Below are 125,681 nucleotides of genomic sequence, written 5' to 3' on the forward strand. Positions count from 1 at the left end.
ACCGTGATTGGACACCACTGATTTAGGGTGTCAGTATTAAGACCTGCCACTGTTAAGATCATTAAAATACACTCCACTCTGTAAAACTCGATTCTCAAAGCTATTAACTAAAGATAGTCTTTGGAAGAATTTTTTCAGATAGTGAAACGAACCAAAACCAGAAAAAAACAAACAAAAAAATACATTTATATCTTATTCTGGAGTTGTTTCTTACTTATTTTAGAATTGTAAAGAGTTTTTTTTGTGTGTTTGTTTGTTTGTTTTTTTACTGTTCAGGTAAAAATTGCGCTAATGTGTTTGGAGACAATGGACAAAATTGTCATGGAAACTATGTTATGTTTCTGAATAGTGGATCAGCCCCTAATCACATACACAACCAGAATGTTCCTATAAAGAGCCCTTTGCTCACGCCTCCTTGTCGTTTCTTTTTTTGGTCCTCCTCCACACCTGCTTCCACCTTGCAGCGTGCCTTGTCCAGGATGCCTCTTGCTGCCCACTGACTATAGCTGTCATAAATCATCATGTCACAGTTCAGTCATTTCAAATGTATTATTATCTAATATTATCCAACACAGAGATGTCAGTTCTGTTTGAAAATATTTATTGGTAAATTGTAATAAAAAAAAGTGTTTTGCTAAAATTCCTGATTATTGCCTTTTATCTATCTGTCTATCTATCTATCTATCTATCTATCTATCTATCTATCTATCTATCTATCTATCTATCTATCTATCTATGGACTTGTTTGGCTGGAGTGAGTGTGGAGTGGAGTGGTGGGGTGTGTGTGAGTCTGAACGCTGCTGGTAGGTTTGTCGGTGTTTTTGTCTTCACACTGTTTTGCATGTATTGAGGGCACTGTTGAACAGTTTTACTGTGCTGAGCTGACACCCTGTCAGTGGCAGCAGGGAGGATGGCCAGGGCAGGAGGGAGGCCGCCTCCAGACTTTTCTTTTGAAAATCATACTTTTAGGTGGTGATTTTAATTGTCCAGCTAATAGTAGATTAGATAGGAATCACATTGAGCCACATCCCCAGTCTGCCAGGGAACTGGTTATAATTGTAAAATATATGAAACTAGGTCATGTGTGGAGAAACTTTAATGAAAAGGATAGGCAATACACCTGGGTTAAAACACATGGCACTAATGTTTCCATGGGCAGACTGAATGTTAAACATTATTTAAATATTTTTAAATCCTGTTTTATCACCCCACAAGCCTGTCAGATCACAGTTTAGTTTCTCTTTGTGTTCTGCTCCCCTCTCTGAGACTACAAAGTGCATACTGGCATTTTAATACTGTTTTAACTAATGACGAGCATTTTAGGAAAGTTTCATTTTTTTGGGAGAGATGGAGGTCTAAAAAAAGAAATGTCTCCTCACTGCAGCAATGGTGGGATGTAGGGAAGGCGCAGACACAACCTTTTTTGTTTTAAAAAAAACCATGAGACAGCTGGAGTTGGACATCCTACAGCTCCAGTGAGCTCTGGAGTCCAGCCGAAACAAAAGGCTGACTGAGGGCCTAAAATTTAAAAAAGGGTGTTAGCGGATCTGCTAGACATAAAGGTGCTGGTGAGATTGGAGTTCCAGAGTTTGGTGGAGATGGATGCACCCACTCACTGTTTCTTTGGGCTAGAGAGGAAGAGTACACAGAGTAAATTGATTCATTGCCTGAGGACAGCGGCTGGGCAGGAGCTGACGGAGAAGACGGGGGAATCACAGTGTATCCTGCAGGGTCTCCCCCAGCTGCTGAAGAGGAAGTCAAGGTGCTGGAAAACCCTTTAACACTGATTGAACTCTCTGATGCCCTCCAGGGGCTGAACAATGGAAAGACATCTGGACTTGAGAGGACTTGTTGGGGGTTTTCAGGGAGAGTGTGCAAAATACAGTGCTGCCTCAGAGCTGTAGAAGAGCTATTATCACTCGCCTCTCTAAAAAGGAAGATTTGTGTAATATTAAAAACTGGCGACCTGTGTCATTGCTTTGTGCCGTCTATAAAATCCTTTCAAGAGCCCTCGCAAACTGCCTCAGAACTGTGATAGGGCGGGTGGTGCAAGGAGACCAAACATACTGCGTTCCAGACAGATCCATTTTTAATAATATCTTTTTAGTTCGAGACATACTGGCATCCTCCAAGCTTTTTGGTCTAAATGCTGGTGTAGTGTCATTAGATCAGGAAAAGGCCTTCGACCGGGTAGATCATCTCTACCTGTGGAGGGCACTAAAAGCTTCTGGATTTGGGACCACATTCTTACAGAAGGTTCAACTGCTCTATGGTGACGTTTCCGGTCTATTGAAAATCAATGGTGGCATAAGTGCACCTTTCCCCATTCAGAGAGGTATTAGGCAGGAGTGTTCCATGTCTGGTATGCTCTATGCTATAGCCATAGAGCCTCTTATAAATAAGCTGAAGAGGGTGATGACTGGACTGTCCATTCCTCAGTGTCCTGGTAACCAGTGACGATCACAGCCTATGCAGACGACATTGCTGTATTTATTGCTAACCAAACATATATTGACAGTGTAGGCACCTGTCAAAGACTATTTGAGAAGCTAACATTTGTAAACTGGGCTAAGAGTAGTGTGGTGGTCCTGGGTAACTGGAGGGGTTGTCGTCCTCCAGCTTTACCTGCTGGACTGCAGTGGAGCAGGGTTGGGCTCCTTGATCTGGGTGTCCATCTTGGGGATGACAGCATAGTGCAGAGGAATTGGGAGGGGGGGTGGAGAAAGTGAAAGGCAGGCTGCAGCGGTGGAAATGGCTGCTCCTGCAGATCTCCTATAGAGGTAGAGTACTTATTATTGATAACTTGGTGGCCTCAAGCTTGTGACACAGATTCATCTGCCCCCACAGTCATTAGTGAAACAGGGTCAGGCTGTGCTGCTGGATTTTTTTCTGGGATGGAGTGCACTGGATCAGACAGAGTGTGCTGCACCTGCCGCTGGCCGAGGGGGGTCAGGGACCTTTCTAACAGGACGGAGGCTTTTAGGTTGCAGGCCCTGCAGAGGCTGCTGTACTGCGCGGAGCACCCCCTGTGTAGACAGTTTGCCTGTGCCTTCCTACAGCAAGTAGGAAAGTTGGTTCTGGGCAGGGGTCTTTTTTTACTGGAAATTGGCCAACTGGACCCGACTGCCAGACTACTATAAGATCCTGCTGAGGGCGTGGCAGTGGGTGTGTGTTGAGCAGAGAGATACTGAAAACATCAGCTTGGATTGGCTTCCAGAAGAGCCATTAGTATACAATACATTCTTGACATGTGATATTGTTCAGTCTTCTACTTTTACAGATCTGTTAGTTAAGGCAGGTGTTGTAAAGCTTAGAGCCCTTTTAGATTTCAACACCTACAGCTGGGTGACTCCTCAGTGGTTAGCGTCTGCTCTGGGGATGCGGTCTGTCCGCACTGCTGAGCATTTCCTTACCCAAGTGCGTGCTGCTCTGCCCAGCGAGGGGCTGGAGCTATTGAGACAGCCACTCAGAGAACAGAGAGTCCCCCCACACCGATTCCTCTTTTCCATCACTGTTAGTGTCCCTAGCAGTCAGTCAGGTTTCTGATGAGCAGGGTCATTTACTGACTGTAGAGGGTCTGAGAGACCTCCCTCTGAGCACAGTAAAGGGGAAACAGCTGTATAGGGTTTGTGTGAAGGGCCGTTATCAGCAGCAGCTCAGAGCACCACCAGACACCCACTGGAGAGAGAGGCTGGGGGTGGAGGGGCAGATAGTGCCAGCCTGTCGAACCCTGTATAAGCCACCACTGCCAAAAACATGGGGGGATCTGCAGTGGAAGATCTTACACACCATCATTACCATTAACACCTCTGTGAGCATCATAAACCCTGAGGTGAAAGACTCCTGTCCCTTTTGCTCACAGAGGGAGACTGTTTACCATTGTTTTGTGTTCTGCACCAGATTAAAACCTTTATTTGCTGCTCTGAAGGAATTGTTTGTTGGATTGGGGTTTCTTTTCTCAGAGGAGTTTTTTAGTTTTGGTTTTAAGTATTGCAAAACGAGAAAGTATGTAATCCAGTTGGTGAATGTTATTATTGGAAAAGACAGGTAGCTGCCACTTAAAAAAAGAAGTCCATTTTGTCACGGCATTTTGTTGTCTGTGTGTTCTTGGAATCACTGCATCCGCACCACACCTGCTATACACCTGCTACCAATTACCACTTTGCCACACTTCTTTAGAGACAGTATAAGATTTTCCAGTACCTCTGTAATCCAGCACACTTTATCATCTACTTTTCCACTAATGTTTGGTGCCACTGGTGTATAATATATAAAACTATGGAGATTGAAACTGAGGGGAACTGTCTGAACCATGTTTGGTGTTGCTGTATAACATATAAAACTATGGAGAATGAAACTCAGGGGTTCTGTCTGAATCATGTTTGGTGTTGCTGTATAACATATAAAACTATGGAGATTGAAACTCAGGGGTTCTGTCTGAATCATGTTTGGTGTTGCTTTATAATATATAAAATGATGGAGATTGACAATCCAGGGAGATTGTTTGAATCTGTTTGGTGTTGCTGTATAATATATAAAACTATGCAGCTTGAAACTCGGGGGGGCTGTCTGAACCTTGTTTAGTGTTGCTGTATAATATATAAAACTATGGAGATTGAAACTCAGGGGTACTGTCTGAATCGTGTTTGGTGTTGCTGTATAATATATAAATCTATGGAGATTGAAACTCAGGGGGACTGTCTGAATCGTGTTTGGTGTTGTGTATAATATATAAAACTATGGAGATTGAAACTCAGGGGTACTGTCTGAATCGTGTTTGGTGTTGCTGTATAATATATAAAACTATGTAGATTGAAACTCAGGGGGACTGTTTGAATCGTGTTTGGTGTTGCTGTATAATATATAGAACGATGGAGATTGACAATCAGGGAGACTGTTTGTTTGAATAGGATGTTGCAATGACAGGTGGTTCTAATTTATTGTCCACCCCAACAGAACAGACCGGTGTTTATTTTGAGGAATGGAAAGTGCTCTGAGTGCTGGACTGTGACAGAATACCATCTCCCTATCACATGAACCAGAATGGAAACTACAAGTCAGCTGTAAATAAGGGAAGTAGTGGTGCAGTTTCGATATGTGTGAGCACATCTTCTGAGAAACACATACAGAACTCACACACACACACACACAGAACTCTCACACACACACACACTCACACACTCACACACACAGGGGACAAATTACTTCTAAATGAACAGAGTCTTCAGAATAGAAAAGAACACACCCAATAAATATGCCAAAACCACAAATAATCAACTTGATTGCACTTAAATTAGGGACTTTTAAAAAGTCTGATTTCTTTTTAATATGATTTAAAATTTAAATAATTCTTTTGGTGTTAATTTCAAGTTTCAATACAGCAGTGGCACCAAACATGATTCAGAAAGTCTGTCTGAGTTTTATATATTATACAACTATGGAGATTGAAAAAGAAGAACTGTCTGAATCATGTTTGGTGTTGCTGTATAATATATAAAACTATGGAGATTGAAACTCAGGGGGACTGTCTGAATCATGTTTGGTGTTGCTGTATAATATATAAAATTATGGAGATTGAAACTCAGGGGGACTGTCTGAATCATGTTTGGTGTTGCTGTATAATATATAGAACGATGGAGATTGAAACTGAGGGGGACTGTCTGAATCGTGTTTGGTGTTGTGTATAATATATAAAATTATGGAGATTGAAACTCAGGGGGACTGTCTGAATCGTGTTTGGTGTTGCTGTATAATATATAAAACTATGGAGATTGAAACTCAGGGGGACTGTCTGAATCATGTTTGGTGTTGCTGTATAATATATAAAACTATGGAGATTGAAACTCAGGGGGACTGTCTGAATCATGTTTGGTGCCTGTGACAGAGAGTGAATGAATCCTAGTCAGCAATATCCCTCCCGATGTGTGAGGGCACTGTATAATCAGAGCAGAGCGCCCCGTAATGGATGGTTTGGCATTTCATTCCAGGGTCACTTGGAAACTGGCCATCCAGGAAGGGGGCTGGACCACGATACCAGAAGTCATTGCCTTAATGCAGTTGGTGATGTGTCAGTCACGGATTGGAAGAGACGTGATTGACCGCGCCACCAAAAGAGGGTGTGGCGGAGGCTATTTAGGGGAAGTGTCCCCAGCAATCTGTTCCTTTTGATGTGGTTATGAGAATGACTGAGAAAGGAAAGCATATCGTGAGTGAAGTGTTTTGTTTGCTTCTAACTGTCTGTGCTTGTCATTATAGAAGGCTAACCTCCGGGAGCTGTAGCTAAACCAGCAGCAATTAAACCCGGACTCCACTTCACCATTGTACACGAATAAACCTGTAAATCACCACTTTCACTGAGAGCACTCACTCTGGACTTGTGACCGTGCTGTGTTTGTGTGTGTCTTGTTTAGTGTTTTATTATTTCAGGACTGAATCCCGGGGTTTGCTTGAGCGATACACATCATTGTGTAGAGCCAGGTATTATTATTTGTCCGAAATAAAGAGCTGCTTTTTCACCATGAACTGTCTTGTGTCTATAATTCCTGAGCACAGCACCAGTACTGCACCTGTGTAACAATTCCCATGCTACATAATGTGGGTGTAAGTCTCACCCACCTGTCCCTTTAATTAGGGTCAGTAGCCTGGCCAGGTTAAAACTTCATTTCCCACAGTTACATGCAACCACCCTCTGTTCATCCTCTTTCCCCATTGGCTCATTCAAATATCCACTCCTCTAATCTCAGAGCTCCTTAGAAGTCAGCACCTGTACTAAAGCTGGCTGATTAGGCCTTGAGGGTGACTGCCTTTCACCTGAGGGATCCATCCTAACCTTCAGCATTACAATCTTAAATCTCAGTGAATTCTTGAGCATCTTTAGATCATTCCAGTGCAGTCATTCTTTTTTATTGTATCCTGCACTTTGTCTAAACTCTTCTTTTTGTTTTCACTGTTACTTGTTTAAGTTTAGCTGCTTTTCAAGTTCTGTTTAGTGTTTGTTGTTTTGTGTGTTCAGTTTCCATTTTTTTCCTGATCCTCCTGATTTTTTCCAAACAAACTCTTCACCATTCAACTCAGCACTGCTGGACAGACTCACCATTTCCAATATACTCCATTTTTTCAACCTTCTACAATCACAATCATTACTGGACTCTTTGCTGGACTTCCTTATCTGTTGGGGAGATCATTCCTTTTCTGTTTGGATTTTTTCTACTCTAATTTGATACTTTGTTTCCTGTATTTTTTGGGTTTGTTCTTTTTGTTACTTTGTTTCGTTTTCAATGACATTGCTACTCTGCTGAACTTGTTAGGTCTAACTTTCATGCACCATCCATTGCCATCCACACTGTTATTATTATTGCTACCGTCTGTGATCATTTCATTCATCTTTATCTTTCTCTGTCTGTCTGTGCATTGATTTTGTGTTTGTGTTGTGTGGGGGGGTTTATTTGAGGCTCACCTGACACTACACCCATTTCTCCTTTGTGTTACTCTTTGACCTTCTGTTTTCCATTTACCAACTTACCTGTACCAGCTTTATACTAACCTGTACCAGCTTTATACTAACCTGTACCAGCTTTATACTAACCTGTACCAGCTTTATACTAACCTGTTTTGTCCTGCTTTTGCTTTTGTTTTTCATTTGTTGACATTATTGTTCACAACAATAAACCTGTTCCTTGTGAAATTGACTCCTCTGACGTCCCTGCTTTTGCTGTCTGTCACTCTTGCTGGCTTATTTAGCTATATGAATAGGGCCAGTAGTATCTCCTTAGGGAGGACAGTGCAGCTGCCTCTCAGTTGTGCAGAGTGACCGTTACACCTGTGCACTACAAACCTCTTGACCACAGTGCCACTGCTGTATAATATATAAAACTATGGGGATGGAACCCATGTAAGGCCTGGAAAGGCACCCTGGTGCTGGGGTTCTGCCCCCGTTGTGGATCCCTAGCGATGCTGTGGTGTGGTAATGTGTGTAATTTACTGGCACTCAGATCACGGTGAAGAAAAGGGGAAATCATGTCTTCACGCCTTCTAATTACACTTCCCTTGACGAGTGCAGCTGCTCAGAATCAAATTAAAACAACAACAAATTAAGAGAAGACAGACATGAATTAAATATAGAAAGGAAAGAAAGAGAACGAAAGAAAGAAATATGAGCTCCACAAAACATCTCATTCTGATACGTAAGTAAACAAGTAATTTGTTCCATGCAATGTGACTACAGATATATCTATACTGCTGTGCAAAAAGTCTTAGACACATTCAGGAGTTACAATATATATCGATGTAATGAGTATCAACAATTTACTCAGTCTCCACTAATGAATGCAGCTTAGTTTGGGTGAGAAGAAACCAAGCTTGTCATTCAGCAATCTAATTGACATTGATCAGAATCTTCAAAAACTTGTGATCCCAACAACTCAAAGTAAATTAGACATGAGCAGCTAATATGAAGTGTTGTAGCAACTAATCCTTCACATTTACACAGTGGTTCTAATGGTGGTTTGAATTTAAAATGTATATGTAAAATGATGTTCTGTAGATGGCATGGGTTGATTCTATGGTAGTACACCCAGTTTTAGCACTTTGGAAGAACACAGTACTGAATGTTATTAACTTGGAATAAGTGAGCTATGCTTTTTTAGATAAGGACTCTGAATTTACTGAAATAGAGCGTCTTCTTATTTTATGGATATGGATTTTAACTAAATGATATCAGTATACTATATGTATTTATATATGAGTTACCCAAAGTTATTGTATCCTTTTACTGTGACCACTTTTGTTCCAATTTATTTAATACCAGCATATCAGAGTTAAAAATGTATCTATTGACTGTGGCATTTGTGAAACATTGTGATATACTTTAATATGCATTGATTGTATGCAGACAGATTAACTGAAAAATCTATTGTTATTAGAGGGTATATTAAAAAGCAATACAATATGAATTAGAAAACATACAATCCACATTGTTGGGCTCCTTTGTTTGGATGCTGCGCTGCCTAAATGTTTGATATCTTCCTGCGGCTCCAGTGTGGTTTTCTGGTTATGTACTCCCCGCGTTTGTTCTGTCAATATCGTTGACAAAGTGCAGGACACTATCGTTATAAACATGCTCAATTACTGCCTGTTTTTTCTCACTCATGATGCTATTTTTGACACAGAAAGTTCAATGCTGACACAGATCCTTTTTTTCTTGAAATGACGCTCCTGCTTAAGACCAATTTAGAATTGTTTAGTCAGAGCAAAGAAGCGCAACGAAACTGGAGTGCAGACACGTGGAATGGTAGATTTGTTCTCCATTAGTTTAGACATCGCATATTAGAGAATTATTTTTTACATGAGTTCGAGCGTGTGTCTTGACTGTCAGTATGCAACTTTTTAGTAAAATAACTTTTATTTGACGTATTAAAAAATATATATCTTAACCAGAATAACACTGTATGCTAAAGCTTTTTATTCAAAACCTCTTGGTTTAACTGGAGACACAACCAATACATGGCTTAGAAACAGCAGGAACCAGGAACGATTAACCAGACTTGGAGTAATGACTAGTGAACAGGAAGAGACTAAAACTTTGAAGGAGGCTCAGAATTGGATAAGTTGGTTGAGTGTCGCTTGCTTTTGAAATGAAAATGAAAATGCTCCAAGATTTATGAATGGATATGTTCTCTTCATATTTCATGTTTCCTGTTTCATATCCCAGAATGTGTGTCAAGTGTTATTTAATGCTGTTTCAGCAGGAGTGATTTCTGCTGTTTTTAAAAGTCACTTGTATATATTTTTCCTCTGGGACTTTTTGAACAAGTCTCACTAAAGGTGCATTTTCTGTATGATGTCAGTATTAAACGTCTACTACGCATAGGCGACACGTATAAGAGGATGGAGGATGGGGGATGGGGGATGGGGGATGGGGGATGGGGGGGGGGGCTAAGCCTCCCCAGAATAAATTGCGCAAACGCTCACAAGAAATTGTTCTGACCAACACAGAGAAGATCGATTTTTTTCCCTGCAAGCCCGCAAAGCAGGTCTAACAAACATATTTCTTGTTTTCCTTCTGCGCAACCGCCAGACCGCTAGGGCAGCTGGGATATCAAAGTCAACACTGCAGTACAGATACAGGATTTAGTTGCATTTCAATGTCATTGGAGGAGACCATGCTTGGCTGGTTTAACGTCCATTCTTCCTGCCGATCCGAGCCCCCCATACCGCTGCAGGACATTACTGGGGAGTTGGTTCCAGACCCTCACAATTCTCTGTGTAAAAATGTACCTCCTATTTTCTGTTTTGAATGCCCCTTTATTTAATCTCCATTTGTGACCCCTGGTCCTTGTTTCTTTTTGCAGGTCAAAAAAGTCCCCAGGCTCGACATTGTCTATACCTTTTAGGATTTTGAATGCTCGAATCAGATCACCGTGTAGTCTTCTTTGTTCAAGACTGAATAGATTCAATTCTTTTAGCCTGTCTGCATACAACATGCCTTTTAAACCCGGGATAATTCTGGTCGCTCTTCTTTGCACTCTTTCTAGAGCAGCAATATCCTTTTTGTAATGAGGTGACCAGAACTGAACACAATATTCTAGATGAGGTCTTACTAATGCATTGTAAAGTTTTAACATTACTTCCTTGATTTAAATTCAACACTTCTCACAATATAACCGAGCATCTTATTGGCCTTTTTTATAGCTTCCCCACATTGTCTAGAGGGAGACATTTCTGAGTCAACATAAACTCCTAGGTCTTTTTCATAGATTCCTTCTTCAATTTCAGTTTCTCCCATATGATATTTATAATGCACATTTTTATTGCCTGCATGCAATACTTTACACTTTTCTCTATTAAATGTAATTTGCCATGTGTCTGCCCAGTTCTGAATACTGTCTAGATCATTTCGAATGACCTTTGCTGCTGCAACAGTGTTTGCCACTCCTTCTATTTTTGTGTCGTCTGCAAATTTAACAAGTTTGCTTACTATACCAGAATCTAAATCATTAATGTAGATTAGGAATAGCAGAGGACCTAAAACTGATCCCTGTGGTACACCACTGGTTACCTCACTCCATTTTGAGGTTTCTCCTCTAATCAGTACTTTCTGTTTTCTACATGTTAACCACTCCCTAATCCATGTGCATGCATTTCCTTGAATCCCTACTGCATTCAGTTTGAGAATTAATCTTTTATGCAGGACTTTGTCAAAAAAATAAACCATGTCGTATGCTTTGCAATTATCCATTGTTGATGCATCCTCAAAAAAGTCAAGTAGGTTAGTTAGACATGATCTCCCTTTCCTAAAACCATGCTGACTGTCTCCCAGGATATTGTTACCATATAGGTAATTTTCCATTTTAGATCTTATTATAGTTTCCATAAGTTTACATATAATAGAAGTCAGGCTTATTGGTCTGTAGTTACCTGGTTCGGTTTTGTCTCCCTTTTTGTGGATTGGTATTACGTTTGCAATTTTCCAGTCTGTCGGTACAACCCCTGTGTCAAGAGACTGTTGCATGATCTTGGTTAGCGGTTTGTAAATAACTTCTTTCATTTCTTTGAGTACTATTGGGAGGATCTCATCTGGCCCAGGGGATTTGTTTATTTTAAGAGCTCCTAGTTCCTTTAACACGTCTACCTCTGTTATGCTAAAGTTATTTAAACCTGGATAGGAACAGGTCGACATGTGGGGCATGTTGTCCGTGTCCTCCTTTGTAAAAACCTGTGAAAAGTAATCATTTAATATATTTGCTATTTTTTTTCTTCATCAATGATTTTGCCATTTGTGTCTCTTAGACATTTGACCTCCTCTTTGAATGTTCTCTTGCTGTTATAATATTGGAAAAACATTTTGGAATTGGTTAGCAATATTGATTTCTATCTCTCTCTTGGCCTTTCTAACTTCGTTTTTGACTTGTGTTTGCAGTTCCAAGTACCCCTTCTGTGTACTTTGTTTTTGGTCCCTTGTAAATAATTTATTTTTGTGATTTATTTTGTGTTAACCTGTGTTGTACCGGTGCTTGTTTTCCTTCACTCACATTCTGCAGTATACAGTACATGTGTATAATTCCACCCACACCAGCAACAACAGGACTGTTTTTATCTTCATATTTGTTTATTTTTGGTATGCATGTTTAAGAGATGTCTTTGTTAATTGTGTGTATATTAAATGACAAAGAAAAGGATTCATTTTGAATCTTGTTTAAAATACTTGCATTCCATGTGAGAATGTGGATGGAATGGAGAAACTGGGGACCTTGATTGGTGATCCAATCAACTAATCAGTTGTTCAATTTTGCATAATGATGCAGGTGTGTATAAAAGGCTGCACTGGGCTGTGTGTTCAGCCCTGTAGAGGCTGGGGTTTAAGATGGAGCGCCAGTGGATGGGGTTTAAGATGGAGCGCCAGTGGATGGGGTTTAAGATGGAGCGCCAGTGGATGGGGTTTAAGATGGAGCGCCAGTGGATGGGGTTTAAGATGGAGCACCAGTGGATGGGGTTTAAGATGGAGCGCCAGTGGATGGGGTTTAAGATGGAGCGCCAGTGGATGGGGTTTAGTCTGATTGTTTGCGCCTAACCCTCACAATGAAGTTTTGATGAAAGGTAAAAAAAAAAAGACATTTGAAGATGCAACACATGAATCTAACAGAATAATCCTCTTTCTTTCTCTCTCTTTCCAGTATTTTTTGCACTGATCCCATTTGCAGATCTCACAGGTAATGGAACATATTTTTTTTTACAGCAGTGTGGGAAAATAAACACTTGCCCCCCCCCCCCCCCCCATGGTTTTGTTGCATGCTGAATATGATAAAGGGGTTTCACTAAATGAGATGTTTCTCAATGACATAAAAAGTCTGTTTTTTTTAAAGCATAAAGGTCGATTTCACCCATTCTCTGCTTGAATTGAAAAATAAGGATCGAAAAAAATGTTAATTCTTTCTAAAATAAACGTCGATATTCATGATCGATTTGGCAAAAAAAATAAATCGAATAGTAGCAAGCATAAATCCAGCAGTGAACACCAAACATGATTCAGACAGTTGCATGACTCGGACTGTATTTCTCAATTAAAGCTAATTATTTATCAATATTAATTATCTTGCACATATTAAGTCATAAACTCATCTCAGTGTTTTCACCAATAACCAAGTATCAACTGGTGTGACAGACAGACAGCCTCCACACACCTCCAGATTCTGATACTCTCAATAACTTGTGCTAAGGAATGTCCTGAGCGAGTTTCATCACAATTGGACCAGTGTAACAGACAAACACCATCAGTGCATAAGGCTCCCCATTTTTTTTTAATGAGGGCCCTAATAATAATAATAATAATAATAATAATAATAATAATAATAATAATAATTCAGACTAGAAGCATTGCTTAGTGCAGCAGGCTGTAGGAAGTAAGAGAGAAGGTTTTATTTTAAGGATTTTTAAAAACTAAAAAAATTAAAACTCCTTCTTTCAGATAAGCCAGCTAAGGCTGTATTGACCCTGGATCCCCCCTGGGCTGTCATATTTACTGGTGATAAAATCACACTGAAATGTGCAGCTGATGATTTTTGGTACTTTAAATGGTACCAAGCTAGGAAAAAAGATTCGCTGAACAAAATCAGAGCTGAGGAATACACAATCAACACAGCTGCTGTGTCCCACAGCGGGGAATATACCTGTAAAGGTTATCATTTATCAGAATCCATCTTGAGTGATCCTATTCACATAACAGTATCTGGTAAGTATATTGATGGTTGGAGCAAATTGGGAGTCATGATACTGGTGTTGCGCTGTGCACTGAAGTGACTGTTGGGGAGTAACACATGTAACGCGTTAATGTAAGCTGATTACATTTGCAATAACTTTGCACTGTAATGTTCCCTTGTTTAGACAGGTAACTAAATGTGGTGATGGATTACATTATATGTAAAAATATATCTCTGTAAAATGTAAACTGTGCCAGAGAAGTAAATACTTCATAACTGAAACTATAGTAGGTAAAATTTTGTAAAAAAGTAACATGTAACGGGTAACTTGTTGAAAGTAATTTCCCCAACACTGAATATTTTATTTTTGAGCAAGGTACTTTACCTAGATTGCTCCAGTAAAAACCCAACTGTATAAATGGGTAATTGTATGTAAAAATAATGTGATATCTTGTAACAATTGTACATCGCCCTGGATCTGCTAAGAAATAATAATAATATAGATATAGAGATATAGATATAGAGAGGGAGAGAGAGAGAGAGAGAGAGAGATATTGTCCATACATTTTAATTGAATTGACAATGTTATTACCTCCTATGGCTACTAGGGGCTGTACAGTGACAGGATCCATACACCCATTTACCAGAAACAGTGCTGTTCAGTGTCAGAAAATCACAACACAATTGAGAAAAAGTTGCTGTAACAAATGTACAAATATTGAGGCTACTGCGTTTTTGTCTGTTTAGATGAGCGAGTGATCCTGCAGACTCCCCCCCAGCCTGTGTTTGAGGGAGATGCTCTGACTCTGAGGTGTCGTGACCGCTATAATTCTGATATTACCAGGGTTGTCTTTTATAAAGATAATAAAGAGTTACAGTCCCAGGCTGACACAGAGCTGAGTGTGGCTCGTGTTTCAAAGAGTGACGAGGGGTCCTACAAGTGCAGAGCGTGGAGGTGGAGCGCCTACCTGGGTGACTCTGCAGAGGTGCGGGTGTCAGTGAGAGGTACAGTAAATTAATCTACTCTCTTTCTCTCAGCACCACGTTATAACCTTGCATTCCAAACTTCATTAACCCCTTGTGATAAAGAATGTAGCCGCTGCCATCACTGATACAAACATTTCACATAATTGTTAATACGCATTTACCTCTTTTTTTTTTTTTTAAATGACAGTAACGTTTTTAGAAACACACTTATCTGATCTCCGTTGGAAAGAAAAAGAATAGTTAGTTTCAAGGTCACAAATTGAGCTAAAGTGGGAAATATTTCCAAGGTTAGGGTGCACACTGTATAGATCGCTAAAGAAATATAGTTATTTGTTTTTCTTAACTCTGAAATATCGACATCAATTGCTTTTAACATCTGAACAAGATTTGTTTTAAACACATCTTTTGGGAAACAGCACCAGGAAAAAAAAGAGCCAGAATTGAGCATGGAGCGCGACCACACCCAATAAACTGTATGGTAGGGAGAATGAATGTACTCGTGTTGCATAGCCATTGTAAACAGAATATTGATTTTTGAAATATATATTAAATAACCTAGTTGACATTTTGTTTTTGTTAAGTATGCACTTCCTTCTCTGTCTCTACAGAACGCCCAAAGGCTGTCCTGACACTGGAGCCTGCATGGACACAGATATTCAAATCAGAGAGAGTTACACTGAGATGTGAGGTTCCAGGGGATTACACTGACTGGAGATTCACATGGTACAAAGATGGGTGGAAAGTTTCAGCAACCCAGGATTACTACAGCAGTATAGATGGTGACAAATATACAATTAGCTTTGCTACTAAAGGCCACAGTGGAGAATATACCTGTAAAGGTGAAAGGACAGGTAACCCATCGTACTCTAAAACAAGCGATGCTCTTACACTGAGAGTATCAGGTAAGTCATCTCAAATATGAGAACAACAACAATTCACATTTCATAGCGCCTTTCATTACAAAGATCCCAAACCGCTTCACACACACAATGTGACAATCATCTTCAGTGTAAAAGTATTATTATTATTATTATTATTATTATTATTATTATTATTATTATTATTATTATTATTTATTTATTAGCAGACACCCTTATCCAGGGCGACTTACAATCATAAGCAAATACATTTCAAGTGTTACAGTACAAGTAATAATACAATAAGAGCAAGATAAATACAATGACTTTGGTTCAAGCAAGTACAAGTGTGACAAAATACAATTCAATAATACAGCAGATAACAGTGATAGTTACATCAAGATATGATTAAATACAAAATACTACAGATTAAACACTTGGCAGATTACAGTACTCTGAAGTACAGGATTAAATGCAGTAAAATAGGGGGCAGATAAGAGCAAATAAAGCGCATTTAAGGAAGGGTGATAGTGTCCCAGTAGTCTAAGGGACTGTGACAAGGGGAGATCTGTGCTGGCTATCGGGCGCATGCGTGATCTGTGGATGGGGAGGGGGTTGGAAACCCTGTTTTGACCCGCCTATCAATCATGGGGACACAAAGAGATTGAGCGAGGGTGTGTTGCTAGGACCTCTTTGATTGAGGGGCGGGGTCTTGTGAGGACACGTTCCTGTTCCTTAAGTTGTCTTAGCACAGGGGTAGCCAACCCTGGTCCTGGAGAGCCAATATCCAGCAGGTTTTATAGGTGTCTACATCAGTGGTTTTCAAACTTTTTTTCTTGCGACCCAGTGGAGGAAAAACACTTAACCCCACGACCCAAAACAATAATATCTTCTGACTAGTTTTCATAAAATCACAATAAAGCCTGGGCAATTGATACATGCTAGCTTTAACCGCTTCACTTTAAGTAATAATTCAAATTAGACATTGACGTTACTTGTATAACATTTTTAAATTCAGGAATTATTTTTTTTTAAAAAAAAGACGATCAGGTAAGTTTTACTTACCTAATGTGACGGGTGGGCCTGCCTGCTGTTCATGATCTCACTCCAATCTGGATCACAGGATGAAAGCGCTACTCGCATGTCAGGTGCGCTGTTGAGTCGGTTTCTTTCTTTGGTTTTTAACCTTGTCAAAGTCAAAAATCCCAGTTCGCACATGTAGGTTGTTGTGAATGGCAGCAACAATAGAACACTAATCTTACTTAACAGTAAGGATATTCTTTGAAAACACTGATCCAAAACAATGACAAATGTAATGACTTGTGGCGTGTTTTCAGTGTGCTATCACAGGTGAGTTGCAGCAACTCGTTTTCTTGCTCAGGCATCAAGTTCAGCTCCATTATTGATTCAGGATTTTCGAAAGCAAAAGGATCTTTCACCCAAAGCTTTTCCTTCAGATTTTCAAACCCCTCTGCAGGAAAGTAGCGACTAAAACTGTCAGACAGAGCAGCGAGATGTAACTCTGACACTTTTAACTGTATCTTGCTCTCATTGGAACTGTAATTGATGTATCTTGTATTATAACTGAAGTGATTGTATCTTGCTCTTAATTGAACTGTAATTCCTGATGTATCTTTTTTGTACACAACTGTAAGTCGCCTTGGATAAGGGAGTCTGCTAAGAAATAAATAATAATAATAATGATTCACTTTTTTTTCACTGATGCTGTTCTCCTCAGTGTGTTGTAAGTGTTGGGAACATGTAGAAGCTGGGACGATTACTTTTTAGTCGTGCTTGCCACAGTACTAACAACTTTTGGAATGCTTGTATATGCTCGCAGTGTCGGAATAAATCATTGCCTCTTCCTTGTAACTTCAAATTGACTTCGTTTAAAATTGAGAAAATGTTACGAGATATGACAACTTTATTAACCAATTGGCATCGTCAAACAAATTTGCCAAGTTAGACTGTTTCTCTACCAGAAAAATGTGAATCTCATTCCTGAGTTCGTACACCCTTGTTAGTACTCTGCCCCTCGACAGCCACCGTACTTCAGTGTGAAACAGTAAATGAGTGTGCTCCGCTCCCATTTCTGAGCAGAACGCTTCAAAAAGCCTGCTGTTCAGCGAGCTTCCTTTAATGATACAATTTTCACTACTTCCTTCAGTACTGCCATAAGATTAGGGGAAACACCCTTGGATGCCAAAGCTTCACGGTGAATGAAACAGTGATTCCAAACAACATCATTACCAACTGCCTCAGATATTCTTTTCACAACTCCGCTATTTCTACCTGTCATATTTGCTGCACCATCACTTGTTATTCCTTTACAATTAGCCCAATTCAATTTGTATTTTCCAACAATGCAGTCATACAGCGCTCCGAATATATGTGCTCCTGTTGTATTTGTTGGTAAAGTAAGACAACACAGCAAATCTTCCATAAAGTCATCTTGCCACACATACCTCACATAAACTAACAGTGTTGCACAATTTGAAACATCAGTACTCTCGTCAAGTTGGATAGCAAAATCCCCGGCTGACTGTAACCGAGTAATAAGCTGGGCTTCCAAATGCTCTGCAATGTCACATATTCGCCGAGACATTGTGTTGTCACTGAGAGGAATGCTTCTCATTTTTTCTGCAGACTTGTCCTCGAAAATTGTACGCACCATATCCAGAAATGCTGGAAGAATAAGTTTTTCAGCCACTGTATGAGACATTTTCTCTTTTGCCACACGGTATGCAACCAAATATGAAGCCAGTTGTGCCTTGTCATTCAAGGTAGTTGAGCGATTAAGAACTTGAGCCGATAACTTTAACTCACGTTGCTTCCGTTGAAAATACTCGATAGGCTTATCAACGAGTTCCCCGTGTTTCGTTTCTAAATGTCTTTTCAGTTTTGATGGTTTCAATCTTTCGTTAGCAAGCACCTCGCTGCACACAACACACTGGGGCTTAGGATCCTGATTTGCGTCAGTGCAATTTATGAAACCAAATTCCAAAAAGGAATCATTATACTGTCTCGTCCATGATTTATTTTTCTTTTTACTTGGTGGTTCAGACGTCGATTTGGCAGTAATACTAGTACTACTAGTAGAATTAGAACTTCCTTTTCGGGCGGCGTACTTACACTTGTATTTGACGTAGATGAATTTGATTCCGAACTTCTTTTTCTGATAACAAAGCAATCCATTCTCAGTCAGTTGCCCAGCAACAACAAACTGACAGTGTTTGGATTCAGAATGCAGTCTCGTTGACGTTACGTCATTAGGTGTGATTAGCTACATTCGAAACTGCTACGTTGTGATCACGTGTAGTGCGTCGTGCGTAAGATGAAACTCTCTGCAAACTAATAAGTCTTACCGGAAATAAGCAATTCGTCCAACTTTAATATTATTGTGTAATATTATTTTAAAACTAACGAAAAACATTTTATATTTTAAATTTGCAAGCGACCCAGTGCCTTATCTTCTGCGACCCAGTATTGGGTCGCGACCCGTACTTTGAAAACCACTGGTCTACATCATCAGTGGCTAAAGATCTGGAGCGCATGTTAATCTTGACTAATTAACCCTTTGGTTAGAGCTCTCTGCTCGGATATGGGGATTACAAGATTGTGTTTTTTGTATTTTTTTTTGTCAATCTGCAGCTCCCAAACAGTTTGGAATTTTTGTTTGACAATTTAATGGCACAAGGGGACTGGCCCAAAATAGTGCCTTTTTCTGTTTTGGTGAAAAAATATGAATCTGTTCCTGAGTTATAGGGATTTTTAAATGTTGGTTCTGAGCATGCTCAGTACATCTCTTGTAGTTAGATGTTTGAGCTTAAAAAAGGAATTGGCCTCGTGACAAAATATCCTTTTTCGCGAGGGTCTAATCTTTCATCAGAAAAAAAAAAAATCTGTGTTTTGGCGGCAGACATTTTGTTTTCAGTTTTTAAAAAATAAATTGAAAAAAAAGCTGCCTGAAAATCATATTCAGTAAATCATGACATATCTGTATATAACTGGGACTCCATAAGATTGACTGTAACATTCTCTTTTCATTTTGTAAGTGAGAAATGTGTTTATTTTATCCTTTTAAAATGTTTAGTCGCTGCATGTCTCACAAAAAAATGAATTATTCTCACGAAAAAAGAAAAATGAATCCTCGGGAGTCCTCGGGAGAGGTTTGCCCGAGACAGACAGCATTTCCCAGGGCAGCAGTGTGAGGAACCTCCCTTACATTGCAATTGCTGTTCAAGTTAAAAATGCTAACGGTGTATTACATTTTATATATTCAATATTTTAATGGTTGTAGTCAGTGGTGTAGTGATAAGTGAGGGATCGCTATTATCTCTCAACCCTACCACGCCTCCTGCAGTCCCTGTTTCCCCATAAACTCAACAGAACCGCAGTTTATCACTAGTAGGTACGGTATTTGAAAGGACTAACCAAGTGTACCAATTGATTACAAATTCAGACAATCCGGTATTGAGGTATTACTGTAAAGCAACTAGACTTACAGCTATTTATATTAAAGATAAAAAAATAAACAAACACTGTACATATTTTCACAACCAGTTTCATACACTAATACACACATGATTAAAACGCCGCCATTATTATTATTATTAATCCTATGTGCAACACTCCCTCACTCCCCCTTCTCATATATTGAATGGTTTGGTCCAGAATCAACTCGTCTCACTGTCCTATTGCCAGCGCATCAGAAGTGCATCCGTTTGCTAAATAAGATGTGTAAGGCCACAGGTACCCTTTACTTGTTTGTTGAGTTTTATCGTTTAAATAAATGTTTAGCTTATTTTATCTACATTATTTCTTATATATGGGTCTAAAATATTAAATTATTACATCTAATTGTAAAACGTTAATACAGGTTCCCTTCTTATTCACACCTGTTGTTCCAGACCAGGCGCGCTATAGTAAAACTTTTTTCATGATTTATCTCTCAAGGGTTTCTTGTGGTTATTGTATTCTTTGCTTATTTGTATGGGTTTTACACATGGATCTCTCTTATCTTTTTGCTGAAAGAGATGGTACAGCTATGGCCACAACTTTTGCATGACCTACATTTTTTTGAATTGAGACAATAAAAAAAGCCTAGATTAACATAATTTAGATGTTTTATTTAACATCATGTAATCGAAAAAACTACAGAACGATATTGCAAAAGTCTACCGGAAGCCATAATAGTTGAACAGTAGTATTTGGCATGTTGGGTTTCAAACAGCAGCGGACCCTCGGGAACAGTAGGCGGAGACGGCGGACCCTCAGGAACAGCAGGCAGAGATGGTGGACCCTCAGGAACAGCAGGCGGAGATGGTGGACCCTCAGGAACAGCAGGCGGAGATGGTGGACCCTCAGGAACAGTAGGCGGAGATGGTGGACCCTCAGGAACAGCAGGCGGACCCTCAGGGACAGCAGGCGGAGATGGCGGACCCTCAGGAACAGCAGGCGGAGATGGTGGACCCTCAGGAACAGCAGGCGGAGATGGTGGACCCTCAGGAACAGTAGGCGGAGATGGTGGACCCTCAGGAACAGCAGGCGGACCCTCAGGGACAGCAGGCGGAGATGGTGGACCCTCAGGAACAGCAGTCTGAGATGGTGGACCCTCAGGAACAGTAGGCGGAGATGGCGGACCCTCGGGGACAGCAGGCGGAGATGGTGGACCCTCAGGAACAGTAGGCGGAGATGGTGGACCCTCAGGAACAGCAGGCGGACCCTCAGGGACAGCAGGCGGAGATGGTGGACCCTCAGGAACAGCAGTCTGAGATGGTGGACCCTCAGGAACAGTAGGCGGAGATGGCGGACCCTCGGGGACAGCAGGCGGAGATGGCGGACCCTCGGGGACAGCAGGCGGAGATGGCGGACCCTCGGGGACAGCAAGCGGAGATGGTGGACCCTCAGGAACAGTAGGCGGAGATGGTGGACCCTCAGGAACAGCAGGCGGACCCTCAGGGACAGCAGGCGGAGATGGTGGACCCTCAGGAACAGCAGTCTGAGATGGTGGACCCTCAGGAACAGCAGTCTGAGATGGTGGACCCTCAGGAACAGTAGGCGGAGATGGCGGACCCTCGGGGACAGCAGGCGGAGATGGCGGACCCTCGGGGACAGCAGGCGGACCCTCAGGGACAGCAGGCGGAGATGGTGGACCCTCAGGAACAGCAGGCGGACCCTCGGGGACAGCAGGCGGAGATGGCGGACCCTCGGGGACAGCAGGCGGACCCTCGGGGACAGCAGGCGGAGATGGCGGACCCTCGGGGACAGCAGGCGGAGATGGTGGACCCTCAGGAACAGCAGGCGGACCCTCGGGGACAGCAGGCGGAGATGGCGGACCCTCGGGGACAGCAGGCGGAGATGGTGGACCCTCAGGAACAGTAGGCGGAGATGGTGGACCCTCAGGAACAGCAGGCGGACCCTCGGGGACAGCAGGCGGAGATGGTGGACCCTCAGGAACAGTAGGCGGAGATGGTGGACCCTCAGGAACAGCAGGCGGACCCTCGGGGACAGCAGGCGGAGATGGTGGACCCTCAGGAACAGCAGGCGGACCCTCGGGGACAGCAGGCGGAGATGGCGGACCCTCGGGGACAGCAGGCGGAGATGGCGGACCCTCGGGGACAGCAGGCGGAGATGGTGGACCCTCAGGAACAGTAGGCGGAGATGGTGGACCCTCAGGAACAGCAGGCGGACCCTCGGGGACAGCAGGCGGAGATGGTGGACCCTCAGGAACAGTAGGCGGAGATGGTGGACCCTCGGGGACAGCAGGCGGAGATGGTGGACCCTCAGGAACAGTAGGCGGAGATGGTGGACCCTCAGGAACAGCAGGCGGACCCTCGGGGACAGCAGGCGGAGATGGCGGACCCTCGGGGACAGCAGGCGGAGATGGCGGACCCTCGGGGACAGCAGGCGGAGATGGTGGACCCTCAGGAACAGTAGGCGGAGATGGTGGACCCTCAGGAACAGCAGGCGGACCCTCGGGGACAGCAGGCGGAGATGGCGGACCCTCGGGGACAGCAAGCGGAGATGGTGGACCCTCAGGAACAGTAGGCGGAGATGGTGGACCCTCAGGAACAGCAGGCGGACCCTCGGGGACAGCAGGCGGAGATGGCGGACCCTCAGGAACAGCAGGTGGACCCTCGGGAACAGCAGGCGAACCCTTGAGAACAATAGGTGGAGACGACGGCCACTTCGGCAATGGCAGTTCCAGCTCCTCCAGTGGCAACGGCTCCAGCCACTCCGGCATCGGCGGTGGTGGCTGTGGCCATTCTAGCGGCCTCTGAGGTTGGGCTGGCACCTCCTGCCGTCGCAGTCGGGTGCGCCTCCACTGAGCTCCTCTCAGCAGCATGTGCAAGGGATGCTGAGGGGCGTCAGCCTTCTCCCCTTCTGGCTCTCTGGTCTGTGGCTCCTCGCCTTCTGGCTTTCGGGATGGCAGCTCCAACCCCTCTGGCTCTCGGGACGGCAGCAACGGGGGAACCAGCAGGCATGCTCCCTCTGCTGGTGGCGGCAATGGAGGCGGAACCAGCAGGTACTCTCCCTCTGCTGGTGGAGGTGGGAGCGACACACAGTCCTCCCACGGAGGGGGAGGTGGAACCAACAGGTACTCTCCCACTGCTGGCGGATACCTGGGCTGTGGATATTAGGCCTTCCTCCTCTTGGGCGCCGGACGTTCGGGCTCCTCCCACTCAGGCGGCGGACGTTCAGGCTCCTCCCACTCAGGCGCCCGACGTTCGGGCTCCTCCCACTCAGGCGCCCGACGTTCGGGCTCCTCCCACTCCAGGTCTGTGTCCTGTAGGACTCCAGGCAGTTGTGCTCCTCATGCCCGTACCACATGCAGTGGGTGTACCACTCCTCTTTCTCCCATGCCTTCCCTCCTCTCTGCCTCCTTCTCCTCCCCTCTGTTTGGGTGGGGCAGATGGCCACTGTGTGCCTAAACTCCCCACAACCAGGGCACCACTCATCTATTATGTAGATCGGGCCGATGTTCTCCGGTGGCAGCTGTTGCTGCTGCCTCTTGCAGCTCTTCCTCCTTTTTCCTCCCATCCTCTTTTTTTTTTTCAAAAACAAAACGCTCACAAAAAAAATTCTATATTCACAAAAAAAAAAATCCTGCTTGCTTCCTCAGCTACCTCTCCCTACTGAGGAGCTGAGGCCTCATTTTATGTCAGGTGGCTGGGTGCCAATTGATTGTTAATTATTCCCACCTGACACAATAAACCTGGGCAGGGAGGAGAATTTAACCCCATCCCTGCCGATATTTACAAGGGCAGAGCCCTGCTCTGCCACACTCCTCTAATCAGTACTTTCTGTTTTCTACATGTTAACCACTCCCTAATCCATATGCATGCATTTCCTTGAATCCCTACTGCGTTCAGTTTGAAAATTAATCTTTTATGCGGGACTTTGTCAAAAGCTTTCTGGAAATCTAAATAAACCATGTTGTATGCTTTGCAATTATCCATTGTCGATGTTGCATCCTCAAAAAAGTCAAGCAGGTTAGTTAGACACGATCTCCCTTTCCTAAAACCATGCTGACTGTCTCCCAGGATATTGTTACCATATAGGTAATTTTCCATTTTGGATCTTATTATAGTTTCCATAAGTTTACATATAATAGAAGTCAGGCTTACTGGTCTGTAGTTACCTGGTTCGGTTTTGTCTCCCTTTTTGTGGATCGGTATTACGTTTGCTATTTTCCAGTCTGTCGGTACAACCCCTATGTCAAGAGACTGTTGCATGATCTTGGTTAGCGGTTTGTAAATAACTTCTTTCATTTCTTTGAGTACTATTGGGAGGATCTCATCCGGCCCAGGGGATTTGTTTATTTTAAGAGCTCCTAGTCCCTTTAACACTTCTGCCTCTGTTATGCTAAAGTTATTTAAAACTGGATAGGAACAGGTCGACATGTCGGGCATGTTGTCCATGTCCTCCTTTGTAAAAACTTGTGAAAAGTAATCATTTAATATATTTGCTATTTTTTTTTTCTTCTTCTATGATTTTGCCAATTGTGCCTCTTAGACATTTAACCTCCTCTTTGAATGTTCTCTTGCTGTTATAATATTGGAAAAACATTTTGGAATTGGTTTTAGCCTCCTTAGCAATATTGATTGCTATCTCTTTCTTGGCCTTTCTAACTTCCTTTTTGACTTGTTGTGACAGAGATCGAATGAGTCTTAGCGTTAGATCTCCCTCTCGACCTGTGAGAGCACGGTGTACGAGGATCAGAGTACCCTTAATGAAATGGCACGACAATTTATTCCGTAGGGTAGATGGAAGTCGGTCAGTTCAGAAGGGGGCAGAGCTATGGCACCCGAGCTCAGTGACCCAGACGGTAAGCGGCGTGGCATCCGAGGACTGGAGGAGCGGATGCGCTCGTTAACCTCGGGGTCATGGGCTAGGGTATAAATAGGGGGCATGGCTTGAGTGATCTGTTCCTTTTGCATATGGTTAAATTATATAACCAAGAAGGAGCCCGTATTTGTGGAATCGACCGTGAGTGTTTCGTGTCTGTGTCTTAACACTGTGTGTCTTGTGTGTTGTTTTCTCACTAAAGATTACTGAGCACGATCCGGAGCTGCAGCCGCAGGCCAGCGAAAAACCCGGACTTCACCACTCACCTTTTCACTACCGGAACTGTCTTTTGTTTGCACCTTTTAGCACTTGAATCACGCACTGTCTTTGTGTTTGTGTTTAGTGTGGGTGTCTGAACGGGACTTTGGGGTTGCGGGTCAAACCCGTAGGATTACAAATAGAAGTGATACACGCCGCTGTATCACTTCCAGCACTATTATTATTTACAGGTTTTGCCTTGAGGCTCTGGACATTTATTAAATTAAATAAACACCCTTGCACCTGTACCAACGTTTGTCTGTGTGATTATTCTGCACTGCACTCACCTGCACGTCATTACCACTTTGCCACACTTGTGTTTGCAGTTCCAAGTACTCTTTCTGTGTACTTTGAAAAGTTTTAAAAATCACTTCGAATGAGACCATGTTGTGGTCTGAGTTTGCCAATGGCTCTCTGACCTCTGTTTTAGTTATTCTGTCTATGTTATTTGAGTTAGTTTAGTTTATTACATATGATGTAACTGCTGTTTTCGTACTAACTTTTGTACTTGATAACATTAATTTAAAAATCCAATTGATGCCTCTGATGAAATCCCTTTTAATCCGTTTTGTGGCTAATTTGAAGCTATTAACTAAATCGAGTTATTAATCAAATTGATTCATCTTGTTACACAATTGATTTATTACAATGTTTGGATATACTGTTACTTGATTGATTAACTAATGTTAGAATATGTTCCCTTTCAATTCGAAGATGACTGCCAAATCATACTTTTGGGATATGCCTGCTTGTCAGGTATTCGCTGAGCATTTTATATCAAAGCTGCCGATAGTCCCCTCCGCGGAGTGACGCCCTCAGTCCCGCCTCACCGAGGTAATAAATAGTCATTATGTGGAGACGCCAGTCACAGACAGGTAGGTTAGGTGGATCAGTATTACTCTAACCTCTTCCAGTTGTGTGACTGGCTCTTTCAGAGCTGCTCCTTCGAGTTTTCTGGAGTTCTGGAGTTCCCTTTGCAATTTATTGCTGGAAGTAGCCTGAGCTAACGTTACGCAACTCTGTTTCGTTAAAAAAAAAAAAAAAAAAAAGAAAAATCTTCAACAGCCTACATCGCATTGTGATTGTAGGCTGCTTTCTAACCTCTGCAGCTAGCTGCATGTGCCTTTCTATAATTCTAAGAGAAGGGGGAACACGCCCCTACAGGTCACAGATTACTATTGATTTTACCGTTACCGATAAAAAAAGCACGCTTCCTCCATTAGGCCTTGGCCTTAGTGTTGAGCAGACCGCGCGCATCACCACTCACCCATAAAGCGGTGTGTTTGTGTGTAAAAAAAAATTAAATAAATAAATAAATAAACGAAACAGGTGTGTTTTCTGTCTGTTCTCCCTTCTCCAGGTCTGTGACTGTACTACCACGCTGCAAGTGATGCGCTGCACCGGTTGAGGGCTCCACGTGGTCTGGACGCCATCTTGGGTGTTCCACTCCACTGCCAACTGGTTGTGTGACTGCACAGCAACTGTATCCAGGTTACGCTCCACACCGTTGGAAGCTACGCGCTGTTCCTAGTTGTGTGACTGCAAGCAGCCCAGACACAGACACGCAGCCCAGTACCTTGGTGCTTTGCCCTCGGTACTTGGTGCTCGGCGCTTCCACCTCCCCCCCCCATCTCCCGTGTCTAGGCCTCGTCGCTCGCAGTACCCTCGGGTCCTCGGTGGCTCAGTGCTTCGGCATCCTCGGTGCCTCGAGAGCTACACGCCTCGGTGCTTCGACACCTCGAGGCCTTTCGAGCCCTGTGCTTCGGCGCCCTTGGTGGCCTCTGTGCCCGGCGCTACACAGCCTTGATGTCCTGGTGCTTCGGTATCCTTGGTACCTCGAGAGCTACACGCCTCGGCGTTTCAACGCCTTGAGGTTTTTTGAGCCCTGTGCAGTGCGCATTCAGTGCCATGCTGCTCAGAGACTCAGTATCTCGGCACTTCGATGTCTTCGGTGCCTCGAGGACTCCACATCTCGGCACTTTGACGCCCTTGAGGCTTTTGAGCTTTGTGCATTGCATCCTTGGTGGCCTTGGTGCCCCTGCGCTCCATAGCCTCATTGCCTCGGTGCTTTGACACCCTCGGCACCTCGTGGACTGTATGCCTCAGTGCTTCGACGCTTCAAGGGCCTTTTAGCCTTGCGCTCCAGTACACAGAGGATTTCTGTGCCGCGGTGTCGAATCTCCACCCGTGCACCTCCTGCAGGTGGAATCTGCCCCCGCAGTACAGTCTCTGTGTGAAGTCCCTGGGCATGGAGCATACCTCTGCTGCCTTAGCAGACAGGACATTCTGTGTGCTCTGTGCAAGGTCGAAGAAAAGCACCCTGCGTAAGAGAATGGCACAATTTACAGGCAAGACCTCTGCGGCTAGCCTGGAAGAGCCGTCTCTGGCTTCGGGATCTCAGGTCCCCCACCCCCCTCACCAAACCTCGAGCCCAGCGCGCAGTATACCGTGTGTGCAGGCTACACATTCGTCCCGCAACAGCTCTAGATCCCCCTCGAGGGGTAGAAAGAGGGTGAGGAACGCTGGTCAAGTGAGGGACATCGCCGAGTTGAAGGGCCAGATGACCCACATACTCTAGCACTTAAGCAGACAGCAGGCTCCCCCTGCACCTCCCCCAGCTCCACCTGCCACAGAGCAGACTCCGGCCTCATCGGTAGTCGCTCCACAGGTCTTGGAGCAGGATGTAACAATGAGTGAGGAGGAACAGGACGCACTTTCCATAGCGGCATCCTGGGATGAGGAGTCCTTCCTACGGGAAGAGACTAGAGACGGACCTGACCCAGGTGACAGTGCCCAGCTCTGAGACGCCAGCACCCTTGAACTCGGTTTGGGCGATGATTGAATGGGCCGTCAACTTCCTCCGTGTCCCCTGGAAGGCAGTCCCCAAGCAGTGCAGATCCATATTCAGGCCTGTGCAGACTTCGGCCCGCCAGCCATTTCTGGTGTTCCCGGACTTCCTGGAGGAGGTCAAGGCTTCCTGGCAACACCCAGCCTCGGTGCCAGTTTCTCCAGGAGCATGGCCACACGCACCTCAATGGAAGGCACAGAGGCGGTAAGGCTGGCACAGTTCCTGCCAGTAGACTCCACCATAGCGGCCCTAGTGCTAGCCCCCCCCCCCCCAGTAGGAGGCCTGTCCAAAGACCCTGTATGCCCTAACGACCAATGCAGGATCACGGAAGCCCACCTTAGAAGGCTTACGCGGCTGAAGCGTAAGTAACGCTTCTGGTGAACACAGGGGGCCTCTTAACGGCCTACCTTGATGGTATGCTGTGCTCCGGAACCCTCCCCGAGCTGCTAGCTTCAGAGCTATATGCGGTTTCGGGCACTCTGCTACAAATATCGGGGTTCCAAGGGCAAGCCCTGGGTAGAAGCCTGACAGGCTTGGTGGTGGCGTGCAGACAGCTCTGGCTGTCCCAAGCGAGGATCCCGGATGCAGAGAAGTCTGCATTGCTAGATGCACCTATCTCCCCTGGCCATACTTTCAGACCAGCGGTAGAGGAGATCTTACAATGCTCTCACAGAGAGTGAGAGGCATCCAGGCAGGTGGCTGTGATGCCCCCCCCCCCCACCCCCCATACTTCGACACAGGCACTGGGCAGGAGCACTGAAGGCTTGCGGCCTCAGACCCACCCATTCGCGCAACACCATCTGTACTACAGGCACAGTTGCACCTCAGTGCACCTCAGATTCCTGCAATTCCACTCGGGACCTCCACCCTTTCAAGGGAGCACGGTCATCTGTGAACGACCCTCTCCAGGTCTTGACCCTCAAACAAGAGGTAGAAACACTACTTCAGAAACAAGCCATCCATCTCGTAGAACACAGGATCTACTCAAGGTATTTCTTGGTGCCAAAAAAGGATGACGGCCTTCGCCCCATCCTAGACCTGAGACCCCTCAACGGGTTCTTGAGGGAGAGGAGGTTCCAGACGGTCACACATCGCCACATCCTCCAGTCTGTCCGGACGGGCCACTGGTTTACAACAGTGGACCTGAAGGACGTGTATTTTCACGTTCCTATCTGTCTAGCGCACAGGAAATATCTCTGCTTCGCATTTCAGGGGATCGTCTGAGTTTTCCGTGCTGCCATTCGCCTCTCCTTAGCCCCCCCGCACATTCTCAAAGTGCATGGATGCCATCCTAGCTCCCTTCCGGCTGCAAGAGATCAGAGTAATGAACTACCTGGATGACTGGTTGATTTGTTCCCAGTCCCATGAAGGAGAAGTGTCCCACACAGCGATTGTGACGGATCATCTGACGAGGCTGGGTCTCCCCTTCAACGATGCGAAAAGCCAATTAACACCGGTGCAGAGTACAGTCTATTTGGGTTTCCAGCTGGATTCCCTTACAATGCGAGCCTACCTGTCAGGTGACAGGGTAGCTGCTATTCGCAACTGCCTGGCCCTGTTTCAACCAGCGTCCACAGTGCAATTAGTGTTGTGCCAGAAACTACTGGGTCTGATGGCCGCAGCGTCCTTAGCTTTTCAACTGGGGTTACTCCACATGCGCCTGCTTCAAGTGTGGCTCAATGCCTTTCGGCTGCACCCCAAGAGCGCTACACTGGTGGAGGCAAGCCCCTCACCTGAGCGAAGGCGTAAGAATGGGAGTCATTTACAACCGTCAAGTGGTGATGACAGATGCACCCAACTCTGGTTGGGGAGTGGCCTGGGCAGGAAGAGGAGTCTGCGGATCCTGGTCGGGCTGCTGGACGTCCCTGCACAAACGCGTTACAACATTTTCTCCCTGTGCTCTACAACAAACATGCCCTTCTCCGCACGGATAACATGTCAGTGGTTGCGTAGGTGAACCACCAGGGAGGCCTTCAGTTCCCAGGCCTACACAGCATAGTCTTTCGGCTACTGATCTGGGCGCAGAGGCACCTCCTGTCCCTCCAGGCTGTCCATCTCCCGAGAGTGGTGAATTGGGCTGCGGACCTCGAGGGAGGATCCTCACCTGTCAGAATGGCAACTGCACCCTCAGGTGGTGCAGCGCAGTTGGGAACGCTTCGGGGAAGCCCAGGTCAATCTCTTTGCCACGTCAAACTGGTGCATGGCTGGAGGCCATGATCCCATGTATTGCCCTATAGCAGTTATTTTACAGTTTCTACTAAGCAGGTGAATCCCCTTCTACATTGAAAGTGTACCTAGCAGCCATATCTGCTTGCCATGTTCCCATCAACTCCGTATCCCTAGGCGTTCATTTATTACTATTATTATTATTTATTTCTTAGCAGACAATTGTTACAAGATATCACAATATTTTTACATACAATTAAATTTTTTTTAACACATTATTTTTACATACAATTACCCATTTATACAGTTGGGTTTTTAGGTAAAGTTTTTCTAGGTAAAGTACCTTGCTCTAGGATACAGCAGCAGTGTCCCCCACCTGGGATTGAACCCACGATCCTCCGGTCAAGAGTCCAGAGCCCTAACCACTACTCCACACTGCTGTCCACAGTGGGTTCATAAAGATTATTCACAGCCCCATCCTGTGGGTTACTGTGATATACTGATTGAACCCACGACCCTCCGGTGCCCTAAACACTACTCCACACTGCTGCCCATATTCATATTCATATTCTGGCGACCCATTTTCTAAAAGGTGCTTGGCAGTTACAACCTCGGGTCATCCCCGAATGGAGTCTAGATGTAGTACTGGAGGCTCTCACGAGAGTGCTGCGTCAGTCTGACCAGCTCTGTGTCTGTGATGGTGAAAGGACCCGAGGTCAAGCCCTCTCTAAGCAGACGACTGTCTCACTGGATTGTGGACACGGTTTCGACTGCATATACTAATGCCGGCCTACCCCCAGCTGGGGGGGTGGCCGCACATTCAACCAGAGGAGTGGCTACGTCATGGGCCCTTGTGGCAATGTGCTCCGCCCCTGTGTGCATTTCTGTGTTGTATATTGCGTGCGTGTGTTAATGTTGGTGTATAGAGATGGGTACACGGGATATAAACGGGTTTGTGTTTCACGTGGTATTTAAATTGTATAATTATATTTAGGCACGGGATTGCACATCACTTCACGTGCATTTAAAGTATGTAATAATATGTGAGCACGGGGTTGCACGTAATGAATTCACGTGCTGGGATTCAAGTGAATAATTAATTAGTAATTGAATCCCAGCACAACAGTATATATAGAGACACGTAGCTCTCACTCGGGGTTGGGTGTTCAGGGCGAAAGAATGGGAGAGAGAGAAGGTAAAAAAAAATAAGAAGAAGAAGAAGAAGAAGAAGTGTTTCTCCCTGAAGTGTTTGTTCGTCCCTGTTTGTTAGTGTCTGTCCGTTTTGTTTGTCTCTTTATTTTGGCTACCAGTGCCGTGCCCTGTGTTTTTGTATGTTTACAACCTTTTTATTTTCTGTCTTAATTATTAAATGCTGAGCGCGATCACGCGCTCAGCTTCACCAAAACCCCAAGTCTCTGTGTATTACTTCCTGTTTCTGGTCTGACGTCACCCACTGCAGCCGTCTTTGTGACAGCCCTCTTTAGAGGTACCTCGTTGACCGATTTAGATGTACTGCGGCTAGCTGGACTACCCCGCATACGTTTACCAGGTTGAGAAGTGTTGAATTTAAATCAAGGGAAGTAATGTTAAAACTCTACAATGCATTAGTAATACAATGCATTAGTAAGACTTCACCTAGAATATTGTGTTCAGTTCTGGTCACCTCGTTACAAAAAGGATATTGCTGCTCTAGAAAGAGTGCAAAGAAGAGCAACCAGAATTATCCTGGGTTTAAAAGGCATGTCGTATGCAGACAGGCTAAAATAATTGAATCTATTCAGTCTTGAACAAAGAAGACTATGCGGCGATCTGATTCAAACATTCAAAATCCTAAAAGGTATAGACAATGTCAACCCAGGGGACTTCTTTGACTTGAAAAAAGAAACAAGGACCAGGGATCACAAATGGAAATTAGATAAAGGGCATTCAGAACAGAAAACAGGAGGCACTTTTTTACACAGAGAATTGTGAGGGTCTGGAAACAACTCCCCAGTAATGTTGTTGAAGCTGACACCCTGGGATCCTTCAAGAAGCTGCTTGATGAGATTCTGTGATCAATAAGCTACTAACAACCAAACGAGCAAGATGGGCAGAATGGCCTCCTCTCATTTGTAAACGTTCTTATGTTCTTATGTTCTTCTTATGTTCTACCGACTTAATGTCGTAGATCCCTCTATGCCATTAACCCTTTGTGGTCCTATGTTGGACCCTGTCCGACATCATCAAAAAGACATAAATCACAGGTCTCTAGTCATTTTTTCGCTGGAAAAAGCTGAGAAACCAATTCAGTGGCCGAGTGAGACTGATAGGAGCCGAGAGAACCCCAAAAAAAAGTGGGAGGATCAGAGCAATACAGATAGCCCCGACACCACAGCGATAACACGGACATAAACAAACAAGATACCTGCTTCTGCATCCAGCGCTCAGAGAATATCACAGACATTTGCAGAGCTTTTTGAGATGTTAGAGTAATAAAATAATGACTTGAATCGCATTATTGAGGAGTTTGGTGATAAAACGAGTGATCAGGAGATGATTTCTCGGTATGCACGACTATGAAGTGGTATGTGAAAAAAACAGCGAATAAGGGGTGGGGCGGGGCTGGAGATGCAGTACTGAGTGTCCTGTTGACATGCAGAGACTTTTAAACCTGTTTTACTGTGAAAAAAAATACTTTTAAACAGCGTGTCTAAAATAAACTGCGCGTGTGAAAATAAATTTGGGCCTGAGACGCGCTGAATAAATGGACCGCTAAGGGTTAATAGGAACTAGAGTCCTTGAGGTTGCACGCTCACACCACCAGCACTAGATGACGGTAGCGAGTTGTCCCTCAGATGCTGTCCACTCATTCTCCCTCACGACAGCTCTGGTATACTTTTCCAAAAGTATGATTTGGCAGTCATCTTCGAATTGAAAGGGAACGATAGGTTCCCTGAAAGAGAAGATGACCAGCAACCTTGTGAGATAGCATCACTCGCATTCGCAGGTTCAATGCAAAAGAGACTGACTTCTCCGCGTAATGACTATTTATTACCTCAGGAGGCGGGACCGAGGACGTCACTCCACGGAGGGGCCTATCAGCAGCTTTGATATAAAATGCTCAGCAAATACCTGACAAGCAGACATATCCCAAAAGTATGATTTGGCGGTCATCCTCTCTTTCAGTTTCCTTTAGGTTGTGCTGAAGGTGGTAGTTGTTGGGGGGGGGGGGGGGTCTTTAGGTTGTGCTGCACCAGGACACAGTAAATCATAGTGCCGTTGGGGGGTGGGGCTAAGATTGCTATCCCCTGGGGTGTAATTAGTGTGCACCATAATATGCCCACTATTTCACGTGATAATGAATACAATTGCAATAGTAAATACGGAAATCATTAACATGCACAGTAATTGCAATTATTGCGCACCATAAAGTTTAGCATCCTTTCATAAATGAGGCCCAAAGTGTTTAGGGATCTTAGCCCCACCCCCCGCCGGCACTATGATTTACTGGGCCCTGGTGCAGCACAAGACCCCCCCCCCCCCCCCCCCACCACCTGCAGCACAATCTAAAGGAAACCTTTTGAAAATAAATACATCCGCAGCAAAATCTGAATCGGTCAAAAACATATTATTTTTCAACAAACCGAAAGAGAACCCTGAAAGAGAAGATGACCTCCAAATCATACTTTTGGGATATGCCTGCTTGTCAGGTATTCACTGAGCATTCTAGCGTTATTTTAAGATTACTGTGAACAAGACAGTAATCGATTAAGTAACAGTATAACAAAACATTTTAATAATTCAATTGTGTAACAATTAATCGGCTCTATTTAGTCAATATTAATAGGTTCAAGTATAAAAGTTAGTACGAAAACGTTTCTATAAAAAGAACATGTGCATGTCAAAACAAAGCCCACAGTACAATAACATTCGTAACAACTCATAAGCAAAAACATAATTTTATGAACAAACTTAACAAATTATATCCCAAAAGTATGTCCTTTTTTTAAAAAAAAAAAAATTACAGAATTTTGACCATCCATTTTTGTCATTTTAGATGAGCGAGTGATCCTGCAGACTCCCACCCAGCCTGTGTTTGAGGGAGACTCTCTGACTCTGAGGTGTCGTGTCCGCTATGGTTATACAGCTACCAAGGTTGTCTTTTATAAAGATAATAAAGAGTTACAGTCCCAGGCTGACACAGAGCTGAGTGTGAATCCTGTTTCAAAGAGTGACGAGGGGTCCTACAAGTGCAGAGCGTGGAGCTCCCAGTACTACCATTACTCTGGTGACTCTGCAGAGGTGCGGGTGTCAGTGAGAGGTAGGTTCATTCTCAATTGCATTAAGAGAAGGTCTCAGTATGATTTTCGTTTGTCTAAACACTGCAGCTCCTGAACACTGCAGCTCCTAAACGTTGATCTTACGATGGTCTAGCCCAGCATACACAAGCAAACATGATGTTAGTTTGACTCAAATATTTTGGGAAACGGCTCCCAGAAATGATATCATCGTGCATCATGCTGGGATATAACCTCTGTTCAACGACGAATCAACAAAAATGTAGCTGTTGATAAACCCACCTTGAATAGACATTCTAATCTTGATGTTAGATGTCACAATCTAATTTCAACCAAACTTCTGCTATTATTAGTTTATTTAGCAGACGCCTTTATCCAAGGCGAATTAGAGACTAGGGTGTGTGAACTATGCATCAGCTGCAAAGTCACTTACAACTACGTCTCACCCGAAAGACGGAGCACAAGGAGGTTAAGTGACTTGCTCAGCGTCACACAATGAGTCAGTGGCTGAGGTGGGATTTGAACCGGGGACCTCCTGGTTACAAGCCCTTTTCTTTAACCACTGGACCACACTGCCTCTTTGTTCTACGTTCAAACAACATCAAGTGTCATTGATGTGTCCTGTGTTGTCCATATCGCAGTATATTTTTCAATAGAATCCCGATAGTTTTTATATTTTTAATCCCACATCATAAGTAAATCAACTAGGGGATAGCTTTTAAAAAAATATTTTACTTGGGAACGTTCTCCAGGGGAGAGAATTTTTCTTCTATACGTCTCAGTGTGTTCAGTTCACACTACCTCCTGCAACAATGCTGGTGATTGAAATGAGTGGTGTGTTACAGAAAAACAGCATTGTTGTTATATTTAGAAATATAACACTGTAATAAATAGGACACCTCTAAGGCAACGTAATGTGTTTCTTGTTAACATGCAGGGGGTTACACTTGAACTTGTGTTTCTGCAGAGCGGTTCAGCACACCCACTCTGACAGTGCTACCTGGTGCCTCAGTGTGGGAGGGAGAGGCTGTGACTCTGCAGTGTGGGGCTCAGATATATAAACAGGGCACACAGCTGCAGTACCGCTATAGCAAAGACAATGGGGATCTGATTGGAGCTCGATCACGGGAGCCATACTCAATCCCAGCGGCAGAGCTGAGAGACACAGGGAGCTACCAGTGTGAGGTGGAGGCAGAAGGGACGGGGTTGAAGAAAAGGAGTTATTCTGTATCACTGACTGTGAAAGGTGAGTCATTTTAGACAGCAGAGGGGTTATAGATTTTTACAGATTAAAAAAAATGATGGGTGTCCCTGTGGTTCAGATTTTACTTCCTCTTTTATTGCAACCTGGATATTCCTTTGTTTTAGTTTAATGCCATTGCTGGTGTAAAATTGTAACGCTGCCCACTGACATTAGTGTAAATGTTTTGGTAGCTGTGCGAGTCAAAAGTGTGATACAGAAAGAGAGAGAACTGTGTCATCCAGTGGTTACTGCAATAACAGAAAGGAATAAAATAAACCACACATGGCTACAGTTTGTGTGTTTCCACAGAGCTGTTTAGCAACCCGATAGAGGACCTTGTTCACCAAATCCATACTTAACTCTTTTTTTTACTTACTGTATAATTTTCTTGTGTTTCTCCAGAGCTGTTTAGGAAACCCATTCTGAGATTCACCCCTGTGAGTCCAGAGTGGGAGGGACAGGCTGTGACTCTGCAGTGTGGGGCTCAGATATATAATAAGGGCACACAACTGCAGTACCACTATATCAAAGACAATGGGGATGTGAATGTGTAAATAGAGGGGAACCTTGGCCACCCCAGTGTATAGTGCATAACAGCGTAGGACAGAGACCTGAGCTGACCGGCTTAGCGGCAGTGGGGGCACTGCGTAAGCAGCGCTTTTATTTTGTAGTTTTATGATTGTGTTTTATTTTTCCTTTTTCTTTCGCCTTTTGTTATTTATTATTATTTCAGAGCACCTGTGAGTGCGCCAGCATTTGACTGTTTACCTGTATTGGTATTACTATGGTCCTGTTTACCGTTGTCGTTATTCAGGCCACAGACAACAGCGCCCTCTGCTGGCTAAAATAAATCAAACAGAAAATAATAAAACTGGGCACAGGTGCATTGTTTTCAAATAAAGCTTCTGTCTCCTGTGTGCGTCAGTGAATTGACCACCACCCTATTTTAATTTAAAATAGTAAGAGAAAGGGAACACATAGCCAAAAATGGTGAAATGCGTGAGACTTTTTGGAAGTTGTTTAAGATGCCTAATTAAAGCATAAAGTGGTCTAACATTTTTACACAAGTGCCTGTTGTTTCTATATCACTAATTACTGACCGAAAATTTAAATTCTCACACCCAGAGATTTTCATGAAGGTAGACATATAAAGGATAGAAATGAGAAATCTTGAGGTGTTCTAATAAATGTGCACACTGCTGTGTATGTGTGGCTATAATATATAGTAAAACGAATCGCACCACACAGGTTCTTGCCCCTTTAAAAATTGACCCAACACACAGAAGTTAGAGGTTCAGCGCTTACGCACACTTTTAATAATACTGACAAAACAAAACAAAAACCTAACTCCGTTTTGGAGCGCTGACTATACACGAAAAGTCCCTGACTAACTTGCAGGACGGTTGAGCCGTTTATCCGCCACCACAACACAAACACACAGGTTCACACAGCTTACTTTTTTCAGACTGCTCGGAAGCAGAGCACCTCATCTGCCTCCTTCTACACAGCAGCCATGAGCAGACTAGCTGCCTCTCTCTAATTTAACAATAGCTACCAGGTGCAGGGGATAATTAATAATAAAACAATGAACAAATTAAATTCAACAATTAAGTAACACAATCAAACAATAAACCAAATACAATTAAATTAAACAAATGTACCTTTCGCACATGTTTTCTTCCAGGGAGCATTTAACCCCCTCCCTGCTGTCTTACAATATATATATATATATACAGACGTGCTCAAATTTGTTGGTACCCTTACAGCTCATTGAAATAATGCTTCATTCTTCCTGAAAAGTGATGACATTAAAAGCTATTTTATCATGTATACTTGCATGCCTTTGGTATGTCATAGAATAAAGCAAAGAAGCTGTGAAAAGAGATGAATTATTGCTTATTCTACAAAGATATTCTAAAATGGCCTGGACACATTTGTTGGTACCCCTTAGAAAAGATAATAAATAATTGGATTATAGTGATATTTCAAACTAATTAGTTTCTTTAATTAGTATCACACATGTCTCCAATCTTGTAATCAGTCATTCAGCCTATTTAAATGGAGAAAAGTAGTCACTGTGCTGTTTGGTATCATTGTGTGCACCACACTGAACATGGACCAGAGAAAGCAAAGGAGAGAGTTGTCTGAGGAGATCAGAAAGAAAATAATAGACAAGCATGGTAAAGGCAAAGGCTACAAGACCATCTCCAAGCAGCTTGATGTTCCTGTGACAACAGTTGCAAATATTATTAAGAAGTTTAAGGTCCATGGAACTGTAGCCAACCTCCCTGGGCGCGGCCGCAAGAGGAAAATCGACCCCAGATTGAACAGAAAGATAGTGCGAATGGTAGAAAAAGAACCAAGGATAACTGCCAAAGAGATACAAGCTGAACTCCAAGGTGAAGGTACGTCAGTTTCTGATCGCACCATCCGTCGCTTTTTGAGTGAAAGTGGGCTCCATGGAAGAAGACCCAGGAGGACTCCACTTTTGAAAGAAAAACATAGAAAAGCCAGACTGGAATTTGCTAAAATGCATATTGACAAGCCACAATCCTTCTGGGCGAATGTCCTTTGGACAGATGAGTCAAAACTGGAGCTTTTTGGCAAGTCACATCAGCTCTATGTTCACAGACGAAAAAATGAAGCTTTCAAAGAAAAGAACACCATACCTACAGTGAAACATGGAGGAGGCTCGGTTATGTTTTGGGGCTGCTTTGCTGCGCCTGGCACAGGGTGCCTTGAATCTGTGCAGGGCACAATGAAATCTCAAGACTATCAAGGCATTCTGGAGCGAAACGTACTGCCCAGTGTCAGAAAGCTCTGTCTCAGTCGCAGGTCATGGGTCCTCCAACAGGATAATGACCCAAAACACACAGCTAAAAACACCCAAGAATGGATAAGAACAAAACATTGGACTATTCTGAAGTGGCCTTCTATGAGTCCTGATCTGAATCCTATCGAACATCTATGGAAAGAGCTGAAACTTGCAGTCTGGAGAAGGCACCCATCAAACCTGAGACAGCTGGAGCAGTTTGCTCAGGAAGAGTGGGCCAAACTACCTGTTAACAGGTGCAGAAGTCTCACTGAGAGCTACAGAAAACGTTTGATTGCAGTGATTGCCTCTAAAGGTTGTGCAACAAAATATTAGGTTAGCGGTCCCATCATTTTTGTCCATGCCATTTTCATTTGTTTTCTTATTTACAATATTATGTTGAATAAAAAATCAAAAGCAAAGTCTGATTTCTATTAAATATGGAATAAACAATGGTGGATGCCAATTACTTTTGTCAGTTTCAAGTTATTTCAGAGAAAATTGTGCATTCTTCGTTTTTTGTGGAGGGGTACCAACAAATTTGAGCACGTCTGTATATATACACACACATACACACACACACAGTACCTTGCATAAGTATTCACCCCCCTTGGACTTTTCCACATTTTGTAGTGTTACAACCTGGAATTAAAATGGATTTAATTAGGATTTTTTGTCACTGATCTACACAAAATAGTCCATAATGTCGAAGTGGGGGAAAAAATCTACATATTTTTCAAAATTATTTACAAATAAAAAACTGAAAAGTCTTGATTTCATAAGTATTCACCCCCTTTGCTGTGACACCCCTAAATAAGCTCTGGTGCACCGTCCACCAAAACTCAGTGACCAGGTAAGGAGGGCATTAGTCAGAGAAGCAACCAGGAGGCCAATGGTAACTCTGAAGGAGCTGGAGAGATCCACAGCTGAGATGGGAGAAACCGTCCATGGGACAACTATAACCCGGACGCTCCACAAAGCTGGGCTTTATGGAAGAGTGGCGAGAAGAAAGCCATTGCTGAAAAAAAAAACATATCAAATCCTGTATGGATTTTGCCAAAAGGAATGTGGGAGACACAGCAAACATGTGGAAAAAGGTTCTCTGGTCTGATGAGACCAAAATGGAACTTTTTGGCCTTAGTGCAAAACGCTATGTGTGGCGCAAAGCCAACACTGCTCATCACCCTGAGAACACCATCCCCACGGTGAAGCATGGTGGTGGCAGCAACATGTTATGGGGATGCTTTTCATCGGCAGGGACTGGGAAACTGGTCAGGATTGAGGGCAAGATGGATGGAGCCAAATACAGGGAAATTCTAGAGGAAAACCTGTTTCAGTCTGCAAGAGACCTGGGACTGGGGCGGAGGTTCACCTTCCAGCAGGACAATGACCCTAAACACACAGCCAAAGCTACACTGGAGTGGTTTAAAAACAAGAACCTGAATGTCTTAGATTGGCCCAGTCAAAGCCCAGACCTCAATCCGATTGAGAATCTGTGGCAAGACTTGAAAATTGCTGTTCACCAACGGTCCCCATCCAACTTGACAGAGCTTGCGCAATTTTGCCGAGAAGAATGGGCAAAAATTGCGGGATCCAGATGTGCAAAGCTGGTAGAGACTTACCCAAAAAGACTCAAAGCTGGAATTGCTGCCAAAGGTGCTTCTACCAAGTATTGACTCAGGGGGGTGAATACTTATGCAACCAACAAATGCCTTTTTTTTGTTTAATTAACTTTTGTGTCACAATAAAAAAATATTTTGTTCCTTCAAAGTGTTAAGTATGTTGTGTAAATCAAATGGTAAAAATCCCAATTAAATCCATTTTAATTCCTGGTTGTAACTCTACAAAATGTGGAAAAGTCCAAGGGGGGTGAATACTTATGCAAGGTACTATATATATATATATATATATATATATATATATATATATATATATATAGTAAAACTGCTTGGACATTTTTAAAACTATGAATGTTATATATATATATATATATATATATATATATATATATATTACAAATAAAGAGTAGCATACAATGAAAATATATTACAAATATAGACTACAATATACTGAAATGTAGAATATATGTTCAGAGTGTAATAACACAGACTTGTAATGCATTTTGTAAATATGTAAATTAATTAGCTTGATATATTTCAATATAATGTAGTATGTATGATACAATATATTTAAAAGCATATCTACTATACTTAATACATGATACTAGGAAATGAAGGATTTGGGTCACTCTCACTCAGTACTTTTATTAGGGCTGTGCAGATTCTCACATTCTCAATGTCATTTCCTTTGAGTTTTTTTTTGTCTGCAGGTATTAAATAAAACCTAAACAAGTATGTAAAAAATGTGATCATTTCACAACAAGAAAAGCTGCCCTGAGTTCCACAATGGCAATCAACTTCCACATTGACTGATTTTAAGTGACTCTGAAGCAAATTCTCCTTTCAAAAGGAATCTTCAATTTACACTGAAGACACTTAGAAAGACTTCTAGTGGAAATGTTTGTCATTGAATTTACGCTGAAGACACTAAGAAAGACTTCTAGTGGAAACGTTTGCCATTGAATTTACACTGAAGACGCTGAGAGAGACTTCTAGTGGAAATGTTTGTCATTGAATTTACACTGAAGACGCTGAGAGAGACTTCTAGTGGAAACGTTTGCCATTGAATTTACACTGAAGACGCTGAGAGAGACTTCTAGTGGAAATGTCTGTCATTGAATTTACACTGAAGACGCTGAGGAAGACTTCTAGTGGAAATGTTTGTCATTGAATTTACATTGAAGACACAGAGAGACTTCTAGTGGAAATGTCTGTCATTGAATTTACACTGAAGACACAGAGAGACTTCTAGTGGAAATGTCTGTCATTGAATTTACACTGAAGACACTGAGGAAGACTTCTAGTGGAAATCTTTGTCATTGAATTTACATTGAAGACACAGAGGAAGACTTCTAGTGGAAACGTTTGCCATTGAATTTACACTGAAGACACTGAGAAAGACTTCTAGTCAAAATGTTTGCCATTTGAATTTAGTAAATAAATTCTCAAGTTAAATGTAATTACATTTTGTACATTATTTCATCATAACTATTAAACACTCAATAGTGTTACATTTATAAATACTAAAAGAAACTTAAAAAATCCAATGACAAAAGTTTTGACTTTCATAAAAACCTTCTATTTGAAAAGTTTGTCATTGAGAATCCGCACTGTGGATGACTTAGATTGCAATTCACTGATGAATTAATGATGTAACATGAAGTTCGCCAGAGACCTTGTCTGGATAAAATGATGATTATGAATGTTTAACGCAACAACTGCAGTGGCGCAATGCCACCTACCCCCGAAAGATAGGAAAATGATGAATGAAAAATAAGCAGCTGAGACATGGCCCTCCCCCCAGAGCATGACTGCACTGAGGGAGAGCCTTATTTAATAATAATAATAATAATAATAATAATAATAATAATAATATGTATTTCTTAGCAGACACCCTTATCCAGGTTGACTTAGATTTGTTACAACATATCACATTATGAATATCACATTACAGGTAAGAGCAGTTATAAAATACAATAGTCAGTAGTAAATGGGGGCAAATTCAACAATGAAGAAAAATACAGTAAATAGTTTTAAAATGAAACTACATATTTGCTATAACATGAGTTTCTTTCAAAGCTGCATAGCAAATGTAAGTGCAGGACAGGTCAGATATAGGGAATTATTTTAAGAACCTCAATCATTGTAAATACAGTGTTACCCTTATAAATGTGTCCCACAGTAAAAGCACAGCAAAGAGTAATCTTCCAAAACTGCACTGTGAGGGAGGAGACCCTCACATTTGTCTCAGTATGTATCTGGACATTTTCTGCAAATTGTTTTTTGTGTATAGTGTTGCTGAACCTTGTGTCTAGTAAGGAACATAATAAAAACAAAATTCACTTACCTGTTGTATGGGGACTGGAGGCCTGTGGTTGGGAGTGTCCTGAAAAACAAAAGAAAGGTTAATCAAGAGTACTGTTTAGAGAGCTGGTTTGGAAAGGAGCACACTTCCAGAACAATGTATTGCAGTACTATTGTTAAGCTAAAATGAACAACAGTTATTTTAATGTGCATGTTTTTTGATATGCAATGGTTTAGGTAACCTGAGTTGGGTGTGGTGGTATGGTCCTCCATCTTGACAGGAAGTGGGGAACCAGTCATGTTGGTGAGGGAAGCTTTTATTGACTTCCCTGGGTACTGACTTCCTGAAGCAGGGCAGTACCTGTAGAAGATATTGAAAGGGGGGATAGCTGATTTTAATTAAGTTTCCCTCTGCTGGTTTTAAAGCATAGTTTTAATGCATGTGTTAGATTAATGTTTAGTACATATATATATATATATATATATATATATATATATATATATATATATATATATATATATATATATATATATATATATATATATTCATTGATTTGTTTCTTTTTGAATACTTTATTTATTCTTGATAACTGTTTGCTGGTTTGTTTCTATATACCCACCTGCAGAATGGTTTATTCTGGGGGAGGGGTAGGCCTGGAAAGGTATAAAGGCTGTCAGTTGGTTCAGTCAGGATTTTCCTTTTGTGCAGATCAGAGGGCAGTTTTGCAGCTCTGTGGTTGGACTCAGTTATTGAAGTCAGTATCTGTGATTAGGTGACTATAAATAGTTATTTTTGGTTTCCACTTTTCTTCAAATTGTTTGATATTTTGTTCAATTAGCTTTTTGATTATCATTGTTCTTAAATAAAAATAATTGGTTTTACACCAGACTTCTCTGTGATCAACACCAGCCGCTAATGGAAGTGCAGGACAGGTGAGATTCAGGGAGTTCTTTTAAGACCCTCCACCACTGTAAAGGGCTGTGTTGTTTGGTAGGGGTTTGTAGTAATTCTGATTTTTCCTCTGTTTCTACAGAGATCCCGAAGGCTGTCCTGGTCCGGGAGCCAGCAGGGGTTCCGATCTCTGAATCCGACACCGTCACTCTGAGGTGTCAGGTTCCAGGGGAGCTCACTGCCTGGGGGTATACGTGGTACAAGGATGGGAGATCACTTCCACTGTACCAGAATTGGAATGACAGATACACAATCACCTCTGCTGCTGTGAACCACAGTGGGGAATATACTTGCCAGGGTGACAGGACCGGTTACCCATTGCACTCGAAAAGAAGTGATGCTCTTACACTGACTGTATTGAGTGAGTCATTTTAAATGCTTTGCATGAAACTGCACATTACAACAGGAGTCAATCACAATGAAATATTTCAAAGTCACTCTTGTATCATACAGTGCTGTGATTATGAAGAATTTCTAACCGGCTTTAAAATTCATTCTCTCACCTCTTATTAGATTTATTAACATGATCACCGGCCCCTCCCTTTAAAGGAGCGCTGACCATCTTTAAAATCCATTCTCTTACCTCTCATTAACTTTATTAACATGATCACTGGTCCCTCCCTTTAAAGGAGCGCTGACCATCTTTAAAATCCATTCTCTCACCTCTTATTAGCTTTATTAACATTATCACTGCCGTCTTTAAAGGACATCTTTAAAATCCATTCTCTCACCTCTTATTAGCTTTATTAACATTATCACTGCCGTCTTTAAAGGACATCTTTAAAATCCATTCTCTCACCTCTTATTAGCTTTATTAACATTAACGCTGACCCTCCCTTTAAAGGAGCACTGACCATTTTTAAAATCCATTCTCTCACCTCTCATTAGCTTTATTAACATGATCACTGGTCCCATCTTTAAAGGAGCGCTGACCATCTTTAAAATCCATTCTCTTACCTCTTATTAGCTTTATTAACATTAACGCTGACCCTCCCTTTAAGTGATGTGATAAAAAACAGACACAAGACAAGAATTTAAAATCTCTGGAGGTAATTCTGAATAGCCCTCCAATATTTGCCTGGTATCTTGTAGGACTGAAGTTGTCTGGTGTTGCATTGCGGGTGTCCCCGATTGGCGGGGTGGTGATAGAGGGCACTAGTCTCTCCCTGCTGTGCTCTGTCGCTGTCGGCTCGCTGCCCATCGTTTTCACGTGGCACAGAGAGGGCAGCCAGGGCCACATCGCCAGGCACACCGCCGCAGACCAGCGGAGCGATGAGCTCATCCTTCTGAGAGCCCAGGAGAGCGACACAGGCTCTTACTGCTGCCAGGCTGCATACGGAGAGGGAGAGGAAGGGATCAGCAGCCAGTCTGCACTCCTCACTGTGCTGGGTGACAGAGGCTTCTTTATTAAATCAGTGCATCCTGTTTGACCCCTGTGCAGTTTGGAAGGTTTAATTATGTCGAACAGTAGGACATACAACACACACACAAGCAGGGAGACACAAACACTGAGACACACAGACAGACACAAGCAGGGAGACAAACACTGAGACACCTAGACACACAGACAGACATGAACAGACAGACACACAGGCACAAAATTAGAAACACAAACACTGAGACACAGACAACCAGAATTATCCCGGGTTTAAAAGGCATTTCGTATGCAGACAGGCTAAAAGAATTGAATCTATTCAGTCTTGAACAAAGAAGACTACGCGGCGATCTGATTCAAACATTCAAAATCCTAAAAGGTATAGACAATGTCGACCCAGGGGACTTTATTGACGTGAAAAAAGAAACAAGGACCAGGCGTCACAAATGGAGATTAGATAAAGGGGCATTCAGATCAGTAAATAGGAGGCACTTTTTTACACAGAGAATTGTGAGGGTCTGGAACCAACTCCCCAGTAATGTTGTTGAAGCTGACACCCTGTGATCCTTCAAGAAGCTGCTTGATGAGATTCTGGGATCAATAAGCTACTAACAACCAAACGAGCAAGATGGGCTGAATGGCCTCCTCTCGTTTGTAAACTTTCTTATGTTCTAATGACACACAGACTCAGCAAAAAAAAAGAAAGACACACGGAAACACAGACAATCAAAAAAACACACACACACAGGAATAAATAAACACACAGACACATACATACACAAAGTGTAATAAAGCAAAGTGCTGGTGAAGCATAAGGTTGCATTGTAAAGCACGGAGAGGTATGATAAAGCATATTAAAAAAAAAACATGATAAACTAACTGTTATAAAAAGCAAAGCAAGGTGTAATAAAGCAGTGACAGCTTGATAAAGAATACCAAGGTATGGTAAAGTGTGTCCTGCACAGTGAACTTGGGGTGAACTTGTACAAGGGGTCTGATGTCATTCTATTTCCTCCTCCTCTGGCCTGCAGTTCCTGTCTCCGCCCCCTCCCTGTCTCTGGTGTCAGGAAACAGCGTCGCCCCCTCTGGTGACACGCTAACACTGCGGTGCGAGTCACACAGAGGGACCGGCCCAATCTGGTACAGCTTTCATCACCGTGGCAACGAGGGGAACCAGAGCAGCACGCTTCTGTACTGGACCAGCCTGCCCGGGCCTGGCCCAGTCTCCCACAACCGGACCATTCTGAACGAAAGTGACTCGGGACAGTACTGGTGTGATTCCTTCAATAACGTGTCCCAGGAGATCAAAACCAGCGAGCGGATCAACATCACAGCTATAGGTGAGCAGGGGTGCGACTGTACACTAATCTCACAATACAATACATATCTATCTGTCTGTCTGTCTGTCTGTCTATCTATCTGTATCTATATATTAGGGTTGTGACAATACACTAATGCCACGATATGATATGTATCCCGATATGTGACTTGTATGATGCACAATAAGATCAAATGGTCATTTAATAACAGACCGTTTTGTTAAAAGACAGAAATGAAACGAGGCAGGGAGAGTGTGTATCCATATCAACTATAAAACATGCTTCTTCTTCATTCAAGAACCACTCTGTGAACTACAGTGAGCACTGATGTGCTTCTGGTCTTGAATCACAATACAAAGGATACAGACCTCTATTATGATATGATATATGATGTAAAGAAAGTCTCACTATTCATTGATACACGGCTGTAGGCAAGTTGTGATTTTGCCATTGTCTGTCTTAAAGTAATTGTAGCTAACATTTTTTTTTTATTTCATCGAAATATATTGCAACATACTACGCGGAAATATATATATACAGTGAATTCTCATTAAAACAAACTTGGATTAGACTAATTTCTTGATACTACGAATTTTCTACATGGTCCTGGGCAAATTTAGCAGTCGCTTACTGTAAATTACTTCTTATAATACGAATTCGCTGAACACACACGTGCTGTCAGTGTGAATTATTTTGGAGCCCCCATGGAAGAAAACATTGAATAAAACAAATCACTGTAGTTCAAACAGCTGAGTGCAAAGGATGTTGGGAAACGTATTCACTTGCATCCAGATTAGCGCCTCTGTACTGTACTTTAGTGTTCAAGTTGCCATAGTGCTCACACATCATATCCTTACAAAGTGGAGGTGTTGAAAGCAGTGGATAATACACCACTGTACAAGAAAAAGAAAGATGTTGCTGCGATTTCAACATGCCCACGAACACTTTGTCAGCCAGTTATTATTATTATTATTATTTATTTCTTAGCAGACGCCCTTATCCAGGGCGACTTACAATTGTTACAAGATATTACATTATTTTTACATACAATTCCCCATTTATACAGCTGGGTTTTTACTGAAACAATCTAGGTAAAGTACCTTGCTCAAGGGTACAACAGCAGTGTCCCCCACTGGGGATTGAACCCACAAACCTCCGGTCAAGAGTCCAGAGCACTAACCACTACTCCACACTGCTGCCCTGAAAAACTGGTGTACAACCATACAGGCCTATGAACAGCAAACTCAGGGGTGCTAATTTGGCTCTATAGCGCTAGAATCTAGCACCAGGGTACCTCATATAGCATCAGCAACATTAAATTCTGTCGCCAGTAGACATGTTTAATTTTTACGGCAGAATTTTTACAAGATACAAAGCAGGTAAACTTGTTTTAAGATATGGGGGTGATTAGATATGGGGTAAACTTTGTTAAATATTTACTGCAACACAAGACACTGAACGGATTGAAGAGCGAGGCGAGGTGGCTTGGTAAGGGAGGGGTTTGATCATTTAGGGGTTTGACAGTTGAGCACCAGTTTTCAAAGTGATCGGCACCCCTGAAACTGTGGATGCAAGTCGTCAGCGTTTCCCATTTGCTCAATACTGACGTTGAGGACGCCTCGCTTTGTGGTTTTAAAATGCCTGTGATCACAACGGGACGTGCAGATTTTAAGTGCAGTTCATTCGCAATGTATAAAAGTTCACTACAACTGCATTTTAAAAATGCACAGTACTTTTAAATGTATATGCTTTTCATTGAAGTGTAATTGAAATTTGATTTCAGTGTTACTGTAACACCAATAAAAACTGATAGACTCTTGATAATAAGATTTACTGATAATACACACTTTTTTGCTGGTCCTTTTGAAATACAAATTTACTGTATTTTATATTCCAGTGTTATATATTATAGACACAATATACTGCACCATTACAATCAGAATATATTCCATAATATGTCTATAATTATATTTCAGAATATATTTAAATGTATTCTGGAATATTTTTCAACATAAATGTATATTTAGAGTATATTTTAAAATATATGTCAATATGAATGAAATATATTTAAAAACAATTACAAATATATTTGATATATATATATATAGAGAGAGAGAGAGAGAGAGAGAGAGAGAGAGAGAGAGAGAGTATATTTTCAGTATATTTTAGCAGCCATTTAATATTGGAAAATAATATTCTAAATAATAATCTCACAGCCACATTGTTAGAATCTCCATATCAATAGAATCATGTTTTGTCATATTTACTCAATGTTTAAATAGTGTTCGATCACCTTGTGCAGAGGGGTTGTGATGGAGTTTGCTGGAATTTACAGGAGTAAACACTCATTCAGACCCTGGTGAGCTGATAACCATTCTGTTGCCCACAGTACTGATGCACCATGGGAAGGACACTGGGCTGTGTCTGACCATTTTTGTTGAGGGCAGGCTGGCTCCATCGGTTAAACTGCACAATTTACATTCCTCCCAAAACTTGTGAGGAACACTGCAGTCCTGCCAATCAGAGCCAGCCTGTCATCAACAACTTAATGAGCCAAAGTGTCTAAAAGATCAGGTGGCTAGTTTGCAGGGGAGACTGCCGGGGGCTGTACCCAACAGACAGCATTCGAGGTGGTGCCCCCCTCCCAGTTAAAACTAAACATTTACTGTTGGGTATTGTCTGGTTAAACTGCATTACCAGCACATCTTGGAGAAATAGTTTATATATATATAAAATTTAGAGTGCCAAATTATTTTATCTTCTTCCCAATTTAGAAAGTCACATTATTTTGGTCCCGTTACCCCAGCAGTTCCCCACACAGCTCAGGAAACTGAAGGTTCAGTGGGCGTCCTCTGATCACATGACCGAGCCAGCTTCCTCTTCTACACCCAGGAACTTGAGAGCGGATGTCAGCGAGCTACCGGCCTCTGGAGGACCAGGGCCAGCCCTGCAGGTGTCCGCTCTGAGCTCGCTGGACGCCTGGCCAGCAGGGTCTGCTGTAGCACGATGAGGAGAAACAGTGCCTGCCAAATAATGTAGATCACATGTATAAGGCATGCATTACTCATCCACCAGGGGATTGTGAGAAGTGTTAATTCATGCACAAATCAAAGCATGAATTAACAGGGCTGAACTGCACAAGATATTCAGGTGTTATTCCTGTGGTATTCAGTCATTAGAATTTGCAGTCATTATTTTAAAGTGTTCCCGTTTTGAACCCCTGCAGTGCCAGTGGCAGGCGCTAACCTGAGCTCTGCTCTCCCGGAGGGGGGTGTGTGGAAGAACAGCAGGGTGTCTCTACACTGCTCTGTACTTCGGGGGACCAAGCCCAGCTACTCGTGGTACCGGAACGGGCAGCGGTTACACATCCCTGACCACACCAGGACTTACACACTGAGCGAGGGAGGGGCCACGCTGTCCATCCACTCCGTGCAGGAGCTGCATGAAGGAACTTACCAGTGCGTCGCAGAGAACCAGATCACAGAGAGGAGGACTTTTAACAGCACGAGCAACACTGTGGAGCTCAGAACAGCAAGTGAGCTAACCAAGACTTTCAAATCCATTCTCTCACCTCTTATTAGCGTCATTGACATTATCACTGACCCTCCCTTTAAAGGTGTGCTAAGCATTAGGGGTGTGCTGATACTCGTCCTCGAAATGTGTTGATTTGAAAACAAGAAAAACTGTCCTTCCATCACCTTTACAATTCAGTACCAATCAATGGCAATTGCCGTCTGCACTGGGTGTTTAATGGAGGCTCACTAAATGAACGCATGGTGATCAAGAAGCGATTAATGGCTGAATTGCTGTTTTTCGTTGCAGCTGCTCTGACCCTCATTGTCTCGCTGGTGTCTGTCTTCATCCTGCTCCCTGTGATCTCAGCCTGCCTGTTCCTAACAGTGAGAGCCCTGAAGAACAACCAGAGCCTCCGAGAAACCATCGGTGAGAGAGGCGGGGGGGGAGAGGAGCGGGGGAGAGGAGCGGGGGAGAGAGGAGCAGAGAGAGAGAGGAGCAGGGGAGAGAGGAGCGGGAGACGGGGGGGAGAGAGGAGTGGGAAGGAGAGAGGAGCGGGAGGGGGGAGAGAGGAGTGGGAAGGAGAGAGGAGGGGGAGAGGGGAGGGGAGGGGGAGGAGCAGGAGTGTGGGGACAGAGGAGCTTGAGAGGGGTGGGGTAGGACTGGGAAGGAGAGAGGAGCGGGAGGGGGGAGAGAGGAGTGGGAAGGAGAGAGGAGGGGGAGAGGGGAGGGGAGGGGGAGGAGCAGGAGTGTGGGGACAGAGGTGTGGGAGAGGGGTGGGGTAGGAGTGGGAAGGAGAGAGGAGCGGGAGAGGGGAGAGAGGAGTGGGAGAGGGGCGGGAGGGGGGAGAGAGGAGTGGGAAGGAGAGAGGAGCGGGAGGGGAGTGGGAAGGAGAGAGGAGCAGGAGAGAGGAGAGAGAGCAGAGAGAGGGGGGAGAGCGTGGGTCTGTGTGTGTTTGTATGTGTTCGCTTGTGTGTCTGTATATCTGTCCGTTTGCCCCTCTTAATTTTAGCACGGTGGTAGCGAGTTGCAGTTCTCATTGTTTTTTGTGTGTGTGTTTTTTTTGTTGCAGAGAAATATGGAGTTATCAGACAAAAACCTAAAACATTAAGGGAGCCAGCAGCATCCCCTGTGGCTGAGAACAGTCACGACATTCCTGAGACCAGCCATGGTAATAATAATTACAGTTTGATACTTTGAGTAGCTGCTGTAGTTCTTTACAGGGTTTGATAGGGTAGTGTAGTTCCGCCAGCATTGCCCTGTGTACAGTACAGTACAGATTGCATAGTGAGGTTCTCACTTTTAACATTAGGAGGCTGTGTGGTCCAGTGGTTAAAGAAAAGGGCTTGTAACCAGGAGGTCCCCGGTTCAAATCCCACCTCAGCCACTGACTCATTGTGTGACCCTGAGCAAGTCACTTAACCTCCTTGTGCTCCGTCTTTCGGGTGAGACGTAATTGTAAGTGACTCTGCAGCTGATGCATAGTTCACACACCCTAGTCTCTGTAAGTCGCCTTGGATAAAGGCGTCTGCTAAATAAACAAATAATAATAAACAAATAATAACATTATTTAGCTATTGAGAATATCAGATCCTGGAGATACAGGGGGGTGTCTGCCTGTCCGTATATTAGATTCTGGGTGTATCTGTCCGTATAGTTTTGCATGTATCTGGAGAATCGTGCATCCAATTCCCATTAAACTCTTCATTGGCATGTCTTATTCTGCACTGCTCTGTACATGCTGTTGATACTCGTCATGCTCGTGGTCTTTCCCTCACACTGAGAGCTCTGATTGTGAATGGAGAGCCGTGGCGATGGGCAGTGGAGGTCACTCACAGGCATGCTTTGTGTTCATGTCTTCTTGTTCGTTCAGCAGCTGCAGAGAGGGAGGGTGAGCTGGTCTACGCTGTGGTCGACATTAAGAAGAAAAGCAAAGGTACCTGAGCAAGATTCACCGTTTCCATTCACTGATACAGAACAGCAGCCCAGAGGGTTAAACTTATAGCAGCCACTAGAGGGTGCTGATGCTCATACTCGCCTTTATTAAGTATTTATCTGCAGGTATTAAATAAATCCATGCATTCATTCATGTGTTGATTTCAGAACAAGAAAAGCTAAATACAAATACCTGTATAGTGCAGATTCATTACGGTAGAACTATTTTGTCAGCTACAGTTACTTTAATAGAGTTTAGCTGCTGAAACATTAGCCAAGTGTTAAAAGTTTAGCATTGTGCCTAAATGCTTAAAAAATATACAAAATATGCAAGAATATATTATTAAACAATAGTTCATGTTGGTTTGGGCAGTAGACCGTCCAAAAATATATATTGTGATGATAATATTTTTTGATGTTATTTTATATTTTCTATGTTTATTACAAAAGAAAACACTGTCAGTGTTTTCACATAGCTGGTTTCTCCATTAAGTGTGAATACGACTGTAACAGGTGTGTTCTGTACTGTGGGTATCCGCTGAGAGATGAGAGAGACACAGAGGTGTGAAATTGAAAACATCACTCAGGCCTCCAGGTTTTATTACAATTACAGTGGTAGGTGGCCGCCACTAGGGTACCAGCAATGGTATCCCTAGTGTGGGAGAACATACACACAGGTGTACATGAAAATACCAAAATGCAAAAGCCAAATAAAAACAGCTGGAAAATAAGGCCTACAGTCAGCCATGCACTACTCTCGCTATACAGGGAAGTCCTGCACCAGGAACCTTCTCCCTAACCAAACTTCAACATACTTTTGTGGAATTAAAATCCCCTAAATGAAGTCCTTTAACACACAAGAACCCGGCACACACGCGGCCGTTCTTCTAGAGTTTCAGTTATCCCAGTCTTCACGCGGTGATAACCCATCGCTCACCCTGGCTATACACACAGCCGTGAGGGAGCGCCACAGATTACACATCTTCCATTCGGCTTTCCAGACCCTTTTTAAAGGCATGTGGCCAGGGTAAACTGATAATCAATTAGTCAATCAACACCTGGAGATTCTAACCTCCCAATCCCGCCATATCTAGCACACACTTAAATTTTTTAAACTATTTTATTTATACATCAAACTCAGCCCAGTGTTTAAAATTCTCTTGACGGTTTGACTCCCTAATTCCCACTATTGCTGTGTTAATGGACTGTGATGTAAATAGTGTGCAATGCAGGGGTTAATTTGTAATGAGAACGGTAGCAGGTTTTATAATTAAAGAAGAGAGATAGCATTTCTGTTTCTAGACTTAATGAACTGATCTTGATTTACAGCAGCTCCCATATATGCTTCAGGTTCTCCTCTGCTTGTGGATCGGGGGGGGGAGGGTCGTGTCTTATTGTTGGTGTTGGGAGCTGCATGCCCACCTTTGCCTCGCAGTGTTTTAACATAATCTTCAGGTTTGAAAAACACCAGCGGCGCAGTGACTAATCTGATGAACAGGAGCGACCACACTGCTGTTTTGAAGAGCGCTGGTTTTTGGATTGAAAAAATATATTATTACAGCACACTTTGGTCATTCAATTAATGGAACAGGAAATATTTTATTCTACATGTTAAGTATATAGAGTACTTTTTTTTCATATGGTTCTCATTTGAAAACTGTTGCCTCTCAGACAAAAAGGTACCGGATCTGGGGCGATCCGGCACAAATGAACCCCTTGTGTGATACCTTCTTATTCACACTGCTGCTGTAACACAGTCCTCATAGTATTTTATTACCCTGATCGTAGCCCCAACTCATACAAGTACCTTCAGCTGTCCCCTTTACATTTCTGTGGTGTTTGCAATGATCCGAGTGCTTCTTGTTATTGCAATTACTCAGATACTCTGCTTTAATGTTTTGATGAGTCGGTGGGATGACAAACTCTCTGCTCTCTCTCACACACAGTTAAGAGAGGACAGGAACCCAAGAACAGAAAGGTGAGGCAGTGTGCCTGTCTGTCAGTGTGGATGTCTGCCTGTCTGCCTGTCTGTCAGTGTGCCTGTCTGTCAGTGTGGATGTCTGCCTGTCTGTCAGTGTGGATGTCTGCCTGTCTGTCAGTGTGCCTGTCTGTCAGTGTGGATGTCTGCCTGTCTGTCAGCGTGGATGTCTGCCTGTCTGTCAGTGTGGATGTCTGCCTGTCTGTCAGTGTGGATGTCTGCCTGTCTGTCACTGTGGATGTCTGGCTGCATGTCTGTCTGTGCCACTAAACTTAAGTCAAGCCCAAAGTGTAGGATGTTGTCTAATTGTGCTTAGGATTCATATATAAAGCAAATTATTGGCCAACACAGTTCAACTTAATAACAACTATGTTTTTTTTTTTGTCAACCAGCAGCCTAGATTGGAGCCTGTGAGGACAGAGCTCACCGCACTGAAGGCATTGGCTTTTATCGCTAATCCATGGGGCAATTTTTTGTTCAATTTCGAGCATATATTCTACTAGTTTAACACAAACTAAACTCAGAAATATTGTTCCCGCGTGTAACATACAAAATGCAGAGTCGCTGTGTTGCATTTAAGGATGAACTGAAAAAACTCAAATGTATCTATCATAGATGGACAAATAATGGCAGCACACACTGTAATGTAAAATAGGGTTTCCTATCGTTTTGGTTTTGTTGTGGTCAAAATAAGGACATTAAAATAAGATGACAACAGTCTGAACACAACAAATTTATAAAAGAAATTGCAGATTGTGTGAGACTTTCAGCTCGTTTTTTTCTGGACTCTATTACACATAGTAGAAATGCTTGTGTTTGAAAGCACTGTGCTGTGCGTTCACTGTGCTTTATCACACTGTGCTGTGCTTTCACTGTGCTTTATCACACTGTGCTGTGCTTTCACTGTGCTTTATCACACTGTGCTGTGCTTTCACTCTGCTTTATTACACTGTGCTGTGCTTTCACTGTGCTTTATCACACTGTGCTGTGCTTTCACTGTGCTTTATCACACTGTGCTGTGCGTTCACTGTGCTTTATCACACTGTGCTGTGCTTTCACTGTGCTTTATCACACTGTGCTGTGCGTCCACTGTGCTTTATCACACTGTGCTGTGCTTTCACTGTGCTTTATTACACTGTGCTGTGCTTTCACTGTGCTTTATTACACTGTGCTGTGCTTTCACTGTGCTTTATCACACTGTGATGTGCTTTCACTGTGCTTTATCACACTGTGCTGTGCGTTCACTGTGCTTTATCACACTGTGCTGTGCTTTCACTGTGCTTTATTACACTGTGCTGTGCTTTCACTGTGCTTTATCACACTGTGCTGTGCTTTCACTGTGCTTTATTACACTGTGCTGTGCTTTCACTGTGCTTTATCACACTGTGCTGTGCTTTCACTGTGCTTTATCACACTGTGCTGTGCTTTCACTGTGCTTTATCACACTGTGCTGTGCTTTCACTGTGCTTTATCACACTGTGATGTGCTTTCCCTGTGCTTTATCACACTGTACTTTTACTGTATTTGGAAGCTGCAATAAACTGTGTGTCTGTGTTTTGTTTCAGAACCTACCTCTTGAATACTGTGTAACGTATGCCAAAGTGAATGACAGAGCCAGCGAGAAGACAAAGGGAGAGAAAGAGGAGTGTGTGTACTCCCTGCAGCACGAGGCAGGGATAGAGGGAACGAGAGAGGAGGGGAAAGGAAAGAGAGAGGAAGGGAGGGGGAATGAGGGAGCAAGAGAGGGGAGGACAGAGGGTTTAATCTATACCCTACCCATAATAACAAGGATAGATGGAGTGAGAGAGGGGGGGAAAGGAAAGAGCGGGAGGGAAGAATGTTTTTATTCCCTGCCGAGAGAGGTGGGCAGAGGGAGGGAAGGGTGCATGTATTTTGAACCCAGGCAGACAGAGAGAGGGGGAGGGGGTGAGAGAGAGGAGGAGGTGTATTCATTGCCCAGGGGGGTGGGGATGTATTCACTGCCCAGAGAGGTAGAGAGAGAGAATGGGAGGGTGAAAGGACCGGGGGAGGGAGTGTATTCCAATGAGGAGAGTCTGTATGAAAACTTTCAGCAGAGGACATGAGAGAGGAGATGGGGGGGGGGGGGGGAGAGTGGAGGAGAGTGAAACAGGAGTGGAGAGAGGACAGGGAGGGGAGAGGAGGGAGTCAGTGGAAGAGCAAAGGGTGAGAGAATAAGTTTAATAGTGTGATTGAAAAATACTGTAAATGCTAAAAAATATTGTTTGTAATTTTTTTTTTTTTTAATATAAAATCAGTCATTAAAAATGATTTGTGTGTTACTTGGTTCAAGACATAATGGAGACACACAGACTGACAGACACACTCACTGAGACACACATACACTGAGACATATACACTGAAACAAGCAGACTGACACACACACAGACACACTCACTGAGACACACATACACTGAGACACGCAGACTGACACACCCACACACACACTGAAACAGGCACACACACACTGAGACACGCAGACTGACACACCCACACACACACTGAAACAGGCACACACACACTGAGACACGCAGACTGACACACCCACACACACACTGAAACAGGCACACACACACTGAGACAAGCAGACTGACACACCCACACACACACTGAAACAGGCACACACACACTGAGACAAGCAGACTGACACACACACACACACACTGAGACAAGCAGACTGACACACACACACACACACACACACACACACTGAGACAAGCAGACTGACACACACACAGACACACACACTGAGACACAGACACACGCACACTGACACAATGACACACACAAACAAACACACCGAGACAGACACACACTATGACACACACACTGTGACACACAGACACACACATTGAGACACAGACACACGCTGAGACACACAATGTTTGCAATGATCCAAGTGCTCTTATTATTTCAATCACTGAAATCTGTGTTTTTTATTTCTTTTGATAAGTCTGTTGCTTTGACTGTGAGTTCAGGAGCTGCTTTTCAGTTCTACTGTAGCTGCACCTCCATAGACATGTGTAACACAGGCTCAATCATCATTGTATTAGTAAGCACCAGCGCCATCTAGTGCGCAGCTAGTGTATTGCCAGCAATATGCATTTTATCCAAACTGATCTGTTTACACTTTACAGTTACAACTCGGACCAGAACTGGCTGATTCTTATAATCTGAGCCCCCCATTTACACTTGAGCACAGATCTAAGCTAACTTTGGCCCCGTATGTGAGCACGTAGCCCCTGAACTGCAGTGCGTGCCCGATGACGTCATATCAACCACCCCTTGTGTGAAGACATTTCCCCTCCCAGAACACAGAGCGGAAGTGTTTAAATCAACACGCTTGTCATTTAAGAACATAAGAACATTTACAAACGAGAGGAGGCCATTCAGCCCATCTTGCTCGTTTGCTTGTTAGTAGCTTATTGATCCCAGAATCTCATCATGCAGCTTCTGGAAGGATCCCAGGGTGTCAGCTTCAACAACATTACTGGGGAGTTGGTTCCAGACCCTCTCTGTGTAAAAAAGTGCCTCCTATTTTCTGTTCTGAATGCCCCGTTATCTAATCTCCATTTGCGACCCATGGTCGTGTCACTTGTGTGTTTCTACTTCAAGGTGGTCATTCTGTGCCAATTAAGATTTCATTTTGCCATCAGAAATGGAGCAGAGCATTGAAAACTTGCGCATCTGACATGTATAGAAACAGGTGTTATTGTATAGGCTCCATTAACACATGTCATACAGACAACTCATGTAAATGTAGACAATAACTCTGTGAAACCCATTCGTTTATAGTTAAAAAAAATAAACATCCATGACTTTCAATTGTGCTTCAACAGCAAGACTTGGATTAGGAAAAGGCAATAAGAATATGTAGGGCAGCAGAAACTATCAAAACACAGACCAAAGAGCTGTGCAGTGAATAGCTCTGTTCATGCAGTGAGCAGACATGTAACATAGACGGAATTTAACCTGAAAACAGAGCTGCACTCAGCTCAAAACAAATCCAAGCCAGAGAGGTTATGTGTGGACATTGTGGAACACAACATGGCCCATAGAAATTGCCCAGCATATGGAAAAGATTGCAAAAAATGTGGAACAAATAATCATTTTGCACGGTGCTGTAAGACACAACCAAAGCAAGGACAAGTATATGCGGATGCTGAAAAGGCTCTATGTGGACGTTGTGACTGAAAATAAAGAAAATGAGAGAGACTGGATACTTGCATTGCAAGTGAATGGCATTATAGTTCCACTTAAATTAGAGACTGGAGCACAAGTTAATGTCATCTCTGAAAAAGATTACAGAGGACTTCAGCCAAGACCAAAATATGGACTCCAGGGATCTGAATCGTGCAATTAAAAGAGAACATTTTAAACTTTCAACACGAGAAGAAATTATGGCACAGTTTGCTAATGCTAAATACTTCAGCAAATTAGATGCTTCCTCTGGATTTTGGCAACTGAAACTGGACTATGCCAGCTCCAAATTGTTCACGTTCAACTCTGTATGGGAGATACAGATTCCTAAGGCTACCATTTGAGATTGCTTCAGCACCTGAAGTATATCACAAAACCATTCATATGATATACAAGCATATTGAAGGCATTGACACATCAATGGATGACATCATTGTGTGGGGATCATCTAAAGAACAACATGATTCCAGACTGAAGAAGGTGCTTGATGCTACAGTAAAGAACTTAATAAAGAATAATGCATCTCTGGAGTTACAGAGTTGACTTTTGTAGGAGACGTTATTAGCAGTAAAGGGATCCAGCCTGACAGGGTGAAAGCATCAGCTATCGAGAACATGCCACGTCCACAATGCAAAAAGGACGTCCAGAGATTCATGGGCATGTCAACTCCATGGGAAAGTTCATAACCAGTCTTTCAGAAATGATAACCCCACTAAGAAAACGGAGAGAGAAAAGCAATGAAAGGAACGGGGGCCATGAACATGAGACATCTTGGAAGAATCTGAAGACGCTCCTGACAGAAGATCCAGTATTGAGGTTGTATGATCCAGCTAGACCAATCACAATCTCAGCTGATGCATGTGGCAGAGTGGTTGCAGTGCACAGGTGTGTGGTGACGTCACGGACCAGAAAGAAGTGCAAAAACAAATGGCACGGGGCTGAACTGCCTTAGCAGTATATTTATGAATAACAAAACACACCAAAGAAATGGGCACATGGGCCAAAACAAGAATAAACACTAACAAATGATTTCCTTTACAACGAGCACCTTCACTTCCAGGTAGCATTCACTCTTGCTCACGCTCTTTCTCGTCTAAGCTTCTCTCTCCCCCGCTCCGAGCCTGGAGTGGGTCTTTTGTACTGTGGCTGGAGCCTTAATTGCCCATTAAATAATCACCTAAGGCTCCAGCCTCATTCCCACGAGCTATTTAGGATGGGGATTCAACCAAGGGCCGGTGGTCACCGTGAGGGGGAGACGCTTCCCTGTAGTGACCCCCTCTGCTTTTACTGTGTTCAGCAGATACCCTTTGGGCTCTGTGTCAATAAAGTGCTTGAGCGTTCAATGAGTGTGTGAGTTTACTACTTCTCTCTATCGCCAAATCATCATAGTGTGATTGGTTCCAGGGCGTCCTTGTAAGGGCTGAACATTAACCCTGTTTCGTTACAATATCAACTATGTATCTATCAACTATGTAAATTATGGCAGTGACAGACATCGATTTTTGCCTTCGAATTTGTGTGCAGCATGTTTGTTCGAATATTCAGATAGTTCTCCCACACTAAAGAAAATCATATTACACTCCACACCGCTGTTTTCACATCGCTATGCTTTAGTGCGAGAGGTCCCAGGTTCGAGCGCCCCGCCCTCCGCCTGGGTGTGGATTGCCTCGCCCTGTGTGTGATGCGCCTGTCTGCGTTAACAGAGGTTTGCCACAGTATCAAGCAGGTGGCTGTGGTTGTAATCGTCCAATTCAAATTACGCTCAATATCTTTCATTAAAAACTACACTCCCCAGACACCCTTTTTTCATTTCCACAGCCCCGACATAATTTATTGACCTTACCTATACTATAGCTAATAGAATTCTTCGAGTTTTTGTTATGACGGATTGCTCTTTACACTAATAGGAAAACGTTTAGTCACAGGAAAGGGCGGGTACTAGGGGGAGGTCTTCCAATAGGAAAGCGTAGCTTGGTCTGGGGGTCCATTTCGCGGAGATATTTTTTTTCAGGTCGTTTTATTTCAGGCCAACACAAGTGGGTCTGTTTTGTGTTTATTTTTACTTCAATTTTTTTTCCACAGACGACAATTAAAACTAAGTAAATAAACAATTGGAAAGGCGAAATAAAGAGTTCGTTTCTACTCTGTTATTTTGTGTTCGTTGAAAAGCCTCCTCTTCAGAGGGGAGGACGATATCGGTGAGAAAATGGCGGCGAACCCGAGTCAACAAAGTCAGGCCGCAAGCTGGTAAGAATGTGTAAACAGATATATTATCGTGTAAAAGACGCCGCTGCTATTTAAATATTGTGCACCGCTTATATATGTGCAGTATTACACGACTTAAACGAGTATCTGTTTAGTTTTAGTTTATACGCCTTTATCAGCGCTGTGTGTGTTTTGTGTGTGTGTGTCCTTCCTTCTTCGCAACAGTAAGTTAACAGTTATATTAATGTTACAGTAACTGTTATATTTGTAAAACTACACTGTTACCCGTAGAGATCATTTTAAGACAATAGGTGCATTTCACACTGGACATGTTTACTGTAGGTTGTTAATACACCTGTACATCTTTCCGAGATAAATTCAGCTTCTGTGCCAGCCATTTGTTTTATGCTGTTGTATTTGCGTTTTTTTGTGTTTTTTTTTTTTGGGGGGTGTGTTGTTAACAGAAAAAAAGTGAATTATTTCTGTTTTCCTCTCAAGGAAGTTTAGTATTGAAATGATCAGGAGTTTGAACAGAGGTAGAAGCTCACACTAGCCCTGCTGCTGCTGCACCCAGTATGGGGTTCAGAACCCTCAATGGTGTCTATTTTTAAATGATCAGGAGCCAGAAGTTTGAAACTCCTGGCTCCTGATCATTTCAATATTATTAATAATAGACTTCATTATGAGTAGTTCTGAAAGCCATGACTGGGTGAGGCAGGGCTGGTGTGAGTTTCTAACCCTGCTCAAACTCCTGGCTGCTGATCATTTCAATATTAATAATAGCCTTCATTGAGGGGAGCTCTGAACCCCAGGACTGGTGTGAGTTTCTTACCCTGCTCAAACTCATGGTTCCTGGTAATTTCAATATTAATAATAGACTTCATTGAGGCGTGTTCTGAACCCCAGGACTGTGCAGCAGCAGGGCTAGTGTGAGTTTCTATCTCCTCAATGAAGTTTATTATTTCAAGAGCCAGGAGTTTGGTGGTAAATAATTGTTGGACTCAAACTTTATTATTATTATTATTATTATTATTATTATTATTATTATTATTATTATAGTAAACCAACATGATGACTTATTCATGCTATGAAGAAAGTTGCTTAATTCTGAGCAGATTTACAGAAACCTGATTTATTCACACTCCTACCCCCTGTTCATTCTAATACAACAACATTTTATGAACTTGTACGAATGTTCAGATAGTCGATCCTAATAATCTGTTTGCGCAGCTCTAGTTGGCACCGAATAGGAATAGCAAAGCGGCAGTCAACCTCAAACTGGTCGTTAACAAACCACACTCTTCTGTTTCAAAGCAGGAGCAGCACAGTCATGTATGTGTGTGTCTGAAGTGTGTTCTGGGTGTGAACCAGCAATGTCAATATTGTAATTGTTGTGTTTGAATTGTATTGTTTGTAGGGCCGTCAATTAATCACAGTTATAAAATGGGTTGGGAGAAATCTGCGTCCTGATAAGCATTCCAAGCCATTGAATTATTACAGTACAACCAAGGGGTAAAAACAAGTCCCAGCAACTAAGACTTTTTACAAACAGACGTTATTGCACCGAGCGTTTAAGAACGTTTAAAAAAAATAATTTCGAATTGGCCGTCATTTTATCCCCAATAAAAACAATAGTAATACAATGTCAGACTTCCTCCATGTGAATGAAACTTGTTTGGTGACTCCGATGTCCACACATTCCTGGAGGATTTAGACCACAACAGTTCGGTAACGGAACCGACAGCAATAATTAAAAAAAAAAAAAAAAAGTCAGAAAAAAAATGAAACCATGAGTACTCTCTCAGGACTGCTGAAGTGTAATACATTTGAAGCTAATAAAGAAGAGTGGAGCACTAAAAAAGTAACTGTTTGGGCTGGGTCAGTTTTTTAATGATTGGTCAGCACAAACAAAAACAATATGGACTGGAAAACTGCACCCAAGACTGAAATAGACACAGTTTTTTAAGAAGTTTCTTTGCTGAAGTGATAACATCAGCTGTCGCACAGCATTCGGTTAGCAGCTACACAAGATTCTGTGCTGGCCAGAACCGTTTTTTAAATTCTCCCACAGTGGGACGATCTGTAAACCTAATTTGAGATGTCCACTTTAAAAGCAAACAGCGTCTTCATTTCTGTCATGAATACTTACACTCAACAACAAAAAGACAAGTGACAACATTACCCTGCTATATCCCAAGCAGACTTCAACAAACTTAAGTCATCGGTACTCAGGACGCAGATGTCTCCCAAACCATTTTATAAGGTAGTTTTATGAAGCTATTGTGCACCAGCTGATAGACAGGAACTCCTGGAGTACTGTCGTCAACTCATAAACAAAAGGCAGAAACAAACTCCCCTACTCACCAAACAGCGCCACCTACTGCGATCTGTCCAACTGTGTAACCAGCCATTTAATTTAGAAAACTGTACAGTCAGCTTCATGAGAATACTGAAAATATTATCATAATAAATTAAATAAATTATTAAAAAAATTGTTTATCTATTAAATTAATTGGAACTATTTTTGGCAGTATTTTTCCTAGCGTAGTAATGTATTTAGGAAAAAATAAACCTATATTCATTTTTAAATTAAAATGTGTCTATATCTATTTCTAAAAACTAGTAACCCATTTTATAAGCGCTGTACAACACTCCAGGGTGTTGTGTCTTACTTCGCCCCTGGGCGTGCGGTTATTCTAGCACAACCAACACCCTGTCGTGTCTTATTGCTTGCTTAACTTCTGCGATTAACTCATACATTTTTTGTTAACGCATGTTAATCGTACTCCTGTCTTGTCCCTCTTAGCATACCGTAATTAATTTCCAACGGGTACATTTTAGTGCATTCCAGGACTGAATGAGTGTAGTCCTCGTTTAAATATAAAATTAGTAATGGAACCGCATTATGTATCAAAACACTCAAACTGAAAGACTTTTTGAAGTTGTTTTTTTTTTTTTTTTTTAAACTTTGATGGTACATTGGATAGAAAGAGAGTTACTTGTATCTACTGTCAAAGTGAGTTCCAGTGTCACAGACATGCATCTAGTCTGCTGTACAACCTGCATGCTCAACGTGGTTTCACTTCTCAAAATACACTTTCTGGTAGTTTTTCTGCTACAGACGACAGTACAACAAGTAAAACCCATTGGTTTCGACAGAATACATGAATCAAGCTAAGGACAATACTATAATGTGCTGTTGGAAAGCTATTGACTGCAGACCCGTTAACATTGTAGCTTTATTTCAATAACCACATTTATTTTTAAATTATATTTACATAGGAGGATATAACTGTTACTCAGTGAATGTTTGTTTTATTTGGGCAATTTCAAGTTATTAATAAAGAATTTAAAATTATTATTATTATTATTATTATTATTATTATTATTATTATTATTAATTATTATTATTGTCAAAGAAGAACATGTTTGAGTTAGGGGTGGGTCAGTGTAGTCATACACGATTATACAAAAATAAAAAGCTATTCGAATAGCATATAACATATTCAAACACATATTAGCTACTAGTAGAAGCACATGCTTTTTTTTTTATTTGCTGGTGCTTGACAAGTGTTCAAAGTCAGTGTTAAGCCCTGCATGTTCATGTGAAAGAGATTGGCATATTAAACGTAAGGACTCTAATTAATCATGCAGTGCTTGTAACACCAAAATTCTACAGTAAACGTATTCTGATTGACATTGTTGTCAATTTTGTTGCCTTGTTCTCAGAGTTCCTCTGTGATGACGGCACACAGCCGCTGTGCTAGGCAGTCATGAAACAGCTTCCGGGAGATTGGCACTGTGAACTGGTGACTAAAACGTACAGTACTGATGCTAATTAAAAAACAACAATAAAACGCTTACCTAGTATCAGTGTGATGGATGTCCCTGCTTGTTTCCACACCAATCACTGATAATGGCAGGGAAATTGGAGAGAGCTTCAGTCGCAAGACATTTTTGGCGTTTTTAATCTTTGATGGTATTTCGCCTTGATCGCCGTTTGCTAGTAATGTACTAGTATTGAGCAAACAATCCACATTTTTTTCACTGGATTGAAAGCTAAAACTACTCTCACACCAGACGTAACGGCTCGTCAAACTAGACCGCATGGCAATACTTTGGTTTCTGATTGGCCATACATTCTGTATTTTGAAATGTAGTACTTAAGTTACAATAAACTTTAATCGGGTCATTGAAAAGAATTAATATCGACTTGCAGGCATGAACGCACACAGGAAATAAAATGAGTTAAAGACGAGGCTTAGTTTTTTAAAATGTCTTTTTTGTATCCCAGACAAACTGCAGTAACCGCCCAACTGTTTATATTACATTTAAACAACAGGGCTTATTTAAAATGTACATATTTAATATGTAAATTAGCCATGTGTGCACTGAACGCTGTCACAGCGCGTCAGTCTGGTGTTGGCGATTAAACGCTGATTACATGACAAAAGTTTGCAATAGATTGGCAAGTGGTACTAAATAAAATGCGTTGTCTGCCATTTCAGAATTTTTCTCGAGTACCCCAGTTTGAAAACTGCTAGAAGAAACCACATTACCAACAGATACAGTTTAATAGTAGTAGTATTTAAATGCCGTTGTCCTGACTGGTAAATTCTTCCAGCTTCCCCTTTTATTTTGACAATTTCCATATAAAAAATGGCATTGTTATCTTGACATTTTTCATTCTTAGCCACCAAGTAAATATTTTGGACAGTTTTCAAAACAATTGTTGCTTTATTTTTACACGTTGGTGTTGTTTATAATATGATAAACGAGTATATCTGCTTCAGGTTAAACGATGGCCCATGTTACACAGAACACTACAAATAAAATGTCAAATATACACTATGTATTTCGTTGGTTTTGTGGATTTGCTATGTTTTTAACTTATTTTAATACTGCACATAATTATATAGTTTAGAAAATGATACTTACCAAAACCATGCTGCACGTGAACTGTATTACATAATAATTTCCTTTATTCCGATTCTAGTGGTGTTTTCTCAATGCAAGATGTATTGTAGGTATATATACACTGCTGTATAAAACCACATACACTGTATATATACAATTTTATCATGCTTGTTATAGGCCTACTGGCGAAATGGTCAAGAGACAGTTGGTGCTTAAAACATACGGAATAATTTTGGCCCTGAATTTCAGCATTTTTGGTCATAGAAAAGACACATTTCACATATTTTATAACGTTACCGTAGGCTACTTTTTTTCTTTTTTTAGGTAATGATGCGTTTTCGTTTCACAAATCTTCTGCAGACAGTATTTTTAAGCACAACTATAATAACCTATATTTCAACAGTCACTGCCGAAGCTTATTACTTATTCTTCCAGAAGTAATGGTCAGGTGTAACGGATACGAGGTTATATTTGCGCCGGGCCATGTTGTTAGCAAGCCTGATGTTGTTGTCCATGCTTTACTGTGAAACTGCCTGTGTAACCAGGGCGGGTGTGAGCGCATTCTACTGGACTGGAGAATAAAAGCACGGGAGTTTAATTATGAAAACGCAAGTGTAAAGAAACAAGTAAAAAAGATTAGCCTGTCGTCATACATGTCATGCTAATACAACATGCATTAATTTGCTGCGTATTGGTATTGATTGCGTCTGGTCAGGGAAGGGGGACACACGAGCGCGTTAAGAGAATTTCACCGGGACACTGGCGCAATGGCGCTAACACTGCGGATGCAAAGGTTTGAGCAGAACTCTCTAGTCGTGAAAGTGCAGCGGCAGAAGCTGTCAGGTTGCAAAGAATAACGTGAGGCTGAAAGCTACAGCAGCACCGAGTACAGCCTCATAAAGCGGTCTGGGTTACCATGGTAACTGACACGCAACATGAAACTGAGGCGCTGAATGGCTGACTGCATTTACGTCGCTTACCACGGGATGAGAACGTTTCAGAGTCAATGAATCGATGAGGCCGAGGCGCTGATCTGATCAGCAGCAGTGACTCTATTGTTTAGCGATCCCTTCTTTTGAAGAACGAGACGTTGTGTGTGACTTTAAAAAAAGGGATTTTTTTTATAGTACAAACAGAAACGATCGTCACTAGTGACGATGCCACATTTTTTTTTGTCGTCACTTTCAAAAAACATTCGCAAATTACGAGAGTGACGAGCGACAGCGAAACCCCTGAGATTAACTGAGAGCAAGTTTTTGAATCGCTTGACAGCCCTAATTGTTTGAATTGATAAAGTAATTGTGAAGCATGCAGTTTCAGATGGAAGCAATTGACTAGTATGCATGTCTGTGTGACCCCCCCCCCTCATTTTCATCCTTCCCCGCAGGCCCCAGCAGTATGGTATTGGCGGGGACGGTTCTGAAGGTCCAATTCATGAGAACCCAGAGTGGGAGAAAGCTCGACAGGCACTGGCGTCAATCAGCAAGAATACAGCCAGCTCAGCAGCCAAGACTGCAGCGTCCAATCAGAGCACAGCGCAGGTAAGGGACTAGTCCAATCGGAGTGCAGCACAGATGAGAGGGAGTGAGAGAATAGTCCAATCAAATAGCAAAGCTGCCAGGTCTACACCTATGTTTAAGCACCAAGGTCCCTGTATCATAACAAAGGTGTGTTTCGTTTCTACAGTGACACAAGAGCAGAACCACAACATTGCAGTTTACCAAGTGGTTCTTGAATGAAGAATAAGTGTTTTACAGTTGGTATGAATACATTCTCTCCCAGACTCATTTAATTTTTGTCTTTTAGCACAATTGTCCATCATTTAAAAGATTTTATTACGCATCACACAAGCATCAGGACCATTACATGTATCGTGACCTTGTGTAAAGAAAGCATCATGATTCATCAACATGCAGTGAATTGTGATTCCCCTATATAGAACTGAACTGACTGGTCTGTTGTCTTGTTTGTGTACTGACAGGCGCCTCAGTACCCCGCAGTGCAGGGTGACTCATCTAACCTGCAGCAGCAGCAGCAATATTACCAGTGGTACCAGCAGCAGCAGTACAGTGGCTACAGCTACCCCTATAACTACTACTACCAGATGCCTGCCGTGAGTCCTGCTTCCAGATATCAGAGCTGCTTGATTTCTGTTTGCTTTCCTGTTGAACACGTTCATTTTAAATGTAATCACTGCAACATGTTTATGCGTAATGCTGTTTGTTTTACGGGGTGTGTTTCAGTTTCCTCTCCTTAACGTTTAAGCTTTAAGGTGAATTGCATTCAAACTTAACACATCTAGAATGTTTGAAAATAATCAGACGTTAACGTCTGGGAGATTTTTTCATGGCTTGTAACCTGTGTTTCCAACTCTGTCCTCACCCCGTCTCTCTTCTTCCCCTCTCAGTATGGAGGTGGTTATCCCCAGCAGGGTCAGTATGCAGTCCCTGGCTCCTACCAGCAGCCTCCCACCACTCCCACCACTCCCACTGCACAGGTGAGACACCCTGTACTGGATATTCTGAAAACAAAGAACAACTGGCGTGGGACTTGATTGCGGGCTTAAAAATCTTAAAATTAGTTTAAGTGCAGCACAGAAACTAGGACTAGATGACAAACTGTGGAAATTGACTTAGGGGCACTTACACAGAGAGTGGGGAGGGGTGGAATGGGTTATAAAGGGTAACTTAGCCACATTGTTGATTCTGAATTGTTGGGATCCTTTTAAAACCTGACTTTTATAGCAGGGGAGCTTCTATGAGTTTGCAAACCTGCCAGTGTTAAATTAACTCTTTCCCTGCCGGATTGCTTTAACCTCCAGTGTTCTCTGATTCAGACTCCACATTTTGACATAGGAACTTTGTAGGTGGTACACAGCTGAGTTCTATGATTCTCTCAAAAGTTCCATTACAGGTGGTGTCCAGTAGGAAATAACCTTTTCACTGCCATATTATTTTTACCTCTGACCTTATTTATACAGACCACTCACTTTCAGACAGTGTAATTTACAAGTTGTATTCAATGATTCTGTCTGTGCCTCTTAAGTCTGTGCCTCTCTTGGGTAGAAACGGTCACTAGTCCCAAGAGCTTGATGCTGAACAATAATTTTTGTAAACTAGTGCTGCACGAATTGCGTTTTTCACAGGTGCGGCCATTGGTGTTGATTGGGCTAATTTACCATTCCAACTGAAACCAGTGAAGAAACGGCTGCTTTGGTTTGTGATGATCGCTGCTTTTCCTGGACTCTGTGGAGAACAGCGATCCAAACACGCGGCTGGTAAATCAGCCTGATCGACACCAATGACCCTCACCTGACTGTCGGCTCCTGATTTCTGTGGAGAGCTCGATCCCAGTAATCGTTTTGTGCAGCCCTATTGTAAACTCTTACTCTAATCTCTGCACCCAAATATAAAAAGTGATTCATTCCTCGTTTCTCTTTTTTTCTTCCCTCAGCCTCCATTGCCTCCAATGGATGACACCTCCTTCCAGCCTCAGTCCCAACCCTCTACCCCAAGCACCCCCCAGTCCCCTCTCACCCCTACCCACTCCCTGGGGGCATCGGGAGGAGGGGGGCAAAAAGAACTGTCACAGCATAACAGCCACCCTCACAACCAGCAACAGAGGAACCACTACCCTCAGAATTACCAGAACCCGTCCCAGCAGGGCTACCAGAACCAGGGGTCCAGCGCGGGCCAGCACCATTATCAGAGCCCAGGGCATGGGTACGGGACCCAAACCGGGCCGAGCCAGCAGCAAGGCTATCAGAACCAGGCTTCGGGCCAGCAGTTCAATCAGCAGCAGCACCAGAATTCGTACTCTGATGGGGGGAGCAAGAAAGGGAAAGGAGGAGTTCAGCAAGGGCAGCAGCAGTGGCAACGCATGAAACGTGAGCTCACTTCTACTGCTATCAAGGCTTATTATTATTATTATTATTATTATTATTATTATTATTATTATTATTATTAGCTAGGCTCTTATCTTTTATTATTATATAATATATTCAATCATTTCTCTCCCTCTGTGAAGAGGCTCCAGGTACAGGCGCAGTGAAGTTCAACATCCAGAAACGCCCATTCGTAATGACCAACCAGAACTTCCCTTCCCAGGAACAGAGCAGTGGATTGGCCGGCTTATCAGCGACATCACAGGACAGGTGGGCGGGGCAAGAGTAAGTTTGAAAAAGGGGGGGGGGGGGGGGGGGAGGCAGGGTGGGTTAGGGTTAAATTTTGTGTCACCTTATTCACCATTGGCGAGTGGTTTCACATACACCAATTAGTATTGGACGGCCGTACCTAAAGTTATATTGCAGGGATGGAAACAAGACTCCTATTGCATACCAGCTTCACCCATTCCAGGTTTTAATACGAGCTTGATCAGCCACAGTGTATAGATAACAAGCTTAGGTGTGACGTATTAATACGAGGAATGGATCAAACTGTTATGCCAATGGGAGCCTTCTTTCAGTTCCTACATTAGGTAAAATTTGTGCTAATGGGGGTCAGTGAAACCAGCTCTAGACTACTATTGAAGTAATATTAAAAACTTTTACAATGCATTAGTAAGACCTCATGTAGAATATTGTGTTCAGTTCTGGTCACCCCGCTACAAAAAGGATATTGCTGCTCTAGAAAGAGTGCAAAGAAGAGCAACCAGAATTATTCCAGGTTTAAAAGGCATGTCGTATGCAGACAGGCTAAAAGAATTGAATCTATTCAGTCTTGAACAAAGAAGACTATGCGGTGATCTGATTCAAGCATTCAAAATTCTAAAAGGTATAGACAATGTCGACCCAGGGGACTTGGGCAAGGACCAGGGGTCACAAATGGAGATTAGATAAAGGAGCATTCAGAACAGAAAAATAGGAGGCACTTTTTTACACAAGAGAATTGTGAGGGTCTGGAACCAACTCCCCAGTAATGTTGTTGAAGCTGACACCCTGGGATCCTTTAAGAAGCTGCTTGATGAGATTCTGGGATCAATAAGCTACTAACCAAACAAATTATTATTATTATTATTATTATTATTATTATTATTATTATTATTTGTTTATTTAGCAGACGCCTTTATCCAAGGCGACTTGCAGAGACTCGGGTGTGTGAACTATGCATCAGCTGCAGAGTCACTTACAATTACATCTCACCCTAAAGACAGAGCACAAGGAGGTTAAGTGACTTGCTCAGGGTCACACAATGAGTCAGTGGCTGAGGTAGAATTTGAACCGGGGACCTCCTGGTTGCAAGCCCTTTTCTTTAACCACTGGACCACACAGCCTATTGTTAGAGTCGCAGTCTTGAAACAATACTTTTTTTTTTTTTTCTAAATAAGATGAACATTAGTTCTGTCAGTAAAAGTCAAAGTGTGATGCTTGTTTTCTTGTTCTCTGGTCAGTGTGAGCGTGACCCGGCCCGAGGACTGGCCCAAGGCGATGAAGGAGTACGTGCAGCGCTGCTTCACAGCCTGCGAGTCCGAGGAGGACAAGGACCGCACGGAGAAGGTTCTGAAAGAGGTTCTGCAGGGCCGACTGCAGGACGGGACAGCCTACACCATCGACTGGAGCAGAGAGCCGCTGCCAGAGTAAGAAAACAGACACACAGATAGACCCTGTCAGAGTAAGACACCACAACACACACACACACACACACACACACACACAGACACTGCCAGAGTAAGAGACCAGACACACAGATAGACTCTGTCAGACATATGTATCTATTTGTTAGTGCTCCGAAATTTTAAATCCATGGTTGGTATTCCCTTAGAGGGACTGGACCTGCCTGATCTCTCTCTCGCTCTCTCTTCTCTTTTTTTTTTCTTTTTCCTTCCAGACTGAAACAGAAGAATCTCTGGGAGGCGGTGCCTTCACAGAGGGGCTTGGAGCCCGTGAGCCAATCCAGCGGAGCTGGAGGCGTATCTGCGAGGGGCGGGGGCCGGCACAGGGGTGGAGTCTCCTCGTCTGGCTCCTCCCACTCCACGTTCAGCCCCCACAAGCTGGGTAACTACAGGAACGTGTTCACCAAGGAGCAGAGCTCCTCCTCCAGCAGCCGGTCCAGATCCAGGTCTTCATCCCCGCACAGGAACAGGGGCAGACACCGCAGGAGGTGAGGGAAGCAGGGCAGCAGGGGGAGGCACTGTAGGAGGGAAGGGGGAGGGATATGGTTCCAGGTCTTCTTCTCCACACTGGAGAGAGGAGAGTTTGATTGATAGTTACACACAAACTATTTGCAGCCACAACTGTCTCTTTTGCTTTTCCGAACACACTGTGGGCAAATCCAAGCAGGGGAATATGTCTGCGTTACGAATTTCCCTGGAGTAAAGACCTCATAAAATGACAATGTTTTGTTGTTTTCTCTCCCCTGCAGTGACTCTGGCTCTCAGTCTGACAGCAGCATCTCCTGTGAGTCCAGACCTTCACTCTCAAGGAGGAACCAGAAAGGAGGGAGAGGAGGGAGAGGGAGAGGCAGGGGCAGAGGCAGAGGAAACCGAGGACGCAGGTAAGAGGGGGAGGGAGGGAGGTAGAGGTACAGTGGTAGCCACAGCCAGCTATAAAACTGAAGTCAATGCAGTATGCATTTTTATTAACCGCTAGAGGGCGTTATCTGACTAGAAACTGGTTTGCTACAGATTACTACTGAAACCAGTGTTTCGCCAACAGATACCACATGCTAAAGCTTGTGAAATACCAAAACTTACATTGAGTTTTATACTGTACTGTACAATTCCAGTAACAGCTCGAATTTTAACAAGTAGAACAACAATGTATTTGGCTAAACGTTGCCTAATTGAGGGAGGGGTGTTAATGTGTAATTAGTTTTATTTATTTATTTGGCAGATGCCTTTATAAGGTGAATTACAGGTGTTACAGGGCAGTACAGGGTTACAATGAAAGTATTTAAATACAGTATAGTTTACAGAGCTAAAAACAATTATGGTCTAATTAAGCAAATTATCAGTTCAATTAAGGGTTTAATTAAGAAATTGAGAGCTCCGTTGGAATGAAAACCAGCGGACACAGTGGGTCCCCAGGACCAGGATTGGGAAACCCTGGTGTAGAAGCAGAGGCAGGAAGAGGGAACAGATGTGAGGAAGGGGGAGATTTAAATCATTTTTTTTTTTTTTTTTTTTGTTCGAGCAGGAACACGGACGACTCTGGGACGGGAGGTCCTCAGTCTCAGAAGCGGGCCGGTGGGCGCAGGAAGGGCGGCTGCGCGGGGCTGGACTTTGAGGACCCGGAGCGAGAGTTTAAGAAACAGAACCGGGCAGCGCGGTTCCAGAGCGTGCTGGGTGGGAAGAGGCTGAGGACAGAACCGCTGGTGCTGCAGATCAACGCCTTCGACTCCCACAGCTCCCAGCAAGGCAGCGGGGACGGGCTCGACTGGGAAGAGTTTAAGATACTGGGGACCAGCCAGGACATCACAAAGCACTACCTGAGACTGACCTGCGCACCAGATGCCTCCACTGTCAGACCAGTGCAGGTGAGAGACTAACTGTGGCTGTCTGTCTGTGCTTGTGTGTCTTCAGCTCATTGGCTATGTGTGTGTGTATGTGTGCGCATGGCTGGCTGTGTGCATGCTTGTTTTTTAGTGATTGCTGGGTCGAAAAAGTCCTCACAAGGAAGGAAACTGACAAAACCTACCTTATGAGGACAGTGTAATGTTTAACCAGCTATTTCAAACATTAAAAATGCAGCAGTATTTCCTTTAGCCCTTGCAACTGTTTTTTTTTATTTATATATATTTTACACACACACACACAGGGTTAGAAACTAACGTTCGCCCAAGGTGAATTAAATCTGATGACTAGTTGATGTCTGTGTCTCGGGGGTCCTTTGGGTGAGTGCTTAAAAAAAAAAAAAAAAAAAAAAAGCAGGAAAAGTCCATTTTTCTAACGGGGTGTAGCAGTGGTGAACAAACATTGATAGTGCTTACAAATCACTCGGGACTGAAACCTTCCTTCATCTCCCCATTTCATTACATTCTGTCTGTGTGATTACTTAAGCTATTAATTTATTCATCGCTGTGGTTTAACTGAACTTTCAGTATGAACAAATTGTACTTTTTAGACATCAAAACATTATGAAAACAGCCATTACCTCATACTGTTTCATTTTTCAATTATGTATTTCTTTTTTTAAAAAGCCCAATTGCATGAATAACACAACTCTTGGTTGGTAGATATTTAATCCGTGTAAAATAGTGTTAAAAAAAAAAAAAAAGTATTTAAGACTATAGATTTGAGGGATGAATGCTTAACTGTCTTATTACTAACACGAGATTTGTTATAGTATAACAATTTCATACGGTCCGTTTCAAAGAAACAATGTGAAGAAGTGGCTAGTCACTTGAAATATTTTGTGTTTTGATGTTTTTATACTGTTCTGATATCTTAAAGTAGATTTAGTTTATAATACCAATTTGACTGGCTGCAGTAAGTCTACGCCTTCAGAGAATAAGATGTACTGCAAGGCTTGTGTCCAGTATGACCAAAGCCAGAGTGGCACATTTGTGACAGGGTCGTCTACCGAGTCGATTTTTAAAGCACATGAAAAATCAAGTAATCACAGCTCCAGGTTTTCCCTGGCTTTTATATTTTTGTATCACTAGTGACTAATCATTTCAATAAACTTCACTGAAGAAATGCACTAGTCACTACTGGTATAAAACTCCACAGTCCTCAAGGGGTGTTACACATCCTGTTTTTATTCCAGCTGTACCTTAAATTACTATAATATAGATGTGTAGACAGATCTATTGCATACACACTGTTGTGTAATCAATTACTCATGCATCATAACAATGTATTTTACTTCCTTGTCTGTTATGATTATTATTATCATGTATTTCTTAGCAGACGCCCTTGTCCAGGGCGACATACAATTGTTACAAGATATCACATTATTTTTACATACAATTGCATTATTTTTTACATGTTATTTTTACATACAATTACCCATTTATACAGTTGGGTTTTTACTGGAGCAATCTAGGTAAAGTACCTTGCTCAAGGGTACAGCAGCAGTGTCCCCTACCAGGGATTGAACCCACGACCCTCCGGTCAAGAGTCCAGAGCCCTAACCACTACTCCACACTGCTGCCCTATTGTTTTGCAATATAACATGGCAATAACCCATAACATTGCACTAAAACAAAGATTACAGTATCATTTTTACAGCCTACCAAGTGCTTTTAATATAAAAAAATAAATCCTGTTCATTTCAAGTTTCCCTTCTTATAGTACAACATCTTACAGTTGTTACAAGACAGTAACTAAAATCCTTTTTAAGAAATCAGTGTGTGGATTAGAGTAGCATCCTTTCTAATGTAGTCATACATTTACTTTTGACAAAATACTCCATTCTTTTCAATAATAAAAAAAATCTAGAAATTAGACTTTTCCATTGATAAAATTAATGTCAGATTATGCATAACATTTGTTTTGAACAATACACATGTACTGTCTGACACCATACATTTGCTTCACCTTTCCATCACCTGAAGAGGATTTTCAACAGCTGTGCAAAACATTCAAAACATAACCCTGAGGTCTTTTGTCACTGCACCAATACTGGAAAGCCTTCTCAAAGGCAAGTTCAGAAATGTTGTCAAGATTGGGCTTGTCCACAGACATGTAGATTAACAGGTTCACACGTGTCACTTTAAGTGACTTTATTAGAGATCTATGAAGTCAATGAAAGCAAAATCAGGGCAGTAAGTGAGGTTTTACTAAACCTACAGCTTCTTTTTCAGTTCTGAAGCCACTTTCTTTTCTGCATTGCTCTTGCTTCAGTAGCAGCAGCGTGGTATTTTTTGTTAAATGATCTTTTTTAGGAAAATAAAATTTAAGCCTAATATTTTAGGGACCCCAACAACTATATATATTAGTATTTCATGACATTATTTGAGCAGTTTTGCTTGTTTACCTATATATTATATTGGCTGGCTCTGTGTGTGTGTGAGATCTTGTGTTGGAGTGACTCTTCCGCTGTGTGTGTGTTTGAGATCTTGTGTTGGGTTGATGACTCTTCCTCTGTGTGTGTGTGTGAGATCCTGTGTTGGGTTGATGACTCTTCCTCTGTGTGTGTGAGATCTTGGGTTGGGTTGATGACTCTTCCTCTGTGTGTGTGTGAGATCTTGGGTTGGGTTGATGACTCTTCCTCTGTGTGTTTGAGGTCTTGTGTTGGGTTGATGACTCTTCCTCTGTGTGTGTTTGAGATCTTGTGTTGGGTTGATGACTCTTCCTCTGTGTGTGTTTGAGATCTTGGGTTGGGTTGATGACTCTTCCTCTGTGTGTGTTTGTGAGATCTTGTGTTGGGTTGATGACTCTTCCTCTGTGTGTGTGTGAGATCTTGTGTTGGGTTGATGACTCTTCCTCTGTGTGTGTGTGAGGTCTTGTGTTGGGTTGATGACTCTTCCTCTGTGTGTGTTTGAGGTCTTGTGTTGGGTTGATGACTCTTCCTCTGTGTGTGTGTGAGATCTTGGGTTGGGTTGATGACTCTTCCTCTGTGTGTGTTTGAGATCTTGTGTTGGGTTGATGACTCTTCCTCTGTGTGTGTGTGTGAGGTCTTGTGTTGGGTTGATGTCTCTTCCTCTGTGTGTTTGTGAGATCTTGTGTTGGGTTGATGACTCTTCCTCTGTGTGTGTTTGTGAGATCTTGTGTTGGGTTGATGACTCTTCCTCTGTGTGTGTGTGAGATCCTGTGTTGGGTTGATGACTCTTCCTCTGTGTGTGTGTGTGTGTTTGAGATCTTGTGTTGGGTTGATGACTCTTCCTCTGTGTGTGTGTGAGGTCTTGTGTTGGGTTGATGACTCTTCCTCTGTGTGTGTGTGAGATCCTGTGTTGGGTTGATGACTCTTCCTCTGTGTGTGTGTGAGGTCTTGTGTTGGGTTGATGACTCTTCCTCTGTGTGTGTGTGAGATCTTGTGTTGGGTTGATGACTCTTCCTCTGTGTGTGTGTGTGAGATCCTGTGTTGGGTTGATGACTCTTCCTCTGTGTGTGTGAGATCTTGGGTTGGGTTGATGACTCTTCCTCTGTGTGTGTGTGAGATCTTGGGTTGGGTTGATGACTCTTCCTCTGTGTGTTTGAGGTCTTGTGTTGGGTTGATGACTCTTCCTCTGTGTGTGTTTGAGATCTTGTGTTGGGTTGATGACTCTTCCTCTGTGTGTGTTTGAGATCTTGTGTTGGGTTGATGACTCTTCCTCTGTGTGTGTTTGTGAGATCTTGGGTTGGGTTGATGACTCTTCCTCTGTGTGTGTGTGAGATCTTGTGTTGGGTTGATGACTCTTCCTCTGTGTGTGTGTGAGGTCTTGTGTTGGGTTGATGACTCTTCCTCTGTGTGTGTTTGAGGTCTTGTGTTGGGTTGATGACTCTTCCTCTGTGTGTGTGTGTGAGATCTTGGGTTGGGTTGATGACTCTTCCTCTGTGTGTGTTTGAGATCTTGTGTTGGGTTGATGACTCTTCCTCTGTGTGTGTGTGTGAGGTCTTGTGTTGGGTTGATGTCTCTTCCTCTGTGTGTTTGTGAGATCTTGTGTTGGGTTGATGACTCTTCCTCTGTGTGTGTTTGTGAGATCTTGTGTTGGGTTGATGACTCTTCCTCTGTGTGTGTGTGAGATCCTGTGTTGGGTTGATGACTCTTCCTCTGTGTGTGTGTGTGTGTTTGAGATCTTGTGTTGGGTTGATGACTCTTCCTCTGTGTGTGTGTGAGGTCTTGTGTTGGGTTGATGACTCTTCCTCTGTGTGTGTGTGAGATCCTGTGTTGGGTTGATGACTCTTCCTCTGTGTGTGTGTGAGGTCTTGTGTTGGGTTGATGACTCTTCCTCTGTGTGTGTGTGAGATCTTGTGTTGGGTTGATGACTCTTCCTCTGTGTGTGTTTGTGAGATCTTGTGTTGGGTTGATGACTCTTCCTGTGTGTGTGTTTGAGATCTTGGGTTGGGTTGATGACTCTTCCTCTGTGTGTGTGTTTGAGATCTTGTGTTGGGTTGATGACTCTTCCTCTGTGTGTGTGTGTGAGATCTTGTGTTGGGTTGATGACTCTTCCTCTGTGTGTGTGTGTGTGTTTGAGATCTTGGGTTGGGTTGATGACTCTTCCTCTGTGTGTGTGTGAGGTCTTGTGTTGGGTTGATGACTCTTCCTCTGTGTGTGTTTGAGATCTTGGGTTGGGTTGATGTCTCTTCCTGTGTGTGTGTTTGAGATCTTGTGTTGGGTTGATGACTCTTCCTCTGTGTGTGTGTGAGATCTTGTGTTGGGTTGATGACTCTTCCTTTGTGTGTGTGTGAGATCTTGTGTTGGGTTGATGACTCTTCCTCTGTGTGTGTGTGAGGTCTTGTGTTGGGTTGATGACTCTTCCTCTGTGTGTGTTTGAGATCTTGGGTTGGGTTGATGTCTCTTCCTGTGTGTGTGTTTGAGATCTTGTGTTGGGTTGATGACTCTTCCTCTGTGTGTGTGTGAGATCTTGTGTTGGGTTGATGACTCTTCCTTTGTGTGTGTGTGAGATCTTGTGTTGGGTTGATGACTCTTCCTCTGTGTGTGTGTGAGGTCTTGTGTTGGGTTGATGACTCTTCCTCTGTGTGTGTTTGTGAGATCTTGTGTTGGGTTGATGACTCTTCCTCTGTGTGTGTGTGAGATCTTGTGTTGGGTTGATGACTCTTCCTCTGTGTGTGTGTGTGTTTGAGATCTTGGGTTGGGTTGATGTCTCTTCCTGTGTGTGTGTTTGAGATCTTGTGTTGGGTTGATGACTCTTCCTCTGTGTGTGTGTGAGATCTTGTGTTGGGTTGATGACTCTTCCTTTGTGTGTGTGTGAGATCTTGTGTTGGGTTGATGACTCTTCCTTTGTGTGTGTTTGAGATCTTGTGTTGGGTTGATGACTCTTCCTCTGTGTGTGTGTGAGATCTTGTGTTGGGTTGATGACTCTTCCTCTGTGTGTGTTTGAGATCTTGTGTTGGGTTGATGACTCTTCCTCTGTGTGTGTGTGTGTGTGAGATCTTGTGTTGGGTTGATGACTCTTCCTCTGTGTGTGTTTGAGATCTTGTGTTGGGTTGATGACTCTTCCTCTGTGTGTGTGTGAGATCTTGTGTTGGGTTGATGACTCTTCCTCTGTGTGTGTTTGAGATCTTGTGTTGGGTTGATGACTCTTCCTCTGTGTGTGTGTGTGAGATCTTGTGTTGGGTTGATGACTCTTCCTCTGTGTGTGTTTGTGAGATCTTGTGTTGGGTTGATGACTCTTCCTTTGTGTGTGTTTGAGATCTTGTGTTGGGTTGATGACTCTTCCTCTGTGTGTGTGTGTGTGTGTGAGATCTTGTGTTGGGTTGATGACTCTTCCTCTGTGTGTGTTTGAGATCTTGTGTTGGGTTGATGACTCTTCCTCTGTGTGTGTGTGTTTGAGATCTTGTGTTGGGTTGATGACTCTTCCTCTGTGTGTGTGTGTGAGATCTTGTGTTGGGTTGATGACTCTTCCTCTGTGTGTGTGTGAGATCCTGTGTTGGGTTGATGACTCTTCCTCTGTGTGTTTGAGATCTTGTGTTGGGTTGATGACTCTTCCTCTGTGTGTGTGTGAGGTCTTGTGTTGGGTTGATGACTCTTCCTCTGTGTGTGTGTGTGAGATCTTGTGTTGGGTTGATGACTCTTCCTCTGTGTGTGTGTGAGGTCTTGTGTTGGGTTGATGACTCTTCCTCTGTGTGTGTGTGAGATCTTGTGTTGGGTTGATGACTCTTCCTCTGTGTGTGTGTGAGGTCTTGTGTTGGGTTGATGACTCTTCCTCTGTGTGTGTGTGAGGTCTTGTGTTGGGTTGATGACTCTTCCTCTGTGTGTGTGTGAGGTCTTGTGTTGGGTTGATGACTCTTCCTCTGTGTGTGTGTGAGGTCTTGTGTTGGGTTGATGACTCTTCCTCTGTGTGTGTGTGTGAGATCTTGTGTTGGGTTGATGACTCTTCCTCTGTGTGTGTGTGAGATCTTGGGTTGGGTTGATGACTCTTCCTCTGTGTGTGTGTGTGAGATCTTGTGTTGGGTTGATGACTCTTCCTCTGTGTGTGTGTGAGATCTTGTGTTGGGTTGATGACTCTTCCTCTGTGTGTGTGTGAGGTCTTGTGTTGGGTTGATGACTCTTCCTCTGTGTGTGTTTGTGAGATCTTGTGTTGGGTTGATGACTCTTCCTCTGTGTGTGTGTGAGATCTTGTGTTGGGTTGATGACTCTTCCTCTGTGTGTGTGTGAGATCTTGTGTTGGGTTGATGACTCTTCCTCTGTGTGTGTGTGTGTGTGTTTGAGGTCTTGTGTTGGGTTGATGACTCTTCCTTTGTGTGTGTTTGAGATCTTGTGTTGGGTTGATGACTCTTCCTCTGTGTGTGTGTGAGGTCTTGTGTTGGGTTGATGTCTCTTCGTGTGTGTTTGAGATCTTGTGTTGTGTTGATGACTCTTCCTCTGTGTCTGATTCAGGTGCTGAAGAAGTCTCTGGTCATGGTGAAGACTCACTGGAAAGCCAATCAGGATTACGCCTTTGCCTGCGAGCAGATGAAGTCGATACGACAAGACCTGACGGTGAGGAGTTAGAATAAAGACCCCAACACAAAAACTATGACATTTATATCTGTGAAATACTCTGAAAGGAACTTTGTAAATTTAAGGACTAACATTTAGACAAAGTCTTTCTGTGTCACCAGTGTAAATTCAATTACAAACAAGTCGTTCTCAATCTACTCCTTGTTACAGCCTGTAGTTTTTTAATGAATTGTTTGGTATGCCTAAAAAACGTGTCTTGCGCTTTTCTGGTTGTGATGAAACTTGCTAAGCACCTTCTTTATTGACAGTTTCTGAATCTGGAGGTGTGTGGAGGCTGTCTGTCAAATTTACATTATTCCATATGATCAACTTCTACTTGATGCTAATGTACTGTGCAGCATAAAGACCATTGTTCTTAGTTAATGAAACGCAAATTACAAAACTAGAGCATATGTATAAAGAGAGAATTGGGAGGGGGATTAGATTTATTATATTAACAATTTCAATGTAATCTATTTTCTTTGTTTCAGGTCCAGGGGATTCGTACGGAGTTCACAGTGGAAGTTTACGAGACTCACGCCAGAATAGCTTTAGAAAAGGTGAGCTTTGAGAAACACGCTTTCCTTTTCTTGTGTGGTGACAATGTAGTTTACTATAGCAGCTGATGAGTTACTACCGTCCGAAGTTAAATTGTCCTTTGCGCAGTAGCTTAGAATCCACTTGAAGCAGGCAGTCTCGTGCAGACCAGTCCCAGAATTAGCTTGAAGCAGGCAGTCTCGTGCAGACCAGTCCCAGAATTAGCTTGAAGCAGGCAGTCTCGTGCAGACCAGTCCCAGAATTAGCTTGAAGCAGGCAGTCTCGTGCAGACAAGTTCACTTCTTTAATAAAAGGGGAAGAGGCAAGTTTGTTCCCAAGTGTTCCAGTGGTGGTTTGAGGCAAGACAAAGAATTCTAGTTATTAGAGTTCTTTAAATATAGCAGGAAATTACTTCTGATTAAAAACAGTTTTATCAGGTAAAACACAGGCAAGAGAAATTGTATCCAATGTGGTACTGTGAGGATGAATCTCGAAAAGGACTATAAAACACACTTAATCATTTGGTCTTGTATCACGATACAGACGTTGCATACCTCTGTAATCAATGCTGTTTGTTCCAGGGTGACCACGAAGAGTTCAATCAGTGCCAGACCCAGCTGAAAGCTCTCTACAGCGAGTCTTTGTCTGAGAATGTGGGAGAGTTCACTGCCTACAGAATACTGTACTACATCTTCACCAAAAACTCTGGAGGTGTGTGTGTGTGTGTGTGAATTCACTGCCTACAGGATAGTGTATTACATCTTCACCAAGAGAGAGGGTGAGTGTCTGTCTCACGAGATGTCTCACATGCGTCCCTTCCTCAGACCTCACTCCAGAGCTGGCCTGTCTATCTTCTAAAATTGTCTGTCTGTCTCTCTCTCACTCGCACATCAGGACAGAGCTGGCGTTCTTCACTCATGAGCTCAAGTCTGACCTCTCTCTCTGTCTCTCAGATATCACGACAGAGCTGGCGTTCCTAACTCGTGAGCTCAAGTCCGACCCGTGTGTGTCTCACGCTCTGGAGGTGCGCACAGCCTGGGCTCTGGGGAACTACCATCGCTTCTTCCGGCTGTACCGCTGTGCGCCCCGCATGGGCGCCTACCTCATCGACAAGTTCCTGGACAGGGAGAGGAAGCAGGCACTCAAAGCCATCGTCAAGAGGTATGTAATAGGGGGTGGAGCGGTTATTATCTGTAACCATTCAATACTCAACAGCTCTGAATTTAGAAATACTGAAAGAAACTTGATAAATTAAAACTCAGTTGAGGAGAAGTCCTTCTCAGTGTCTTGATTGTAAATTCAGTGGCAGAAGTTTTTGAGAGACCTTTGTCACTGAATGTACAATCAATCTTTATTTTATGTAGTGCCTGTCATAGTGGACCAACATCACAAAGCGCTTCACAAGACAGTGAGGAACAATGCATAGTACATTAACACTAGAGCCGCCGGATTTTCAAACTTTTGACCCGTACATTTTTAAACTGCTTTGTTATGAAAATGAGACGTACTACAACTCAAAAGTGTTATTCATAGTTTAAAATCATATCTAACACTGTATTTAAATGGAAAATTAAACATAAAAGGCTTTATTTTCAAAATGAGCGCATCTACAGCACGACTACAAACACTGAAAAAATATAATAAAATACACATTTCAAAAGAAACGGGCGGGTATGTACATATACCTGTGTGCAGGTGTAAACGGGTGTATGTACACACAAAACAATAAAACCAAAATCATTTTCTAATACTGCATAAAAAGAAAATATAACACTACTTCCAGTATGACGGCTGCATTGGACTCTATGGAGGAGCGTACGCGTCTGCCTGCTGGCTCTGTGCCTGCATCCAGGAGCTGTGTTGTAAACACAGATGCAGTTCCATTGAACACTGTTGTGTAAACACAGATGCAGTTCCTTTGAACACTATTGTGTAAACCGGTGCATACAAACCTGTAAAACCGAAATATTTTTTTCTAAATATAAAAAAAGGAATATATAACATGCATTTCACATTAGGCACACAAGTTGTTCTACCTGTCATTTCGGTTTTGCTGTGTGCATCTGAATGCAGCTTGCCGTATTCCAATCAAAATGACTACTTTCAAGATTAAATATTTCCCTCTGATATATTCCCAGTTGCATTTCTAGAACAAAACAAAGGATTGGCGTCTCCCAGGTACATTGAGTTGGCATCTTGTCTCGTAGTCAGTCTACAAACAAAGAAAGGCTTGAAATATAAAAATATAAAAGTGGGCAAGAGGAGGAGGGGGCGTGTCTAGTTTGCTGCATTTGCATATATATATATATATATATATATATATATATATATATATATATATATATATATAGCTATATAGATATATAGATATAGATAGAAATAGATTTATTGTAATGCATGGGTCAAATTGACCCACGTAGCGGTTCTAGGTAGACGTGTTTATAACTATCATTTTTGCGATTCTGGCTATCAAACACCATCATGATATTGAATTCATGTATTCAGGAAAAGTCAGAAACGGCCACACACATACGATTTACAACGGAAGAATAAAAAACATTTGAAATACAAAATGGGTCAAATTCACCAGCATGGCGGTTCTAGTGTTAAAGTTTTAAAAAAAAAATGCAAGTACATTACATACAGGCATATTACAATGCAAGTACATTAAATACAGGCATATTACAATGCAAGTACATTAAATACAGGCATATTACAATGCAAGTACATTAAATACAGGCATATTACAATGCAAGTACATTAAATACAGGCACATTACAATGCAAGTACATTAAATACAGGCACATTACAATGCAAGTACATTAAATACAGGCATATTACAATGCAAGTACATTAAATACAGGCATATTACAATGCAAGTACATTAAATACAGGCATATTACAATGCAAGTACATTAAATACAGGCATATTACAATGCAAGTACATTACAGGCATATTACAATGCAAGTACATTAAATACAGGCATATTACAATGCAAGTACATTAAATACAGGCATATTACAATGCAAGTACATTACATACAGGCATATTACAATGCAAGTACATTAAATACAGGCATTAAAATGCAAGTACATTAAATACAGGCATATTACAATGCAAGTACATTAAATACAGGCATTACAATGCAAGTACATTAAATACAGGCACATTACAATGCAAGTACATTAAATACAGGCATATTACAATGCAAGTACATTAAATACAGGCATATTATAATGCAAGTACATTAAATACAGGCACATTACAATGCAAGTACATTAAATACAGGCACATTACAATGCAAGTACATTAAATACAGGCATATTACAATGCAAGTACATTAAATACAGGCATATTACAATGCAAGTACATTAAATACAGGCATATTACAATGCAAGTACATTAAATACAGGCATTAAAATGCAAGTACATTAAATACAGGCATATTACAATGCAAGTACATTAAATACAGGCATTACAATGCAAGTACATTAAATACAGGCACATTACAATGCAAGTACATTAAATACAGGCACATTACAATGCAAGTACATTAAATACAGGCACATTACAATGCAAGTACATTAAATACAGGCATATTACAATGCAAGTACATTAAATACAGGCATATTACAATGCAAGTACGTTAAATACAGGCATATTACAATGCAAGTACATTAAATACAGTGAAGACACTACGCTAGTCAAACCATTACAAACCTTTTACTTGCTAGGCGGTCACTTTCTCAGTAATGACTGCTTTATTTCTGTATTGTGAGTATGGTATAGCCCTGCACCCAGTCCTGGCTCTCAGAGCTACCTTTCTTGTTTGTTATGAGCAGGCAGGAACCAGGAGCTTAACCCTTTGCGGTCCATTGTCGGACTGGGTCCGACATTGCAATTATTCCTCACAGGTCCTTTGTCGGACTGGGTCCAACATCATTACAGCAACGCAATAAACGGGTGTTTAGTCGTTTTTTCTCCGGAAAAAGCCGAGAAAACCATTCAATTGCCGAGTGGGAGCGACAGGAGCCGAGACAAGTCGAAAAAAAAAAAAAAAAGCGTATCTCATGAATAGTCATACATGGTATCAGGTATCAGATAACGGGGCAGTCATAGTAAACAAGCTGGCTGAGTGCGTCAGCGCACAGAGACTATCATGGACATTTTGTAGAGCTTTTCAGATGTTATAGTAATAAAATAATGACTTGGATCGCATTATTGAGGAGTTTGGTGATAAAACGAGTGATCCGGAGATGATCGATCGGTATGTACGACTATTATTATTATTATTTTTTATTTCTTACATAGGTAAACGCCATAGCAAACGAAAGGGTGGGGCGGGGCTGGAGATGCCTAGTGTGTGCTTTGTTGATATGCAGGGCCATTTAAACCCGTTTGACTGTGAAAAAAAATACTTTTAAACAGCGCGTATAAAATTAACTGTGCGTGTGAAAATTAATTAGACCTGGCGTGCCTGACGCGCACTTAATAAATGGACTGCAAAGGGTTAAGTGAGGTTAGAAACTCGTACTAGCCTTGCTACACCCAGTCCTGGGTTTCAGAACCACCCTCAATGAAGTATATTATTATTAATGTTGAAATATTCAGGAGCCAGGAGTTTCAACAGGACTGGGTGCAGCTGGGCTAGTGTGAGTTTTTCAATATTGTGAACGCTCTGTTTAATTATATTATAGTAATGATCTAAAATATATTGTATGTAAAAATAAATAACAAAAAACAAGATGCTGAGGTTAGTGTGTGATAAATGAGAATGAATGCCCACCCTCGGGGAGGGATGCTTGGTTTAGTAGCGCCCCATCCCTCAGGTGGACATTACATTTGCATATTAGACACTATACCATGCATTATTCTCTCATGTTTATATTAGTTAGAATTCATGTGATTTGATTTATAATTCAGTATTAATGTTGTTGTTTATATTTAATACCATCTTTTAATATTTATGTTCCTATTTATTATTTATACTGTTGTCCTTATTCCTGAATTGTCTCACTCTAACCTGTGTTTTGCTGCTTTCTCTCCTGGCTCCTTCTCCGGGGTTGTTTCTCCTCTTGTTTCTCTCTCTCCCGGTCCACTCCTGTGCTGCTGCCTCGTGTAGTTTCCGCCCCGCAGTCCCGGTCGAGTTCATCCAATCAGAGCTCACCTTCCCGACGCAGGAGGAGTGCGTGGCGTTCCTCGACGCTCTCTCCATCTCGTATGTGGGGACCGACCCCTCCAAAGTAGATTGCAAGCTGAGCATGGCCATCCTGCCCAATTTCTAAAGGAAATTAGCAGACAGGTTTGCTCTCTGAACCCCTGAACAAATCAGTATTTAAATATCTCCATGAATCCAGCAGCACAGAACTGATAGAGCAGATGGGGGTGGAGGCACAAAATGGCCGTCTGTTTCTGTACAACTTTTTTTAGCTAGTTTATGCAGCACACAGAATCCATTTTAGGTAGAAACGGATACAAAGGAGGATGGTGGGAAGGGAATACAGACGAAACGCTTGCAGATTTTTAACACATTTCCCATCACCACCCAGTCTCATGAAACACCTTTTGCTACAGAAGTGTATGTTGTTAACTGTGTTTAGACAACTGTCCTTTTCCAAGTTTTAGAGGAAAAAATTAGCATCGGACCACTTTTGAAATAGCACCCCTTCCAGCTTACAGCAGACAAAATTGACTCTGTGTTAAAGAACAGGTCTGTTCTAGCTTAACCCCAGGACAAAATGGGCTTCAGGTGAAAAATATTTCCAGCTTGTCCGATACACTATATAGATAGCGAGCTCTTCCCACCTCGCCCAGCTTAAATTGATGCTGTCTATTATAGCTTAAACAAGCACTCAATATTAACACCACAATACACTCAATATCACGATATTAACATCACAATACAGCATGGACACTTGGGAAGGGCTATTCCAGTTGACATGCACGCCATTTTAGGAATATTCTAGTTTGCCATACTGTGTACAAAATGAGGGCCAAGAATAGCATATATATATATATACTCTTTTCTAAAATATTGCTGCTAATAAAATAACCATTCTAGTTTTTATCTACTCGCGTTTCTAAGCTTCTAAGCAGGAACCAGTGAGCGTCCTCTTTGCCACATTCAAGATGGCAGCCACTACTCAGAATGGGTTGAACCTGGGTTGTACAGCTGTGCCACAACCAAGATGGCTGCCTGGCTACAGGCAGGGCAACAACTTCGCCACAAGCAAGATGGCTGCGGAGAGTGGCGAATGGTGCCTGTTCTGCTGTGTCACAACCAACATGGCCGCCTCTGCCATCCACTGTACATGGAAAGCTACACAAGGATGCAAGCAAGTTCTGAGCTGAATTTAATTTTGTATTTGTTTTAAATACAGCAATGCTTGAGGATTTTCAATATCATTAGAAACCTTCTCTCTTCCTCCCCTCCCCACCACCTTGTGTTCTGTCCATTAATGGTTCATCCCCAACAATATACATTTTGATGTTAACAAGATAATCAAAATAGCTGAATACAAACACAATGTTAAGGTGCCAAATCCTGTTTCTATGGAAGCTGCGAAATGTCTTAGATTGAAAATGATGTTGGTTTTTCTTTTGGTTTGGGATTTATTTATTTTTCTTTCATTTTCCAGGAGGTAATAAATTGTTAGTTTTTCCAGGAGTTTAAAATGCACTTGATCTTATTTTGGAAGTGTCAGCTATACACGTTGCTTTAGAAAGAAATGTACTGGTTTGTTTTTCTTTTCTATAAGTTGCTAAAATGCTCAAATCTGTAACCAGCTGTTTTAAATTTAAACTATACTAGGGAACTGGGTTACATCAGCAGAGTTTGTAGTCGGATACACTACCTCCAAAACCTTACTTCCTCAAAACTATGCCATGGTAGAATCAAAATTAAACGGATTTGACCCCAAAATGTAATTCTGAACCATTCGTTTGACTTTGACTCAAACTTACGTTTTCTGTAAAACAGGATTCAAATCAAATTTCATTGGCTTTTTTATATAAAATCTGTATCTGCATTTCAGTGTGTAGAAAACCTAATATTTCACTTCCTTTTTAAATAAGGCTTTGGTTTCATTTTATTTTAGGTGAGTTTAAAGATTAGAAAAACTAGCTGTCAAACTACAGGTACACTAATTCTAGTAGAGTACTGTGATTTTAAAATCACAAGACTTTTTTTTGGCTAAGTCTTAGTTTTCATCTGTACAGTATATTGATTTTAATCTGCAGCTACAATGTAGTTATACCTTAAACAGCATTTAGTGTCTTATTGCAGTGTAATGAAAATTATTTTATGTATTAAAAATACCCTATTGCAGCCAAGGCCGAAATCTCAAAAAGAGGGTTGTTCCAGTACTATAGGCCCTGAAACTATCATTTTGTTTTTTGTATTAGAGTTATCAGTTAGTTAAATATCAGTACAATCCAGTATAGTGATCCTAAGATGTGTTCGTAATAAACTTGGGTATAGTGCTGTCAAACTACAGTTCTATGTAATCTAAAGACATGTGCAGTCTCATGCTGTTCTATTCAATTGATCTGAAACTGCAATGTACTTCTAGGAGTTTAATCTGGTAATCTTAAAATGATCAAATGTTAATCTTGTCTATTAATATTAGACTACAGTTACTATGTAATTCTAGCACAGTCTAGTTGTAAACTGCAGTTACAGTGTAATTCTAGTAGTCTAGTAATCTTAAACTGCAGTTACAATAATTCTAGTGATCTTCAAATGCAGTTGCAGTGGAATTCTAACGGTCTAGTACTGTGCGATTCTAGTACAGTGAGATGTTATACAGCAAATTCAGTGAAACTTTACTGTACACCATTGGAAGAGTGTGAGTAATAGTGGTAGTGTCTCTAACTACAGCTCTGAACTAAAAACAAAATATTACTCCACTGACTTGCTGTGTTAATAATTGACCTTGGTAAAGAGTTAACTTATCAAACCAACCTTCCTTTAGTAAGAGTTGTGTGCCCACCCCCCCGCCACAAAAAAACATTGTATGATGACTTGATTTTAGACCAGATTACAAGTACATATCCAGTCCAGTTCCAACCACTTCTTGCATCAGTGCATTTTACTAATTAAAAGGCGTCCTAGATAAGTGTGCAGGCAGGTTGTATTTTTAAAATGGGCAAATCATTTCTTTTTTTTGTTACATTGTTACAGACTGGCTATGGATTCAAACGCCCCTCCTGGTAAATCGATCTGCTGTGGAATAGCTGTTCACTTTCCCCAGAGCAATGGCATGCTTCTGTTGGTTATACGTAGGTGACCCTTCAGTGGAGCCTGTAGAGAGTGTGACTGTGTCAAGAGATCGGATACTTAGAAATCCTGTACTTTTACTCCTGTTTGGGGTTCTCGAAAAAACTGAAAGAAACTTAGTGAAAGTCATTTGACAAACACTTTGACTAGAAGTCTTTCCTAATTATTATTTTTATGTACTTCTAATAAAGTAGTGATCTTAAACTTCAGTTGCAAAGTAATTCAAACGCAATCTAGTCTAGTGATCTTAAACTGCAGTTACAAAGTAATTCTAGTACGGTTTAGTCCAGTGGTTCTCAAACGGGGTGGGTTGTCATTTATAATTTGTTTTAATTACTGCACACTTCTTAACTTTGATATATTAACTTAAGCAGTCCTTACTGCTGACACCTCCTGGCATGTCACAGTTTCTAGGTGGCGCTGTGCTCTTTGTTTAAGCTGCCATCTGGTGATGTACGTTGTTTATTGGCTTGCTTGGTAGTGAATCAGTGTGCACATCAGTAAGCGTTGGACACATTTTCAGTGTTAAGTTTGCTCTTACGATTGGTGGCTGGTTCGTGCATAAGAAAAACAGCAGTGACATGTTGAATTTTTTTATTGATATATTTGCAGTACGTGTGTGGAGGGAGGGAGGGGAGTCAAGTACCACAAACAAGAGGACGTGAGGGGTGCAGTGTAGTCCGGTCCAAAAAGTTTGAGGACCACTGGTCTGGTCTAGTGATCTTAAACTGCAGTTCCAATGTAATTCTAAATATATACATTTTCGCACCATGGGTTTAATAATTTTTTTGATACTGCGGCTTATTCTCAGATAGTCATGCTTCTTGCAGACACGTCCGAGCGTGCATCATTGTACAGCACAGATCGCCTTGGATTGCATCAAACTCATCTGGTTTTTAAGTCACCAATAAAATATAGACGTCTGATAAAATCTCCATTAAGAAAAAAAGAAATGCTGTAATAATTCTGATTGATCAAAACAACTACTTAGACAAGCAGACAAACTTTCTGACCAGAAGTCCTTCTCGTCGTCTTCATATCAGAGTTGGCAAATCGTGGTGCACGAACCTGTTGGGATTCAGCTCTCCACAGAAATCAGACGAAGGTCATTGGTGTTAACTGGGCTAATTTACCATTCAAAGTGAAACAAATGAAGAAACAGCTGCTTGGATTTGTGGTGATATTTCCTTTTCTTAGACTCTGAAGAACAGAAATCCACACAAACTTAGCTGTTTCTTCAATTGTTACACTCTGAATGGTAAATTAGCCCAATCAACACCAGTGACCATGATCATCTGTGGAAAGCTTGATCCAGATGATCCGTTTGTGCAGCACTATTAGCTAATCAATACATTTAAACTTCATTTTATCTGACTTGCTGAAACTGCAGCAGACAAACTATAATGATCCAGAGCATATAGAAAAGAGCTTGAAAAAGGTGAATATTAGCGACAGCACACATTCAAAACTCATACTGCAAATGCAATGCATTTTAAAATTAATATAATGTAATAAGTAAACGTGGCTTATCTTGATGTAAAATGTTAAATGTTATTCCCCGATGTTGGAATCCATATTATACAGGGATGGGAAAAAGACTCCCATTGCATAGCTGTTTGATCCACTCCTGGTTTTATTATGCATATGAGCTTGTTAGCTACACGCTGGCTCATCAAGCTTTTAGTAAAACCTGGAATGGGTGCAACTGCTATACAATAGCAGTCTTATTTCCATCTCTGCAGTATAAGTAACCAGACTCATGAGGTGTGTAAGGAAAGCAGTGTGGTTAGCGAATCTCTAACGGACCAACACAGACGCAGTACACTGCCAGTTACAAACCAGACCCCAAAGTAACATCAAGCACTAAAACACATACAAAGTTAATGTTTTATTGGGACCGATTCATTGTCATTTATAAGTCACATCCTCATTGGAAACTATTATAATTTCACTGAGAGAGTGGATCTTGTACTCAATGTCACTGACAAATAAATTAAACCACACAGGATCTACATAAACAGATGAGATATGTTAATATCAGTCTTATTTAGATTTAATGACTTGCAATGTGTTTCTAAGTGTTGGGTGGCTGTCTCTAATCAAATTGAGAGTTTTTTCATTCAATTGCACTCTTTGTTTGACAAACCCCCCGACACAACAGAGTGCAAGAGAATGAAATACACTCTCAACATGAAGGGAACTACTCCACTCTTAAACATACATTGTGGTAAATAGTGCTGTATTGTATGATCAGTCAATGGTTAGTCAACTCCCCTCAAAGATTACTCAATACTCCTACCTTCGTAGAAGAACTATCGCAGTCAGTATGCTTCTGTACAATTCGATCTTTATCTTCTTTTATTAGGCAGTTTGTAACAAGTTAAATGTCAAATATATTGCAGCCCTTGTGTGATAAATAGTATATTTTCTTCTCAAAGAAACATTTGTGTTTCAATACCGATAGCCAACACTAAAGCAGCTCACTGTGTGTCACCCACGTTAGCCCACAATCTTCCAGCTACCCATTGTCTGGTACCTCAATCCTCCTGCCTTGGAAATGTATCTAACCCATAGCAGTATCGAAAGAGTGACTTCATAGCCAGGCTGTAAATGTAGCGTGTTTAGACCTCTGATACACATACAGCATCAGAAACTCAAAGCTATGAACTCAAAGTGAGCCGTCAACCTGACCCGCAAATGGAGACCAGTCACAGATTCCGTGCTGCCTACTGTGGAAGATGTAACCAGTTCAGCACAGCCCAGCTTTGATTTGAAACTATTTAACTTATTTTTCTTCAACCCAGGTGTTAAACATTTCAAATTTTGCCTTAACCATTTAACCATTGTCAAAAAATACGCAGGTCAAATATTTTACATAGCAAGAAGTGCATAGTGCTGGCCAGTTTCATAGTCAATGTCTTCTCTTTTCATTGTACAGCTAAATGCTGCACACATGCAGTCTTGTACACAGACACTTGCTGCAGTAATTTTATAAAGAGCGATGCTTCTTACAGAGGCTTTTCTGATTGGTTACAAACATCCCCAATATGTTAGTTTAATGTGTTTAATACCAAAGTTTTAAACATTTTAGGAAGTGAAACTGCAATCAGTGCCCCTAATTAAGGCAGTGCACCTGCATTAAATGACTGAAAGTCATAGAGATTTTCAGATCCTGTACTGTTTGTAGCTTTGAGTTTCTGCTGTAATTTTAGGACAGTGTTGTCAATTTCAACTGGCTTTTGACCCTTTTTCTGTAAACTGCAAAATCGCTTGGCTAACATTGAATTTAGCAGTATTTCTTTTAAGCATACTGGCGTGTGTGAGTGAGTCTGCATCCCAGATATTAAACTCAACCCATTTGTACCCTGTACAGGTAATTTATATATAAAATTGGGTGTGTGTATATATATATATATATATATATATATATATATATATATATATATATATATATATATATATAATATATATATATATATATATAAATAAAATACATTTGAGAATTTTTTGAAACTAAACTAAGTAGCTAAATATAAGTAGATAGCCATGTTTTTTACTTGAGATCACTGTTTGTGTCTGTGTGTATATACTAGTGTACAGATTAATACCATTTTTTTTACTTTTGTTTCAAAGCTATATGCTGTAAAAATAAGTTTAAAAACATGTACATTAACTAATTCTTTTTCTTCTGTAAATTGTAAATAATGCTGGATTTGGTGTTGAAACTTGAAAATGTTTGGATGTAGGGGGGCTTGCAGTGATGGTTCTCTGCAAAAGGGTTTGTAACAGATGTTTACAGCTCTTGTAAATATTAAGATATTTCTTAATCGCGCAGTTTATTTGTTACCATAACTTATGAGCTTTGAAAAAACATGTAACGTTTATAAATATTATAAAATGAGCAAAACATGAACTATATATGTATATTAGGAGTCGGGAGGGGGGAGAGTTTAAAAAGATTTTCTTACTCTTGTGGTTGAGGTTTGGTTTGAATGGGGGGAGTTATGTTAAGATCGTTAGTATTTGGGTCAAAGAGGTTTGTGAGTCTTCATCAGTGTTGTTTAAGAGAGCCTTTTATATATATATATGTATATGACAGTGTTTCTAGCTTTGATATGATTGGTATAATGAAGTTCTTATTTTTTCTTGCTGTTTGTAATGTACATGCATTGTCCATATGGGGAAAGAAATTCATATTCTACTACTGACCAGTTTTCTCAAGCTTTTTGTCTTTCAGTATTTGAGAGAGAATTTTGAGAGAATGAAAAAATTGGAGAGCCACCGACGCACTAAACATCAAAGCAAAAGTGCGCCTCTCCTCTCCTCGTCAGAAAAGTGACAGCTCATCAAGGAGCGACAGGAGAAAGGTGGAATAAAGAGAGAAAACCCAGGTTCTAGAAACGACAGGTGTTGAAAAACCATTCAAAGAATCGGAGACGACAAATTCAGTTGGAAGAAGTCATTTCGGGTTTTCTCAAGTCGTTTTTCAAATTCAGACTCTCGTTTCAGTACGAAAGAAGATTTAAAACAAGGACTTTCATTTTTTTGGTTTGTGTTTTTCTATTTAGATTTTTCTATTTCCTCATTTTCTTTTGGTTCCTGAAAAGTTCAACAGCGTAAGTCAACTTTCTTCAGGGTGTGGGTGAGGGGGGGACAGAAGAAAAGAGAAGTTTCCGGAATTCAAGTTTGATCAACTCCCCCCTCCCTTACCTCCTTTTTCACACATACGTTTATTTCACAGGTAAAGCGGCTACGATGCAGAAATAAGTTTAAACCTGCTGCTTTCTTTTTTTTTTTTTTGTCTCGAATTTGAATGTGTGTAAAGTAAGCAGCATCTCCTTGACCAGTTTTGGCTCAAACGCTAGAGTTGAATCGCTATCCACCTTCCCACTTGCTACCTCTCATTTTTCCTTTGTTCAGTCTCGAGCAAAGTATCAGTTATTCACCCCCAAACCATCTTTTCCTTCCTTTTCTAACAATGACAACATGTAAAAATAATTCCTGTACAATACCTCTGTAAAATACACCCCTCCCTCCTTAACCTTACCCATCTGTTCCCTCAACTCATAACCTCTCTCCCCTCCCCTCTCCACCGCCCTGGTTATATGGGAGATGTATATAAAGGGATCAACTGTTGTATTTCTAAATTGACGTTTGTGTTTTTTTTTGTTTTGTTTTTTTGGTGTTTTTTTCATTGTTCATGTAGTTTGTTTTTCTCTTCCAGATAATGCATATATTTTTGCTTCTTTCTCTTTTTTGTCAAAACCAGAGAACTACTATGAATAAACTTAAGAAAGAAAAAAAAAACTAATAAAAGAAATCTCTCGAATGGAAATTTATGGTCTTGGTTTTTATTTAATTTACATTTTTTAGCACTAATGTTAGACTTGCATAATACATCAATTTAGTGACACTCTGGGTATTATATAATTCACGCAATAATCATTTAAATAGATTATGATTATTTGTTTATTTAGCAGACGCCTTTATCCAAGGCGACTTACAGAGACTAGGGTGAGTGAACTATGCATCAGCTGCATATTACGTCTCACCCGAAAGACGGAGCACAAGGAGGTGAAGTGACTTGCTCAGGGTCACACAATGAGTCAGTGGCTGAGGTGGGATTTGAACCGGGGACCTCCTGGTTACAAGCCCTTTTCTTTAACCACTGGACCACAGAGCCTCCCTGTAGATAAAATAGAATTGAACGCAATGCAAAACAACAACGTTGAGTGCATTATTAACCATCTTGTATATAGCATACAGAGTACCATAGGAACATTGTGGCCCTGGAGAGACCCAAATGAAAAGCAATGAGACTCCTAGGACTTAAAGGAATGAGATACAAAGACTGAGGGGACTGAATTCATTTAGAACAAAGTATCAAGGGGCGACTTAATTGAAGTCCTTAAAATCTTAAAAGGAATTGACAAACTATATAACCAATACTTTAAGCACAGGGACCGGGACCATAGGACACAGTTGGAAATTCTGTGGAGATAGGCAGGACAGGAAAGGAGACACTTCACACAGGTGAGGGTATGGAATGTATTCCTAGCCATGTTGTTGATGCTGGGACACTTTTATGACCTGACTTGACAATGTTCTGAGATCAATCAGATACCTGGAACCAGGCGAGCTGAAATGGACTGAATGGCCTCGCCTGGTTTGTACATTTTCTTAAGTTATTGTAAGAACATTAATGCAGTGCTGTAGTTATTCCACGAATGAGGATGCATCACCCAGAGGAGCCACGGAAGGGTTGCTTATCCTCCTGAGTGAATTAATCACAGCAGCACACTGAGTGTTTATAAACAATGTGTGAAAAAGAAAGTCTATAAACTGAACGACTCGGAGAATTGCTGTCTTTGATCTGCTTTAAGCAATGCAGCGGTGTGATTTGGAATCGTACACAGGGTCATTCCATCATTGAATTTGAATGAATGAATGGGAGTTGTATTTTAAAACGAGAACCAATATCTAGTGTTGAATATGAAACGGTTCCAATTAAAAAAAAAAAAAACTTGTATAAACATAGATGTAGATTTTAGATTAGTTCTGTGGTTGGTTCTTTTGAGCAGGGGTCTTCACGGGTTCAAAATAAGTAAAACTAGTAATAATAGACCCAGATCCGACCCAAACCCGAATAATAATGGTTCCCTTTCAAGTACGAAATGTAACCATTACCGCATGGGCATTTACCTCCTAAAACCCCAGAAACCTGAATAAGATGTACCAAAACTGCTCGCTGCTCACGCAGTCATGGCCGCCCCCGAGGACGTAAAAGCACAGATCTCCGCGCCGTGTTTCCTTTCAAGACCTGACAGGAGAGCCTGCTTCAGATAAGTACTTGTTGACTATATCATTTTTTTTTCTCGCAATTATTGAGTTTACACAATTTTTTTGCGATATTCATACGCTGTGTTTGTTTTGATTAAATCTGCATATATTGTGCACTACAGCCTGTTGTTCGTACGTCGTACAGTGGCCTTGCACCCTGAATGAAGCCAGGGCCTTGAGGCTCTCCTTCCCAGGGATCAATCAACATAAGTCAACTGACTTTGCTCTCCCCATATCTTTTTTTTTCAGAAATACGCGCACAGCTGCTTCAGCAGCGCTACGCTGGACCGAGATACGCGCTTCGGTTGAGATTGCTTGCAATCTCATCCACAGTATCTCACTGCCGTTTCACTTTGTTAGTACTGCAGTCTTGTGTGTGGTACTGACTGAGTGGTTTTGCTAGTAGCTTATACAGATGGGCATCCCTGTATGTTGCTACCCGCAGTAACTGTGAACCGGTGGGACCTGTACGGTACCGAACACTGGTGCCGTTCTTTTACTGACCCGGTGCTAAAGTCACCACACTAGTACCAAACCTGTACATACTGTACACTGCATTGCTTGCTTATTCCATCATGCCTTGGTTTTATCCCCGCAAGACATACAAGGCCAGTCTTCCTGTTGAGGAAAGGCACGGCAGGTGCTGTACCTGCCTGGGGCCAGGACATGCCAAGCAAGCACTGGCGAGCCTGTTTCTACAAGTTTTGTGCACCGTTCTCCAAGCACACGCTTGAGAAACGCCCCTTACTCCGGCACAGCACTCTTCCCCATTACCCAGAGAGGTGGCTGCATCCTCATCCCAGGGCTCTGTGCCAAGGGAGACAAAGCAGGGGACCGTTTCACGGTCTTCCCCATCTTCCTCTGTTCTCCTCCCCCGAGGAAAAACAACAGTCAGAGCAGATGGAAAAGTTCTGGGCAGCTGTTTCCTACCAGAATTACTGCGTGAACGTTTGGCACCGCCTGTCCCCTTGGGGCCCCAGGGGGCTACGAGTGCAGAGGACATACTGTCCAGCTCTGAGGCTTCAGGCCCTCTCCACAACAGCTGGATGAGCTGCGCCTGGTTAATAGAACCTGCTCCGTGTATCACAGCTCAACGGGCAGCGTACCTGAAGGGGACAAGGTATCGCTGTTGGTTGCTCCAATTACACTAAGGCATGTGTTTGGTCCAGCGGTGGACGAGATGCTGCAGCACTCTCACGGTGCGTGGAAATCCACGAAGGAGTTGGTTCACCTGCTGCCTAAGTGACCTCCAGTTCCTGCTGCCAGAGGTGGTGTTCAGAACCGGCCCCCGGTTGCTCGCAGCAGCTTTAATAGGTTCCGCCACCCTGTGCAGAGACAGAAGCCTCCGGCCAAGCCACAAGCAGAGCAGCAGCCCTAGGAGTTTGCTGCCACAGGCCCAGGGCCCCTTCTCAGGGTGCCATCTGGTGTACTGGTGTCAGTGCACTGCAGACATCTGGGTGCTTACTACCATTCAGACCGGCTATTCTCTGCAATTCTATGCTATTCATATGATAGACCCCCTCCAGTTGGAGGAAGGGCTCTACTCCAGGTACTTCCTAGTGCCAAAGCGGGATGGTAGTCTCAGACCGATTCTCGACAGAGAGGTCAACCTGTATCTGAGCCAAAGGAGGTTCAACATGTTGACGATGCAACAGCTGTTGCAGTCAATCAGGCCAGACGACTGGTTCACCACGGTGGACCTCAAAGATACCTATTTCCACATCCCCATAAAACCAGCGCACAGGAAGTACCTGCGTACAGCTTACGAGTTCCGTGTCTTGCCATTTGGCCTCTCTCTAGCTCCCCGTGCCCTTCTCAAAGTGCATGGAGGCTATCCTGGCCCCATTGACTCAAATGATCTGGACGACTGGATCATTTGTGCCAGTCTCCAGCACAGGCAGCAGCCTATCTGGTCATCGGCCACCTTCAAAGGTTGGGCATTTTTGCCGAAGATTATCTCTGCGTTTCATGTCAACCAGTTTGTGGTACTGGAGGCTTCCCATCCACCTCCTTTCCTGTCTGACAAGGAGCAACAGCTCCATACACTGCCCAGTGCCAGCCCTGGCGTACTACATTCGAAATAATGCAACTGTCAGAAGTTAATCAACAGTAAAAAAAATATATCATCAAAGAAAATCACCTTTCTTTAATAGTAAAGCCAGCTTTTTTGCATTATGGAGACGGGCTACACTGTAAGACGTTAACATTCATTGAATAGACCCGATCTGAGTGTTGCAGAACAATTCTCTACCCGAAACACGTCCAGGTACGGGTCGGGGTCTCGGGTCCTTGGGTTCACCCAGACCCGTGAAGACCTCTACTTTTGAGTGGTGATCTTTCTAAGGCCAGTATACAAGCAAATAATGTATATAAGATGGGAGAGAACTGGTAATACTAATAGTAACTTCAAGCAATCAAAAATTAAAAGAATGTCAAGTAGACAAGCGCTTGGACAATCTGTTTTGGCCCTGATTCATTTTTCTAATTTTGAGTTCTGAATGAACTACCTGTAATATTGCAAGATCCACTCAACAAACAGGAGAAGAAACAGATACTTCCAGTATCTCTCACACACATTACACTGATAAAGGCGTCGAAAAAATGCTTGTCTGCTTGACTCAGGCTCTTCTTCTTTAATTAACACTGACGAAGGCACTAGACTCATTTTATTACAGGATGTTTTGTATGTTCATTGAAAATGCCTCTTTCTATGAATCTAGATACAGTCCAGCAAAAAAAACAGAGACCAAACTTTGACAAAGGTCATGACTTCTTTCTAGTTCCTTGGTGTTAGTTTACAACATTCTTGTTTAGTCTTCTGTGAACTCTGCTTTATCAGAAAGAGAGAAAACAGACCTTGGTTCTTTAAGCTGCAGTGTACCTAGAAGAAACTAATCAAGCAGATGTTGGGCTAATTAACGTTTATCAGTGTGTGAGAGATATTGAAAGTATGTTTCCTCTAGTCTTTCTTGAGTAGATCATGTGATGCTGTATTAGTTTATCCAGAACTTCAAAGACTCAATCAGAAACTCTTCACAAAAGAGTCAAGCTGACACATATGTAACATGTATTGTACTTGTTTTTCCTGTGCAGAATTTCTGATTGAATGTAATTCAGAACGACGAAGGCATTCAAACATTTGTCTACTACTTGACTTTCTTTCTTCGAGGTCTGAGTTTCTGAATGAGTGAAATTCTGGAAGAGGACTTTCTTGGTTTTGAAGTTCTGGATAAACTACCTATACTATCACAAGATTCACTCAATAAACAAACGAAAAAGCACCTTCCTTCCCTTCTCTCTCTCTCTCTCTCTCTCTCTCTCTCTCTCTCTCTCTCTCTCTCTCTCTCTCTCTCTCTCTCTCTCTCTCTCTCTCTCTCTCTCTCTCTCTCTCTCTCTCTCTCTCTCTCTCTCTCTCTCTCTCTCTCTCTCTCTCTCTCTCTCTCTCTCTCTCTCTCCTTCTCTCTCGGTCTCCCTTTTCTTGCTCCGACCTGCTCTCTGCTGCATTGACGCTCAACGGAGAACAAGCTTCCCAGCATTCCTCTGAGAGAGGAGGGAGGGAGGAAGAGGGGGTGGGAGAGATGAAGTAAAACTATGAAACTGAGCCAAGTAGACGAGCGATTCAGCTAGTGCCTTCGACAGTGTTATTGAAACTAAACTGAGTCAAGCAGACAAGCATTTCAGCTAGTGCCTTTGACAGTGTTAGTGAAACTAGAAGAAACTGAGTCAAGGAGACAAGCATTTCGTCAGGTTACTTAATGTAATATTACTGAAATGCTGGTCTTCTTGACTCGGTTTCTTCTAGTTTTATCTTGGAATTCTATGGGAGAGAGGGAGAGGAGAGACAGAGGAATGGTGAGTGTGTGAGAGAGAGGAGGAAATGGGGGAGGGGGTTGTGAGAGAACACATCTTTCTGAAGAAACAGATTCACTGTCACGGGAAGTGGCTTTTGCTTGCTCTCTCTTTCTTCTTTCTCTCTCCCTCCCTCTCTGTCCCTGCATTTCTAGTCCCCACAAGTATTAAAAACACGCCTGTTACTGTTATTCCTTCCTCTCCTCTCCCTTCCTTCATCTCCCCCTCTTCTTTCTCTCCTCTCCCCTCTCCCTGTGTTTCTCTCTTCTCTCTCTTCTTTGTTCTTTCTCTCTCCCTCTCTCCACATTTCCAGTCCCCACAAGTGTTAAAAACATGCCTGTCACTGTGTCTTTCCTCTCTCCCCTCTCTCATCTCCCCATTTCCCCTCTCCTCTCCCTTCCTCCTTCTCCCCCTTTTTCTCTCTTCTCTCCCTCTCTCCCTCCCTCCCTCTGTCCCCACATGTCCAGTCCCCACAAGTGTTAAAAACATGCCTGTCACTGTGTCTTTCCTCTCCCCCTCTCTCATCTCCCCATTTTTCATTTTTCCTCTCCTCTCCCTTCCTCCCTCTCCCACACTTCTTTCTCTCCTCTCTGCCCTCTCCCTCCTTCTCTCTCTCTGTCTCTCTCGCTCTCTTTCCTGTGTGTGTGGCGTATCAAGTATTTCCTGTCTCTCTCTCTCTCTCTCTCTCTCTCTCTCTCTCTCTCTCTCTCTCTCTCTCTGTTTATTTTCTTTGGCAACGTAAAGGATTGAGTTACAAACACAACTGAAAGGTATGTAAATTGAGTAAATACTTGTCTGAGTGCATGTCAATGTGTGTGAAAATGTGTGTGTGTGTTTGTGTGTGTTTGTAAGTGTGTATTGTACACACAGAGAAGATAATGAACCAGTCACTTCTCAAAATGTACTGCTTTGGTATTCTGTGGTAAAAGCACAGTAAAGTGTAGTAAAGCTCAGAGAAGATAATGAACCAGCCCCTTCTAAAAAGTGTAAACAGTGTTAGATTAAGTCACAAAAATAAACTAATTTGATCAGGTTTCTTATATAACTGATTAAATATTTCACGTCGGTATCACGGTAATAATAACTGTGTTTAAAATACAAACGTGTTTTACGTGTGTCCGCCTCGTTTCTCGCCTCTCCTCTCCTACGCTTCAAAAGTTGTAAATTACGTCATTTCCCAGCCCAACCCAACCCCAAAAAAAACTTACAGGGAAAAAAAACGTTGGATTGTCATTTGGGAGGTGAACGAACTCCTTTTAATTTTTAGACTGCAACATTACTAAACGAAGATTGCAAATTAATTATTTTTTTTCGGATACCACGCGAACTCCTGAGTTCGGAAACAGTAAAATAAAATAATAATAAAAAGTTTTTTTGGATGTTCGCCGAGTTCTATAGTTTTTGGGACTATTTTTTGTCTCCTGGATACAAGAAGGAAACCGGATCTCCGCTCAGGTTAGTGTTGAATTGTTTTCGAGTTTCGCCCAAATCTTTGTAAACCTTTTCTTAAAGAAAACGCGAATACATTGGAGCTACTGTTTTAGGACGAATTATATTTTAACGCAACTCAAAATAAAACATCTTAAAAACTTGAACTGATGTTCGCTAACATGCTTGTTCTGTTGGGTCGAGCTCCACGCACATAATAAACATAGAGTCCAGCGAGAGAGCTCAACTCTCTTGAGAATTGTGTTACTCACTTTCTACGTTACACACGTTTTTAATACACAGATGGTTCTGCAGATTTGGACCGTCATTTTCCAGAACCGTGGCCCTTTTTTTATTTAATAGACTTTATTTTGAGTCTCATTGAAGACGGAATCCACATTTCAGAGGCACGTTTTATCGACTAAGCCTGCTAAACGTTTTAAACCCCCAAAAGTAAATACAATATAATCTTCTCTCTTCAGTACCGATGTTAAAAAGTAAATAAAACCAGCGAAACGTCTTAATCCATCAACTTATTGACTCAAATGTTTGTAATTATCTCCGTCCCCTTTCTCTTAAAGCTATAGGCCAGTAAAATAGTTGATAGGTATAGGTTTAATATGCAATGTATTCAAATGATATAAACACACGAATTCTATATAGTTTGTTTCTTAATCCTAGCGATCCAAATGAATTTTCTTTTTACACCAATTTTCTACAGCACGATCTAATATTCTGTGTATAAGAATGGCGATTTATGTTATCGAACAAAAAATATTTTAGGATGAAAACATATTTTGATGATGATGATGATGGTCGGTGTCATCATCAGTATCTCGTCTCCCTTGTTGTATTGTGATATTCGGGACATGTCAATGTCCTGATGATGGGAACACGAGCGATATTAAGCGGTGTTGATTGTTCGTGGTTGTTGATGAAGAGGCGATATTAATAGTGCTCTGTTTACGTGTTCCTCTCTCTATCATATTACTATTTGCTGTCAATCCGATGTTCCGCCCCGTGTTATGCCAAATAGTGTCACCTGGCAGTGTTTGGCACTATTGGTGCAAATACGGTCTCCCTGCCATTGAAGATTACAGTGTGCAACAGATTGTACAACCATCCTGTTGATTTGATATTTTAATCGTGTTGCGTTCTCGAAGAACATTGTATTATTATTATTATTATTATTTATTTCTTAGCAGACGCCCTTATCCAGGGCGACTTACAATTGTTACAAGATATCACATTATTTTGACATACAATTCCCCATTTATACAGTTGGGTTTTTACTGGAGCAATCTAGGTAAAGTACCTTGCTCAAGGGTACAGCAGCAGTGTCCCCCACCTGGGATTGAACCCACGACCCTTCGGTCAAGGGTCCAGAGCCCTAACCACTACTCCACAAGGCTGTACTACTAATCAGTGTGTTTACTTCTCTAGCTTGGCAGAATACTGACACATTGACCTTTCAGTGTGTGTGTGTGTAATCATGTGCTGAGGATGCACACATCATTCTCACTGACACTTTCAAAATATAGTTTTTATTATTTTTTTTAAATTGTACAATAGACCTAAAGTAAAGATGTATTAATGTTGAGATACCCAGCAACAGGTTCTTATAAGAGATACAGATGTAGACGCTGGGAGCAGAGATTTCATTTCATGAAAGAGCAGTGTCCCTCAACTAAGTTCAGTGTTCTTGTAAAATTAATCTGTCTCTGTTTTTACATTCTTCAAATGTTTAGCCTTCAGTGCACACTACTGTATCAAAGAAAGACAGCAGGCCTTTTTGACAGTCCACTTTCTTCATGCGTCCACTAAAATCTATTTCCCAGGTGTGTCTCCATACATCCTTCCATTGCCTTTCTTTATCAGAACCTACCGTTTTGTTGGTGTTACCAATTCTCTATTTATCAAACATGATAAGCATAAATTTTAGGTGTCAAACTGTTAAGAAAAACAGCCGATAATCTGCAGACTAATCTGGTGGGTTCTGTAAGAAAGTTTTGAATACTGTACGTTTCCTTCCAAAGAGAACTTGTCGGCATGTCGTATTAAACTACTTCGTTCATTTTTTAAACAATTAGGGTATTTACACTCGGTCAAAAAAAAAAGTAAATGTTTTCTAAAACCAGTTCTTTCATTTTCACGTACTGATTCAAAATGAAATGTGTTTTTGTCAACGATGGAGGAAAAAATATTCTAAGCATGCGCAGATGAATTCGCATGACAGCGTGTGTGTTCTGACTACAAATGAGACGCTATTCTTCCGATGACTAAAGCAGTTGAATCGGCTGCTGTCAGTAACTGCACAGAAAAAATAACCTAACTCCACGTTTCCCTTTCTCTAAACTCACAGGGAAATATAAACCTTCCTCTTTCTTTAGCCCTCATGGTGTTAAACCGACGGTATTCTAATGAAGTATTGCACACAAGCAAACTAACTGAAAGCGCACTGATTCAACGGTTGGCTAGACGTTTCATCTTCCTAACTATGTCTACCACGCTGTCTGAAGAAGGCGAGGCCAGAAAAGCTGTAGATAATTATTAAAATAGTGAGTTTTCAGTTTATCAATTATATTCTTCTTCATGAATTATTTCTAGTGATTGATGCGTATCCTGTTGAATCCGGAGTCCTGCTTCTCCTGTTCATGAATGATCTGGTGTCCTAGTATAGATGGAGAGATAGACTGAGACGAAACACAGTTTTTCAGTGATCATTGTTGACGTTAACAGAAGGAACTTTAAACCCATATTAAAAATGAATGCAAAATGTCATTGTTTGAATTGAATGAATTTGTGGGCCTGTTTCAAGTGAGAGAGTTGTCCCACTTCATTTTGAATTAATGAGGGTTGCTGCTTAAAAACAGAGTAAATCATGTTTGAACTTCCAGAATGGGATATTTATTTTTTATCATGTGTGTGGGGTGACGCTGGTGGAATGCCGGATGTGTCGTTTGTTTGATGATGTCATTCTGCTGACATCTCTGGAATTCTGCATCAGACGCATCGCTGGGAGTTCATGACCTCTGTGACCTCGTGGGTGGGGAACTTTCTATGCGTGTCTGTCAGTCAGTCGTTTAAAATTGGGGGGGGGGGGGGTAGTAGAGTCTGTCTGTCTGTCACACTTAACGTTTGTACAAGTGCTTACAGATGTCTTTCCTTTCTATGGTTCTTTGCTTGTAATTCAGGGAATGAAAAAGACTCCAGCTGCATAGCAGTTTGATCCATTCCTGGTTTTGCTACGAGTTTAAAAAGACACACCCAAGCTTGTTACCTGTACACACTCTGGCGAATCAAGCTCCTAATAAAACCAGCGTGATACTGCTGTTCATTACCATCCCTGTATTTCGTACTTCAGGTTGGAATATGTATAATGGGCAGTGAGCTGCACTGCTGGTACGGATTCTGTCCCCTGAAAGTGAGACGATGTTAAACTTGCCACGAATGCCGACGAGCCCGGCTCTGGGCACGGTGGTTAAGACGCTTCGTGCAGTGTGGGGGTCGCCAGGTCACCGGGTCACACCCAGCCTCCTCCCTGATACACATAGGAGGCTGTGTGGTCCAGTGGTTAAAGAAAAGGGCTTGTAACCAGGAGGTCCCCGGTTCAAATCCCACCTCAGCCACTGACCCATTGTGTGACCCTGAGCAAGTCACTTAACCTCCTTGTGCTCCGTCTTTCGGGTGAGACGTAGTTGTAAGTGACTCTGCAGCAGATGCATAGTTCACACACCCTAGTCTCTGTAAGTCGCCTTGGATAAAGGCGTCTGCTAAATAAACAAATAATAATAATAATAACATGCAGAAATCTCAGACTATAAATAAGAGAATGGGTTTGAAAGATGGTCAGCACTCATTTAAAGTACGACCAGGATCATGTTAATGCAGCCAATAAGAGGCTAGAGAATGGGTTTGAAAGATGGCTAGCACTCCTTTTAAAGTCAAGTGATAATGTTAGTAAAGCTAATAAGGGGTAAAATAATGGATTTTAAAGATAGTTAGTGCTCCTTTGAAGCACATTTCTTAATTAGTTTTAACATCTTGGTGCTAGACAGCAGTTATCTAATTAGCACTTTCTTAAAACTAATCTTGTATCTCCTGCAACGCCTTTAGGCAAGTCTGCAAGGAGGTGGCAAACAAATGGTTAATAAGAGTTCACAGAAAGACAGCGCTCTTCAGAAGGTGTGTTAACACATCCTATCAGCCAGACTCCTGCACTGTACGTTCAAAAGCATTCCTCTTCCAGTTCATATGCATATAAACTCGGCATTAAGATTATTTAGCAGAAGTTATTGAGTATCAGATTCTGGCGATATAGGGGGTGTCTGTACATCCATCCGTCTGTCACACTTCACACATTCTCCATGTATCTGGAGAACCGCTTATCTGATTGTCATGAAACTTGACATTGACTTTATTTAGCAGAAATGCAACCACAAAATACTGATCCTATCTAATGCATTCTACTTCTAGTTCAGATTCAGTCTGTATCATTTCCTGTTTCACTCGTCACATCCTGAGGACTTTTTAAAACATTTAAAGCAAACCCTGTGGCCTCAATAGAGCTCTCAGAATCATGTCTGAACTCAAGGCTCTCGGGGGACAGGTACCCGTGTCCTTTACACACTAATGGTCTGTCGGGACTTACAAGTTTGGCGTTGTCTACGTCCCTGGGACGCACGTCTGTCCATCTGACGCAGACCGCCCCTTTTAAATCATGCAGGTAATTTTTTATTATTATTATTATTAGTTTATTTAGCAGACACCTTTATCCAAGGCGACTTACAGGGACTAGTGTGTGAACTATGCATCAGCTGCAGAGTCACAACTACGTTTCACCCGAAAGACGGAGCACAAGGAGGTGAAATGACTTGCTCAGGGTCACACAATGAGTCAGTGGCTGAGGTGGGATTTGAACCGGGGACCTCCTGGTTACAAGCCCGTTTCTTTAACCACTGGACCACACAGCCTCCTCTTAAATTGCGGTAATACATCTATGTTGTGTGAAGCGCAAGCTTCAGAATGTTGCCAGGCTTTTTCCTTTGTGTTCTACAGTAGTTTCCGCTGTGGAGAACTGGAAAACATGGACACAGGTACGTTTTGGATCGGAGAGGACTGAAGGGCTGATCACTGTACTGAGTTGAGCCTCTTTCTCATGCCCTCCTGTGCACCGTTGCATGTTTTACTGAAATTCATTCCAGGTTTTCCTGCTGACTCCTTCACAAGCAGCTGGGTTTGAAAGATGTTCGCTGCCCCCTAAAGAACTGAACCAACACAAGACCAGAGAGGACCGGATAACTTATTTTTTCTGGCGATTTGTTGCATCTTTTAAAGTACGGTGTTCGAAAGACATGAAGTCCAGCCGTGTAATAATCAAGGTTCAATATCCACTTTCTGTTTGGCTGTACTGTAATAATACTGCTAGGGGTCTATTGGTTGGTTGCTAATTCTTGGCAGAATTAATGGTAGTTAAGATGTTGGGTACCGGTAGTTCTTTTTTTCCATATTACTGTAGCATATACAGAGAGAGAAAGAAATGCAGTCATTTTAAATCTCCCTACTACTAACCGATCGTATTAAATATGTTTAAAAACAGCTCCCCTCGATTTTAAGTTTGACATTAATTATGTTGATGCAGTTTTAAGAAACATAGAAAGCAGGAGTTCACTTTCCGCTTTCCTAGAGCTCAGTGTCTTCTGTAACAGAGCACACATAGTTTGCAATGTTGAATAACAGGTTGGAATTTTGAATGGCTGGATTCTATTTCTCTGCTGTTTTGTTCATCGTTCTTTTAGACTGAAAAAAATTCTGCTTGTGGCTTTTTGTGTTTCTCTTGTTGTGAATAAATTGTCAAAACTTTAATGAATTAAGTTTAAGAAAAATAAAAAAATAAAGATTTGTGCACCATAACACTAAGACTTTGTACTTTATTGGGATCCCCAAATTTTCCTCTGGGACCTTGAGTTTTTTTTTAGTGAGTCCTGGAGCCTCAATGGGGGGGGGGGGGGGGTTGGGAGTAAAAACTACTCTCAGGTACCATTATTACGCTGCTCGCTGCAACAATATTGTACCTAGAATATTGTGTTCAGTTCTGGTCGCCTCGTTACAAAAAGGATATTGCTGCTCTAGAAAGAGTGTAAAGAAGAGCAACCAGAATTATCCCGGGCTTAAAAGGCATGTCGTATGCAGACAGGATAAAAGAATTGAATCTATTCAGTCTTGAACAAAGAAGACTATGCAGTGATCTGATTCAAGCATTCAAAATCCTAAAAGGTATAGACAATGTCGACCCAGGGGACTTTTTTGACCTGAAAAAAGAAACAAAGACCAGGAGTCACAAATGGAGATTAGATAAAGGGGCATTCAGAACAGAAAATAGGAGGCACTTTTTTACACAGAGAATTGTGAGGGTCTGGAACCAACTCCCCAGTAATGTTGTTGAAGCTGACACCCTGGGATCCTTCAGGAAGCTGCTTGATGAGATTCTGGGATCAATAAGCTACTAACAACCAAACGAGCAAGATGAGCTGAATGGCCTCCTCTCGTTTGTAAACTTTCTTATGTTCTTATGTTCTTATGTTCTTAACACTGTGCCTCAATAACTTGTGCTAAAAAAAGGCCCTTAGCAAGTTTTAACACAATTTTCTCTCTCTCTCTCTCTCTCTCTCTCTCTCTCTCTCTCTCTCTCTCTCTCTCTCTCCCCCCCTCAGGCGACTCAAAGCAGAACCTCAAGCCCCTGAACGACTGAGAAAGGGGAGAGAGAAAAGAGAAAAGGAGGAAGAACGAAAACAGAACAGACTGGGAAATAAGTGGAACTAACAACTTAAAACAAAACAAAACCGGCAGACCAGATTTAATATCAAACCGAAAGAAAACACAACAGCTGATTACTCAGACAAGCACACAGATACAAAGAGACGTCGATCAACACGTAACTGCATTTAGACAAATAGAGACATTCTCAATATCAACACAAAGAACCTGTACCGTGACTGACTCACAAACTGATACTGACGTGTATAAAGTAATTCGAATTGTAATACTGTAGATGCAGACTAGACTGGGGAATATATTGTATACATTTGCTCTTCTGAGATCGATGTGTGTAGCTGGCAGTCTCAAACTGACAGGCGATAGGTTTTAGCTGTAGAGACAGAAACACTGTTCATTTATAACTGAATATCAGAACAGTTATGAATAGGATTGGTTAAAAGAAGGAAGGAAAGACTCCACTGAAAGACGATTTTCCTTTGATCCAGTGACACACACAGGCACGCTCCTCAGTTTGAAGAGCTCTGCTGGTCTCTGAGGTGAGCTCTGCCCGGTGCAGCTTCCCCCTCAAGGCGACACACAGATGCTCCGCGTGGACAGATTGTGAATCTGTGCAGCCTGGTACAAGTCCAGACGGGTTCATTGGCTCCCGGCCCGCTTGTGGTCTGAAATACCGACACGAACTGAGACCGAAGAAGCGAGAGGCAGAGAGACGCGGACGCGACCAGACGAGACACAGAAAGAGCAGGTGAAACTTTTATTAGCATTTAGTTTAACTTATTTTAATAGCCGTGTATTTATACATTGCCGTAGACATGCTTCATGTAGGGTTAGTCTTTATATTAGTGAGCACCACCGCCATCTAGTGCACAGCTAACGTATTGCTGGCAAAACAAAAGAAATACATTGAAACTTCCAGTTGCAACGTGTCTGTCGTTGAATTCTCAAAGTTTCTTGTAGTAATTCTATTAGATTGTCGTTGAAGTCTCAGTTTCTTTTTGTAATTCTATTAGATTGTCGTTGAAGTCTCGGTTTCTTTTAGTAATTCTATTAGATTGTCGTTGAATTCTCAGTTTCTTTTAGTAATTCTATTAGATTGTCGTTGAAGTCTCGGTTTCTTTTAGTAATTCTATTAGAATGTCGTTGAATTCTCAGTTTCTTTTTGTAATTCTATTAGAATGTCGTTGAATTCTCGGTTTCTTTTAGTAATTCTATAAGATTGTCGTTGAAGTCTCAGTTTCTTGTAGTAATTCTATTAGAATGTCGTTGAATTCTCAGTTTCTTTTAGTAATTCTATTAGAATGTCGTTGAATTCTCGGTTTCTTTTAGTAATTCTATTAGATTGTCGTTGAAGTCTCAGTTTCTTGTAGTAATTCTATTAGAATGTCGTTGAATTCTCAGTTTCTTGTAGTAATTCTATTAGAATGTCGTTGAAGTCTCAGTTTCTTGTAGTAATTCTATTAGAATGTCGTTGAATTCTCGGTTTCTTTTAGTAATTCTATTAGATTGTCGTTGAATTCTCAGTTTCTTTTAGTAATTCTATTAGAATGTCGTTGAATTCTCAGTTTCTTTTAGTAATTCTATTAGTTTGTTCTTCCCCTGTAGAGATGCCGATCCTCAAGCCTTCCCGTAGCCATAGCGACGGCGTGGGCGGGGCTAACTCCTTCCGCCGCCCCCGATTGGACCCCACCATGATCTCTGCCCCCTTGGGAGACTTCAGACACACCATGCATGTGGGGAGGGGCGGAGATGCCTTCGGGGACACCTCCTTCCTGTCCAATCACGGGCCGGCACCCAAGTCCACACCCCCTGTGCCGGACCCCGTTCACCAGCCAGGCAAAGCTGCCATGACAACAACGACCAACAACAACAACAATGACAGAGGTAACAATGGAAACAGCTACAATTCCACCACACCCAGCATGGCCGCTGGAAGCTACGCAGCCTCTATGGAAGCTGGGAGGGCTGTTGACTCACCCAATATGGCTGCCAGTGGATACAGCAATGGCCCCTCCCACCCTCCTCTCAAACACTCTGAGTCCATCTCCTCCTTCAGCCTCGACTTGGATCTGGGGCCCTCCATGTTAGGGGAAGTTTTAGGGGTGATGGAAAGAGATGACCAGGTCGACACATGGGCGGGGCTTATCGGCAAAGAGGCGGGGCTAGAACCGGGCAGTAAAACTAAGTGGGAGGGAACTGGGGGAAAGGGAGTTCAAGGAAATGGGGAAGGGGGAGGGGAGAGGTCTAGAGCAGAGATAGGGTCAGTCCGAGAAACTGATTCGACAAACGGAATTCCCAGCTCCCAAGATGACACCCCTTGTGAAAGCCAAGACCACACCCCCAGGAACGGAAGCCACGCCTCTTCGGTGAGCTCAGAGTATGAAGGGGTGAGTGAGGGAGAGAGGGAGAGAGAGAGGCAGCCCAAGCTTGGAGGGGGTGAAATGCTGAGGGCTAGTTTGCATAAGAAGCCCCCTCTGGATCTATCAGATTCGGAGGAGGAAGAGGATGGGCAGGGCTACGTGTTCGAAGATGATTTTGACGATGAGATCGGCCTATAGGATACCTGCTTTTTTTTTTTGTTTTTTTTAGTGGGCGGGTTAAAAAAAAATACAAAATATGAAACTGTGGACTTTCAAAGTTGTCAATCCTTTATTTTTTTTGGTGCCATTTCTCAACGGCATTTCTGGACTAATAGTTAAGGATGTATGGTGGGGGGTGTGGTTACTTTTTTACAAAATTTCCGGGGGAAACCTCTGTAACCATCATCTTCCCATGTATGACCACTTTATTGGAAACTAGGTTGACTTTTTTAAAGTCCTCTGCAGCCATCATCTTCCCACAGTGGTCACAAGTTGCTTCATTCCAACCAAACCTATCGACTTACAGTAGACAGAGCAGTAGTTCTACAATCCTTTCCACTCCACTTTAACTCGCACCTTTTTCACTGCCTCCCTCATCACTGGATACAGTTGAAGTAGCAGTCTACGATTTAACAAAAAATAATACGTGTGGGACTGATTCACCTGCTATAGCACTGTCAATAGCACACCATGGGGCTGATTCACCTGCCATAGCACTGTCAATAGCACACCATGGGGCTGATTCACCTGCCATAGCACTGTCAATAGCACACCATGGGACTGATTCACCTGCTATAGCACTGTCAATAGAGTGCACACCATGGGACTGATTCACCTGCCATAGCACTGTCACTAGCACACCATGGGGCTGATTCACCTGCCATAGCACTGTCAATAGAGTGCACACCATGGGACTGATTCACCTGCCATAGCACTGTCACTAGCACACCATGGGGCTGATTCACCTGCCATAGCACTGTCAATAGAGTGCACACCATGGGACTGATTCACCTGCCATAGCACTGTCACTAGCACACCATGGGGCTGATTCACCTGCCATAGCACTGTCAATAGAGTGCACACCATGGGACTGATTCACCTGCCATAGCACTGTCAATAGCACACCATGGGACTGATTCACCTGCCATAGCACTGTCAATAGAGTGCACACCATGGGACTGATTCACCTGCCATAGCACTGTCACTAGCACACCATGGGGCTGATTCACCTGCTATAGTACTGTCAATAGCACACCATGGGACTGATTCACCTGCTATAGCACTGTCAATAGCACACCATGGGACTGATTCACCTGCCATAGCACTGTCAATAGAGTGCACACCATGGGACTGATTCACCTGCCATAGCACTGTCACTAGCACACCATGGGACTGATTCACCTGCTATAGTACTGTCAATAGCACACCATGGGACTGATTCACCTGCTATAGTACTGTCAATAGCACACCATGGGACTGATTCACCTGCTATAGCACTGTCAATAGCACACCATGGGACTGATTCACCTGCCACAGCACTGTCAATAGAGTGCACACCATGGGACTGATTCACCTGCCATAGCACTGTCAATAGCACACCATGGGACTGATTCACCTGCTATAGTACTGTCAATAGCACACCATGGGACTGATTCACCTGCTATAGCACTGTCAATAGCACACCATGGGACTGATTCACCTGCCACAGCACTGTCAATAGAGTGCACACCATGGGACTGATTCACCTGCCATAGCACTGTCAATAGCACACCATGGGACTGATTCACCTGCCATAGCACTGTCAATAGCACACCATGGGACTGATTCACCTGCTATAGCACTGTCAATAGCACACCATGGGACTGATTCACCTGCCATAACACTGTCAATATGGTGTAGGGCTGCCATTTTTATATACCATAAAGCAGAATACATATCAGGGATGTATACAAAACCTAATCCATCACAGGACAGTATGTGCTACATAATGCCGGTATTCCCAAATTATTTGACCACAATTGTATCCGAAATTGTTAATACCACCCCCCCTCCCCCCCCCCCATTAATAAAAACCTCCAATGTAATACTTTTCTGAAGTATATGTTATATATATATATAATATGTTATATGTTTGTTTGTGTGTATGTCTGTATAAGTTTATATAAAAACACTAATCGCATGAACAAATGTATATAGTTGGTAAGAAATGTTTCTTTCATTTTCTTCTATTCAATTGTTATTGTCCTCTTGTCATCCTAAAACACAGAAGTCAAGTAAAACTTTATATAAAGACCACTTCAGTGTGAAGGCCACTTTCTGTTCCTATTGACAACAATGCAAAGCCAGCTTCAATAGTAACACTATCCCCTCTATTCAGTAATAAGACCACCCCCTCTATTCATTAAGGCAACCCCCCATATTCAATATTAAGATATGAGGAAGGCTGTTTTCCCCCTCCCCTTCATCTCCCCTGTCTTTCTCTGCCTTCTCCTCCTCCTCCCCTCTCTCTCCTCTTGTTAGGAATATAAGAAACCACATTTGTTTCTAATGAAATCCTTTATATATATATATATAAAAAATATATTTTTCTAAAACAAAAACGTTCCAAAAAAATTGTAAAAACACATTGGAGTGTTTTTCTCAGTTTTTTTAACCAATATGCTTTTGTTCTGCATATCTTTAAAAAGTTTATTTTTAAAGTTATTCTCTGACATGCCTCTGTGTTTTGCTGTATCTCAATTAAAAATGTTTATCTGTTCAGTGCAATCTTTCTGAGTGCTTCTCGTTATTGCAATTACTCAAATACTGGTGTTATTTTTTGACGTCAGGGTTGCTGCGAGTTCAGGAGCTGTTCTTCAGTTGGATACACTGGCTGACCACTATATAAAGACATTTCAGAGGGCTAGATCGCATCAATAGCAGGGTCTAGCGCTGTATATTATAAAGACATTTCAGAGGGCTGGATCGCATCAAAATCGGTCTAGTGCTGTATATTATAAAGACATTTCAGAGGGCTGGATCGCATCAATGTCAGGGTCTGCTATATATTATAAAGACATTTCAGAGGGCTGGATCGCATCAATATCAGGGTCTGCTATATATTATAAAGACATTTCAGAGGGCTGGATCGCATCAATATCAGGGTCTAGCGCTGTATATTATAAAGACATTTCAGAGGGCTGGATCGCATCAATATCAGGGTCTAGTGCTGTATATTATAAAGACATTTCAGAGGGCTAGATCGCATCAATAGCAGGGTCTAGCGCTGTATATTATAAAGACATTTCAGAGGGCTGGATCGCATCAAAATCGGTCTAGTGCTGTATATTATAAAGACATTTCAGAGGGCTGGATCGCATCAATGTCAGGGTCTAGTGCTATATATTATAAAGACATTTCAGAGGGCTGGATCGCATCAATATCAAGGTCTAGGCTTTATATTATAAAGACATTTCAGAGGGCTGGATCGCATCAATATCAGGGTCTAGTGCTATATATTATAACGACATTTCAGAGGGCTGGATCGCATCAATATCAGGGTCTAGCGCTATATATTATAAAGACATTTCAGGTGGCCGGATAGCATCAATATCAGGGTCTTGTGCTATATATTATAAAGACATTTCAGGTGGCTGGATAGCATCAATGTCCATCTATAATAAAATGTGTGTTGCTTTGACTGCGTTCAAGAGCAGCTCTTCTGTTCACGTTACTGCAGGCGTGTGTAACATAGGCTATATGATCTCTTATATTAGAGTACAGTACCTTTAATGAGTGTAGGTAGCTGCAGTGTTGAGGATGAAAGTGAGTCTGTTTTCTCTGCAACAGGGTTGAAACTGAGAAGTGGAATAGCAGAGTGCCAGTCAGGCTCAGACACCGGTATTTTCATGCAGCAGCAGCAGCAGCAGCAGAGTCCTGTTTCTGTGTGTTTGAAGTGTGTTCGGATAGCAAACCAGCAAAGTCAAAATTGAAAACGGAGAGTGATTGTGAAGCACCTGGTTTCAGATGGAAGTTATGCAGTGGTGGTTCTGATCCAGAAACACGTACACAACATTGCAGAACATTAATATAGTTTACAAACACTCCCAGCAGTGTAAAAATATACAATCGCAGAAAACAGTGTTACAAAACAACCTGTTCACAAGCAGAGCAGCAGACAATATCAAACACAGGGTTTAATAATATTCTTTTAAAGTGAGACAATATCAAACACAGGGTTTAATAATATTCTTTTAAAGTGAGACAATATCAAACACAGGGTTTAATAATATTCTTTTAAAGTGAGACCATATTTAACTTAAAAGTAATGTTTTTCATGGGAAGGAATGAAGACTCCCATTGCATAGCAGTCTGATCCATTCCTGGTTTTGCTATGCATTTAATAAGACACCCCTGAGCGTGTTGCCAGTACCCACTGTGGCTAATCAAGCTGGTTGTAAAACCTGGAACGGATGACTGCTGTGCAATAGGAGGCTTATTTCCTTCCCTGCTGCTGTAATTTCACACAAGCAAGAGATATTTTTAATAGTAATGACACTTATTTACATTTTTTGTATTTCACATTTTTACAAGAAAAACACTGAACCAGAGAATATTTTAAAGATATATTTATTTATTTTTTCATTTTGCGAGGGGTGGGATTAGCATACAGACATTTATTTTTCTCGCGTCCCCCTTTACCTGTTACGCTCTTTACAATCGTCCCGGGTGTGTCTGTGTTCTGCTCCTCCGATGTGGAATTTAAATAATGTTTGATTTAAAGTCAGAGTCTAGATGGCTTTAGTTTCATAACGTACTGTAAGATTAAACAGAACACAGCAGGTTATGAAACTATACAAGGTGTCGGCCATCTTAGCTGTAGTACCTCCATAGCCCACAATGGGAAGCTGGCTCCGTGTCAGAGCCAAAATGTCTCCAGTAACCAACTCTAAGCTACAAAATAAAGCAGATGATGAATGGTTATTATGAAACTGCACACAATATTGGCCATCTTGGCTCTAACTGCCCAACAGTTCACAATGGGAGTCCGTCTCCGTATCAGAGCTGTCATGGCGTCCGATTCACACGGAGATGGTCCGGAACACGTTGAACCCGGAGAGCGCGGTGCAGATGAGCACCCCGCTGTTCTGGGGGTGCCAGTGCACCTCCTTGACCTCCGTCTGACCCTGGTGCAGGAAGAGGACCTGGGGGGGCAGGGTGGGGAGCCCTGCCTCCGTGCCGGGGTCACATGACTCCACCGAGAGATCCCATTGGCCGACGACGTCGTCGGAGCCGGCAGAAGCGAAAACGCTGCCGTCAGTGGGGTGCCACTCGACTGAGGAGACGGGGGCAGAGTGCAACTTGAAACTGGCCACGGGACGTCCCGCCTGGGGACAGAACACAGAAAACAATGAGGGGATCATTACGAGATCCACAGCGCAGGAACAACCAGAACGGTGCCAGTTTAATAAGGAGTAGATTACAGTTGTATCCCATGCATGCCACCCTGACTAACAGTACTTCTAATAATAATAATAATAATAATAATAATAATAATAATAATATCCATCCTGAGAGGTGTCCTCATCAAGAGTCCCCATTGACCAGGAATGGTACTCCCCATGCACGAACAAAAAAAAGGTCTATGAATTCTGAGGGGTGTTCTGTTTTTTCAGTTTTGTTAAATCCAGTCCAGATTAACCCCCCCCCCCCCCATAACACCAGTTATGGTATAGTTCACCCCAGTCTTTTGTTTCAGTCTACAGGGTGTAGTTTTTTTTTTTTTTCTTGGCCCTAATCCAATCCAATACTCTCCCCCCCCCCCTCCTCCTCTGCTGAGAAATGGTATGCCCCACACATTAACAAAAAGAGTCGGCTCCAGTCTGAGGGGTGTATTATATTTGTTTCTTTATGTATTTAAGTCTTGGCCCTTATCCAGATCCCCTTGGACTAGGAATGGTGTAACCCACCCAACTCACTACAAAAAAAAGCTCTGGAAATGATCCAGTCCGAGGGGTGTTTCTTTTGTTTTAAGTCTCGGCCCCAAAACAGACCCCCCCCCCCCCGTCCCCCTTGACCCACATCTCTCTATGAATAGTTTAATCCGGTCTGAGGTTTTTCTTGTTTACCTTGAACTGTCTGAGATCCCACACCTTGAGAAGACCGTCGTCCCCCCCGGACAGCAGGAATGGTTCGTTCCGGTTCCAGCTGATCACGTTCACGTCGGAGGAGTGCGCCTGACTGACTGAGAGCATGCAGGCCTTGGAGGGGGGGGCGCGGGTGTCCCAAATCCGAATCGAGGTGTCCACCGAACATGAGGCAAAGACCTGGGACGGGTGCGGGAGAGAGACTAACAGTTGTCCTGCAGCCAGACAAATTCTACCACAACTATCAGACAAGTGCTTCTCTCGAAATATTTCTAAACATCAGCGTTACAGGCAGACGTACAGACAGAAAGACAGACCCACCCCCAGATTCTGATCCTCTGATAACCTGCTCAAGAACAAAGGAGCTGCTCCTGTTTTAGATCATGTGGTCGTCAGCACCTGGCCACATCCTGCACATGTTTTGTTACAGTTCTCCTCCAATCAGGTCGCGGTAACCAGTGCAGCCACATTCTCGTGTGGCAGGTGGAGGGAAGCACACACACCCAGCAGAGATCTTTGTTAGAATCCCTGCTTTTAAGCTAATACAAATATTATAGTGAACCCGTAGTGTGCAGGGTGTCTCTTACACCTGCAGTTTGGACAAGAGAACTGTGAAGGGAAGCCGAGCTGCTCAGACTGTGTGAAATGACATCTCTTATATAACAAGATACACTTTACACACACAGATTCACATTAGAAATCACCCACATTAAGATTCTACTAAAGAGTAGCTTTACATGTGTTTTTATTTTTGTAAAACATCATTTATCCCCCCCCTCCCCCCTCCCATTTGTGAAATGACTCAGTCCAGAATCTGCTGCCACAGTCCCTGAATAATGCGTGCAGGTTTACAGGTGTTGTGTCGTGGTGAGACTATGTATTAAAAACAGTAATGCATTTGCGCCAGTAGCACTAAAGCATTAAGGATTAAACGTATGTTATTTTGTTCAGAGTGTAGCGGTTTCGTTTCTTGCTTTTCTATTTCTGTAATGTTGTTAATATTTTCTTAAAGGTACCTGGTATGTGTGTTTTTTAAACATTGGAATCAGGTGTAGTGTTTGTTCTACGAATTTATAATTACAATAATAATTACACACTCATACAACAGATAGAAAGGTACATGTGCAGGCTCCTGCCCTGGCACGGTGTGTTTTGTACAATTCTCTGTTTTTGCTTCTGCTACCTCATTACCACGGCCCCCTGCTGGTGATGAGTCCCCCTGCTGGTGAAGGGGGTGTAGTGCAGGCGATCGTGCGCAGGCAGGTCACACATTTCAACATGTATCTGAGCCGATCGACATGACACTTGATATTAACATCACTTAACATGAGTCGCTGAGAATATCTGGGGATACAAGGGTCTGTCTGTCTGTCTGTCTGTCTGTACATCTCTACTTCCATTTCTGCATCTCTGAAGAAGTGCTTATCCATTTGTCATCAATCTTAGTATCCACATCACTCAGCAGAATGTCACTGCCCTGACTTACTCTTAGTGTTCCGTGCTTTCGGTTTTTATCTTTAAAAAAATATTCCGGGAATTTTTCGGAGATTATTTTATATATATTAAAATGGGGATAAAATCAGTAAAAAATTGAAATTGAAACATCGGTAAAAAATTAGGGGGAAAAAATCTCAGGATCCTCACTTTACATGTGGAATATGATGCGTAGCAGTTCTGGTTTCTCATTAGGTTCAATGTCCCTGGCATGTATGATGAAGCAGAATCTCTGCAAGTCGAAGCCACATTTTCCCAGGTTAGCTGGTGCTTTGAGAACGTTTGGGCAATCGCTGTACTGATGGAAACAGTATCTACAGAAGGTATGAACATGACATCAGCACAAAACAAGCCAGGTTTATTCACCTTGAAATCATAAAAATGAAGTAAAATTGACAGAACTGGGCGGTGCAAGCCATCGGGAGACGCGTCAAAAATCACACTGGACATTTCCATCAATGCGTTCCATAAGTTTACCAACTAAAACATCACAATTTTCTATCAAATATTTACGATTAACCCTTTGCAGTCCATTGATTAAGTGCGTCTCAGGCGCGTCAGGTCCAATTTATTTTCACACGCGCAGTTAATTTTAGACGCGCTGTTTAAAAGTATTTATTTTCCACAGTCAAACGGGTTTAACCCTTTACGGTCCTATGTCGGACCTGGTCCAACATTGCAATTTTCCCTTTCCGGTCCATTGTCGGACCCTGTCCGACATCATCAAAAAAACGCAAAAAACAGGTTTCTAGTCGTTTTTTCTCCGAAAAAAGCCGAGATAACCATTCAATGGCCGAGTGGGAGCGACAGGAGCCGAGACAAGCCGAAAAAAAAAGGGCGTATCTCATGAATAGTCATACATGCCCCTGGCATCAGATAACGGCGGCCATAAGGAAACAAGCTGGCTGTGACTGCATCAGCGCACAGAGAATATCACGGACATTTGCTGAGCTTTTTTGAGATGTTATAGTAATAAAATAATGACTCGAATCGCATTATTGAGGAGTTTGGTGATAAAACGAGTGATCAGGAGATGATTGATCGGTATGTGCGACTATTATTATTATTATTATTATTATTTATTTCTTAGCATATGTGAAAGCTATAGTGAACGAAAGGGTGGGGCGGGGCTGGAGATGCCTAGTGAGTGCTTTGTTGACATGCAGGGCCTTTTAAACCCGTTTGACTGTGGAAAAAAAATACTTTTAGACAGCGCGTCTAAAACTAACGTGTGAAAATAAATTGGACTTGACGCGCCTGCCACGCACTTAATAAATGGAGTGCAAAGGGTTAAAAGGCAGTGTTTTATGATGGACAGACAGTACTGTTGCACAAAGTCACAGATACATACCTCTGCAATACACAGTGGCTGTCCAGCAAAGCACAGCGCTCTAAAAGTCACATAAATTGATTGCTTGCCTCTCACTTCACTGTCTTGTTTTAGTTTAATGTGTCACTTTATTTTTCAGTATGTTCTTTTATTGTCAGTGCGAACATGTACCTCAATGCAGCAGTATCTGCAGCGCTGTGCATCCTCTGCCTCATCTGACACACTTCTGCTATTTTTTATTTTTGTATACTTGGAAACATTCGTTTTCTTTTGAATATTCAAAACATTCCTCATCCACTAAAAATATTGTATTTTCATGTAAGTATTTCAATTTAGTTTTTGATCAAGCTAGTAGTTACTACGTCCAGCAATTGCCACAATAATCAGACTCTGATTGGCCAACACAATCAGGTGTTAATGTGTTTGTGAAGTGACAGAGAACCACGTCTGCACGTTATTTGATCCCCTGACGTCTAAACGTCTGCTGTATCCTAAGATACAGTGTAGAGCTGCTTATTACAATGTCAGAGTCAAAATAAAACAGCATTTTAAATCAAATATTGTGTGTTTCCTAGAAAACAGTACTGGGAAAAAAAATTGAATAATTGACAGTAAAAACCGACGTCTAGTTGAAGAAAAAAGAATCCTGTAATTTTGCGGTAAAATTCGGAATAAACTGGAAACGCGGAACACTACTTATCAGATACTGTTCAGGACATGACATGTTCGTGGTTAGTGATTAACTTTCTCCCCACACGGAGAGCTCTGATTGTGAATGTGCAGCCGTGGCGATGGGGGAAGGATGTCACAGTCAGGCTTGTTCATTCAAATAAAGACTCATTCAACACATTCAGGCTCCAGCCAAAACACTTTGTGAAAAGGGTAGAGGGGAAGCGAGGCGGGGAATAATATTAGAGTTGTGCTGCTGTGCATTGACAGGTGAAGCTGTGCGACAGCTATATGCTTCCCCTCCTACCAGGAACAGATGTTAATGAGCGGAACTCACCGTGGGTTCCGTGGGAGACCATTGGATGTCTTCGACAGAGTGGGTGTGGCCTGCAAAGGGGCGTTGGTCTACATGCCATGCCCCTCCTTCCCTGGGCTCCCAAACGTGGATGTGCTTCTTACAGTCTCCTGTTGCTAGGCGACCTGCGCACACACACACACACACACACACACAGACAATAGCAGTTAAACACAGACACTCTCTCAATCTATAGAACAGGCTTATCACCACAGAACACAGTATTTGAGTAAGTGCAATAATAACCAATCAGAAAAAATGCAAACATCCCTCTATCCACGATCCCCCCGCCCCTCTCTCACCCGGTACTTTAGGTGACCAATCAACAGCGAATCCCTCTGTCATGTGACCGGTGAAGGTGAATAGGGGCGTGGCCTCTTTCTGCTGTTCCCGTAGAAACGTCGCCATGATGGCAGAGTCATGGACCGCATCCAGCTGGGGTCGAAGGTCAAAGATCTCCACCTGACCTTTCTCGGACCAGACAGCAGCCAATGGGGTGTCTCCAACCCTAGTCACCTGACAAAGGGGGACAAATTAGAGCTAAATTAAAATATCTAATAAATAAAATAATTCAGTACAGTAGGGCTGTGTTCAAAGGTTCAAAGGTTCGTTCGCTAGCTAGGAATTCAAAAGTAGTTCTAACCCTTCGAAGGCTCATCTCTGTAACATAAACCTTTTACAATGTGTGAATACTATAAATCACACATTAATGTCACTCGCATGCAGTAAAGCAGGCGGGCAGGAGTGTGGAGTAGCAGTTAGGGCTCTGGACTCTTGACCGGAGGGTCGTGGGTTCAATCCCAGATGGGTGACACTGCTGCTGTACCCTTGAGCAAGGTACTTTACCTAGATTGCTCCAGTAAAAACCCAACTGTATAAATGGGTAATTGTATGTAAAAATAATGTGATATCTTGTAACAATTGTAAGTCGCCCTGGATAAGGGCGTCTGCTAAGAAATAAATAATAAAAATAATAATAATAATAATAATAATAATAATAATAATAATAATAATAATAATAATACAAATATTTTTATTTGTATAATGCATATTACTTAAACAAAAGTGGTTGTATAAAATCCACGACCAAATCGTTACACGGAGCCGGGTATTGATGCCAAAGCACTGGGGGGAAGGGCAGGTGCCTCTAGCGGCTGTATTGCTTCAGTAAAATATGTACTGAATACCTAGAGTACAAGACGGTGTAAGAGAAGTGCCAAGGTAGAATAAGTATGAAACATACAAAATATACTCTAACATTAATCACTTTAATTTTGAAAACTGAGCACCGTCCGCCCCCCACCCCATGATTACTGTTCTATATAGAGTATTTTTAAACTACACGTGAATGTTTTATTCCATTGATATGGATTACATGTAAGATAATACGATTTTCAATCAGATAGAAATTGGTAGCTATGGCAAATTATGCAAAAGTTCGACCCTTCATTCTTAACGTGTTCAAAACCTTTGAAGGTCAAAATGTACCCTTTGTTACAGACCTACAATTCAGACAGCCTTCAGTCTCCATAGATTTATATATTATACAGCAACACCAAACACGATTCAGACAGTCCCCCTGAGTTTCAATCTCCATAGTTTTATTGAAACTCAGGGGGACTGTCTGAATCATGTATGGTGTTGCTGTATAATATATAACTATGGAGACAGAAACTTGGGGGCACTGTCTCTCACCCGGACTCTGTTGATCGCTCCGTAGTGGGGAAGCATGGCTAACTCCAGGGCTGGTTTCTTCTCCTCTTGTTCATCTCCCTCTCCCTCACTCTCGCTCTCTGAACCCTCTCCTTCCCCCTCCTCTCTCTTCGTTCCGTGAAGATTGTGCATTCGCATCACCAGCAGCCTGTCACCCAAAAAAACAAGAGTTACAGCATTGCCCTGTGTACAGTACAGCACAGTGAGGCTCTGCCCAGCACACAGCATTGCCCTGTGTACAGTACAGCGAGGCTCTGCCCAGCACACAGCATGGCCCTGTGTACAGTACAGCACAGTGAGGCTCTGCTCAGCACACAGCATTGCCCTGTGTACAGCACAGCAAGGCTCTGCCCAGCACACAGCATTGCCCTGTGTACAGTACAGCACAGCGAGGCTCTGCCCAGCACACAGCATGGCCCTGTGTACAGTACAGCACAGTGAGGCTCTGCTCAGCACACAGCATTGCCGTGTACAGTACAGCAAAGCTCTGCCCAGCACACAGCATTGCCCTGTGTACAGTACAGCACAGTGAGGCTCTGCTCAGCACACAGCATTGCCCTGTGTACAGTACAGCACAGTGAGGCTCTGCTCAGCACACAGCATTGCCCTGTGTACAGTACAGCACAGCGAGGCTCTGCCCAGCACACAGCATTGCCCTGTGTACAGTACAGCGAGGTTCTGCCCAGCACACAGCATTGCCCTGTGTACAGTACAGCACAGCGAGGCTCTGTCCAGCACACAGCATGGCCCTGTGTACAGTACAGCACAGCGAGGCTCTGTCCAGCACACAGCTTGGCCCTGTGTATAGTACAGCGAGGCTCTGCCCAGCACATAGCATTGCCCTGTGTACAGTACAGCACAGCGAGGCTCTGTCCAGCACACAGCATGGCCCTGTGTACAGTACAGCGAGGCTCTGCCCAGCACACAGCATTGCCCTGTGTACAGTACAGGACAGCGAGGCTCTGTCCAGCACACAGCATGGCCCTGTGTACAGTACAGTGAGGCTCTGCCCAGCACACAGCATTGCCCTGTGTACAGCACAGCGAGGCTCTGCCCAGCACACAGCATTGCTGTGTACAGTACAGCACAGCACAGTGAGGCTCTGCTCAGCACACAGCATTGCCCTGTGTACAGTACAGCGAGACTCTGCCCAGCACATAGCATTGCCCTGTGTACAGTACAGCACAGCGAGGCTCTGCCCAGCACACAGCATGGCCCTGTGTACAGTACAGCGAGGCTCTGCCCAGCACATAGCATGGCCCTGTGTACAGTACAGCACAGTGAGGCTCTGCTCAGCACACAGCATTGCCCTGTGTAAAGCACAGCGAGGATCTGCCCAGCACACAGCAGGCAATGCCAGCGCACGAGATTATAACTCTATACAGACATTATGTTGTGTAGCTGCTGCAGTTGTGTACAGGTTGTATATTAGTGTTATACAGTGCAGTCCTGTCCTGTCTCCTCTCCTCTCCTCTCCTACCTGTTGGCCTGGGCAGTCTCTGCCTGGGTCCCAGCACAGAGCAGCATCGACAGTGGAGACTCTTCTCTGTTTTCACCCAGATCATCGCGGATCACATCGAAACTCAAACAGGGAGCGCCTGGGGAGAGAGAGAGAAGACAGACGACAGAGGGGGAGAGAGAGAGAAGACAGAGGACAGAGGGGGGGAGAGAGAGAGAGAAGACAGAGGACAGAGGGGGGGAGAGAGAGAGAGAAGACAGAGGACAGAGGGGGGGAGAGAGAGAGAGAAGACAGAGGACAGAGGGGGGGAGAGAGAGAGAGAAGACAGAGGACAGAGGGGGGGAGAGAGAGAGAGAAGACAGAGGACAGAGGGGGGGAGAGAGAGAGAGAAGACAGAGGACAGAGGGGGAGAGAGAGAGAGAAGACAGAGGACAGAGGGGGAGAGAGAGAGAGAAGACAGAGGACAGAGGGGGAGAGAGAGAAGACAGAGGACAGAGGGGGGGAGAGAGAGAGAGAAGACAGAGGACAGAGGGGGGGAGAGAGAGAGAGAAGACAGAGGACAGAGGGGGGGAGAGAGAGAGAGAAGACAGAGGACAGAGGGGGAGAGAGAGAGGAGACAGAGGACAGAGGGGGGGAGAGAGAGAGAGAGAGAAGACAGAGGGGGGGAGAGATAAAACAATGCCACAAACCTTACCAGATACAATGCAATTATAGTACCTAAACTGACATGCCCTTAGTTAAACTGCAGTTACAATACAATCATAATAATTAAACTGCAGGTACAATACAATTACAAACTGTAGTTACAATACAATTATAATATCTAAAAAATATATAGCAACTCTTGGCTAAACTTTGCTTCACTGTCGCTTCCCACTTCTAAAAGTTAACCACGTCATTTGGAATGGTTTAAATCCGGAACAGCTATTAAACATAAGAGGGGCTGTTCTTTATTTATTTTTTTGTACTTTGTGTCACGTGTTCTACGCACGGGACGACATCGTTAAACACATTATAAAACGATGTATGAAAAGTAATAATAATAATAATAATAATAATAATAATAATAATAATAATAATAATAATAACTTATTTTGCACGCACCGGTTTGGCAATGATGGTACAGTCTGTACGCGGTCTGGTCCATTTCTAATTCCTCTCCAGGCTGCAGCGGCTCGATTCCGGGGATATACACTCGAGGCTGGACCGTCCCGTCTCCCGCCCCGTCTCCCTCCTCGTCCCCGTCGCTCTCCTCCATCTCCTCCTGCTCTTCCTCGCTATCCTCCATTTCTTCAACCTTTTCTCTCTCTGCGTCGGAAAACGTGTCTCCTCCCGACGCCGACATCTTTGAAAAGGGCAAAACCCGCGTCACGACGCACTTCCTCTTTTGTAAGGCCCCGTTTTTTTCAAAGCAGTTGAAGCCCATACTGCCATCTTGAGTAACGGCATTGGCAATACCGTCTCTGCTCTGGTTTTGATCTCGCAAGTGAAGCCAAACGACAGGCAATCTTAGGTAAGGATATTTTAATTTTATTAACTGTATTTAGAACGATGCAGACAGACAGAGCGCCACCACCTTGTTCAGTTTGAAACTACAATATAATTCCTTCTTCTTGGTGTCCTTGTTAGTTTATTATATTTGTCCAGAGTTTAGTTTCCTTAAAGCTGCAGACAGAAGTCCCATAAACCTGTTCTGTTTAACACGACAATATAGTTCCTTATCGGTGTCGTTTCCGTTCTCTATATTATTATAGAAGCACCAGCGCCATCTAGTGCACTGCCAGCAAAACAAAACGAAATCCAAAGTGTCTGATCACTAGATGGCGCTGGCTGTTACTGCTATAACTTCTATGCTTTCCTGTCTAACCACTCTCTGCTCGACCCTCTCCAATCTGGCTTCCGCTCTGCTCACTCCACTGAAACCGCCCTCCTGTCTGTCACCAACTCACTAAACTCTGCCCGAGCTGTCTCTCTCTCCTCTGTCCTAATTCTCCTCGACCTCTCTGCTGCCTTTGACACTGTTGATCACTCTATTCTACTATCCTCTCTCGCTGACCTGGGAATCTCTGGCACTGCTCTGGCCTGGTTCTCCTCCTACCTCTCCAACCGCACTTACCAGGTAACCTGGCGTGGAGCAACCTCCACACCTCGCCCTCTCTCAACAGGAGTCCCCCAAGGGTCAGTCTTGGGTCCTCTCCTGTTCTCTCTCTACACCCGCTCCCTGGGCCCCCTCATCGCATCCTATGGTTTCTCATACCATTTCTATGCTGATGATGCTCAGATCCTCCTCTCCTTCCGCTGCTCGCCTGGTGTTCTCTCTGCCTCGCTTCTCCCACGCTACTCCACTGCTCCGCTCACTCCACTGTCTCCCGATCACCGCTCGCATCCAGTTCAAGACTCTTGTACTCGCCTACAGATGCCTGACCAGACTGCACCCAGCTACCTCCAGACCCTCATCTCTCCCTACACCCCCACTCGACCTCTCCGCTCCGCCTGCACTAGAAGACTGGCTCTACCTCCGCTACGCTCCCCTGCCTCCAGAGCCCGCTCCTTCTCCACCCTCGCCCCGCAGTGGTGGAATGACCTTCCTACAGATGTCAGGACTGCCCAGTCCCTGACCACCTTCCGGCGCCTCCTCAAGACACACCTCTTCAGACAACAACTTGCACTTACCTGCTCCCTATTTTACTGTATTTAATCCTGCACTTAATCCAATCTGTAGTATCTTGTATTTCACCTGCACTCGTATCTAACCCTGATGTAACTATCAACACTGTTATCTGCTCCTGAACTGCCCCAATATCAAATCATACTGTGTTTTAGGACTGAAGTCACTGTATTTTGTACCTTGCTCTTAATTGTACAGTAATTCTTGATATGTATTTTTTGTATACAACTGTAAGTCACCTTGTGTAAGAGCCTCTGCTAATAAATAATAATAATAATAATAATAATAATAATAATAATAATAATAATAATAATAATAATAATAAAGACTCACTGATCTAGCTTGTGTTACACGTGTCTATGGCAGTGCAGCTAGAACTGAAGAGCAGCTCCTGAACTCAGTCAAAGCAACACAGACTTATCAGAAAATAAAACCCACAGTATTGAGTA

General features: G+C 42.5%; 4 protein-coding genes across 10 annotated transcripts; 3 read left to right on the forward strand and 1 right to left on the reverse strand.

Moving 5' to 3' along the window:
* The first annotated feature begins 7,956 nt into the window (after positions 1–7,956).
* On the forward strand, positions 7,957–55,574 carry LOC117410228 (Fc receptor-like protein 5). Of its 5 annotated transcripts, none has more exons than XM_059018527.1 (16): positions 7,957–8,183; positions 12,672–12,707; positions 13,463–13,726; positions 14,442–14,699; positions 15,290–15,583; positions 34,198–34,461; positions 35,406–35,684; positions 43,451–43,729; positions 44,461–44,757; positions 45,775–46,083; positions 49,289–49,597; positions 49,885–50,004; positions 50,648–50,746; positions 51,452–51,511; positions 53,457–53,488; positions 55,054–55,574. In XM_059018527.1, the coding sequence occupies exons 1-16, from the start codon at positions 8,153–8,155 to the stop codon at positions 55,570–55,572; spliced, it is 3,450 nt and encodes a 1,149-aa protein (XP_058874510.1). In that variant the 5' UTR covers positions 7,957–8,152; the 3' UTR covers positions 55,573–55,574. The 5 variants fall into 5 exon arrangements, with proteins under 5 accessions (XP_058874510.1, XP_058874512.1, XP_058874509.1 ...); XM_059018526.1 differs by having other exon boundaries at positions 7,964–8,183; positions 51,449–51,511; XM_059018530.1 differs by lacking the exon at positions 55,054–55,574 and adding an exon at positions 53,881–54,334 and having other exon boundaries at positions 7,973–8,183; positions 51,449–51,511.
* A 4,037-nt stretch (positions 55,575–59,611) lies between these two features.
* On the forward strand, positions 59,612–93,503 carry LOC117968279 (leukocyte receptor cluster member 8 homolog). 2 transcript variants are annotated; one of them, XM_059018585.1, is made up of 15 exons: positions 59,612–59,953; positions 66,216–66,369; positions 66,810–66,941; positions 67,236–67,325; positions 68,282–68,714; positions 68,855–68,996; positions 70,217–70,402; positions 70,654–70,926; positions 71,188–71,319; positions 71,961–72,300; positions 79,251–79,352; positions 79,844–79,912; positions 80,471–80,600; positions 80,843–81,050; positions 85,013–93,503. In XM_059018585.1, the coding sequence occupies exons 1-15, from the start codon at positions 59,913–59,915 to the stop codon at positions 85,173–85,175; spliced, it is 2,595 nt and encodes an 864-aa protein (XP_058874568.1). In that variant the 5' UTR covers positions 59,612–59,912; the 3' UTR covers positions 85,176–93,503. The 2 variants fall into 2 exon arrangements, with proteins under 2 accessions (XP_058874568.1, XP_058874569.1); XM_059018586.1 differs by having other exon boundaries at positions 59,613–59,953; positions 68,855–68,981.
* A 6,016-nt stretch (positions 93,504–99,519) lies between these two features.
* Positions 99,520–112,185, forward strand: LOC117409936 (cdc42 effector protein 4). Of its 2 annotated transcripts, none has more exons than XM_059018549.1 (3): positions 99,520–99,627; positions 106,999–107,807; positions 108,665–112,185. In XM_059018549.1, the coding sequence occupies exon 3, from the start codon at positions 108,667–108,669 to the stop codon at positions 109,615–109,617; it is 951 nt and encodes a 316-aa protein (XP_058874532.1). In that variant the 5' UTR covers positions 99,520–99,627; positions 106,999–107,807; positions 108,665–108,666; the 3' UTR covers positions 109,618–112,185. The 2 variants fall into 2 exon arrangements, with proteins under 2 accessions (XP_058874532.1, XP_058874531.1); XM_059018548.1 differs by lacking the exon at positions 99,520–99,627 and adding an exon at positions 100,027–100,312.
* Positions 112,186–114,011: 1,826 nt separating this feature from the next.
* LOC117409935 (glutamate-rich WD repeat-containing protein 1) lies at positions 114,012–124,155 on the reverse strand. Its single transcript, XM_034016248.3, has 7 exons — positions 123,669–124,155; positions 122,586–122,703; positions 121,088–121,253; positions 119,695–119,908; positions 119,375–119,517; positions 115,527–115,724; positions 114,012–114,785 (listed from the first exon to the last, which is right to left on the reverse strand). Exons 1-7 carry the CDS (start codon positions 123,988–123,990, stop codon positions 114,480–114,482), a joined length of 1,467 nt encoding a protein of 488 aa, XP_033872139.3. The 5' UTR covers positions 123,991–124,155; the 3' UTR covers positions 114,012–114,479.
* Between the last annotated feature and the right edge of the window lie 1,526 nt (positions 124,156–125,681).

This window comes from Acipenser ruthenus, chromosome 60 (assembly GCF_902713425.1).
Source record: "Acipenser ruthenus chromosome 60, fAciRut3.2 maternal haplotype, whole genome shotgun sequence".
NCBI classification, from domain to species: domain Eukaryota; kingdom Metazoa; phylum Chordata; class Actinopteri; order Acipenseriformes; family Acipenseridae; genus Acipenser; species Acipenser ruthenus.

What these genes read in the sequence shown, in the direction of transcription:
- LOC117410228 (XM_059018526.1), top strand. Translation starts at nt 8,153, where the DNA reads ATGAGCTCCACAAAACATCTCATTCTGATAC. An exon ending in CATTCCTGAGACCAGCCATG is followed by an intron (nt 50,747 to 51,448) that starts GTAATAATAATT and finishes TTGTTCGTTCAG; the next exon opens with CAGCTGCAGAGAGGGAGGGT. An exon ending in CATTAAGAAGAAAAGCAAAG is followed by an intron (nt 51,512 to 53,456) that starts GTACCTGAGCAA and finishes TCTCACACACAG; the next exon opens with TTAAGAGAGGACAGGAACCC.
- LOC117968279 (XM_059018585.1), top strand. Translation starts at nt 59,913, where the DNA reads ATGGCGGCGAACCCGAGTCAACAAAGTCAGGCCGCAAGCTG. An exon ending in ACTACTACCAGATGCCTGCC is followed by an intron (nt 66,942 to 67,235) that starts GTGAGTCCTGCT and finishes TTCCCCTCTCAG; the next exon opens with TATGGAGGTGGTTATCCCCA. An exon ending in CCACTGTCAGACCAGTGCAG is followed by an intron (nt 72,301 to 79,250) that starts GTGAGAGACTAA and finishes TGTCTGATTCAG; the next exon opens with GTGCTGAAGAAGTCTCTGGT.
- LOC117409936 (XM_059018549.1), top strand. Translation starts at nt 108,667, where the DNA reads ATGCCGATCCTCAAGCCTTCCCGTAGCCATAGCGACGGCGTGGGCGGG.
- LOC117409935 (XM_034016248.3), bottom strand. Translation starts at nt 123,990, where the DNA reads ATGGGCTTCAACTGCTTTGAAAAAAACGGGGCCTTACAAAAGAGGAAG. An exon ending in GAGACTGCCCAGGCCAACAG is followed by an intron (nt 121,254 to 122,585) that starts GTAGGAGAGGAG and finishes TTTGGGTGACAG; the next exon opens with GCTGCTGGTGATGCGAATGC. An exon ending in GAGCGATCAACAGAGTCCGG is followed by an intron (nt 119,909 to 121,087) that starts GTGAGAGACAGT and finishes CCCCTTTGTCAG; the next exon opens with GTGACTAGGGTTGGAGACAC.